Source organism: Oncorhynchus kisutch, linkage group LG10, assembly GCF_002021735.2.
Source record: "Oncorhynchus kisutch isolate 150728-3 linkage group LG10, Okis_V2, whole genome shotgun sequence".
NCBI classification, from domain to species: domain Eukaryota; kingdom Metazoa; phylum Chordata; class Actinopteri; order Salmoniformes; family Salmonidae; genus Oncorhynchus; species Oncorhynchus kisutch.
Genome location: NC_034183.2, coordinates 28,754,269 through 28,898,447, shown reverse-complemented (window position 1 = coordinate 28,898,447; position 144,179 = coordinate 28,754,269). Strand labels below are relative to the sequence as shown.

General features: G+C 42.9%; 2 protein-coding genes and 1 long non-coding RNA gene across 4 annotated transcripts; all 3 read left to right on the top strand.

Annotated features, from left to right (window-relative positions):
• The first annotated feature begins 4,680 nt into the window (after window positions 1-4,680).
• Window positions 4,681-10,239, top strand: LOC109897645 (uncharacterized). The gene is made up of 3 exons (XR_002256247.2): window positions 4,681-4,872; window positions 9,352-9,657; window positions 9,985-10,239. It is a non-coding gene; the product is annotated as an uncharacterized LOC109897645 (long non-coding RNA).
• An 18,361-nt stretch (window positions 10,240-28,600) lies between these two features.
• Window positions 28,601-39,996, top strand: LOC109898007 (protein NDNF). 2 transcript variants are annotated; one of them, XM_020492730.2, is made up of 4 exons: window positions 28,601-28,692; window positions 35,522-35,725; window positions 36,163-36,287; window positions 37,859-39,996. In XM_020492730.2, the coding sequence occupies exons 2-4, from the start codon at window positions 35,526-35,528 to the stop codon at window positions 39,250-39,252; spliced, it is 1,719 nt and encodes a 572-aa protein (XP_020348319.1). In that variant the 5' UTR covers window positions 28,601-28,692; window positions 35,522-35,525; the 3' UTR covers window positions 39,253-39,996. The 2 variants fall into 2 exon arrangements, with proteins under 2 accessions (XP_020348319.1, XP_031689307.1); XM_031833447.1 differs by lacking the exon at window positions 28,601-28,692 and adding an exon at window positions 29,008-29,393.
• Window positions 39,997-56,308: 16,312 nt separating this feature from the next.
• Window positions 56,309-120,649, top strand: LOC109897508 (PR domain zinc finger protein 5). Its single transcript, XM_020492008.2, has 16 exons — window positions 56,309-56,569; window positions 57,346-57,429; window positions 60,745-60,867; window positions 62,059-62,227; window positions 62,367-62,544; window positions 63,236-63,334; window positions 63,471-63,592; window positions 65,021-65,100; window positions 67,439-67,523; window positions 67,624-67,781; window positions 75,300-75,393; window positions 87,993-88,153; window positions 91,958-92,051; window positions 108,621-108,706; window positions 115,861-115,965; window positions 118,850-120,649. The coding sequence occupies exons 1-16, from the start codon at window positions 56,471-56,473 to the stop codon at window positions 119,012-119,014; spliced, it is 1,902 nt and encodes a 633-aa protein (XP_020347597.1). The 5' UTR covers window positions 56,309-56,470; the 3' UTR covers window positions 119,015-120,649.
• The last annotated feature ends 23,530 nt before the right edge of the window (window positions 120,650-144,179 follow it).

Sequence of the window (144,179 nt, the reverse complement as noted above, 5' to 3'; positions counted from 1 at the left end):
CTACACCTGCATTGCTTGCTGTTTGGGGTTTTAGGCTGCGTTTCTGTACAGCACTTTGAGATATCAGCTGATGTACGAAGGGCTATATAAATAAATTTGATTTGATTTGATTTGATTTGAACACCGATAAATCCACTGTAATTGAGAATTTCAATAAGCATTTTTCTACGGCTGGCCATGCTTTCCACCTGGCTACCTCTACCCCGATCAACAGCCCTTCACCCCCCACAGCAACTCGCCCAAGCCTCCCCATTTCTCCTTCACCCCAAACAAGATAGCTGATGTTCAGAAAGAGCTGCAAAATCTGGACCCCTACAAGTCCGCTGGGCTAGACAATCTGAACCCTCTCTTTCTAAAATGATCTGCTGAAATTGTTGCAACGCCTATTACTAGCCTGTTCAACCTCTCTTTCGTATCATCTGAGATTCCCATAGATTGGAAAGCTGCCGTGGTCATCCCCCTCTTCAAAGGGGGAGACACTCTAGACCCAAACTTCTACAGACCTATATCTATCCTACCCTGCCTTTCTAAGGTCTTCGAAAAGCCAAGCTCTTCCACCGATCGCTGCCCGCACCCGCCTGCCTGACCACCATCACTACTCTGGATGGCTCTGATTTAGAATATGTGGACAACTACAAATACCTAGGTGTCTGGTTAGTCTGTAATCTCTCCTTCCAGACTCACATAAAAAATCTCCAATCCAAAATTCAATCTAGAATCGGCTTCCTCTTTCGCAACAAAGCCTCCTTCACTCATGCTGCCAAACATACCCTCGTAAAACTGACGATCCTACCGATACTTGACTTCGGTAGGACTCTACTCAGCAAACTGGATGTAGTCTATCACAGTGCCATCCGTTTTTGTCACCAAAGCCCCATATATTACCCACCACTGCGACCTGTATGCTCTCGTCGACTGGCCCTCGCTACATATTCGTTGCCAAACCCACTGGCTCCAGGTCATCTATAAGTCTTTGCTAGGTAAAGCCCCGCCTTATCTCAGCTCACTGGTCACCATAGCAACAACCCACCCGTAGCACGTGCTCCAGCAGGTATATTTCACTGGTGATCCCCAAAGCCAACACTTCCTTTGGCCGCCTTTCCTTCCAGTGCCCTGCTGCCAATGACTGGAACTAATTGCAAAAATCACTGAAGCTGGAGTCTTATATCTCCCTCTCTAACTTCAAGCATCAGCTGTCAGAGCAGCTTACCGATCACTGTACCTGTACATAGCCAATCTGTGAATAGCACACCCAACTACCTAATCCCCATATTGTCACTTATCCTCTTGCTTTTTTGCACCACAGTATCTCTACTTGCACATCATCACCTGCACATCTATCACTCCAGTGTTAATGTTAAATTGTAATTATTTAGCCTCTATGGCCTATTTATTGCCTTACCTCCCTACTCTTCTACATTTTCACCCACTGTACATTGATTTTTCTATTGTGTTATTGACTGTACGTTTGTTTATGTGTAACTCTTGTTGTTTTTGTCGCACTGCTTTGCTTTATCTTGGCCAGGTCACAGATGTAGATGAGAAGTTGTTCTCAACTGGCCTACCTGGTTAAATAAAGGTGAATGAAATAAAAAAAAATAAACAGAATTTGATTCCCATAACCAAGTAAATTTGACATAATTTAATCTTTGACTGCCCTCTTGTGTTTGTTAGTGTGAATTACACTCCAACATGCATTTTGGGCTTAGTGGGAGGGGGAGGGGGGGGGGGGGTTGCATTTGACTACTCTGGCCAGAAGAGGGAGGTCTTTGCATTCATGACATTTGGTTGTTTTCTCATCTTTCTGACACCTGGAAGTCATTGGAATCTTGGAGTGCAATTTTTTTTACACAGTAACTCTTTGATTGTGTCATAGGAAGATGTGATGTACAGACAACACAGCATGTAACTTCATACAGTTTGTAGGGTAAAGGTAATTTTTATAGCATTTTCATGTATTTACTATGCTTCCGTTTAGTGTAGTCCTGACAGCGATTAAATTATACTTTCCATTAACCTTTTTCAGTCTGTGTTTGAGTAGGCCTAAGTGTGTTCATTTCTACCCATTCATATATTCTTCCAGCTCTTCTTTGGCATGCTTGTCTAGACTGTAATGTTGATGCTGGATGTCTCTCAGAGAGGGCTTTATGGGGCTTTTCCTATACAGCCTCTCTTTGGGAAGGACTGAAAAACCTCTGCCTGAAAAATCTGGAACATCCAATGTTTTTGTTTGACATTTCCCCTGACTATGACAGGGCAAATCTAATAAAAACTGAACTGATCTCCCTGGGATCTATGATATCTTAATGATAGTAACATCCCAGCTAGCACATGTTCGGAGAACCATATGTTTCTTAGAGCTTGGTGAGACTGTGGTTGTCCTATGGTTATTTTGCATACAACCTTCCCACAACTTTCTGGATAGTTGTTACTTGGCTTTGGAACATTCTCAGCACATTTAAGGAACTTGACCAAAAAACGTTATTTTCTTGGTATTTCATTACTTTAACAGAACATTTCCTTGAAGTTCAAACATGGTTACATTTCATTTCAAATTGGGTAACTTTCTAGGAACATTCTCCAACCTGTTTGACATTAGGAATGTTAAGAAAGAACCCACCGGGCACAAACGTCAATTCAATGTCTATTCCACATTGGTTCAACATATTTTAATTGAAATGACCTGGAAACAACGTTGATTCAACTAGTGTGTGCCCAGTGGGAATGTTCTTCTGTGGGAATTTTAGTATGTATATGTTTCCTACAGGTTTCCTCATGGTTATATTAAAGTCATGTTCTCAAATTGTTCAGAGGACGTTCAGACAACTTTCACTAAAAACCAGAAGAAAACTTTAGTAACATTCTAAGAATGCTATTAAAAAACATATACATCCCGTTCTCAGCATCAGTGTCGACCTGTCATTCAGGGCAGGTGGGGCAGATATGTCACATATCAGTTTTCAAACAGTGTAAGAAAAAAAAGATTGAGTTAATAAAGCCGCATACATACATGGTCTCTTTCTTGAGTAAGGCAGCTCCGAAATGCAGGTGTTCCAGCCTAGCTCAGTGCTTTCTGTGGTGGCGGGGCAGCCAGCGTAATATACAGAGCGTAGGCGTTGGTAATCTTCTCTAGTTGCGTTGTGATTTGCTCAGTGATCTGTCACTCATGGGGACACTACGTCACCGCAGAATCTACAGGGAGAGCTAGGCAGTTCAAGCCCCCTTGGGTGCTGCCATATATTTACATTAGAAGTGCCCAATGGGCACTTTGACTTGGACTGATCATCTTACTTTCAAAATCTTAGCTAGCAAGCTGGACAAGCAGCCATCATTATGAATCATGTCGACAATATACTGGCAAATCCTTTTCAATCCTTGTCATATGACATAAACATTACACAAAAAGTTCGAAATTGCAAATTCAACAATGAGTGGTTTGGAAGGAATCAATGGCTATCTGCAAGCGTTGCAAAGCAATCACTATTTTGCTTCCCCTGCTTGCTATTCGTTGGAGAGGATATGTGGTCCAAGTCTGGGTTTAAGGATTTAAAACATCTGACTGAAATGGTATATTTACCAAGCTTAAAAGGATAAAACATTCACTTGCAACATCATGGGCCAGAAAAGGTTGAATAGATTTGCCATGCTGCCAATCCAGCTGCCAATCAAAACAACTGGAAACTTGTACTGGGAAATCTCAGACTTCAGTGAGTTCAAGACAACTGGGAAAATAGGTTTTGAACAGTCATCCAACTCAGACTCCCAAGCCAGGAACTTCGCCTCTTTCTAGAGCTCCGACCTGAAGATCACTGACGTCATGATTCAACCTTTTTTTCAGACTTCTCAGCTGTCTTGAAAGCACCTTTGGTGACAAAATTTGCAGACAAGAAGGACAACCGCGCCACCTTCCTGTTCAAGTGAGCACAGCACAACAACAGTGAATCCAAAAATGTTTTGTATAAATTAGCTCATGTGCTTCTCATTCATGAGGAGGGGATACTATATAATTTTTGTAGGGTCTGTAACCATGTTTGCCAGTGACAGCCATTCAAATATTTGTTTTCAACAAAAAGCTCAGTAATAGACCCATGTAATTCCAATTGATATTGTGAGGGTTGTTTTGTTTGAGTAATGAGTTGTCTGTGCATCTTTATATTGTCTATAAAAGAGGATCCTGGTGATTGTATTTTCCTTCCTTTTTAGACTACGTAGGCCTAAGAAAAAACGTCAAATGGTAGGCTACCCACATCTCTCTCTCTCTCTCTCTGTGTGTGTGTGTGTGTGTGTGTGGTGACTTAAAGAAGAGTAAAGTGAAGGCCTCAGCCAGGGGTGGAAGTAGTGAATTACAACTACTCATGTTCCTGTAATTGAGTAGCTTTTCTGTGTACCTGTACTTTTTTCAGTATTTTTCAAAGGCTGTACTTTTACTTAAGTATATTTTGAATGAAGTAAAGTACTTAAGTACATTTTCAAAACCATCCGTGACAGAGTACAATCTAGAAAAAGGATACACATCATCATGGCAAGCACATAAAGTTTGCGCCTTTTGTAGCAGCTAGAACTGTTCACTTGTTTGTCAGTGACCAGATGGACCAATTCAATTCAATTTCACGCATCGCGCTAAAACGGCCCAATCACAGCTGTGTATGCAAACCAAATGATGATTGGTAGCAGGATTTTCTAGCAGTAAAAAAAAGTCAGCTAAATGCTATGAAAAAAAAGGTTTCCTAATCAACTTGAAAAATAAGACAATACTACAGACACACACAGAGACAGAGCCAGTGGCCGGGTCTTCTGAAGACCACGGAGGAAGGATGGTGGAGGTGGCTGCCTACAAAAACTCTTGTGTCATACTTGAGGAAACATGTAATGGTATGAAAACTAAAGTTATAAATATATTTTATTGCCATGAATGGCGTTTGTTGTGTAGGCTATGTAATGTAGCTAACAAAGTGTTGCTACTAGCCAGTTGCATTCAATCTGTAGCATAATGCCAACGTTAGCTAGCTCATCCTGTTGCTAGCCAGAAGCTAACCCTGACCAACGTCTTTATACAGCTGAAGGAACTATAAGCTGTAGTGCGGGCTACTACCGCATTGTTAGCCATCCCCATAATGTAAGTTGTTGGGGATAGCTAAAAGTGAAATTAAGGAACTTGTGAAGATAAAATAAATAAATCATTTTGAGAGATGGGATTTTTCGGTATGTGCATTATCTTTTTTTTTCTTGCTTATTACCTGGCTATATCTGGATGGATCACTTGAGTTTCGAATAATAGCCAAAACTGTTGGGTAAAACTATAGTTCTTATAACTGGGGAAAAGAAAGAACAATATTCCCCAACATCCATATGTATTTGAACAGTGACATTATTCAAAACATGTTGTAATTTCTAAATGGTTAATTTGATATGAATAAAAACACCTTCTTATAGGTGACAGTCTGCACTTTAACCCCGTTGTCATTGTATCTTTTAAAATCCAATGTGCTGGACTACAGAGCCAAAACAAAAATGTTGTCATTGCCCAAATACTTACAGATTGCACATTATGATTTTTAATAGATTAAAAACGTTGGTTGAAAATACACTTGCATTTACGAGCTTAGATTGCTCTCGATTTAATCATTGCTCTGCATATAAATACTTAGTTTATCACCCAACCATATCCCTGTCCTTAAAAATGTATGTTGACGAACTTTGTAAATGGCAAAAAAAAATCAAGCTGGGCTTCCTCTATAGAAACAGGACATGTTTGTCCTCTACACATAGAAGACAACTTGTGCAAGCTACTTTTATGTCTGTTATAGATTATGGGGATATTATCTACATGCATGCTACGGCATCCACACTTAAATCGCTGGATGCTACTTATCATTGCATACGTAGGTTTATTATGGGTGCTAGCTACAGAACTCACCACTGTGTTTTATATCAATATGTGGGTTGAACTTCGCTGTCCATGAGACGAGAAAAACATGCTCTAGTGTTTGTCTATGAAGAACTTCTGAATAAACTTCCTTCTTATTTATCATCACTCATCAACATTATAATTATAATTCCTAAAACCAGGTCTCAAACATGGATTACACTTGAGGCCCATGCGATTTCCACAGAGTTGGGTATGGCTGCCTTTTCCTGTTACGGTCCTTGCTTATGGAATAGCCTGCAGACTAACTTAAACTTGAGACTCTTGTCCCCCTGTCGCCAATTTTAAATATTTATTGGAGGATTTGTATTTTTGTATTGCTTGTAACTGTTTCGGGTAATGCAAGTTCTTGTGCTGTTAGGGGAATAACCTGTTAGGGGAATAACCTGTTAGGGGAATAACCTGTTAGGGGAATAACCTGTGTACATGTAGCAATCTGCTGCTGTATTTTGTTGTGTTATCTGTGATCGTTTTGTTTGTCTTGTGTAACTTCTTAATAATTGTACCTAAACTGTATGTGTAAAGATGTATACGCAGGCCCCAGCTGTAAAAGAGACCTTGGTCTCAGTCTGTGTTCCTTGTTGAAATAAAGGTATATATTTTTAAAAGTGCTAGTTTAAGTTACTTTGTATAAAACCAAACTGGTCAGGCTATGTACATTTTGCCCAGAAACATCCATTAAAGATGACAAACTACAATATGCCCACCTCTGCAACCACAAACAAACAAACCAAGGAACTATCAAAACACCTCTTCAACTTGTCTGAAATGATGGCAGTGTGAGGAACCAGGTGCGTTTCACAGGTAACCGTTGACAAGCTTGTCATTCATTTGATCTGTCAGGGCCAACAGCCATTCTCTGTGGTCGAACAACCAGCTTTTAAAGAGTTGGTAACCACTCTGCATCCTCAATGCAAAGTCATCTCCAGAACTACTGTTCGTTCAAGTATACATGAAGCTGCCAATCACATGAAGAAGACAGTTCTGGCACACCTTGGCAGGGTAAATTATAGTGCCTTGCGAAAGTATTCAGCCCCCTTGAACTTTGCGACCTTTTGCCACATTTCAGGCTTCAAACATAAAGATATAAAACTGTATTTTTTTGTGAAGAATCAACAGCAAGTGGGACACAATCATGAAGTGGAACGACATTTATTGGATATTTCAAACTTTTTTAACAAATCAAAAACTGAAAAATTGGGCGTGCAAAATTATTCAGCCCCTTTACTTTCAGTGCAGCAAACTCTCTCCAGAAGTTCAGTGAGGATCTCTGAATGATCCAATGTTGACCTAAATGACTCATGATGATAAATACAATCCACCTGTGTGTAATCAAGTCTCCGTATAAATGCACCTGCACTGTGATAGTCTCAGAGGTCCGTTAAAAGCGCAGAGAGCATCATGAAGAACAAGGAACACACCAGGCAGGTCCGAGATACTGTTGTGAAGAAGTTTAAAGCCGGATTTGGATACAAAAAGATTTCCCAAGCTTTAAACATCCCAAGGAGCACTGTGCAAGCGATAATATTGAAATGGAAGGAGTATCAGACCACTGCAAATCTACCAAGACCTGGCCGTCCCTCTAAACTTTCAGCTCATACAAGGAGAAGACTGATCAGAGATGCAGCCAAGAGGCCCATGATCACTCTGGATGAACTGCAGAGATCTACAGCTGAGGTGGGAGACTCTGTCCATAGGACAACAATCAGTCGTATATTGCACAAATCTGGCCTTTATGGAAGAGTGGCAAGAAGAAAGCCATTTCTTAAAGATATCCATAAAATGTGTCGTTTAAAGTTTGCCACAAGCCACCTAGGAGACACACCAAACATGTGGAAGAAGGTGCTCTGGTCAGATGAAACCAAAATTGAACTTTTTGGCAACAATGCAAAACGTTATGTTTGGCGTAAAAGCAACACAGCTCATCACCCTGAACACACCATCCCCACTGTCAAACATGGTGGTGGCAGCATCATGGTTTGGGCCTGCTTTTCATCAGCAGGGACAGGGAAGATGGTTAAAATAGATGGAAAGATGGATGGAGCCAAATACAGGACCATTCTGGAAGAAAACCTGATGGAGTCTGCAAAAGACCTGATACTGGGATGGAGATTTCTCTTCCAACAAGACAATGATCCAAAACATAAAGCAAAATCTACAATGGAATGGTTCAAAAATAAACATATCCAGGTGTTAGAATGGCCAAGTCCAGACCTGAATCCAATCGAGAATCTGTGGAAAGAACTGAAAACTGCTGTTCACAAATGCTCTCCATCCAACCTCACTGAGCTCGAGCTGTTTTGCAAGGAGGAATGGGAAAAGATTTCAGTCTCTCGATGTGCAAAACTGATAGAGACATACCCCAAGCGACTTACAGCTGTAATCGCAGCAAAAGGTGGCGCTACAAAGTATTAACTTAAGGGGGCTGAATAATTTTGCACGCCCAATTTTTCAGTTTTTGATTTGTTAAAAAAGTTTGAAATATCCAATGTCGTTCCACTTCATGATTGTGTCCCACTTGTTGTTGATTCTTCACAAAAAAATACAGTTTTATATCTTTATGTTTGAAGCCTGAAATGTGGCAAAAGGTCGCAAAGTTCAAGGGGGCCGAATAGTTTCGCAAGGCACTGTATGTTGCCACCACCACTGATTGTTGGACAGCTCATCAAAGGAGTAACATCGGGGTCACATGCCACTGGATAGATGAAGAAACTCTGGTGAGACGTTCTTGCTTGCAAGAGATTGAGAGGTTCCCACACATTTGATGTGATTGCAGGTGCCCTCGATGACATCCATTGTGCATACAGGATCAGGGAGAAAGTGGTAAGAACCACAACAGACAGTGGATCAAACTTCAAAGCATTCAATGTTTTTGGTGAGCAGAGCCAGGCAGTCGAGTCAGCAGACCGAGACTCAGATGCTGAAGAGCCAGCAGAGCAGGTTGAATACCAAGACACCTATTCTATCCTGGAAAATGACAGTGGCCTAGAATATCAACTCCCTCAGCATCAACGGTGTGCATGTCACCTGCTCAACCTCATTGCAACAACAGATTCTGCGTTGGCAGAAACAAATAGTGATAGCTACAAAAGGTTGTCCTGGTGGTCTTTTGCCAAATGCCATGTGGAATAAAATGGGGCGGTCAACCATAGCTGCTGAAGTTGTAGAGAATGAGTGCAAACTGCGGTTGATCCAGCCAAATCAAACACGTTGGAACTCAACTTACCTGGCTGTGGAGAGGATCACACGTATCATACAAGAGAAGGGGAAGGATGCCATAAGAAATGTGTGAGAAGAATTAGAAGTGAAAATGCTAGTAGCAATTCTTTGAATCAATGTAATGTTTTCCTATTACAGTACTATTTATTGTCCATCAAATGTTAGAATTCTAAGAGGTGTTACATTTACCTTACCTTGTCTTTCAGGCTGAGCCCGGCAGAAATGTCCTTCTTGAATGAGTACTGCAAAGTGATGAAGCCTTTGGTTCATTCTACAGTCTGAGACCAACACACATATGGGGTGGCTGCTGCCAGTGATCTTCTTACTAAAAACAAAACTTCAAAGGATGGAAGCATCCTGCCAAATGTGCCTACCACTTATCAGAGCCGTTTAGAACGGTCTCCAAATGCGCTTTGGAGAAATGATGGAGGAGCCACAGCTTATTGCTGCTGCAATCCTTCTGCCAAAGTTCAAGACGTCTTGGACTGACAAAGCTGATGTCATCACAGCCGGTATGATTTCTTTACTCCAGTAGTTTTTAACCTCATTGTCCATATGATGATATCTTTTGGTCTTTAAGTCTTTTCTGTAATTGTTTTTTGTTATGTTTTTCATTATTTAACTATGTTTGGGTACAGCTAGACATGGACTCACCTCATTAGAGAATTTATTAGATCTGAATGTATTTGAACAACTCAAATTTATCTCAGTATCTGAGAATGACAAGTGTGAAAGTCTGTGTTAGAGCTATTGCAATGCCAATAATATGATTGTGTTGCCAGCCACATACAACAGAGTTTGCTGAAACACCGAATATGTGAATGTTGTGTTGTTTCCAGTGTACAGGTTTGGCCTACCTGAAGAATCATCTTGACACGATCACACAGGACGAGACTGAGCATCTAAGGCAGAATTCATCTGATGAAGAGAATTTCTTCTCATCACTGACAACCAAACGGTCAGAAGGTACAGGGTAGCTGGATGGGTACCTTGCTAGTCCATCGGACAAAATGGATTTACTTCATTTGTTTCCGTACATAAAGAAGTTGTCAATAGGTAGTTTCACAAAAAAATATGCCTTTTGAACATTTCTTTGAACATTTGTATATATGAAGTTGAAGATATAATATTAAAAACAGCTGTGCTGAATCTTATCTTGGTTATTTTCTGGTGTTTTATGGAACATTTAGCCTGTCAAGCATTACATAAAACAATATTACATATACAGTAATATATAGATAAATTATATTCATTTGTTTGTGAAGCTTGAACTTCAATTCTTGTAAATGGAGAATAAAAATAACCATCAAAATTGAAATAGCTAATTATTTTAGAAGTAACTTAGTAACTTTTACTTTGAGTACTTTTTAAATGTGCTACTTTTTACTTTTACTGTAGTAGTTTTTTACACCAGTACTTTTACTTCTACTTGATTTCATTAAAGTAGCATTACTCCTACTTGAGTAGGATTTTACAGTACTCTTTCCACCCCTGGCCTCAACATCTTGCTAAATTTATCTGAACTAACATCTATCTGAATTTCTGTTGATGTCCATTTTGAAAGTGCTGAAGGAATACCTTGTTGCAGCTCATTTGCTTGCACTTGCTTATACGTAATGATATAAGAACCAACATTATGAATTTACTAAACATAAATGTAAAAATGTTTGTGTATGGTTCAAAAGTCAAAACTCATGTTGGCATTCGTTCTATAGAAGGACAATGCAGTTCTTATCGACTTACACAAATCCACAAGGAATCAGTACAAGCCACATTTGTTTAAGCAAGTCAGCCATATCAGCTATGGTTTTAAAAAGTCCGTAAATGAGGCTGAACGAACTGTTTCGCTGCCAGACAAAGCTCCGCTGAGAGCCAGGTGTAGTAGTGGTAAGGATTCACTCCATGGTGTTGAAAGGAAAGCCTAAGAAAATGAATTGACATGTGCTCTATCTGTGCTTGGAGTTCAAGAAAGTTAACCCAAAATAAGCAAGCAATGTCAAAAGTCCTATTGAAACATTCAGTGAAGGTGTTAAGGACGTTATTCACAAACCTCCAAATAACCTATCATTTCCGTTCTCATAGCATTAATAAATCCTCCCAGGAAAACGTTCAAACATCCAGAGAAAAAAGCTCTCAGAACCTCCCTGCAACCTAAAAATAAACATTCTCATTTAAAAAACGTAACGTTTTACCTGTCAGGAAACATATGGCTTTGTTACCTCAACCAATGTGAAACAAAAACATTTATTCCAAAGAACACCAAAAAATGTGCCAGCTGGGATACTAACTTTTCTTCAAACAGCCAGTAGAATCTGGGTGCTTCAAATTAACAGTCCAGTATTTTTCTCATAGATTCTCAGAGAACTTTGCATAAGTACACTGTGTAGCTTTTTCCTCATGATGCATAGTGTTATTTCTCGTGGGTTTCATAACCACATCTTTATAACATTTCGATAATAATGAGACAGGAGACAGGAATCCAGTTCAACCATTTATATGGAGCGTGCCCATCGACTACACATACAAACCCACATGATACTCTGTGGCCCCCCAATATACCACATCTCCCCTACTAGTTAAATTGACCCCATTAAAAAAACAGTCCTTTGCAGTATGGACAGTGTAGGACACAGGGTCAGTTTGAGCAATGACTGTAGCAGCAACCCACTTTGGTCTGTTGAGGTAGTTCCAAGCTAAAGTTTGTGGTCAAACGCACATCCTTAAAAACATAGGTGCTGGGCTAATGAAGAACACTAGTATAAAACAAGAAGGCCCTCAAACTGTTAATGCTCCCAATTCACAGATTTATTGACAACGTTTCGATCCGACCTGACGAAGATCCGTTTTGGGTCGAAACGTTGTCAAAAAAGCAGTGAATTGGGAGCTTTAACAGTGTGCGGGCCTTCTTGTTCTATACTAGTAGTTCCTAACTAAGACGGTTTCTCCAGGATTGAAAGCTCTGTCCTTTGCTCTTCGTTCACAACGTTTGACTTGACTCTACTGTTGATGTTGCACTGTCTCCTTTGCGATCGGAGGTTTGAGTTGGTCGAAGCTTGTGCGTAGCTCTCTCGTCACGAGTAGCGTTGCAGGTGAAGCCTTGGTGGTTGCGTGAGGTATGTTCCTGTAGGATAACAGGAAGCTATTCAAGCGTTGGTGCAGTGTCCCTTCACCCTGAGATGCTTTTAATGGTCTGTATGAACCTCCCCCTCGCCCGTTGGCAGATACGGTGCAGACCTGATATGCTGTAAACCATTCACCTTTATGAACATGGCCATTTCTTGGGACACTAGCTATGGTCCGTTGTCGCTAATGAGTTGGAGTGGCGATGCGAACCAACTAAACACTTCTCTTGACGATTTTCTAAGCACTTGTAGATCTCATGATTGCCACCTACGGCCACTTAATATGAGCATCCACGACCACAAGAAACATTCTGTCTTTGAATGGACCTGCTAAGTCAACGTGTATGCGTTGCTACGCCTCATCCGGCCAATCCCATGGATGAAGAAGTGCAAGTTGAGGTACATTGCGGACCTTCTGACATGAGGAACATGTTTTTGCTTTCTCCTAAATGCTTCCATCCAGTCCAGGCCACCAGAAGTAGATTTGTGTGATTTCCTTCATGCGAACCATTGCACATGACCTGTGGAACACAGAATTTTCCTCAGCTAGGCACAATGATAACTCTCCTCCTACACAGCAGGGAACTGGACTGTGCTGACGGCTTAGTTGTCCTGAAAAGGTACATATTCAGTTCTGGAGCATCTCCAGTAGCTTTACCTTTGATGACAATGAAGATCATCAAGGACCTTAACCACTCTAGCCACGACCTGTTCACCCCGCTACCATATAGAAGGCAGAGAGTACAGGTTCATCAAAGCTGGGACTGAGAGATTGATAAACAGCTTCTATCTCCAGGCCATCAGACTGTTAAACAGTCACCACTAGCAGGCCTCCACCCAGTACCCTGCCCTGGACCTTAGACACTCGCCATGTCCGAATACCCATACTTGAATCCTAAATAGTAGGCCGCTTGATAATGCAAATATTTTTGTGTTTAATAGTATGAGACCTTTCGAAAATGTTTGACACTTTCAATGCCCGGATGTCATACTCATTTCGGCTTTGACAACAGCGGATCAATTAAATATGGGGATGACTACCGAAATCAGCGAATAGCGGGAAAATCTAAATCGCCCATGACGCAATCTAAGTATCCAAAAATACAAAGTTTTATAATATGTGAATTATCGAAAATCAAGTATGGTTTAAATACCAAAATGTCATACTCATTTCGCCTCTTAATCTAGTAGAATTCAATGCACACTTTACCACAATGCATTGGAAGAGGTGGGCTGTTCTCTTCAAGTAGCCAAACAACAAAACTACGCTCCTTAATTGGGAGGATGCCGAATAGCGAAGCTTCTGCGGTGGTAGGATATTGCATCATAGGCTACATGTTTGAAAACACCAGTCTTTATTTTTACCCAAAGTGAATTTCTGTTTTCTCATTGAAAAGTGTTTCTTGTTCTCTCGTCCTTTGTCCGAGCTTTTAAACTAAATACTAAACCATCTTTTGATTTCTGAACGTGTCAGCACCAGAGACTCTGGATGTGGCTGTGTTATTGATGTGATGTTAATCAGGCCTTTTGATTTCTGAACGTGTCAGCACCAGAGTCTCAGGATGTGGCTGTGTTATTGATGTGATGTTAATCAGGCCTTTTGATTTCTGAACGTGTCAGCACCAGAGACTCTGGATGTGGCTGTGTTATTGATGTGATGTTAATCAGGCCTTTTGATTTCTGAACGTATCAGCACCAGAGACTCTGGATGTGGCTGTGTTATTGATGTGATGTTAATCAGGCCTTTTGATTTCTGAACGTGTCAGCACCAGAGACTCTGGATGTGGCTGTGTTATTGATGTGATGTTAATCAGGCCTTTTGATTTCTGAACGTGTCAGCACCAGAGACTCTGGATGTGGCTGTGTTATTGATGTGATGTTAATCAGGCCTTTTGATTTCTGAACGTGTCAGCACCAGAGACTCTGGATGTGGCTGTGTTATTGATGTGATGTTAATCAGGCCTTTTGATTTCTGAACGTATCAGCACCAGAGACTCTGGATGTGGCTGTGTTATTGATGTGATGTTAATCAGCCCTTTTGATTTCTGAACGTGTTAGCACCAGAGACTCTGGATGTGGCTGTGTTATTGATGTGATGTTAATCAGGCCTTTTGATTTCTGAACGTGTCAGCACCAGAGACTCTGGATGTGGCTGTGTTATTGATGTGATGTTAATCAGGCCTTTTGATTTCTGAACGTGTCAGCACCAGAGACTCTGGATGTGGCTGTGTTATTGATGTGATGTTAATCAGGCCTTTTGATTTCTGAACGTGTCAGCACCAGAGACTCTGGATGTGGCTGTGTTATTGATGTGATGTTAATCAGGCCTTTTGATTTCTGAACGTGTCAGCACCAGAGACTCTGGATGTGGCTGTGTTATTGATGTGATGTTAATCAGGCCTTTTGATTTCTGAACGTGTCAGCACCAGAGACTCTGGATGTGGCTGTGTTATTGATGTGATGTTAATCAGGCCTTTTGATTTCTGAACGTGTCAGCACCAGAGACTCTGGATGTGGCTGTGTTATTGATGTGATGTTAATCAGGCCTTTTGATTTCTGAACGTGTCAGCACCAGAGACTCTGGATGTGGCTGTGTTATTGATGTGATGTTAATCAGGCCTTTTGATTTCTGAACGTGTCAGCACCAGAGACTCTGGATGTGGCTGTGTTATTGATGTGATGTTAATCAGGCCTTTTGATTTCTGAACGTGTCAGCACCAGAGACTCTGGATGTGGCTGTGTTATTGATGTGATGTTAATCAGGCCTTTTGATTTCTGAACGTGTCAGCACCAGAGACTCTGGATGTGGCTGTGTTATTGATGTGATGTTAATCAGGCCTTTTGATTTCTGAACGTGTCAGCACCAGAGACTCTGGATGTGGCTGTGTTATTGATGTGATGTTAATCAGGCCTTTTGATTTCTGAACGTGTCAGCACCAGAGACTCTGGATGTGGCTGTGTTATTGATGTGATGTTAATCAGGCCTTTTGATTTCTGAACGTGTCAGCACCAGAGACTCTGGATGTGGCTGTGTTATTGATGTGATGTTAATCAGGCATTTTGATTTGAACATATGGACTGTTTTGGTTTTGTAGACTAGGCTTAGCAATGATCAGTGCTTCAGTTTATTATGTTGCTCTCCAGCGGTTCTAAATTTGCGATGCACCTGACTGTCCACGTTTTTCTGTGCAATAGCCTTTCGATTTGAACATTTGAAAAGTTTTGGTGCGTGTACTAGGCCATTTAATTACATTTATGTATGTTACAGCACTTTGGTTTCAACATAATAAATATGTTGAAATGGAACCAAATGATCTGTTTCTGTCTTCAGTCCTTTTTTAATAGGCTAGATGTGCTATGGTATGGGTTGAATGTGATAGTCTGCCTATAACCAGCCTGAGTAGGTCCATAACTCCATTCCTATTCTATTGAGAGTTTAGAGAAATTAATCGAATTGTAAATGAGCTATTATCAGGGTGTTTAATGGGATGCATGTCTGTTGAATTTTGAAAAATGTATCCTCACTCGGCTCCACCCCACCTACTCAGCCAGTCAGGAGACACTACTGTGTTGCGGCCGTGGCATACTGCATACCTTTTACTAAACGTGCTAAATAGTATGCAATGATGAATACATGGTATGCAGTTTAAGTATGTAGTACGCTAGTATGAGTATCCGGACACGGCCACTGTCACTAGCTGGCTCCCACCTGGTACTTTACCCTGCACCTTAGAGACTGTTGCCCTATGTACGTACATCGAGTAATTGAACACTGGCCACTTTAAGAATGTTTACATACTGTTTTACCCACTTTATATTTATATACCGTATTCTAGTTATGGCTCATCCCAATAAAGTACTGTTATACACACCCTTTCTATTCACATGCTGTCAATACTGTCTATGCACACCATTCACATACACTGCTCAAAAAAATAAAGGGAACACTTAAACAACACAATGTAACTCCAAGTCAATCACACTTATGTGAAATTAAACTGTCCACTTAGGAAGCAACACTGATTGACAATACATGTCACATGCTGTTGTGCAAATGGAATAGACAACAGGTGGAAATTATAGGGGTATAAGACACCCCCAATAAAGGAGTGGTTCTGCAGGTGGTGACCACAGACCACTTCTCAGTTCCTATGCTTCCTGGCTGATGTTTTGGTCACTTTTGAATGCTGGTGGTGCTTTCACTCTAGTGGTAGCATGAGACGGAGTCTACAACCCACACAAGTGGCTCAGGTAGTGCAGCTCATCCAGGATGGTACATCAATGCGAGCTGTGGCAAGAAGGTTTGCTGTGTCTGTCAGCGTAGTGTCCGGAGCATTGAGGCACTACCAGGAGACAGGCCAGTACATCAGGAGACGTTGAGGAGGCCGTAGGAGGGCAACAACCCAGCAGCAGGACCGCTACCTCCGCCTTTGTGCAAGGAGGAGCAGGAGGAGCACTGCCAGAGCCCTGCAAAATGACCTCCAGCAGGCCACAAATGTGCATGTGTCTGCTCAAACGGTCAGAAACAGACTCCATGAGGGTCCGACGTCCACAGGTGGGGGTTGTGCTTACAGCCCAACACCGTGCAGGACGTTTGGCATTTGCCAAGGAACACCAAGATTGGCAAATTCGCCACTGGCGCCCTGTGCTCTTCACAGATGAAAGCAGGTTCACACTGAGCACGTGACAGACGTGACAGAGTCTGGAGACGCCGTGGAGAACGTTCTGCTGCCTGCAACATCCTCCAGCATGACCGGTTTGGCGGTGGGTCAGTCATGGTGTGGGGTGGCATTTCTTTGGGGGGCTGCACAGCCCTCCATGTGCTCGCCAGAGGTAGCCTGACTGCCATTAGGTACCGAGATGAGATCCTCAGACCCCTTGTGACATCATATGCTGGTGCGGTTGGCCTTGGGTTCCTCCTAATGCAAGACAATGCTAGACCTCATGTGGCTGGAGTGTGTCAGCAGTTCCTGCAAGAGGAAGACATTGATGCTATGGACTGGCCCGCCCGTTCCCCAGACCTGAATCCAATTGAGCACATCTGGGACATCATTGAACTTGGTGTTCCTGTGCTGTAGATCTGAGCGGTACTGTAGATCTCGGTTTGCTTTTGGACTCAGAAAGTGATCTTGACTCAGAATAGGTTGGTGACCACTGTCCCAGACTGTAGGCTACCATTGAAAATAACAGTTTTAAACTTCGAAAACCGACTTCTTCCAGACAGAATAGTTCCCGAAGGTTCAGACTTACTCATCGCCAGTCTTTTGTTATTTCTCGTGGGTTTCATAACCACGTCTTTATAACAATTCAATAATGATGAGACAGGAGATAGGAATTCAGTCCAGCCATTTATCTGGAACCTGATCATCGACAACATATACAAACCCCCATGATGCTCTTCGTGTTCTACATATACAAACTCCAAAACACCACACATACTGTATTGTATAACCCTCTGTGCTTTTTACTTCTACATACTACATACAGTCAGTGCATCTGATACATCATTACAGTGCTAATGAATACATATAGACCTGTTAGTTTTATAGATCTGGAGAGTTTCATCCAAACTCAGTGTAAGTTCTGTTTGCTTAGTTAGTGCTGCTGTGTATGATTGTATAGTAAGTGCTCTTTAACAGGTTTCATGAGAAACCCAGATGAGGTGCTATAAAGAACACAGTACAGCAGATAAGCAAGGAGCCTCCGAGGAGGCACTAAATATGATGCCAGAAAAACATTGAGATCTGGAAGAATGGTTTCCTTTTTCTCAAGTACTTTTCCTGTTTCTCCACAGCAGACCTCACTTTAAGGGCTAGTTACATTCCTGTCTCTATGCCGAGCGTGTTCTACAGCTTGTGTTGGGGGGCTTTGTGTCGGCCTGTGTTTATGTGTAGACCGTGGGGGCTATACGAGGTCGTATCTGTGTGTGTACACAGGGATTACACCACATGACAGTATGTGTGAGGGTACGGTCGGAGTTTCTGTTTGAGCGTATATGGGTTGTTCTCTCTAAGCTTAGAGACTAATATTTGTGTTGAGTGTTTGTGCTGACCAGGTCTGGTCCTGCTGTTCCAGCTGTAGAGGCTGACCTGACCCGGTCCAGTGGTCCAGCTGGAGATGATGCTGACCTGGTCTGGTCACTCGCAGCTGTTCTGATGGACGATAGAGGGAGGTCAGGGCCCTGTCAACCACCAGGGGGCACTGTTCCCTAGGCATACACTGCATGGGATCAGAGAGAGTGAGAGGGAGAGGGAGAGAGAGAGAGAGAGAGAGAGAGAGCATGGTCAGTGATGAAATCAGGGGAGGCGGCTGAGGGAAGGAGCCTACAAAAAGGGCTAATCAGAGAGTTAGAAGACTTTGTTAAATATAAGTAATTCATCATCTGAGACTGATACAGCCAAGTGTCTTCCTCCATTAAGACTGTCGATGTGGTACCTTTCACTTATGGAAGGCTAAGTGTAGGTTTGAGTCTGGACTGCGATAAACTTAACAATAACTGCAATACTGCCATCGGTAGGACGATAACGAGAGTGCAACCTGTAATCCTACTCTATTAGTCTTCGTAATGCGTGTTCTCCAATCAATTAACCATAACGCATATGTGACATAGTATATGACCATAAAAACGCATGTGAAACATTGTAGGCTTACATTTAGGTGTACACCTCCATGTAATATATCACATGCAACATGATTATGAGGCCATAGCAGTGTGTTTGTCTCCAAGGCTGAATAAAGATAGAGCTCCTTATTAAATTAATTCTTAATCCTCATTTTCAACCTGTTGGCTGTAGGCTACATCCCTTCTACACACTAAAATAATAAATGCAATTATACATTTAAAATGGGGAAAAAACTTAAGAGATTTGAACCCCGGCCACAATCCGTGACAATTATTATCAGAAATTGCTGTTGGACTTACAGTACCAGTCAAAAGTTTGGACATACCTACTCATTGAAGGGTTTTTCTTTATTTTGAACATTTACTACATTGTAGAATAATAGTGAAGACATCAAAACTATGAAATAACACAAATGGAATCATGTATTTTCCAAAACAGCGTATATATTTTATATATATTTTATATACTTTGAACACTCTTGGCATTCTCTCAAGCTAGATGCCCTCAATATCACACAAATTATCAAGGAACCCACCAGGTTACAACCCTAAATACTTAAACATGGGCACCCTCATATATATTATCCTGACCAACTTGCCCTCCAAACGCACCTCTGCTGTTTTCAATCAGCATCTCAGCGATTACTGCCTCATTGCCTGCATCCGTTATTGGTCCGCGGTCACTGTCAAACGCTCCCTAAAACACTTCTGCGAGCAGGCCTTTCTAATCGACCTGGCCCGGGTATCCTGGAAGGATATTGACCTCATTCCATCAGTAGAGGATGCCTGGTTGTTCTTCAAAAGTAATTTCCGCACCATCTCAAATAAGCATTCCCCTTTCAAAAAATGTAGAACGAAGAACAGATATAGCCCTTGGTTCACTCCAGACCTGACTGCCCTCGACCAGCACCTATATATCCTGTAGCGTACTGCACTAGCCTCGAATAGTCCCGGCGATATGCAACTTTTCAGGGAAGTCAGGAACCAATACACGCAGTCAGTCAGAAAAGCAAAGGCCAGCTTTTTCAAACAGAAATTTGCATCCTGAAGCTCTAACTCCAAAATGTTCTGGGACACTGTAAAGTCCATGGAGAATAAGAGCACCTCCTCCCAGCTGCCCACTGCAGCTGTCACCACCGATAAATCCACGATAATCAAACAGAAAATATGACCGTACCCTCACACATGCTGTCATGTGCTATAATCCCTGTGTACACACACAGATACAACCTCGTATAGCCCCCACTGCCACCACCGATAAATCCATGATAATCGAGAATTTCAACAAGCAATTCTCTACGGCTGGCCATGCTTTCCTCCTGTCTACCCCAACCCCGGCAAACAGCTCTGCACCCCCTGCAGCAACTTGCCCAAGCCTCCCCATTTCTCCTTCACCCAAATCCAGATAGCTGATGTTCTGAATGAGCTGCAAAATCTGGACCCTTACAAATCAGCCGGGCTAGACAATCTGGACCCTCTCTTTCTAAAATGATCTGCCGAAATTGTTGCAACCCCTATTACTAGCCTGTTCAACCTCTCTTTCGTATCATCTGAGATCTGAGTCATCCCCCTCTTCAAAAAGGTTGACACTCTAGACCTAAACTGTTACAGACCTATATCCATCCTGCCCTGCCTTTCCAAAGTCTTTGAAAGCCAAGTTAACAAACAGATCACTGACCATTTTGAATCCCACCGTACCTTCTCCGCGGTTTCTGAGCTGGTCACGGGTGCACCAGAGTCACGCTCAAGGTACTAAACGATATCATAACTGTCATCGATAAAAGACAGTACTGTGCAGACATCTTCATCGACCTGGCCAAGGCTTTCGACTCTGTCAATCACCACATTCTTATCGGCAGACTCAACAGCCTTGGTTTCTCAAATGAATGCCTCGCCTGGTTCACCAACTACTTCTCAGATAGAGTTCAGTGTGTCAAATCGGAGGGCATGTTGTCCAGACCTCTGGTCTCTATGGGGGTACCACAGGGTTAAATTCTCAGGCCGACTCTTTTCTCTGTATATATCAATGATGTCGCTCTTGCTGCGGGCAATTCCCTGATCCATCTCTACGCAGACGACACCTTTCTGTATACATCTGGCCCTTCTTTGGACATTGTGTTAACTAACCTCCAAACGAGCTTCAATGCCATACAACTTTCCTTCCGTGGCCTCCAACTGCTCTTAAACGCTAGTAAAACTAAATGCATGCTCTTCAACCGATCGCTGCCCACACCCGCCCACCCGACTAGCATCACTACTCTGGATGGTTCTGACTTAGAATATGTGGACAACTACAAATACCGAGGTGTCTGGCTAGTCAGTAAACTCTCTTTCCAGACTCATATTAAGCATCTCCAATCCAAAATGAAATCTCCAATCAGCTTCCTATTTTCTAAAGCCCCCTTCACTCACGCTGTCAAACATACCCTCGTAAAACTGACTATCCTACCGGTCCTCGACTTCGGCGATGTAATTTACAAATTATCCTCCAACACTCTACTCAGAAAAGTAGTGCCATCTGTTTTATCACCAAAGTCCCATATATTACCCACCACTGCAACCTGTATGCTCTCGTCGGCTGGCCCTCGCTACATATTCGTCGCCAAACCCACTAGCTCCAGGTCATCTATAAGTATTTGCTAGGTAAAGCTCTGCCTTGTCTCAGCTCACTGGTCACCATAACAACACCCACCCGTAGCACGCCCTCCAGCAGGTATATATCACTGGTCATCCCCAAAGCCAACACCTCCTTTGGCCGACTTTCCTTACAGTTGTCTGCTGCCAAAAATCATTGAGGTTGGAAACGTATATCTCCCTCTCTAACTTTAAGCATCAGCTATCTGAGCAGCTTACCGATCGCTGCACCTGTACAAAGCCCATCAGTAAATAGCCCATCCAACTAACTACCTCATCCCCATATTGTTTTTATTTACTTTTTTGCTCTTTTGCACAGCAGTATTTCTACTTGCACATCATCATCTGCACATATATCACTCCAGTGTTAATTTGCTAAATTGTAATTACTTTGCTACTATGGCCTGTTTATTGCCTGATCTCCTTACTCCATTTGCACACACTGTATATAGATGTTTATATTGTGTTATTGACTGTACTTTTGTTTATCCCATGTGTAACTCTGTGTTGTTGTTTTTTGTCGCACTGCTTTGCTTTATCTTGGCCAGGTCGCAGTTGTAAATGAGAACTTGTTCTCAACTGGCCTACCTGGTTAAATAAAGGTTAAAAGAAGTGTGCCTTGAATTCTACATAAATCACTGACAGTGTCACCAGCAAAGCACCCCAACACTTCCTCCTCCATGCTTCACGGTGGGAACCACATACGTAGAGATCATCCCTCCACCTTTTGGTTGGAATCAAAAATCTCATATTTGGACTCATCAGACCAAAGGACAGATTTCCACCGGTCTAATGTTCATTGCTCGTGTTTGTTGGCCCAAGCAAGTCTCTTATTATTATTGGTGTCCTTTAGTAGTGGTTTCTCTGCAGCAATTTGACAATGAGGGCCTGATTCACGCAGTTTCCTATGAACAGTTGATGTTGAGCTGTGTCTATTACTTGAACTCTGTGAAGCATTTATTTGGGCTGCAATTTCTGAGGCTGGTAAGTCAAATGAACTTATCCTCTACAGCAGAGGTAAGTCTGGGTCTTCCTTTCCTGTGGCGGTCCTCATTAGAGCCAGTTTCATCATAGCGCTTTATGGTTTTTGCAACTGCACTTGAAGAAACTTTCAAAGTTCTTGAAATTTTCCCGGATTGACTGTAAATTCTTAAAGATGGATGGTTTTTTATCTTTGTTTATTTGAGCTGTTCTTGCCATAATATTTGTATGTTTTATTTGTATTTTTTTTATTTCACCTTTATTTAACTAGGCAAGTCAGTTAAGAACAAATTCTTATTTACAATGATGGCCTACCCCAGCCAAACCCAGACGACACTGGGCCAATTGGGCGCCACCTTCTGGGACTCCCAATCACGGCCGGATGTGATTCAGGCTAGATTCAAACCAGGGGCTGTAGTGACGCCTCTTGCACTGAGATGCAATGCCTTAGACCACGGCTCCACTCAGGAGCCCATTTAACCAGCATGGCTACCACAGCATTCTGCAGCGATACCCCATCCCATCCGGTTTGCTCTTTGTGGGACTATCACTTATTTTTCAACAGGAGAATGACCCAACACACCTCCAGGCTGTGTAAGGGCTATATGACCAAGAAGGAGGGTGATGGAGTGGTGCATCAGGTGACCTGGCCTCCACAATCACCCGACCTCAACCCAATTGAGGTGGTTTGGGATGAGTTGGACTGCAGAGTGAAGGTGAAGGCAGCTAACAAGTGCTCAGCATATGTGGGAACTCCTTCAAAACTGTTGGAAAAGCATTACTCATGAAGCTGGTTGAGAGAATGCCAAGAGTGTGCAAAGCTGTCATCAAAGCAAAGGGTGGCTACTTTGAAGAATCTCAAATCTAACATGTATTTTGATTTGTTTAACACTTTTTTTGTTACTACATGATTCCATATGTGTTACATAATAGTTTTGAGGTCTTCACTATTATTCTACAATGTTGAAAATAGTACAAATAAAGAAAAACCCATGAATAGGTAGGTGTCCAAACTTTTGACTGGAACTGTATGTTAAGGATGCTTCTATGAACAAGTGTTGAAACACGTCCAACTCCGTCTACGATTTTAGTTGGCTGATATGGAATTTGTTACAGGAAATAATCACGGCCGTCTGGTGAGGTTAGCATAGGGCTAAATCTGCAGGTTTATGTAATCGGAACAGCTAACATGTAGCCTTTGATCAAATGCCTCTACGTCAACGATTTAAATTGGCTGATTCTTAAACTTAACCTTGATCTTTTTCTAGTGTTTGCATGTATGGCCCCCCAGTGTTTTCCTGTTAGCAGCTCTTCAACGACACATTGTTTATTTGAACTTCATCTTAATTCTGTAAATGGGTGAGTTGTGTAACCATGCTGCTGTGCTGCCAGTGATGCAATGCTTCCTCTGAGTGTGTCCTCCTGTGGCCTGGACGAGAGGCAGAGTAGGAAGTCAAGCTCTCCTCCACTCATCTCACTCCGACTCTCCCCGGCTGTGTTTACAAAGCACATACCATGCCTCTGGCTGCTTTGCTCTAGAGTTGCAGTAAAAAGGCCTGGACTAAACGTCTGTGTGTATACAGTATATTTGTGTGTGTGTGTGTCTGTGTGTGATTGTGAATCCAAACTTTGGGCTATGTTTATGTCTACTGTCCCCTGGGTATTTTGGGCACCACTGACATGCTGCTCCATTATTGGATAATAAGATGAAGTCGGCTGCTGACACACCGCACTCTTATTGGATAAGAGGAAGTTAGACACTGACACGATATTCACTCTTCACCCTTGTCTTCTTTCGTCTGGCTTCAATTGTAGCTTTTCGTCTTCTACCTCAGTCCCCCGCACCTCTCTGATTCAGAGGGGTTGGCTTAAATGCGGAAGACACATTTCAGTTGAAGGCATTCAGTTGTACAACTGACTAGGTATCCCCCTTTCCCCATGATTGAAATATCATTTTTAGTAGAGAGAAGGAGGGCAGGAAGGATAGACACATTTTTTCGAACAATTAATCATTCATGTCACTAAAAAGTCCAGTGATGTTAATCTGTGTGTCCTGTTTCTGAGCATCTTCAGCTGCGTTTAAACAGGCAGCCCAATTCTGATCTTTTTTCTACTAAATGGTCTTTTTCAGATCAGATCTTTTCACATCAGACCTTTTTCAGAGCTGCTTGGATTGTTCAAAAGACCAATTAGAAAAAAAAAGATGGATTGCTGACACAACCAGAGATATATTAAAACTGTTAGTCCAACAGAAGGGGCTCTTCCACATAGTTTATGTTCTTTTACAGGTGTCTTTCATCTGAGCGATATTTACTGAAAGACAAGTTGTGTTCAGATAAAGTTTACTTACTGCTATCATCCTCCCCTGCCTCTTTCCTTACCTTGAACTGTAGCCCCCTTTGCTTCTCTCCCACTCTGCTCTCTTCCTTGGAAACTTTGTAACAATATATTTTGCCAAATGTCTTTGAATGACTAGAAGAAGAAGTAGTGGCCATTGGAGGTCAGAGTTCAGCCTTTATGCCTAATCTGTCCCTGGTCCCTCTGGTCAGGTCACAAACACAACAGGACAACAGGAAGGGGAAACCATAAATGGTGAAAGCTGTTTACACAGCAACTGTTGCCATGGCACAAGCTAATGTCTGTCCAGAGTAAATTATTAGCAGTGATGTATAGTGGACTGCTCTGTTAGTCAGCAGGGGACACTGGCCAGGGAACAGCCTCCTAGTTAGCATTCCACAGCTCTGAGGAGGAGACCCATAGATAACCTAGAGAGTGTATGTGTGTGTATCTCGGAGTGTGTGTTTCTGATTTCGTATGTTTATGTTTTTTGTCTGGTGTCCATGTTTCTCCCTAACAATTATCTTATTGTATCTAGTGTGAATACACCCCCCCCCCCCTCACCCCACACCACTAGCCACCACCTCCACACACACTAAATACATTCCAGCCTGATAAGCTATGGCATTCCATCCTCCCTTCATTAATAGCTTAGGGGAGTAGTTGAGAAGTGTGTAAGGGGAACATTTAAAAGAGGTAACAATCAGTCATTGCCGTACAGCATCCCCCAATGCTAACAGACTCCAGGTCAGTGATAACAATGAGAGAACGCATCTCCACTCTGACAGGCTGAACAATCCAGGATTAGGTGCAAAAAGATGCATGCTGATGAATGTTAGGAGTGGGCTATAATAATGTATGGGCTGAAGCTGACTCAACATTACAGTAAGCATTTGAATGGAATGTATGTCTAGAAAAAGTACACCACTTTAACATAATGTTTTTAATCACAATTGGCTATAGGTAGTGCTAATGCTAAAAGGTGTCTAATAGTTTACCGGTATGTGCATGGAATGCTTTTGTCAGTGAATGTGTGTGAAAATGAGATACTAATCAGCCCTGCAATGGGGCTGAAGTACAGTGGAGAGAATTATGCCATGAACATTTTTCACCTCTTTATCCCCCTCAGTCCTTTTCCCATCTGTGGTATAATGTCCTTACTGTGAATACTTTTCCAAATCTTTGTCATGTCAATAGCCAAACTGTTTTCTGTCTCTCTTTCTCTCTCTCTCTGAAAGTGAGAGAAAGAGATAATGTGTGTTTGAGATTGTCCTTCCCCAGAGTGGGTTCCTTTTCCTAGCTCAGGGGTGTAGCCCAGACCAGATTGAATTTAGCACCAATTTGAATCTGGTCTGTGTGAGTGTATGTGTATGAGAGAGAGAGAAGGAGAGGGAGAGAGAAAGAGAGAGGGATAGAGAGAAGCTGGTCCTGGGGCTCTGTGGGATCGGTTTGTGTTTGCTGCCGACAGCAACACAATTAGATCCAACCAAATCATGAGAAAACAAGAAGAAAATTACTTGACACATTGGAAAAATAACAAAGAATAAAGAGCAAACTAGAAATCTATTTGGCCCCGAATACCTGACCACTGTGACTGACCCAAAATTAAAGAAATCTTTGACTATGTACAGACTCAGTGAGCATAGCCTTGCTATTGAGAAAGGCCTTTGAAGGCAGACCTGGCTCTCAAGAGAAGATAAGCTATGTGCACACCGCCCACAAAATGAGATGGAAACTGAGCTTCCTAACCTCCTGCCAAATGTATGACCATATTAGAGACACATATTTCCCTCAGATTGCACAGATCCACAAAGAATTTGAAAACAAATCCAATTTTGATGAACTCCTATATCTATTGGGTGAAATACCACAGTGTGCCATTACAGCAGCACGATGTGTGACCTTTTACTAATAGAAAAGATCAACCAGTGAAGAACAAACACCACTGTAAATACAACCTATATTTATGTTTATTTATTTTCCCTTTTGTACTTTAAGTATTTGGACATCATTACAACACTGTATATAGACATAATATGACATTTGAAATGTCTTTATTCTTTTGGAACTTAGAAGTGTAATGTTTACTGTTAATTTGTATTGTTTATTTCACTTTTGTTTATTATCTATTTAACTTGGTTTGGCAATGTAAACGTATGTTTCCTATGCCAATAAAGCCCCTTAAATTGAAATTGAATTGAAAGAGAGAGCAAGCGAGAAAGAGAGCGAGCGAGAGAGAGAGAGTAGCGAGCTAGAGAGAGAGAAAGAATGGCTTTGCATTATGCGGAGTGATACCAGGATGTGAGATGCAAGGTCGGGAAGTCAGGGGTCTGGAGCTCTACTTCAAGTTGCTCCCAAATCATTTATCAAACTTGACACAACCTTCCCTACAGGATCCAGACAGTCCGGACCATGCGAGGAGCCAGGAGTGGCCAGCACTTGCCCACCTACCACTGTGGCAGCATAGTCTGTCCGAATGACTCAAAACGCATAAAACCCTGTGCGCTGACGAGACCACTTCGCCATGGCGGCAGCCATGTGCCTGGAGAACCGTTAGTTTACAGTGGACATAACAAGAGCCTTGTCCATAAACTTCGTGTGTAAACTTCGTGTGTTTGATGTATTTGATATCATTCCGCTCCAGCCATTACGATGCGCGCGTCCTCCACAATTAAGGTGCCACCAATTTCCTGAGATAGAAAGTCCACTCGGTAATTCCCTAGCCAGCGCGCTAACCAGTCTAGGCTAGTGTGCGCGGCTTTACGCCTCCAGAGAGACCACTGACGCTAGATGATGCTGTTGCACCAAGGCGTCTCACTCAATGGTTTTTACTTTAATTGCGGTATGTTTGTTAGGCCTACTTACTGTCTATACTGATACTATAATGTGCGAAATTACGCATATATATTTGTTTTTGGCTGAAAAATATATTATATATAGAATAGGCTACGCATATTGAATTAGTCTGCATTAAGTGATATGATTAGGCTAGAGGTCAAATTGGAAATGTATGATGGAAAATTATCTACATATTTAGGCCAACTGTTCTCTAACATAATGTTAAATAATTGCCAAGTTCTCTCCTATCCAACGTTGCTTTCCTTTCCCTCTCCCATTAACGAGGTAGAGTATGCTAACCCTTTATATATACTATGCATTATTGCTACACTTGTTCCTGCTAATGCGTCAAGGGATTCGAGGTAATGAAACAACAGTTTTAAACGGTAACGCTCCTATCTATTTTCTGGACGGGTGGGATAAAGGAATCATTTTACTCGGGCTGCTCTGCTGAGCTCGGCAACCCCCATGAAGTCGTAAATTATTTACAATTCACATCACCGACAGAACTCAGGCTCTTATCTTGGATAAATATTTACTTCCCTGGGTTATGGCCCGGGAACAGACAAAAGCATCTCTGTACCGCCGGCGTTTTCACACCTTTAGGCTACACGGAATAATGTATTGTAAGCAACAAAAACACATTCGGCCCAGTCGAATTGTTTTGGTGTCAACACTCCGGACAAACGAAAGCAACCCAGAGAAAACGCTCTTTATGGATACATTACACATAAATTACACACGACAGATGAAGGAATAAAATGGCTGTGCTTACACATCTATCTAGGCTCATGATAAAACTTGCTCACTGACAACACAGAAAATGTAACCCGAGGGTTGCGTGACTTTGAAAAGGGTCCTACCCAAGTGTGCTCGTTTTCTGCGCACATTACAACGTACGTAAACAGCTCACAGGGGATCCCCGCTCTTAAAATAACAGAGGTGAAGACACCAGATCTATGCCTTGTTTTGCTTTGCTCTAGGTTTACAGACACGTCTCTCAAGTATTTCTGGTAAGTTCAACCTTAGTGTTCGCCTTGTAGGGATATTACCTTATTCGATGGAAAAATGTTTTTAAAGTTTTATTTTGAATGCAAAGAAAAAAGGTTTAATACAATGTATGTAAAACGTGTGTAATTGTCATCCAATTTATACAAATTAGGTCTACTTGGTATGGCTATAGCCATTCAAAGTAAATCCAAAGTAATGTAGAAATATAGGTTTTTCATTCATAAAGTGATGTCAGTTTAAGTTCATGTCTGTGATAGGTCCGTTGCTGGTTCTGGCTGGTCTCTGGTTGGTTTTTTATTTGTTGGGGTTGTGATGTCCAGGAGGAGTGGGCTGGTTATCGGAGTGCACCTAGGGAGAGCGCAGAGACAGAAGTTCGCACCAGTTTGCCAGTCGGAATCTCAATAGCAGCCGCGCGACAGGAGACGGACGCGCAGCCAGAACTCAGGATACCTACCCACTCAGATTCTGAAACAAGTCTCAACCCTCCAGAACTGCCACCAACTAACCAGACCTGTAATCCGATTGCCACCATACAAGAACTGACTCGAGGAATCTATTGGACAGTGAAAAGGACAACTGTTTAGCGTTTTTTTCTTCATTTTTTACATTTTCTATTGTGGTCTCATAATTGTTTCGCTGGTTAGGAAAAAGCAACATATTCATACAACTTTCCAACTATTTTCATCATCCCTAAAACTGAAAGGTAAGACGCTCATTCACAAAATAATTTAAATGTATCAGTGGCTCATTAGATCTCTGTTTTATATAAATATCCCATGAAATAGCCTAAACTTACGAATGCCAAATCACATCGATTGAAAACGTTGCTTTCGGGCAACATGCTTGCGTTTTTGTAGTAGCCTGGTCTACTCTATATGGTTTGTGGAGCGCTTTTTGAAGATAATGAGACGGTTCCATAAAAAAGGAAAACAGAGAGGGACTCTCCGATTAAATAACGCTTGCCTTTGAAAATACTGCCAGATAGAGGGGAAAGGGTTTTGTGGTTTACAACTCCGGGAAGTTAAGGTTTTCAAACACATTTCAATCAAGCCCGGGCTCGCATGATCTTTTAATTTGGTTTCCTTAGTTTGGCTGTTGCCATTATTTCACTTGGCAAGGTTAATGTCGCGCAAAAAAGATACACTTTTGAGGGAGTTGAAAAGGACACGCGGAAGGCAGTGTCCTCGAGCTCGGGGCTCTGGATCTGAGGCGCGCTGCTTTGTGCTCTTAACTGGGTTCCCATGCTCCCAGGGGTGACGGAGCACCCTCCAAAGCCGCCAGACGCAATTCACCAAGATGCGTTATCACCCCATTCTATAGTTCGTGGCATACATTCTCTTCATTTGCCCTTCTTTATAGTGGTGCTGCCGATGCAACATGCCACACATGTTGGGACATCTGTTTTTTTTAAATGGGACATCAGTTTTTGGAATAGTTTTACTCAACCCTGTGCGAGCCACCGCACCTGTACAATAACCGCTATCCTGCTCTGATTACTCTCTTACACAAATATATTCACATTTGGAGACCCTTAAAAATCTTCTTAAATTTAAAACAAACTACTGCATTTTTTAAAAACAATTGATCATTGATCATATAAATCCTCTCTTATTAACTTTTTTTTAGAAATACATTTATTTGAGCCGTAATAAGATATTTTTCATTGATTAAACGTGTTATTCGTTTATAAATAATTGGTATAAATTAATGCATTTTACGTTATGAATTTTACGCAAGGAAATCAGAAGGGAAGGAATTCCAAGTTATGTGCTTCTGTTATTCACCTCATCCATCCCTTGGTGAGACTTGTTTTTCCCCCAGCTGCATTCCCCATTGGGCTCAGGAGTATAATGAGAGACAGACTCAGAATGGGAATTTGAATAACTGTATTTAGTAGCAGAGAGAAGCCACACTGCCTCCCGTACTTTCTCAGGAGAATGAATCATGAACAAAAAGTCTGAAAATGGGAAGGTCTGTGTTGCATACCGTAACTAAACCGTGATTTGCATATGAAAACTCTGGGCTGAAAGAATTCCGCCAGTGTTGCTACTGCAATTTATGCGTCCGGAGAAGTGACGAGCTGCAGTATATACAGTCTTCTTCTCGTTGCGTTTGCTTTGTGCGGACCGCTGGAGTGGGATGTCACGTCCAGAGTCGTTGCTGGAAGATTAAGGACATAGCGACAGGTTTTTAGTCCCTTCAATTAAACTATTCATTTTATCCACCCACACCCTCTCCCAGTGTCCAAAACATTCACTCTGCAAATCCCTCATTATGCCTCTTCAAATGGACACAAGCAGAGGCAGTGCCCTCAGACTGACGGATCTCTCTCCTGAAGAAGGGGTCTGTGCTCTCTGCCCAGTGGAACATAATGGATACATGACTGCCTCATTTCCCACGATGCTGGTCTATGCCCTTATCGTTGATATGCTGATGGGCAGAGAGTGGACCACTTCTTTCCCATGGGGCTTTTTGTGGGCTAATCTTGTGTGCGCTTCCCTTTAGTCATAATGACAGCAACGATGTGCACATCAGTCAAAGGTGCGCCCCTCATTTGAATGGCTCATTTGTTGTGCAGTAATAGAAAGTGCCCTATGACCTGACCCGCTCCACTAAGCAACATTCCAGGATGCCGTGTTAACTGCTGCCTCGCTCAGAGATGGACCATAAAACAGAACAAGAGAGAGGCAGGCAGGGATGGAAAATAGGCTCCCCTTCCTGAACACGCTCTTGTGCCAGCAGCAGCAAAGTCTTTGAGTCTTTGTGGGCTGATGATGATGATGATGTGGGTGGTTTAGAGACAGAATATGAGTGATGATGTAGACTTATACACACTCTGAGGAATTTGACGGTTTAGAAGACATACACAAACAGAGAAACTCACATTGTGCACAGACAAAAGTTCTGCCCCTGGACAGAAGCCTAAACCACAGTCTCTACCAATTCATTAATGAGCTGTTTGGCTCTCCAAGAGCACCAGACGTGCTCTGGGTTTGGCTCTCCATCAGAATGGGCCCAGGTTATGTGTGGTTGGTTCCATCTCAGGCTCTTAGCCCTCAGCCCAGTCTGCCTGTCTGTATCCCCAATGATTGTATCCCCAATCACAGCAGTGATGGAGTCTGCTACTGAAGAACTACCGACCGTAAATCTGCCTTCAGAGCAGCTTTAAGAAATCAAACAAAGGCTCCAGGTCCTGTGAGCCCTGCCAGGCGTCTTCTTGGGGAGAATCTGAAATGTCTCTTTATTTGTGTTGAAATGAAAGTGTATTTGTTTCCTTCCCGTCCTGCTAATGAGCTCCATGTGGGAGCAGGCATGAGGTTTACCCGTCCTGACAGGGAGTCATGGAGCTGGGTGTGGGCTGGAGGGAGGATGAGGTTGGGATTGTGGCTGGATGGAGAGGGCAACCCAGAGAAGACATTGGAGGGATGGAGAGACGGAGGGGCGATGTGGTAGTGTAGCGGTAGTCGGAGGCCTGGTATACACACTGGCAGGCAAAAACACAGACACGCACACACAATCTTCTTTTACATACATATGCTTACACACACACGCACACGCACACACACACACACACACACACACACACACACACACACACACACACACACACACACACACACACACACACACACACACACACACACACACACACACACACACACACACAGAGGCCCTCACACACACTCCACATGGGTCTTTCAAGTTGGACATGTGGAGGGCAGGACTATTGCTGGGCCGTGTGAATGACAGGCGTAAGCTGCTCCGTTGTGCATACATGTTCTCTGTCACTCAGAAACACTGATTAGGTGTGCTAGTTATCAGGCTGTGCTGGGCTAGCTTCACAATGACTGACTGACTGACATCTGGAATACCAGCTGACTCCCTGACTCACCAACTGATCTCAAACTGTACATACATATAGTATATAGTTCAGAAATTCACACTGGCTATCTACTCCGATTTCAGAGCACTCTCGTCTGAGTGTGCCAGAGCGCAGAATAACTGAGGAATTTACGTACGCTCAACACCCGTTGAATATGGCCGGTGTCTGTAATATTCTGCAAAAAAAGTGCAATTAAATTGTTGCCAGCAGCCCAGTTACATTCATCAACACTCTGGATAACATGAAAACAGCCTAACCAGCTCTGCAGGATGAGTAAAATGGTCAGAGTGAGGTGTTCTCTGATTTGTGTCTTTAAGTAGCTAGCAAGCTAGCCAACGTTAGCCAGCTTGGGTGCTTGACTGCTGTTGTGAGATCAGAACGCTCAGATCAACCCTACTCCTCGGTCAGAGTGTCCAGTGTAGTGCGAAACGCTCTGACTTTACAAACGGACAATCTGACAATGCTATGAATTTACAAATGCCCAGAGCGCACTCCAGATTACATTTACGAACACACCCATAAAAACATTCATAAACAAACATCTACGTCCTACAACCAAACTGACCACACACAATGACTTCTTTATCATGTAATACATTTCATTTGTTTAATGTATGGATTGATTGAGACATAAAAATAGTATCCACGAGTTCATCCAGAGGTATCCCTTTGACATTGTTATCTGGCTAAGTTGTCATACACATAGTTCTGGTAAATGCATGATATAGGCACAGGGTAAACACGGGTTTACTAACCGTAATTGTAAAGTCATATAATTTAGATGGTTATTACGTAGTTATTACTATGAGTCAAACAGTTGAACTGTGACATACCTTTATTTACATCAATTACTATCTTAATTATGCTTTGTGCACCTAACCTGTTCAGTATTATCCTTACCCCCCCCACCCCCCTACCCCCCTACCCCCCTACCCCCCTACCCCACACCCCTCAAGCTGCCACAACTTACCATTTATTATGCATTAGACTTTTTCTTTAGCAACCAAAAGAGCTTCAAGTTTTGAACAAAGTTCCAGTCGGAGTGACACTGAAAAATAAATGAATATATAAATATACAAAAAAACAGCAGCAAAACAAAGTTGACACGATTGTGGCCGGCTCTGCCTTCAAATGATCCTCCCCCCAAATTACTATCATACATTCTCCCTCACTCTAATTAAACATTAGGCTTTATTTGTTCCAGATGCAGCTTTTTTGAAGTTTTATTTTGGTAAAGGGAGCCTATGAATGGTAGAGGCAGGCCTGCAGACTCATGCATGCACAAACATTCCAGATTCCAGCCTACATGACCCATACATACTGCCTGTGCTGCACCACACAACCTCAAGGTCTAGACATTAGCACAGTCAAATCCAACTGTTTTAATGTGCAGGTGTCATCTTTCAGCAGTGGCTCATACATGAGATCGGAGCCTGGATAGTGGAACGTAGCATTTAGTGGTAACGCTTCTCAGACTTGGGATACTGCAGCACGTTGACCAATTCAAACCCGAGCCATTAGTTTGAATCAGTATTACCACACGCGGTGGGCAAGTTGCTTACATTGGAAACAGCACATCAAGTGCATGTTGGATTATGCCACAAATGTTTGTAAGCAAATCTGCTGGACGATTCCACACTAATTAATAATTGAGAGCGCACATGTCCCATATCTGATGACATCAGTCCAGTAGTGTCATTATGTGGGCTTGGTGCAGCAGAGACTGGGACCTCTGGGAGCCTCTGTGCTTTGTTTTGGGGCTGAAGAGTGAGAGACAACTCTGTAGAGCTCTGTACATACCACCTCAGGACTGTCTCGAGTATTAATAGACATGTCTTTGTTCCGACCGACACGCTTCTGAAGTGGAATAAGACAAGCGGAGATAAGCATCTTCTCTCTGTGAGTCAAATCTCAAAGTACCACTTAGAAGGCTTTCCTCCACCTCTCTGAAGTTTGGCTGAATGAGGGAAGGCTCAGCTCAGACACGAGAGGCCTAAAGGGACAAATTGACACAGCTGTCAAGGGCTTTTCTCTGGCTTGTGTTTTAAAAGGAAGACAATAAAGTAACGAAGCAATGTTTGTAGCATGGAAGCATGTCCAGCTTTGGGTTCTCTGGTTTGACTTATCTGTCTTTCCAGAGGAAGGGAGGAATGATAGGATGTCTGTGTGACAAGGACAGAAAGAGAAGGGATAGAGATTGTATGTGTGTGCAAGAGACAAAGATGAGCTATATTTGCAGCAGAAAAATAGATGGAGAGCTATGGTGGAAAAGAAAGAGGGAGCGAGAAAAGGAGAGCAAGGAGGGAGAGAGAGGGGTCATTAAAAGGACAAACTCTCACTTGCTGTAAATGGCAGTAAAGTATCTGGCTAATCTGCCATCATTATCCTGATTAAATCACCAGGGATTTGCCTTTCCCATCAGCTGCAATCAATGTGGCCAAATCAATAGACAGAGGATATCTGAGTGTTCCTGATCTTCAGTGAGCTGCAAAGACCTGTGTACTGAGCCACGTCCCATAGCCGTGGGGATATCTACTGAACAGTACAGTTTAGCGGCTGGTGCCAATCTCTTCTCCTCTTCTATCCCCTTCAATCTAGTTTCTCTGACCTTGGGGAACCTTTCTCACACTAGCCGCTGTATCCCTCTTGATCTTCTCCCTCTTTCTGGTCCAAAGTGTCTTCTCTCTTTTTGTCTGCCTTCCACTTTCTCTCTTTTTCCAAGAGATGGGGCCTCTCTGTCCATCTCTGTCTCTCAGTTTCCTCTCTTCGGCAGCGAGTTACTGGTTTCCCTTCCATTCTGATAGACTTAACAGGCACAACTGGAAGTACATTTTCAAGATCCTCTTCCAAGCATTGATTGAAAGATGTCCAATATTCACTACTTTTGCTTTTCTAACGTGAATTCTACTTGTTCTGACGGTCCTGCATGTCTGATTTATGTGTTGCAGGAGGATGAGGCTGGATTTTGGACCTCAGGGCTGGCCTCTGGCCCTAGCTCTACTGCTGGGGGTTGTAGTGGGCCAGAAGCTGCCCACGCGAGACGAGGGCCTGTTCCAGATGCAAATCAGAGACAAAACCCTGTTCCATGATTCCTCTATCATCCCAGACGGAGCCGAGATCAGTGGATACTTGTTCAGGGACACGCCCAAAAGGTAATGAGTTTAGGTCTATGTAAAGACAACCGTCACTATCAACAACCATTACCAACATGTAGGTGTACTGCTCCAAACATGTACATGTACTGTATGTCTTATCTTACCAATTGCATGAGGCCAGGTTGTGTATCGCTCAAAAACAGCGTCGTAGCCTTCCCCCACTAAATAGCACTGTAGGCTCTGTATGATGACTTATGGCAAATGGATGCATGGGGAATATGGAATGCATTGTAATGTATACTAGGATGAGGAAATGCATTATAGATGAGAAAGAGATGTTCATGTGATTTAGGTAATGTCTGCTGATAGAGGCCCATGTCATTAGCATTCCATAGAGTGACCATAGACTTAGTGTGTAGAGTGATTTCAGTAGTTAACCCCACATTCTGTTTGATCCCTGTCATTTACCTGGGCAATACTTCTTGTTTCTGAAGGTACTACTTTGTGGTGGAGGAGGACAACACCCCACTGTCTGTGACGGTCACACCATGTGATGCTCCTCTGGAGTGGAAGCTAACTCTGCAGGAGCTGCCTGAGGAGGCCAGTGGAGAGGGATCAGGTATTTACATAAACATGATTTATAGAACTGATAGCTAATGTAAATTGGACTATTACACTAATTACATTGTAAAACTTGTGTAATATATGTTTGATGTACAACAAGTACATAAACAATCATCTCACTAATTTATCAGGATGAACATAAACTAACAGCAACATAAACATTTGATTGATATAGTTTTGAATAAAATGAGAAAGACTTGGTACATTTTGTTGTGGTTGGGCCGCGTTGCTGGTGGGCTTTTTTGGTGTGGTTGTGATATGGTTATTAACTAACTAGTGACACAATGTCTGAACTGACCACACTGAAGTCTGAATTGACCACACCTCTGTAGTCTGTGAAAAGGGCACAGAGCTCTGAGTAGAACAGACTGCCCTTGGCTGGCTGGTTGGTTGGCTGGCAGACAAACACAGTGTATGAGTAAAGAGTTTAGAATGTGATTAAGCCTTCCTCGTTCCTCCCCCATAAACATTTTTATATAGCTAGGTACAATAACCCCCCTTGTCCATTCCTAACGTATACTCCCTTTGTCCTCCAAAGGGAAGACTCTCTCTCTCTCTCTCTCTCTCTCTCTCTCTCTCTCTCGCTCACTCTTTCTCAACCCTCTCATTCTCACACACTCAGTCACTCTCTCTCCATCTGGACATTGTCTTAGAAACACAAGAAATCAATCAACTCCCTCAAGCCCAGTCCCATTAGAGCACAGACATGGTCTGCAGCGGTGGTTTTAGAGTGTGCATAATGTGAGGGTGTGAAAGTACATGTGTATGCACGTGTAGGACTTTATGGGTGTGCACGTGTAGGACTATATGGGTATGCATGTGTCTGTGCCAATGAATAAATGGGCTCCTTGCCTGATACCACCTGCTTTTTTGATGTTCACTCACTGTCCTAATAGATTATACAGTAGAATAGAGACTAAATACTGCAACACAGTTCATCTCCAATATGTGCTACACATGGCAGCTTAACATAGACCGAGCAGCCATTCACAGAGGCTGAGTGGAGCACTAGCCGTCAGGATTGCATTAGTTTCCAGTGTAAATACACAAATGCACAACCTCTCTGTCTGTTCATATGTTTGCTCCTCTCTTTGCTGAATGTCTCGGCCTCGGATCGGATCTTTCAGCATTAATTTAGAACACCGTTGAGCACACTCTCTGGTTGACAAGCATAATATTATGTTTCCTTGCTCAGCTGAAATAAGGCCTGTGACTGACTCCCTCATAGATAGGCTACAAGGTGCCTCTTTGTAGCATAGCTTCACAAGTTCCCAGGAAGGGCCAAGTGAATACCAGCCTGGGATTTTTGGGGATGTTTAGAGTGAAAACATGGTCGCTGGCTCATGAGGGGCTAATCGTCCGTACGGCTCGGAGAGAGCTTTACCATGACCTCATCAGGATCAACACATTAAACGGGTCATTTTTAGCCACCTGTGGAAATTATTTTACTTCAGAGCCCGAAAAAAATGAAATAAACATTAGGGGAGGTTAGCAAAAAATATCTCAGGATGTGATGGGGATGCTGTGATATGAAAGGAACTCATGTTAAGTTCGTGTGTTTTCCAGGTGAGCCAGAGCCCCTGGACCAGCATAAGCAGCAGCAGGTGACAGTAGATGAGGGCACAGAGCTCTTCTCCTACAAGGGGAATGATGTGGAGTCCTACGTGGCCACCAGCTCTCCCTCCGGCCTCTATCAGCTGGAGATGCTCTCCACAGAGAAGGACAGCAACTTCAAGGTGTACGCTACCACCACCCCAGCGTCTGATCAGCCCTACCCCGAGCTGCCCTACGATCCCCGGGTGGACATCACCGCCCTGGGCCGGACCACTGTCACCCTGGCCTGGAAGCCCACCCCTACAGGCGTTCTGATGGGCCAGCCCGTCCAGTATTGTGTGGTCATCAACAAGGAGCACAATTTCAAGAGCCTGTGTGCTGCCGAGGCTAAGATCAGCGCTGACGATGCCTTCATGGCCGCTCCAAAGCCAGGCCGGGACTTCAGCCCCTTCGACTTTGCTCACTTTGGCTTTGTCCACTCAGACAATAACTTAAACCGAGGTCTCACCAGCAACAAGATCTCCCGCTCCTACACAGCCAAACCCAAGGCCTCTGACATTCAGAAAGTCTGCATCGGCAACAAGAACATCTTCACCGTGTCGGGCCTGAAGCCGGACACTCAGTACTACTTTGACGTGTTCGCTGTGAACTCTGCCACCAACACCAGCACCGCCTATGTGGGCACCTTCGCCCGCACCAAAGAGGAGGCTCGGCAGAAGACGGTGGAACTGAAGGATGGCAAAGTGTCCGACGTCTTCATCAAGAGGAAGGGCAGTAAGTTCCTGCGCTTCGCCCCTGTCTCCTCCCACCAGAGGGTCACTCTGTTTGTACATGCCTGTCTGGACTCTGTTCAGGTGCAGGTTAGGCGTGATGGCAAGCTACTGCTCTCCCAGAATGTGGAGGGTGTACGGCAGTTCCAGCTGCGAGGGAAGCCCAAGGCCAAGTACCTGATCCGTCTGCGAGGCAGCAGGAAAGGAGCGTCCACCCTGAAGGTGCTGGCCACCACAAAGCCCAGCAGCAAGCAGCCCTTCCCATCGCTACCCGAGGACACACGCATCAAGGCCTTCGACAAGCTGCGTACCTGCTCCTCTGCTACTGTGGCCTGGCTGGGAACGCAGGACCGCAACAAGTTCTGCGTCTACAAAAAAGAGGTGTCCGAGACCTACGGCGAGGAGCAGCGGCGGCGTGAGCAGAACCAGTGTGCCGGGCCCGAGACGCGCAGGAAGTCAGAGAAGGTCCTCTGCAAGTACTTCCACAGCCCAAACCTGCAGAAGGCCGTTACCACGGAAACCATCACAGGGCTGGAGCCGGGCAAGACCTATCTGCTGGATGTTTATGTTGTGGGCCACAGTGGTCACTCAGTCAAATATCAGAGCAAACTGGTGAAAACGAGGAAGTACTGCTAAAAGACTGCACAGAATAAATCTATTATATATATATATATATATATTAAAAAAGTTTTATTTAACTCTAAGTGATATTCTACTAAGGAGTGTATACAGACTGACCACTCACACAGCTGATGAGCCTGTGGCAGAGACTTAACTGTTTGCAGAGGGAGATATCAACCTGTATATTTATGTTTACATTTCATTGTTGGCATGTTTTTGGGCGATCCATAAGTGAGAGGTGCTCACCTATGGATCGCCTTGTGCTTGGGGTCCCAGAATCTCGTTGCCAACAGGGAGACTTCACAGCTTCAGAGAAGAGACTGTTTCATCTTGTGCATCTCTCTGTCGCTGCATGACTCTTGCGTTCCTCTGTCAAAATGGTTTGTTACTTCAGTTTGAATTTAAGTTGACCTGCAGAGATAAAATAGATAACAGCCGTGTATAGTTCTCTCAGTGCATCATTTACATTTAGGAGAGATTTAAATTATTTTATACTTCGCCTCTTTTGATTTGATTGTTTGTTTTTATTGATCATGATGACTATTACTGTTATGAAGAAATCATTCAAATTCTATGAGGAAATTGTCATTGTGGAGACATTCCGTTGTGTAACTCAGCCAGTGTGCGCTCTAGAGCCTGTCTGTAAATGTGTTCTGTGCTGGAGGTCTGTGTGTTACCACTGTATCGCTGTGTGTGTCACATGTACAGAGTTGTCCTGCCAATATTCATGTACATAAACACTAAATATAGAACAAGTAATCCCTGTGTCACCCTGGGTGTCATGTTCTTCTGTGGGCTAGTTAACATCACATACTGTAGATATATGGAGGGTGTCAGACAGCACTGCACCAGTGTATCAGCAGAAAGGAGAATAGGAGTGTTTATAGATTTTACATTAAGCCTACATTATGTCCACGAACGCATAACATGATCCTTGATGTAAATGATTACTGACATAAGAACAATTTCCCAGGGACATACAGTACCAGAGTGAATGGGACTGCCAGAGTGAATTATTTGGATGAACGTATTTGAATGTTGGTAAATGTTGTCATATGCCAAGTGTCAAAAGTTGCCAAAAGTACTCTCTACACCGGAACAACTAATGTCACATCAGTGTCTGCGATCGTTTTGTGTTTACATGTGTTTTAGGATGTAGGGTAACAGTTTTAACCACACATACAGTACACTTACCACATATAAGAGAAGAGGAGTTCAGCATGCACTGACACACACCGACATAGACACGACCACACACACATCCACACGTTGTAATTAAGAGTGGTCACAGTTGAGTGGAGAAGTCCTGACTGTTGTGGCTAAGACAAACAGCTGTTCCTTGTGACTCTCCATGTTTCCATCACAACTCGATTCTGAGCAGTAACGCTCTTATTCTCCACCACAACTCCCTGTCAATCAAACAACCCCGTTCAGAGGAAGCGTAGAGAAGGCTCCATCTGGCTTACATTAACCTGCTGTTGCCCTGGAATAATGTGGAGCTCCCAGAGAGCTGTGGGAATGTCATGGACAGGCCTGTAAACTCCTGCTAATAAAGCCAGTCAGTAGGGAATGTCATGAACAGGCCTGTAAACGCCTACTGATAAAGCCAGTAAGTAGGGAATGTCATGGACAGGCCTGTAAACTCCTACTGATAAAGCCAGTAAGTAGGGAATGTCATGGACAGGTCTGTAAACTCCTACTGATAAAGCCAGTAGGTAGGGAATGTCATGGACAGGTCTGTAAACTCCTACTGATAAAGCCAGTAAGTAGGGAATGTCATGGACAGGCCTGTAAACTCCTACTGATGAAGCCAGTAAGTAGGGAATGTCATGGACAGGTCTGTAAACTCCTACTGATAAAGCCAGTAAGTAGGGAATGTCATGGACAGGCCTGTAAACTCCTACTGATAAAGCCAGTAAGTAAGGAATGTCATGAACAGGCCTGTAAACGCCTACTGATAAAGCCAGTAAGTAGGGAATGTCATGGACAGGTCTGTAAACTCCTACTGATAACGCCAGTAAGTAGGGAATGTCATGGACTGTAAACTCCTACTGATAAAGCCAGTAAGTAGGGAATGTCATGGACTGTAAACTCCTACTGATAAAGCCAGTAAGTAGGGAATGCTAGTGATATGCTCTGGGGGTCAATATACTCATGAATAAGGTCTGAATGGAGGTAGATGGAGTTTTAATGAAGCCAAGGCCCTCCTTCGTTCTCTCTATACTAGTCACTTAGGAGGTATACACTTTAAAAAAAAATACAAACTCACACTTCTTGATATCCACACAGACCACAGAGTAAGCCACACAGAGCAGCCTATTTTCCAGAGCTCACAGACAAGAGATGTGGCTTTCTCTCTCTCTAGTTATTGTCACCTCTCTCCGATCATACTGACACCTACCCTCTTCCATTTTCTGTTTTATACCTTTATTTAACCAGGTAGGCAAGTTGAGAACAAGTTCTCATTTACAATTGTGACCTGGCCAAGATAAAGCAAAGCAGTTCGACACATACAACGACACAGAGTTACACATGGAGTAAAACAAACATACAGTCAATAATACAGTAGAAACAAGTCTATATACGATGTGAGCAAATGAGGTGAGATAAGGGAGGTAAAGGCAAAAAAGGCCATGGTGGAAAAGTGTATACAATATAGCAAGTAAAACACTGGAATGGTAGATTTGCAATGGAAGAATGTGCAAAGTAGAAATAAAAATAATGGGGTGCAAAGGAGCAAAATAAATAAATAAATAAAATACAGTAGGGAAAGAGGTAGTTGTTTGGGCTAAATTATAGGTGGGCTATGTACAGGTGCAGTAATCTGTGAGTTGCTCTTACAGTTGATGCTTAAAGCTAGTGAGGGAGATAAGTGTTTCCAGTTTCAGAGATTTTTGTAGTTCGTTCCAGTTATTGGCAGCAGAGAACTGGAAGGAGAGGTGGCCAAAGAAATAATTGGTTTTAGGGGTGACTAGAGAGATATACCTGCTGGAGCGTGTGCTACAGGTGGGAGATGCTATGGTGACCAGCGAGCTGAGATAAGGGGGGACTTTACCTAGCAGGGTCTTGTAGATGGTCTTGTAGATGACATGGAGCCAGTGGGTTTGGCGACGAGTATGAAGCGAGGGATCACTGGGCTCCTGAGTGGTGCAGCAGTCTAAGGCACTACATCTCAGTGCTAGAGGTGTCACTACAGACCCTGGTTCAATTCCAGGTTGCATCACAACTGGCTTTGATTGGGATTCCCATAGGGCGGAGAACAACTGGCCCAGCGTTGTCTGGGTTCATGTTTTTCTGGTGTCTGCCGTCATTGACTCGTTAAACAAAAAATCGCCAAACTTTGCATCTGGACAGATATTCCAGTAAATGTGTTTTTGTTACATTTTCTGTGGTCCTTCTGCAAAGAGTTGTTTGGTTTGTTAAACTTTTAAATAGAAACGTTTTTTGTTTGTTTGGCATACACACTTTATTAGAACATCAGAGTCAATTCAGTCTGGTGGGCTGTGTATATTTGTTTTTTAACATGGTAATGCTTTGATCTGTGAGTTGTGTATACTGTATATGCAGCTGAATGAAGAGTGGAGACATCCATAACACTACAGGTATGGTAGAATGGCGAGACTTGTTCTCCGGGAGACCCAGCTTTGATCCTTGGCCAGAGTTAGCATGACTTGCCTGCCCCTCAAATTCACTATGCTGGTGTCGGGAAGTTACCTAGGCCAGTGTGAGGCATAGCAGACCGCTCTGAGGTAAGGTCCAGTTTAACAATCACAGGACTGCTAGACATTCATATATTGTCAGAGAAACAATATATTATTATGTTAGAAGTATAATTACAAAAGATACATGGCAGTGTGTGAGCATATACAGTCATTTTTTGCCTAGAAAATACCGGGAATAATTAATAATTTTATTTATATTTATCCCAAGAGTCTCGGAATGTACCTCATAAATCGGAAGTGCCTATTTTAAAGCGTTTACAATCAAGATATGGTCACTATGCCAGGGTTCTCCCAAAATTAGATTGTCCCTGCGCAACATTACAGGCTTGGCTGCTCCACTATGTAAAGATTTCACAGCTATTAAGTAATCGTAGAGTAACTGATCGCTAATGACATCGTTGTGAATTGCGAAACAGGCCTTTCATAAATTCCGAGCGTTATCTTGTTCCTCAATAATTTCAGCGCATTTCAGCAGTAGGCCCTTGAGACAGAGCGTGCTCAGGACTCAGAGCGTGCACCCCAAGTAGGCTATAGCGTTTTCGAATCATACAAACTTTCTAATTGCAGTCAAACAAAAGTCAATTGACTAAAGTTGCTAAACTTGCTACATAACCTCCAACGAACTACAGAATATCTTCTATTTGGCAAAATGGAGTTTATACGGATAGCAGATCAGCTCATGAATAACTGGGAGATGAATAGAGGAACTTGTTTAATGTCAAGGTATTTTAACGGGACCAATTCTTCCTTTTTTAAAACCCATATCTACCTACTCTCGTATCGTTAGTTGATCACACATTGTCTACGGAAACTCTCATAAGGGCAGCAAAACGAGACAGCAGGGGAAATGTTATAGCGGTATTTTGACATGCATAGGCGAGACGTGCTTTGATAATGCAACCTATGGATTACAGAATAAAGTTAGGAATTTTCATGCGAGACATGAGTCAGGATTTTGGGTTTCAGCGGGATTGGAAAAATAGGAAAATAGCCTAGGCTCTATATAAGGCTACTACATGAGTCACTACATTGATAATTCACTTGATTTAGGATACATTATTTCATGCAAAATTATTTTGATCATTGATAGATGAGCAAACGAATACATGAGCTACCACTTCCACTTGTCCAGCCAGAGATCTTCCAAATATACAGACAGAGATTCAGTTCAACAAAATCACATTGATTGATTTTCAGACAAGTCACGGGCTTTTGTTCGGGAGTTGAAGATCAACATCCAATTGTATAATATGCTAGAAAAAAAATCTGATCAGCTAATATATGAGCAAACTAGAATAAAGAAAATCATTCGCACTCATCTCAATTTAGCTAACATTTCCCCGTGCTAATTGTTACCAAATATCCAGAGGGAGATTCAGTGAAAACAAAAATCTGACACTAATTGATCTGATCATTTCTGATTTATCTAGTCGGCCCATGCTTGTGTCTAAACGATGCTGAAATAATATAGGTGCCCACCTACGACTATTGCTTTATAACGATTGGATACGATTTTGGGAGTTTTAGCATAAGTAAGAATTTGATAAATGACTTCAATTGTATTAGCCTACTTTATTCCAGTATTTCCATTCAGTTGATCATCACCAAGGTGAGTTTTCTGCTTTCTGCGCTTTTTCTATGCCTAATGGCTGTTTTCTCATTTCCTCACTCCTCTACAGCCCACCTCGGGAGCATTGTTCTCAAACCCAGTTTAAATCAATATAGCCTACTGTAGTGTTTTCTAAAAATCTGTATTTTTATCGGGTTTGGGAGCATTTAATTGATGTGATGTAGAACCAGGCCTGGGCCAGTAAATCAGCCAGGCTAAAGGCTTCCAAGCAACAACAACCTGTTTGGAAAATGTGCTTTTTTCTTTTTTGAAAATCTGTGGCAGGCATGTTGTGTATTTTGTGGAATTGCATAAATTCGACATTGGGGGACACATTTTGTCTTGTGATTTTATTTTTTCTGGAAATGTAAAGATTTGACACTCCAGGGATCCCGGTAATCGTTAATTGTCGAGTTTGTGAAGGAGAAATAGCCACTAGAGTGGCAGGTATGCATACAGACCCACAGAGACAGACAGCCATGCACACACACACACACACACACACACACACACACACACACACACACACACACACACACACACACACACACACACACACACACACACACACACACACACACACACACACACACACACACACACACACACACACACACACACACACACACACACTAACACACAGCCTCTGTTCATGACACTCTCATGTGATTTGAAACTAAAGAATAGCGTGGAACGCTTCTCAGAGATGATTATCCCTTCGGCAGAGAAAGCAGTGAAACTGTAGACTCTCTGATGACTGTTATAAGCTTTGTGGAGCAGAATGAGGCCAAGGCACCTAGGCTACTATCCAAGGCACCTAGGCTACTATCCAAGGTACCTAGGCTACTTTCCAAGGCACCTAGGCTACAATCCAAGGCACCGAGGCTACTATCCAAGGCACCTAGGCTACTATCCAAGGCACCTAGGCTACTATGGGAAAATAAGATGTGGACTGAGTACGGGTTTAGTCAGACATTTCAGCTCCACACTGGGGCCAACTTAATCTTTTTCTAGGATCTCAACACCATAACGTGGGCATTGCGATTTTCCAAATGAGTGTAATACAAATCATATACACATGCACATGCGCACGAACACACACACGCATACTGAGCCCTGGCAGGACAATACAGAGGGGTAGACTATGATGAACACGATTCTACTTTTGCATCTCAGGGTATAGATCATTGTTGGGGTTCTGCTACAAACCAGCATAAGGTCAGGCAGGCGGAAGTCTGGGGCTGATGCCCAGAGCCATCCCTAGCCCTCAGTGTCCTGTCCCAGGGCAGGGAGAGAGAGACCTGTGACCCCTGTCTTCAAACAACCTCCATCTGCAAACCCCAGCTGAAGGACTCAACCAATGTATGGCTGCAGTGATAATACACTAACACTGAATTCACTGTTTAACTGCTGGTCATTTACCATCTAGGAGTGTGTGTGTGTTTCAGTGTGTCTATGCATGTGTGCAATGTGTACTAAGTCTATTTACGTTTTATGTATATGTATGGAGCGTGTGTGTGTGTGTGTGTGTGTGTGTGCGCGTGCTCATGAGTGTTATACATGAACATGAAAGGAATCATGTGTTTGTGTACACTTATTACAGTATGAATGCCTAGGAGGACCCTCGTAGGGGTGGTCCCTCGGTTCTCTGCTCACTCCTAAGTGCCTGTAATTTCTCACCCTTCATCAGTACTGTAATCTCTGTAGACGCCCTCTGAAGAACCTTCTCTAACAGGGTCCGCCGGGGACCAGGGGTTGACAAACGAAAACATAATTTATCCAGTGACCTCGGAGCTGCAGGAAATGGTTTGCTGGCTGTTTTACAATAGCCTTGAAATAGGGGGTTGGGGTGGTAGGGGACTGAGGGGGTTTGTGAAACCTGAAAAGGTGGTCTGGCCTCTAAACCTACAGTATCAGGTTTGAGTATTTCAACAAAAATGCACTCATACATTTGGAAAATCCTATATGGAACCATTTGTGTGTTTGCCAATCTGAGGTTTCCCTGCAGTGAAAATATTTATTTCGAAAAAAAGAAACTGAAAGTGTTTATTTCAGTGCAATCTTCTGCCATGTCCTAAATGTGATTTCTGTGCTCTGTGGCCCTCTCGTCATTGGCAGTACAGAGAGAGGATGGCTGGATCCTAGGTTCCATGGCTCATTGCTCTTTGTGTTCTAAGTCCTGGTCCTGTTGTGTTAGTGATCTTCTGGCCTTTTTTGATTCAGTATAATGGTCTGATAGATGTTATGATAGGACCCTGTTGCTGATCTAACCTGAATTTAGCAGTCCGGGTACATCCAGTTTTTTTGCGACCTACTGAAGAAGGCACATTAACACAAGACCTGATGAAAAGCCCAGGGAAACCGGTGGCCATGTTATGATAGTGTGTCTGTCTGACTGTGTGTCTGACTGTGTATCTGAATGTGTGTGTGTGTGTGTGTGTGTGTGTGTGTGTGTGTGTGTGTATGGTTACTGGTCAACAGTAGATGACCAGGGTTGGTCTGGATCCCCTAGGGGTAGTCATGAAAGCTGAGTGAAAGTTTATGGGTAAGGGGGTTCTACAGGGGTCTAAAGAAGGAGAAAGGGTTCATGGCCTTTAATCGTCTTGGTCCTGACCCTCCGGACCGTGGCACTGACAGGGATGTCAGAAGGGGACAGGAGGGGAAGGGGGGCTGGGGGCACAGAAAGAGCCTCTCAGTCCACTGGTCACTCCTGTCATCCAATAGATCCACGTAGACTGCCCCCCTACTGCTCTTCTATAATGTCAGTGGGGTCTTATAGCACACCTGGAACTCCAGCTAGCGGTTAGACAACCTCAAATACAAAGGTGAACTGAGACAATACACAAACAGACGAGGAGAAACAGACAAGAATTTTAAAGAATACGAAGATCAGTTCCGTCAGGTCTCGCGTGATATAAAGTAAGGGACAAGTTGGAGCCAATTTTGTTACCGTATCAACTGCATTTCAAGGTGGCATGTACAGTTTCAGCATGAACAATGTGTCCGCTTTGAATTCATGGCGATTTTGTGTAAGTAAACAGACACACACGCAGAGCATTGATTATTGATCATGCAGATAGCAGAGCAGAAATGGCTGTATTAAGACAGATTTAGACTTTGCATATAATTTAACAGTTCCATTTCACATCACACTGTTGATAGAAAGAATGTTTCTCACAATTATTCATTTCTGGAAAGAGGAGTGGGCTTTGGCAGGTAATCTTGGTAAATCGTGGTAACCCGGTTCCCGCCAGCATGCCACGTTCACGTAATAATCGGAACTAGGAACCTCTAAAATTTCTGACTCGCTAACTGGTTGAATGTGGCACGTGTAGATCTACAACCAATTAGCAAGTTGGAAATTTCAGAGGTTCCTAGTTCCAACTAGCACATGAATGCGGCATTAAACCCAAATTAACACCAACATGTGAAGTTCATTTTCCATCCTAAAATTCGGAATAAGCTAAATGTTTGATTTCTGGTCAAACAGATGAAAAGGGAGTCTTAGACCACATCCACCAGAAAAGTCTTAAAAGGTATTAGAAATACATCAAAACACATTAATGTTGAAGTTAAGACCCCTGCCAACTAATTTCAACATTTATATTTAATTTTTCAGAAATGATTTGCCTTCTGTAAGTTTAAGAAATATTTCATTGTATGTCATTTTGTTACAAAAAACCTGCAAATCGTTAAGATATTTTCAAATTTCCCTCCCTCATGAGTGAAGAATAACAACAGAATAATACACCAAAATGCAATGGAGGATATTGCATTTTTCTACATTTGTATGACTAGTCGGGATACATCACAATGAATACATCACATATCTATAATTACGCATTTACAGTGCCTTCGGAAAGTATTCAGACCCCTTGACTCCACATTTGATTACGTTACAGCCTTATTCTAAAACGGATTAAAAAACAAAAATCCTCAGCAATCTACACACAATAACCCATAATGACAAAGCGAAAGCTGTTTTTAGAAATGTTTGCAAATTTCTACACAAAAAAAAGAAATACCTTATTTACATAAGTATTCAGACCCTTTGCTATGAGACTCGAAATTGTCCTGATTCCATTGATCATCCTTGAGATGTTTCGACAACTTGATTGGAGTCCACCTGTGGTTAATTCTATTGATTGGACATGATTTGGAAAGGCACACACCTGTCTATATAAGGTCCCACAGTTGACAGGGCATGTCAGAGCAAAAAAACAAGCCATGAGGTCGAAGGAATTGTCCATAGAGCTCCGAGACAGGATTGTGTCGAGGCAAAGATCTGGGGAAGGGTACCAAAAAATATCTGCAGAGTTGAAGGTCCCCAAGAACACAGTGGCCTCCATCGTTTTTAAATGGAAGAAGTTTGGAACCACCAAAACTCTTCCTAGAGCTGACCGCCCGGCCGAACTAAGCAATCGGGGAGAAGGGCCTTGGTCAGGGAGGTGACCAAGAACCCGATGGTCACTCTGACGGAGCTTTAGAGTTCCTCTGTGGAGATGGGAGAACCTTCCAGAAGGACACCCATCTCTGCAGCACACAATCAATCAGGCCTGTATGGTAGAGTGGCCAGACAGAAGCCACTCCTCAGTAAAAGGCACATGACAGCCCGCTTGGAGTTTACCAAAAGGCACCTAAAGGACTCTCAGACTAGGAAAAACAAGATTCTCTGGTCTGATGAAACCACGATTGAACTCTTTGGCCTGAATGCCAAGTGTCACGTCTGGAGAAAACTTGGCACCATTCCTACTGTGAAGCATGGTGGTGGCAGCATCATGCTGTGGGGATATTTCTCAGTGGCAGGGACTGGGAGACTAGGTAGGATCGAGACAAAGATGAACGGAGAAAAGTACAGAGAGATCCTTGATGAAAACCTTCTCCAGAGCACTCAGGACCTCAGACCGGGGTGAAGCTTCACCTCCCAACAGGACAATGACCCTAAGCACACAGTCAAGACAATGCAGGAGTGGCTTCGGGACAAGTCTCTGAATGTCCTTGAGTGTCCCAACCAGTGCCCGGACTTAAAACCGAAACCAAAAATAGCTGTGCAGCAATGCACTGGAGAAACTCCGCAAATCCAGGTGTGCCAAGCTTGTAGTGTTATACCCAAGAAGACTTGAGGCTGTAATCACTGCCAAAGGTGCTTCAAAAAAGTACTGAGTAAAGGGTCTGAATATATTTATATAAATGTAATATTTCCGTTTAAAAATAATAATAATATGAGCAAAACATATCTAAAAACCTGTTATTGCTTTGTCATTATGGGGTAATGTGTGTAGATTGATGAGGAAAAAAATATTGAATTAATTTTAGAATAAGACTGTAACCTAACAAAATGTTGAAAAAGTCAACGGTTCTGAATACATTCTGAAGGCACTGTATGTACAGTATAGTACAGATCAGGGACCCACGAAGTCATTCTGTTACTGTCACTACGTTATCAGATGTTAATCCACTTAATTTACTGTTGTTCAATTAAAAGGTTTTTCAATCTCAAGGTGTCCTATCATAGCTCCCTTCTGTATTTTTTCTGAAGACATCTTGGAATCTTAATTCAGAGTAGAAAATTGACATCTGCACTGTTCTTCAAGTATTTGTGTTTAGGTAAACTTTTCAGTGGAATTTTTTAAAAGTAGTCCTTGTGCGTAGTTGTCACGAATCCCGCCGAAGATGGTGCCTCTTCCTGTTCGGGCGGCGCTCGGCGGTCGTTGTCGCCGGCCTACTAGCTGCCATCGATTCCATTTTTTGTTTCTGTTAGTTAAGTCTGATTGGTTACACCTGTTTTGAGTTTAGTTTTGTTTGTGGGCTGTTTAAGGGCGCCGGCTTTTGTGCGGGCTTGTGTTCTGTTCATGGTGTTGGATTATTTGTGGATTCTATTTTTCCGGACAGTTTAGTCCTGTTTGTTTGGACTGGGTATTTTATGCGCCCTTGTGTTTGGCATGTCCGTTTTCACTGTCTTTGGAATAAAGATCCACGTTCTGAACTACCTGCTCTCTGCGCCTGACTCCTCCACCCAAGCCGTAACAGTAGTTGAATGGCTTGTTTAGCTTTGCAATCAATGGTTTTGTTTTTAAAGTGAAAAGAATTGTCACTTCAGTGTCATTCTGTTACCAATGAATTGCCCATATACTATGTGAGAAAAAAAATTGGTAGTAAAGAAATGTTTTGTTTTTGTGTCTTTGAAAGGAGAAATATACACAAAATAGACACCGTTTAAATTTAACACTGAAAGGGAAACAAACAATCACCATCTTAACTAGGATTTGGACGACGGAGTCCAGAGTGCTGAGTCTTAAACAAATGTTCCTACCCATGGAAACTCATCCTCTTTCAAAGAAACAGAGCAGAGATGTATGCCAGTTCATTGACTCTCCAGTAAACAAGAACATCATGACGCAAAGGCACTGTGGTAACCTAGTCAACTCACACTGATCATGTGAATCAATCATGGCAGTGCGGAACACGGACCCATAATGCAACAGGAAGTCATTAAGATAAACAAGAGCTAAAAACACTGTAAACAACACTATCACAATGCTGACACAACACTGATTAGAGAGAAAGGAGATTTGTTGAAGATGTGCATCCAACATCATATACAGTTCTTCAGACAGACAAACACACCAACAGAACCAGAGTATATGTGTACTTGATGACACTAATCTCTGTCCTGCGGGGTAAAAGTAAACAAATCAAGGTGGGTGATGTATTTCTCCCTCACTAATGGTCTTAGATTGAGTTTGAACTGAGACCTAATGTATTTGTGTATAGTCTCTCATCCACCTTCCACATGTGAAGTCACTTAGACAGTGTGATGTCCGGCTGCACAGATGGTTTCTAAATACAGAAAGGTATATTTTCTAGTAAGTTGGCCGTAGTATCATACTCTGACCTAGATAGGCAGATTAGGAGGTACACGAGGTCTACAACGTAGAAAAAGTGCAAGATGTTTAGCTAAGGATAGCAAATCCACCATATTAACGCACACACACACACACACACACACACACACACACACACACACACACACACACACACACACACACACACACACACACACACACACACACACACACACACACACACACACACACACACACACACACACACACACACACACACACACACACACACACACACACACACCAGAAGCCATAAAGAGAATATACAGACAATATTGGGACAGCAATTGGATCAGAGTACCATAGTTCTTTGAAAATGTTATTTTAAAGCACTGGAAACAAAATGCTGATTTTGGCTCAGTGTTGGCCCTAGAGCAGTAACTGATATTATGCTGTACACCCACTGTGATTGGGTTCCTACTGTTAGGCCAACACTTTTACCTTCTATCATAAGGGGTTCATAAAACTCCAGGTAAGCTAGTTTGGTAGAGGAAGGCCAAGTCAATTAGCATGAAACAGCTGCCATGACTGTTTATGCCATTATGTTACATTAATCATAGATAAAAGCAATGTCATGGTGGAAATGCAATTATTGTCATCAAGCTTTCAATTAGTCTGGTTTAATAGGCTGTCACGTACGTGAGGAGAGGCGGGCCAAGGCGCAGCGGATGTTGAGCTCCACATATTTATTATAAAGTCAAACTTAGCAAGAACAAAACAAATAAATCAATAAACTAACAACGAAACGTGACTACGTGGTGCACATGCCAAAACACAAAATAATATCCCACAAACACAAGTGGGAAAAAAGCTACCTAAATATGATCCCCAATTAGAGACAACGATTACCAGCTGCCTCTAATTGGGAATCATACAAACCACCAACATAGAAAAATAAACTACAACACCACCTAGAAATAATAAACTGGAATACCCCCAGTCACACCCTGACCTACTACACCATAGAGAAACAAGGGCTCTCTATGGCCAGGGCATGACAGTCCCCCCCCCCCCAAAGGTGCGGACTCCAGCCACAAAACCTGAAACCAAATGGGGAGTGTAGGGTGGGTGATTAGTGTTGGTGGCGACCATGGCGCCGGGCTGAACGACGTGCCCGTACTGGGCATCAGCGCAGAGGAAGGCTTGTGCCTTGGAGCTGGGCTGGTAGCCATGCCTGGACTGGTCACCGGCGCTGAGGAAGGCTCGGGCCTAGGAGCGAGACTAGATGCCGTGTCTGGACTGGACACCGGCGCAGAGGAGGGCTCCTGCCATGGAGCTGGACTGGATGCCGTGCTTGGACTGGACACCGTCGCAGAGGAAGACTCCGACCTTGGAGCGGGACTGAGTACCGTGCCTTGACTGGACACCGTCGCAGAGGAAGACTCCGACCTCGGAGCAGGACTGAGCACCGTGCCTTGACTGGACATCGGTGCAGAGGAAGACTCCTGCCCTGGAGTGGGACTGGACACCTTGCCTGGAAGCTCTGGGCCGTCGACCGCAGCTGGAGGTTCCTGACTGTGGACCGTCGCAGGAGGTTCCGGACCGTGGACTGTCGTAGGTGGTTCCGGACCGTGGACCGTCGCAGGAGGTTCCGGACCGTGGACTATCATAGGAGGTTCTGGACCGTGGACCGTCGTAGGAAGTTCTGGACTGTGGACCGTCGCCAGAAGCTCTGGACTGGGAACCGTCGCCGGAAGCTCTGGACTGGGAAGCGTCGCCGGAAGCTCTGGACTGGGAACCGTCGCCGGAAGCGTCGCCGGAAGCTCTGGACTGGGAACCGTCGCCGGAAGCTCTGGACTTGGAACCGTCACCGGAAGCTCTGGACTGGGAACCGTCGCCGGAAGCTCTGGACTGGGAACCGTCGCCGGAAGCTCTGGACTGGGAACCGTCGCTGGAAGCTCTGGACTTGGAACCGTCGCCGGAAGCTCTGGACTGGGAACCGTCTCCGGAAGCTCTGGACTTGGAACCGTCACTGGAGGCTCTGGACTGCGAACCCTCGTTGGCGGCTCTGGACTGTGACCCTTGCTGGCGGCTCTGGACTGTGAACCCTCGCTGGCGGCTCTGGACTGTGAACCCTCGCTGGCGGCTCTGGACTGTTAAACGTCGCTGGAGGCTCTGGACTGCGAACCCTCGTTGGCGGCTCTGGACTGTGAATACACACTGGAGGCCTAGTGCGTGGAGCCGGACTGGTGACACACACTTCAGGGTGAGTGCGTGGAACTGGCACAAGACGTACCGGACTGGGGAGGCTAACTGGAGGCCTGATGCGTGGATCCGGCACAGGTGGCACCGGATTGGTGACACGCACTTCAGGGAGAGTGCGGGGAGTTGATACAGGACGTACCGGACTGGGGGGGGCGCACTGGAGGCCTGATGTGTGGAGCCGGCATAGGTTGCACCGGACTGGTGACACGCTCTGCAGGGCGTTTGCGTGGAGCAGGCACAGGATGTACCAGACTGAGGACACACACTTCAGGGCGGGTGCGATGAGGAGACACAGGACGTACCGGACTGGGTAGGCGCACTGGAGGCCTAGTGCGTGGAGCCGGCACAGGTGGTACCGGACTAGTAACACACACTTCAGGGCAAGTGCGAGGAGGACAGGACGTACCAGACTGGGGAAGCGCACTGGAGGCCTGATGCGTGGAGTTGGCACAGGTGGCACCCGACTGGTGACACGCTCTTCAGGGCGAGTGCGAGGAGAAGGCACAGGACGTACTGGGCTGTGAAGGCACACTGGAGACCTGGTGCGTATAGCCGGCATCAATTGTACCGGAACGATGACACACTTCGCACGGTGAGTGCGAGGAGCTGGCACAGGACGTACTGGGCTGTGGAGGCGCACTGAAGACCTGGTGCGTAAAGCCGTCCGAAATGGTACCGGACAAATGACACGCTCCTCAAGGAAAGTTTGGAGAGCTGGCACAGGACGTACAGGGCTGGGAAGGCGTACTGGAGACCTGGTGCGTGGAGCCGGCACAGATTTTACCAGACTGATAGCACGCTCCTCAGGATGAGTACGGAGAGCTGACTCAGGTGGCATTAAACTGATAACACGCTCCTTAGGGCAAATGTCGTGCATCCTCCACCAACTCAACAACTCTCTCCATTCTTTCTCCTCCAATATCTCCATCCACTCACTGACGGTCTCGGTTAAGACATTTACTTTGTACATGACACAAGTCATTTTTCCAACAATTGTTTACAGACAGATTATTTCACTTATAATTCAGTGTATCACAATTCCAGTGGGTCAGAGGTTTACATACACTAAGTTGACTGTGCCTTTTAAACAGCTTGGAAAAGTCCAGAAAATGAAGTCATGGCTTTAGAAGCTTCTGATAGGCTAATTGTCATAATTTAAGTCAATTGGAGCTGTACCTGTGGATGTATTTAAAGGCCTACCTTCAAACTCAGTGCCTCCTTGCTTGACATCATGGAAAAAATCGAAAGAAAACAGCCAAGACCTCAGAAAACAAATTGTAGACCTCCACAAGTCTGATTCATCCTTGGGAGCAATTTCCAAATGCCCGAAGGTACCAAGTTCATCTGTACAAACAATAGAACGCAAATATAATCACCACGGGACCACGCAGCCATCATACCACTCAGGAAGGAGACGTGTTCTGTCTCCTAGAGATGAACGTACTTTGGTGTGAAAAGTGTAAATCAATCCCAGAACAACAGCAAAGGACCTTGTGAAGATGCTGGAGGAAACATGTACAAAATTATCTATATCTACAGTAAAACGAGTCCTATATCGGAATAACCTGAAAGGCCGCTCAGCGAGGAAGAAGCCACTGCTTCAAAACCACCATAAAAAAAAGCCAGACTATGGTTTGCAACTGCACATGGGGACAAAGATCGTACATTTAGGAGAAATGTCTTCTGGTCTGATGATACAAAAATAGAACTGTTTTGGCCATAATGACCATTATTATGTTTGGAGGTAAAAGGTGGAGGCTTGCAAGCCGAAGAACACCATCCCAACCGTGAAGCATGGGGGTGGCAGATTCATGTTGTGGGGGTGCTTTGCTGCAGGAGGGACTGGTGCACTTCACAAAATAGATGGCATCATGAGGTAGGAAAATTATGTGGATATATTGAAGCAACATCTCAAGACATCAGTCAAGAAGTTAAAGCTTGGTCGCAAATGGGTCTTCCAAATGGACAATGACCCCAAGAATACTACCAGAGTTGTGACAAAGTGACTTAAGGACAACGAAGTCAAGGTATTGGAGTAGCCATCACAAAGCCCTGACCTCAAGCCTGTAGAACATTTTTGGGCAGAACTGAAAAAGCGTGTGCGAGCAAGGAGGCCTACAAACCTGACTCAGTTATACCAGTTCTGTCGGGAGGAATGGGCCAAAATTCACCCAACTTTTTATGGGAAGCTTGTGGAAGGCTACCCAAAACGTTTGACCCAAGTTAAATAATTGAAAGGCAATGCTATCAAATACTAATTGAGTGTATGTAAACTTCTGACCCACTGGGAATGTGATAAAAGAAATAAAAACTGAAATTAATCATTCTCTCCACTATTATTCGGACATTTCACATTCTTAAAATAAAGTGGTGATCCTAATTTACTAGGATTAAATGTCAGGAATTGTGAAAAACTGATTTTAAATGTATTTGGCTAAGGTGTGTGTGTGAACTTCCGACTTCAACTTTATATACAGGGTAACCGTGATGACCTGCTTAACGTTCGTTTTGGCACGTATTTGTGGTTACCGTTTGTCATCTAAAGTTAGGGGACAGAGGGACTTCAAAGTGCACGAGCATCCTTCACTAAATATGTAGCTCCTGGTAACAAACTTTCAACCAATCAGGACGCTCCGCTACAGTCTTACAGCAAGAGTGGAAGTTGAACCTGGACCAAATTACGGAAAAACAACCCGCTGAAAACTCTCTGCTCTGTGCGAAAACAGACAATATTCATTACTTTTGCCGTCGGCATTGTTTCGAATGATCACTTTAGGGATTCGTTTAGAGTAATGACAATGTTGGGTATGTATGTGCCAGATAGATTTTCTTTGAAGTCATCTAAGGTCCAGGATGGAATCGGGCTTTACACGGCGAGACGAGTGAAAAAGGTTTGTTCTTTTGGCCAGGACAACTTTGTATGTTTTGGGTATGAATACATTTACCAACGTGCAAAACTAATTCGGTGAAATAGAGAAATAGGCAGTTTTCTGTTCGCATTTTGTGTTCTTTTGCGAGTCGCTTCCAAAACCTAAAGCCGTAGCCTACACGAAAGCTGCTCTGACGTAAAGTGCCACGTAGCTAGATACTGTAACTGTGATTTCAGCACTACTGTAGCTCACTCCACCATGTCCAGTCAGGACTCTCGTATGTTACACTTTAGCACATTTCTTGATACATTATAACATTGCTTCATTGCATATTGCTGTCATTTAACTTTCATACTCAACATTAATCGGGTTTTATAGGCTATTCCACAATATTGTAGCAAAGTTGACAATGGTACAAACCATTTTTTTTGTTAAACTTGGAAGTTAATTCAATATGTAATCTCACATTGTTCAAAAGTTAAACGTGAAAGCTTCATTCATTTGGAACACATTGACCCCCCCCCCCCCCCCCCAGCATGTTCTAACTAGTCTACTATTACTACTAGTGGGTCCAAAGTGAAATGCATAGGATGGATTCAAGGACAATACTATTTATTATAATACTATATAGTCCTATACTGTTGTACAACTGCACATTCTTTGGGGGCCTTTATTACATCGCACAATTTATATATGGTTACCTTCACATAGCCCCTGACAGTTCTGGACAAGACCTCTAGTAAAAAAGAAAGTGAATATCCTGTACCCTATTTCTGACAATGTGTGTTTTTTCCAAGGGGGAAAAGTTTGGCCCTTTCGCTGGAGAAAAGAAACTGCAGAGTGAGCTGGATGAGAGCACGGACACCAGACTGATGTGGGAGGTGATAGCACTGCAGTCACAGCACATATTTCTCTTCATAGGCACAATAGATAGATGATAAATATACTATATACACTGAGTGTACAAAACATTAGGAAGTCTTGCTCTTTCCATGACAAACACTGACTAGGTGAAAGCTACTGTATGATCCCTTATTCAAATCAAATGTATTTATATAGCCCTTCGTACATCAGCTGATATCTCAAAGTGCTGTACAGAAACCCAGCCTAAAACCCCAAACAGCAAGCAATGCAGGTGTAGAAGCACGGTGGCTAGGAAAAACTCCCTAGAAAGGCCAAAACCTAGGAAGAAACCTAGAGAGGAACCAGGCTATGAGGGGTGGCCAGTCCTCTTCTGGCTGTGCCGGGTGGAGATTATAACAGAACATGGCCAAGATGTGCAAATGTTCATAAATGATCAGCATGGTCAAATAATAATAATCACAGTAGTTGTCGAGTGTGCAGCAAGTCAGCACCTCAGGAGTAAATGTCAGTTGGCTTTTCATAGCCGATCATTAAGAGTATCTCTACCACTCCTGCTGTCTCTAAAGAGTTGAAAACAGCAGATCTGGGATAGGTAGCACGTCCGTTGAACAGGTCAGGATTCCATAGCCGCAGGCAGAACAGTTGAAACTGGAGCAGCAGCACGGCCAGGTGGACTGGGGACAGCAAGGAGTCATCATGCCAGGTAGTCCTGAGGCATGGTCCTAGGGCTCAGTTCCTCCGAGAGAGAGAGAGAAAGAAAGAGAGAATTAGAGAGAGCATACTTAAATTCACACAGGACACCGAATAGGACAGGAGAAGTACTCCAGATATAACAAACTGACCCTAGCCCCCCAACACCTAAACTACTGCAGCATAAATACCGGAGGCTGAGACAGGAGGGGTCCGGAGACACTGTGGCCCCATCCTATGATACCCCCGGACAGAGCCAAACAGGAAGGATATAACCCCACCCACTTTGCCAAAGCACAGCCCCCACACCACTAGAGGGATATCTTCAACCACCAGCTTACCATCCTGAGACAAGGCCGAGTATAGCCCACAAAGATCTCCGCCACGGCACAACCCAAGGGGGTGGCGCCAACCCAGACAGGAAGATCACATCAGTGACTCAACCCACTCAAGTGACGCACCCCTCCTAGGGACGGCATGAAAGAGCACCAGTAAGCCAGTGACTCAGCCCTGTAATAGGGTTAGAGGCAGAGAATCCCAGTGGAAAGAGGGGAACCGACCAGGCAGAGACAGCAAGGGTGGTTCGTTGCTCCAGAGCCTTTCCGTTCACCTTCACACTCCTGGGCCAGACTACACTCAATCATATGACCCACTGAAGAGATGAGTCTTCAGTAAAGACTTAAAGGTTGAGACCGAGTCTGCGTCTCTCACATGGGTGGGCAGACCATTCCATAATAATTGAGCTCTATAGGAGAAAGCCCTGCCTCCAGCTGTTTGCTTAGAAATTCTAGGGACAATTAGGAGGCCTGCGTCTTGTGACCGTAGCGTACGTGTAGGTATGTACGGGAGGACCAAATCAGAGAGATAGGTAGGAGCAAGCCCATGTAATGCTTTGTAGGTTAGCAGTAAAACCTTGAAATCAGCCCTTGCTTTAACAGCAAGCCAGTGTAGGGAGGCTAGCACTGGAGTAATATGATCAATTTATTTGGTTCTAGTCAGGAGTCTAGCAGCTGTATTTAGCACTAACTGAAGTTTATTTAGTGCTTTATCCAGGTAGCCGGAAAGTAGAGCATTGCAGTAGTCTAACCTAGAAGTTATTGATGTCACTTGTTAAATCCATGTCAATCCGTGTAGATGAAGGGGAGGAGACAGGTTAAAGAAGGATTTTTAAGCATTCAGATGGGCCTTCGCGCTTCAGCAAACAAAGGAAAGGAGGGAGGTTCAACAATAATGACAGCCACCATGAGAGGAGCTTACTAAGAACAACTTCCAAAAGGACTAATTTGAGGTAAAAAAGGAGTTGGAGCACTCAACCAAAAAAAGGCAGTGTTTAGCACCTTAAGGATCAACAGTGTCTAAGGAGTAGTGCCAGAATCACCTATGTATATTTTGACATGGCATTTTAATTAACGAGACACACCCTTTCTCTTATTATTTTGTTATTATTTGCCATTTACCTTGAAACATATTATCATTATACTTGTTTTACATTGTTGTGTCTCAATGGGTTAATGGGATATAAATAGGAGCTACGTGCAGTGGTCAGGTCACTGAGGAAGATGTCCAAACGTCAGTCACCTGTTCGTGTCCTGTACAATTGATTTATTTTTGCTCACTTTAATCCATCTCTGCCTTTTTTTGGTTGGGTGCTCCAACTCCTTTTTGCCTTGAATTAGTCCTTTTGGAAGTTGTTCTTGGTAAGCTCTTCTCAAAGATTTTTAAGCCTTGAGAAAATTGAGATATGGATGGTGTATGTGTGCCATTCAGAGGGTGAACGGGCAAGACAAAAGATTTAAGTGCCTTTGAACGGGGTATGGTTGTAGGTGCCAGGCGCACCGGTTTGAGTGTGTCAAGAATTGCAACGCTGCTGGGTTTTTCAAGCACAACAGTTTTCCATGTGTATCAAGAATGGTCCACCATCCAACATCCAGCCAACTTGACACAACTGTGGGAAGCATTGGAGTCAACATGGGCCAGCATCCCTGTGGAAGGTTTTCAACACCTTGTAGAGTCCATGCCCTGACAAATTGAGGCTGTTCTGAGGGCAACTCAATTATACACTCAGTGTATAATACAATGCATTATATTTATTTTCAGTGTAGGCCTACCATTAAAATGAAAGGATAAATAGTTGAATAAATGCACTCTCTTGAATTCTGTGGCAGTTCAGATACAGCACAGGTGATGCCTAATCGGAGCAGCTAGTTTGATGCACATACTCTTCTTGACTGTAGAGTCTTGGCTTGGCAAACTCCACCCATATGTTGTGCCTCTGTTAATCAAAGTGCAATTCTGTTTTATCCCCATCATGAGTTTTTGAATTGATTTGATATAAGGGACATGCTTAATAACATTTCTGATCAGTGAGATTATGTGTATCTGTAAGCCATAAAGAATTCAGGTGTGGTTACATCTGAAATTACAGTCTAATCATCTAGCAGCCTATAACTGTCATGTTATATTGGATAGGACCACATAGTTTTATATCCCAGGTTTTTTTTCCATAGCAACTGTGATTTAGTTTGTTAAAACTGCATATCCAGATGAACAGAAAGCTAGATCAAGATGCTAAACCTGTATGGAAATAAGACATGTCAACAGTATTTCATGTCCTTGATAGGCATGTTTGTTCTCTGTTGCAGGTCCGAGGTAGTAAAGGCGATGTGCTCTATGTGTTGGATGCCAGTAACCCTCGCCATGCCAATTGGCTGCGGTTTGTCCACCAGGCGCCATCGCAAGAAGAGAAGAACCTGGCAGCCATCCAGGTACAGCCCCACTCTGAAGATAGGTCTGAAGGTGTTACTATCTCCACAGGGACAGACACAGGAAGAGCTCTGTGTGAGCACACATCTCAGAGAGAGAAGATGGACATCGGAGAGAAACGATAGAAGAGAAGAGGGAATGTTAGTGAGTTGATGTGTGTGGGAGGCAGGTAGCCTAGTGGTTAGAGCGTTGGACTTGTAACCGAAAGGTTGCAAGATCAAATCCCTGAGCAGCTGACAAGGTAAACATCTGTCATTCTGCACCTGAACAAGGCAATTAACCCACTGTTCCTAGGCCATCATTAATTAAGGTAAAAAGAAAATGTGTCCCAGGCCTTAGCTTAAACTCACAAACACCTTTCTTTTACTGTCCTTGTGGGGACCAAACATCCCTTCTAAATAGAACAAACCATGTCAGTCACTGTGATTAAGATCAGATTCATTGTATCCATAATCCCACAAATATAGGATTTTCCCATTCAAAATCCTATTTCCCCTAATTTAAACCCCTAACCCTAACTCCAAACCCTGAGCCTAATTGTAACCTTAAACCTAACCCCCAAGTTTTCCTTGTGGGGACCAGCAAAATGTCCCCACTTGTTGAATTTTCCTTTGTTTTACTATCCTTGTGAGAACTTCAAGGATAGTTCAACCGAACACACTCTCTCTCCTACACACACACACACACACACACACACACACACACACACACACACACACACACACACGGTTTGGCCTGGGAAATGTCAGCTCTCTAAGAACGTAATGGTTCACTAGAGGAAGAAGGGAAAACAACTGTAGAAGGAAGGGAAGAAGAACAGGACCTGTGGTCATCTGGCTGAGGTTCTGTCATTAATTCCAGAGTGCTAAAAGTGATTACTTATTCAAAGGTCATTCGTGTGTGTTAGAGCTCTGTGTTACATCAAAAGTGACATTTATTGTGTTTTACCCTGTTAAATTAATATATATGTCTATTTATCAATCCCTTAGCCAAAAGAAAATTACGCTTTGATTTCGTTAGAGCATGACCTTTAGGTATATGGAAGTTAATGACGACATGTTTAGGATTTTGAGTGCTTGACCTCTGACCTTAATCAAGCCTTAGCAGACGAGTGTCTAGGTTCAATGAGTTCAACCTTCAGCTAACCCCTTTCTTCCTCTGTCTGTGTGTGTGTGTGTGTTCTGATCTCTCAGGATGGAGAGAATATCTTCTACCTGGCAGTGGACGACATTGAGACAGACACAGAAATGCTGATAGGCTACCTGGACAGTGATATGGAGGAAGAGGAAGAGGATGAGGAAGAGGAAATCATCAAAGAGGAAGATGAAGACAGCAAAGAGGCAAAACATCTTATTGAAATGGGTACATGCCTATCAAAGTTTTACACCAACCATGTTTATAAACCCTGTTTTGTCGGTCCAACAGTTTGCTTGAAGTGTGTAATATGTGCGCGCGTGTCCGTGTGTGTGTAATGTGTGTGTGTTTGTGTTTGTGTGTATAGAACTGGTGATCAAGAAGGAGGACCACCCGTGCCTGCTGTGTGAGAGCAGCTTCCCTAGCGAGGAGATCCTAGCAGCCCACCTCCAGAGCCTGCACCAGAGACCAATCACAGAGGAGAAAGAGTACAAGTGCAGGAACTGTGGCAAGAAGTTCCCCATCAAACAAGCCTTGCAGCGCCAGTGTGTAGCCTACATCATCTCTCTACTCTACTTACCTGACATTCTTTGAGTTACACAGAAGTATGCTACCAAATGGATCATATAGTGGAACTGACAGATTTGCACACACTCCAGTAAAAAATGTATCCACCCGATTCATCCTCTCTATTAGTTTCCTGTTATAAAAAAGATCTAACTTTTGATTTAACTAGGCAAGTCAGTTAAGAACAAATGCTTCTTTAGGCAAAACACGCCTCCTGCGGGGAAGGGGGCTGGGATTAAAAATACATTTTTTTAAATATAGGACAAAACACACATCACGACAAGCGAGACACCAGAACACTACATAAAGAGAGACCTAAGACGACAACAACATAGCATGGTAGCAACACATGACAACATAGCATGGTAGCAACACACATAGCATGGTAGCAACACATGACAACACAGCATGGTAGCAACACAACATGATAGCAGAACAAAACATGGTACAAACATTATTGGGCACAGACAACAGCACAATGGGCAAGAAGGTAGAGACAACAATACATCACGCGAAGCAGCCACAACTGTCAGTAAGAGTGTCCATGATTGAATCTTTGAATGTAGGCCACTTGGATATTTTTTTTGTATAGTATTTTCTTCTACAGCATTTCTGTTAATATCTTTATTACCCCTGTCTGACTCTACACCTCCTTTATCTTCCCCTCAGTGTTCTGCACTGTGCTGAGACCTTGGGTCATTCAGGAGACTCCTCCAGAGGCCACCACCAGTGTTCCCTCTGCCACATCACCTTCAGCTCAGAGTCCAGGTAGGCCTACATAACTAGAACACAAACCCACATAGTAGCATAACATGCACACAGGGGCTGGTATCTGTCTGAGTTGTTGTATGAGTTCCTGTGTGTGTGTGTGAGTGACTTGTGTCTGTATTCCCTGTGCGTGTAGTTATGACCAGCACAAGGAGGCATGTAGAGGAGACGCCAGGTTCATCTGTAAGGCTGAGAGCTGTGGGAAGAGGTTCAAGAGCAAAGACGCTCTGAAGAAACACAAAGGGAACGTCCACACAGGTCGGTTTCAGTTCTCACACATACGCAGGTAGTCAGTATAGACAGACGCAGCCAACAATGATGATGAGTAGAAATACGTATCTGCCTTGATCTTTTAACCGGTCTGGTCAGTATCAGGAGTGTGTAGGCGAGGGGGGATGTGGTTTAACTCTACAGATGTGGCACACGTGACTCATAAATAAATGTTGAGAATGGTGGAGTTCAGGTTTCATCACTATACTGAATTGAGCTTTAATTGTCCAGTAAATTTGTCGATGAGCCCAGTGGTGGCAGACGGCTTTTATTAGTGTCTTGTTTATGCTACGTCTTGGTTGTCCCGACAGTCGGAAGAGAACATAGTCAGGTCCAAAATTAATGGCACCCTTGATAAAGATGAGCAAAAAAGACTGCATGAAATAAATAATACAAATACTGAGCTACGTTGTGTGCTAAAAAAAAATTGCTAAATGATGTTGTTTTATACTAATACAATTGCTCAGAGAAACCGATTTTGTTGAACAAGTAATACAAATAAAATACAGATAGGGGTCATAGTGATTGGCACCACTGTTTTCAATAATCCTCCCCTTGTGAGGATGACACAGCCTTTTTCTAAAATGTTTCATGAGATTGGAGAACACACTGGGAGGGATCATCAGTCAAATATGGTGGTGGATCTTCAATGTTATCAGGCTATTTTGTGTCCGCTGATCCTGGGGCCCTTATTAAGGTCAATGGCATTTTGAACTTTACCATGTACCAGGACATTTGAGCTAAAAACCTTGTTGCCTTGCCAGGAGGCTGACATTGGCCTTCCAGCAACACAATAACCCTAAGCACCCATCAATATCCGCAAATAAATAGTTAATTAATCACACTATCAGCATTTTTCAATGGCCAGCTCAGTTTCCGGACTTGAACCCCATTGAAAACCTGTGGTCTGAATTGAAGAGGGCAGTCCATATTAGCAGACGGAAGGATATCAAGGATCTGTATGATTCTGTATGGAGGAATGGTCTTAAGATCCCTCCCAATGTTTGTCATGAAACATTTTAGAGAAGGCTGTGTTGTTATCCTCCCAAGGAGAGGGTGCTGGGGTACTGAAAACAGGGGTTTGCCAATCATTTTGACCCCTATCTTTTTAAAGGTTGTCAAAACAAAATCTCTTTCTCTGAGAGATTGTATTAGTATAAAATAATATAATTTTCCTGACTGTACATCTGGTAGTTCAACTTTGACCTCAAGTGATTATCTGATTCAATATGTGTGTTTGTCTGGCTGTGCTTCAGATGGAAGTGGCTTTGCTATCAGGTGAGCGATGATGCTGTTCACTAACATGTGGAATGCCCTGACCATTGTTGTCATTGCTAGCCACCACATTATCACACTGTAAATTGAGACATGTAGAACAGGATTGGTCACTCTGCTTGTCCATTCATTGTGTTTCAGGAAGTTCCAGGCGGAAGCTTATGTGCACCATCTGCAACAGGAAATGCTCCTCCTTACTGAATCTCCAGGAACATCGTAAGGTCTGGCTCCTACCTACAACATCACTGTCTCACCTTCCTAACTGTCTCACTGTTACACTGTCTCTGGCCAACCCTTAGCCTGTATTCCGAGACACAGTTTGGTCCTTCAGAGATCTGGAAGGACTGGATAGGTGTAAGCTGTATGTTTTATTGGCCCCACCTATCCCTCTGGTATTAGGGTCCGGGGCTAGTGCTGATTTCACACTGGCCATGTCTCTTCCTTTAAGGTCTATTTCCTTCATATCCATCCATCTTTTTTTGTTCAATTCCTTTGTGTCCCTATCCCTTTCCTAATCCCATGCTCACCATCTGCTCCTGTCTCACTCTTCTTCTCTCTCAGTAGGAGTTTGGCTTTATGCTAAATTTGTTACATTTTCTGACCGTGAGACAGTAGAGAAAGGTTGGTTTTTATTTCACAAGCTCATCCCCACAGACTCTCATGAAACTTAAGAGGCATGGCGAGTAGACAACAAGGCTAACCCTGGCGTCAGGATTCTTCCTCTCAGAGATTGACCTCTTTAGGAAAAAAAATAAAACGGAAAAATGACAAGACCACAAAACCATTATATTACATTACTTTTAGAGATTAATGGAGGTAAGGTATTCCCATCACAAACTATCTCACAGTGAGGCATTTTCATCTGCATGAAATGAAATATGTTTGCAGTGAGTTATTTCATTGGTTTGTGATTGGTTTGGCTTCCCATCCAAATGAGGGTTTGATATTTATGACCAGTGAACTCAGCTGGTGTTTGGGTAAGGCTTCATTTTCCCTGTCAACATCCATCCAATAGATTAGTCAGAAGACATTACTATTACTCCACTCTAATGAACTGAACAGGGTCAGAAGGGATTCATCATGAACACACTTTATCAGCAACTGTTAATCATTAAGAAATGTTTAGATAGGTGGATTGATCTGTAGAACTATCAACCAACCAACCAATCAACCTGCCAGTCAGTCAATCAGTTTTCATATTGTGTTTCTAAACTTCCACCGTATGTATTTGAGTGCGTTGCCATATTCTGACCTTTTTCATGCTGTCAAAAGTCAGTTCTATAAATTCTATATGTGGTACATGTGAACTTGAATACGTTTTTAGCAGTATTTGCTGTGTTAATGTCTTTGTCTTTGTGAGAGGCTCTTTCCTCATTGACAGTAGTCACAGAAAAATGTGATTTGATAGGGAGATGTGGGTCAGTCACAAACTTGAATTCAATGAGTGCTTCATTCTTCTCTTGTATGATGTAGGTTATTCAGAAAGGTTTTAAAAGTCATTGGAAGAATCATTTTCGGAGGTTTAAAAAGCATTACGCAAAGAAAGAGGAAAGAATTGTTGGAGCGAAGTTCTATGGAACAGAAGACATATTACTGCTGAACTTCAGACAAAGACACTTTAGAACGTAGCACAAGAGTGATCAAACTTTCCATAAAGACAAGTTTGCACAAAAGCTTCTTAAACCAGCTATTGTGATAATTTGCCTGAACTGCTCAATCTTAGTTTTATTATAGAAGCTCTGAGCAGAGGAGCTATTCAGTCTTAGCATTTTGTAGCATTAGGCAGAAGAGCTATCAAATGTGCTATTGTTACAACCATGCTCAGAGCAGACGAGGGATTCAAACTTTTCAGCAGTTTAATTATATTACTGTGTGCAGACGTAGTTGTGTAAGGAGTAAAAGTGTGACTGTGTGTCTCTGAATGTACTCTCCTACCTGCAAGTGTGGAAAAGGTCACACAGTGTCATGTACAGAACACAGCGAGCCCAGAAATGCTCTCTTTTTGTGTCACCTCCAGGGTTGGGGTCAAAAACATACCATTTCAAATATGCGTTTGATTATAACTCATAGATGTCAAACAGATTATTTTGTTGTTGTAATGAGATGTTAAGATTGTTCTATACTGCAGTGTTTGACCTAAAGCATTCTGATAAATGTATTTTTTCTGATATTTAAAAACATTAAGGGAATTATTATTATTATAGACAACCCACCACATGATCTTAGAATATTTCCTTACCAATGTCATTATTATATATTTTTTTTAGAAGAATGAGTTTTAAAAAGCAAATGGTTCAACCTTATGCTACATGGTTTTGGTAACCATACATAATGTCAAAATAAAAATGTCTATGGCGATGTGAAGAATAAATAAGCCATTTGAATTTCATTGAATTAAATTCTACCTCCTTTCATTGAAGTTGAATTACAATTCTGCTTCCTTGGAATTAAAGAGCAATTCAGAATTGACCTCAACACTGATCACTTCACACCACGATCTCTAACTCTTACTTAACCACCCTGTGTGTCTGGTCTTTTGGGTACTGTATGTATCTCTAGGTACACGAGATATTTGACTGTACTGCCTGCGATAAGAAATTCATCTCTACCAATCAGCTCAAGCGCCACATGATCACTCACTCAGGTAAGAGAGCCCATGTACACTCAGAGCTACACTCAGACATTGTATACTATCTCACTATCTCTCCCTCGCTCTCTCTGATTGTCTGTCTGTCTCTGGTTAGAGAAACGTCCGTACACCTGTGAGATCTGCAGTCGTTCGTTCAAGCGTCTGGACCAGGTGACGGCCCATAAGATCATCCACAGCGAAGACAAGCCCTACAAGTGTAAGCTGTGTGGGAAGGAGTTTGCCCACCGGAATGTCTACAAGAACCACAAGAAGGTGAGCAGGGAACAGGAAGGGTCTGAAAGCTCCAGATTTAAATGGGTGGTTATTAATATGCAAGTTAATATTGCCTGAAACTGAGGCAAGATTTTTAAGTGATGACATGTTTAGCCTAGTATCAACAAGCACATACAGTGCATTCGGAAAGTACTCAGAGCCCTTTACTTGGTTTCCTCTATCGTAATCGCTCCTTTTTCACCCCAGCTGCCAAAGTAACCCTGATTCAGATGACCATCCTATCCATGCTAGATTACGGAGACATAATTTATAGATCGGCAGGTAAGGGTGCTCTCGAGCGGCTAGATGGTCTTTACCATTCGGCCATCAGATTTCCCACCAATGCTCCTTATAGGACACATCACTGTACTCTATACTCCTCTGTAAACTGGTCATCTCTGTATACCCGTCGCAAGACCCACTGGTTGATGCTAATTTATAAAACCCTTTTAGGCCTCACTCCCCCCTATCTGAGATACCAACTGCAGCCCTCATCCTCCACAAACACCCGTTCTGCCAGTCACATTCTGTTACACACTGGGTTATTCGTCTTTTCAGTTCGCTGCAGCTAGTGACTGGAACGAGCTGCAACAAACACTGAAACTGGACGGTTTTATCTCCATCTCTTCATTCAAAGACTCAATCATGGACACTCTTACTGACTGTTGTGGCAGCTTCGCGGAAATATTTATTTATTTATTTTTATTTCACCTTTATTTAACCAGGTAGGCAAGTTGAGAACAAGTTCTCATTTACAATTGTGACCTGGCCAAGATAAAGCAAAGCAGTTCGACACATACAAAGACAGAGTTACACATGGAGTAAAACAAACCATACAGTCAATAATACAGTAGAAACAAGTCTATATACGATGTGAGCAAATGAGATGAGATAAGGGAGGTAAAGGCAAAAAAAGGCCATGGTGGCAAAGTAAATACAATATAGCAAGCAAAACCCTGGAATGGTAGATTTGCAGTGGAAGAATGTGCAAAGTAGAAATAAAAATAATGGGGTGCAAAGGAGCAAAATAAATAAATAAAATACATTCGGTAGGGAAAGAGGTAGTTGTTTGGGCTAAATTATAGGTGGGCTATGTACAGGTGCAGTAATCTGTGAGCTGCTCTGACAGCTGGTGCTTAAAGCTAGTGAGGGAGATACATGTAAGGGTTTCCAGTTTCAGAGATTTTTGTAGTTTGTTCCAGTCATTGGCAGCAGAGAACTGGAAGGAGAGGCAGCCAAAGAAATAATTGGTTTTGGGGGTGACCAGAGAGATATACCTGCTGGAGCGCGTGCTACAGGTGGGTGATGCTATGGTGACCAGCGAGCTGAGATAAGGGGGAACTTTACCTAGCAGGGTCTTGTAGATGACATGGAGCCAGTGGGTTTGGTGACGAGTATGAAGCGAGGGCCAGCCAACAAGAGTGTACAGGTCGCAATGGTGGGTAGTATATGGGGCTTTGGTGACAAAACGGATGGCACAATGATGGAGGCTATTTTGTAAATGACATCGCCGAAGTCGAGGATTGGTAGGATGGTCAGTTTTACAAGGGTATGTTTGGCAGCATGAGTGAAGGATGCTTTGTTGCGAAATAGGAAGCCAATTCTAGATTTAACTTTGGATTGGAGCTGTTTGATGTGGGTCTGGAAGGAGAGTTTACAGTCTAACCAGACACCTAGGTATTTGTAATTGTCCACGTATTCTAAGTCAGAGCCGTCCAGAGTAGTGATGTTGGACGGGCGGGCAGGCAGCGATCGGTTGAAGAGCATGCATTTAGTTTTACTTGTATTTAAGAGCAATTGGAGGCCACGGAAGGAGAGTTGTATGGCATTGAAGCTTGCCTGGAGGCAACACAGTGTAATGTATTGCTGTCACTACCTCCTTGCCTTTTTTGCTGTTGTCCGTGCAAAATAATGTTTGTACCATGTTTTGTGCTACTGCCATGTTTTTGCTTAATGTTGTTGTCAGGTGGTGTTGATACCATGCTATGTTACCTTAGGTCTCTCTTTATGTAGTGTTGTGGTGTCTCTCTTGTCGTGATGTGTGTTTTGTCCTATTTGTTTTATCCTAGCCCCTGTCCCCTCAGGAGGCCTTTTGGTAGGCTGACATTGTGAATGAATTTGTTATTAACTAACTTGCCTAGTTAAATAAAGGTTAAATAAATATCCCTTTTTCCACATTTTGTGATCTTACAAAATTATTCTAAAATGTATGATTGTTTTTTCAATCTAAACATAATACCCCATAATGATAAAGCGAAAACAGGTTTTTAATTTCTTTAGCAAATGTATTACAAATAAAAAGCAGAAATACCTTGTTTAATAATATTCAGACCCTTTGCTGTGGGACTCGAAATTGAGCTCAAGTGCATCCTGTTTCCATTGATCATCCATGAGATGTTTCTACAACTTGATTGGAGGCCACCTGTGGTAAATTCAATTGATTGGACATGATTTGGAAAGGCACACACCTGTCTATATAAGGCCCCACAGTTGACAGTGCACGTCAGAGCAGAAACCAAGTCAGAAGGTCGAAGAAATTGTCCTTAGAGCTCAGAGACAGGATTGTGTCGAGGCACAGATCTGGGGAAGTGTAAAAAAATATTTATGCAGCGTCCCCAAGAACACAGTGGTCTCCATCATTCTTAAATGGATGAAGTTTGGAACCACCAAGACTTTTCCTAGAGCTTGCCGCCCAGGCCAAACTGTGCAATCAGGGGAGAAGGGCCTTGGTCAGGGAGGTGACCAAGAACCCAATGGTCACTCTGACAGAGCTCCAGAGTTCCTATGTGGAGATGGGAGAACCTTCCAGAAGGACAACCATCTATGCAGCTCTCCAGCAATCAGGCCTTTATGGTAGAGTGGCCAGATTTAAGCCACACCACAGTAAAAGGCACATGACAGCCTGCTTGGAGTTTACCAACAGGCACCTAAAGACTCTCAGACCATGAGAAACAAGATTCTCTGGTTTGAAGAAACCAAGATTGAACTTATGAAAGCCAAGCGTCACGTTTGGAGGAAACCTGGCACCATCCCTACTGTGAAGCATGGTGGTAGCAGCATCATGCTGTGGAGATGTTTTTCAGTGGCAGGGACTGGGAGACTCGTTAGGATCAAGGGAAAGATGAACGGAGCAAAGTACAGAGAGATCCTTGATGAAAACCTTATGCTCCATTACGCTCAGGACCAAAGACTGATGTGAAGGTTCACCTTCCAACAGGACAACGATCTTAAGCTCAAGGCCAATACTACGCAGGAGTGGCTTCAGGACAAGTCTCTGAATGTCCTTGAGTGGCCCAGCCTGAGCCTGGACTTGAATACAATTGAACATTTCTTGAGAGACCATTAAATAGCTGTGCGGCGACGCTCCCCATCGAACCTGACAGAGCTTGAGAGGATCTGCAAAGAAGAATGGGAGACACTCCCCAAATACAGGTTTGCCAGGCTTATAGCGTCATACCCAAGAAAACTCAAGGCTGTAATCATTGCCAAAGGTGCTTCAACAAAGTACTGAGTTTTTTTTCAGTTTATACATTTGCAAAAACCTGTTTTTGGTTTGTCATTATGGGGTATTGTCTGTAGATTGATGAGGAAAAACACAATTTAATACATTTTAGAATAAGGCTGTAAAGTAACAGACTGTGGAAAAAGTAATGGGGTCTGAATACTTTCCGAATGCTCTGTACATACACATAAGCAAACACACAAGCATACTCTGACTGGTTCAGAGCTAATATTATTATTGGTAGCCTAAAACCAGAGGTCTCTTCAGTTGTCTTTGGGGTTCTGTAGGGTCAGTGGCCTGTCTCCCCCCTGAAGACTCCCATGTTTACCTAAGGGAATGGGGTGTCACTCAAACACAGGTCAGAGCGGGGGAACAGATAAACACAAGCACTTTGAACCTAAGCCCCTCAAGCTACTTGTCTTCATCAAGTCAACAAACCAAATCAGCCATGGAGCCTAACCCAAGCTCTATCCACAACACCAATGGTCACACATCTGATCCCACATCAACACAGACTGGAGACAGCGCTCAGATTGAACTAAGATGAGAAGTTTAGAGAACTGTTTAGATATATTTAGCGGGTGTCAGGACTGTTAGCTCTGCTAGCTGTTCTCATGAACCGACCGCAAACATTAGCATTCACTCTATATCAATACATGTAAATAGAAAAGAAGGAAACTGGTACATTATGTACAGTGGGGAGAACAAGTATTTGATACACTGACGATTTTGTAGGTTTTCCTACTTACAAAGCATGTAGAGGTCTGTAATTGTTTTTATCATAGGTACACTTAAACTGTGAGAGACGGAATCTACAACAAAAATCCAGAAAATCACATTGTATGATTTTAAAGTAATTTCAATTGAATTCTATTGCATGACGTAAGTATTTGGTCACCTACCAACCAGTAAGAATTCCGGCTCTCACAGACCTGTTAGTTTTTCTTTAAGAAGCCCTCCTGTTCTCCACTCATTACCTGTATTAACTGCACCTGTTTGAACTCGTTACCCGTATAAAAGACACCTGTCCACACACTCAATCAAACAGACTCCAACCTCTCCACAATGGCCAAGACCAAGGAGCTGTGTAAGGACATCAGGGATAAAATTGTAGACCTGCACAAGGCTGGGATGGGCTACAGGACAACAGGCAAGCAGCTTGGTGAGAAGGCAACAACTGTTGGCGCAATTATTAGAAAATGGAAGAAGTTCAAGATGACGGTCAATTACCCTCGGTCTGGGGCTACATGCAAGATCTCACCTCGTGGGGCATCAATGATCATGAGAAAGGTGAGGGATCAGCCCAGAACTACACGGCAGGACCTGGTCAATGACCTGAAGAGAGCTGGGAGCACAGTCTCAAAGAAAACCATTAGTAACACACTACGCCGTCATGGATTAAAATCCTGCAGCGCACGCAAGGTCCCCCTGCTCAAGCCAGCGCATGTCCAGGCCAAGTCTGAAGTTTGCCAATGACCATCTGGATGATCCAGAGGAGGAATGGGAGAAGGTCATATGGTCTGACAAAAATAGAGCTTTTTGGTCTAAACTCCACTCGCCGTGTTTGGAGGAAGAAGAAGGATGAGTCAACCCCATAAATACCATCCCAACTGTGAAGCATGGAGGTGGAAACATCATTCTTTGGGGATGCTTTTCTGCAAAGGGGACAGGACGACTATACCGTATTGAGGGGAGGATGGATGGGGCCATGTATCGCTAGATCTTGGCCAACAACCTCCTTCCCTCAGTAAGAGCATTGAAGATGGGTCGTGGCTGGGTCTTCCAGCATGACAATGTAATTGTAATCTGTAATTGAAAACAAAGGTTTCTGTACCAAATATTAAGTTCTGCTTTTCTGATGTATCAAATACTTATGTCATGCAATAAAATGCAAATTAATTACTTAAAAATCATACAATGTGGTTTTCTGGATTTTTGTTTTAGATTCCGTCTCACAGTTGAAGTGTACCTATGATAAAAATTACAGACCTCTACATGCTTTGTAAGTAGGAAAACCTGCAAAATCAGCAGTGTATCAAATACTTGATCTCCCCACTGTAAATACCAAGATGTAGAGACTACAGGAGGTAGGTGGCACCTTAATTTGGGAGGACTGGTTCGTAGTAATGGCTGAGCTGAATATGTGAAATGGTATCAAATACATCAAACACATGGTTTGATGCCATTACATTAGCTCTGTTCCAGCTATTATTAAGAGCTCTCAGCAGCCTCCACTGGTAAAGAGGAGTAGTGTTCAGTGATGCCGTGTACCTTAAAACTTCTTATGGCTGGGGGGCAATATTGAGTAGCTTGGATGAATAAGGTACCCAGAGTAAACTGCCTGATACTCAGGCCCAGAATCTAAGATATGCATATTATTAGTAGATTTGGATAGAAAACACTCTGAAGTTAGTAAAAATGTTTTAATGATATCTGTGAGTATAGCAGAACTCATATGGCAGGCAAAATCCAACCTGGGACAAAATCCAACCAGGAAGTGGGAAATCTGAGGTTTGTAGTTTTTCAAGTCATTGCCTATCGAATATACAGTGTCTATGGGGTCATATTGCAATTCCTAAGGCTTCCACTAGATGCCAACAGTCTTTAGAACCTTGTTTCAGGCTTATACTATGAAGGAGGGGGGAATGAGAGTTCTTTCAATCAGGTGTCTGGCATGAGCTGATCATGCACGCTTCCGTGAGAGCGACATGCGTTCCATTGCATTTCTAAAGACAAAGGAATTCTCCGGTTGAAACATTATTGAAGATTTATGTTAAAAACATCCTAAAGATTGATTCTATACATCGTTTGACATGTTTCTACGAACTGTAATGGAATCTTTTGACTTTTCGTCTGACCTGCGCGTCGTGAATTTGGATTTGTGAACTCAAGGCGTGAACAAAAAGGAGGTATTTGGAACATAAATGATGGACTTTATCGAACAAAACAAACATTTATTGTGGAACTGGGATTCCTGGGAGTGCATTCTGATGAAGATCATCAAAGGTATTGAATATTTATAACTCTATTTCTGACTTTTACTGACTCCACAACATGGCGGATATCTGTATGGCTTGTTTTTGTGTCTGAGCGCCGTACTCAGATTATTGCATGGTGTGCTTTTCCGGTACAGCTTTTTGAAATCTGACACAGTGGTTGCATTAAGGAGAAGTTTATCTAAAGTTCCATGCATAACACTTGTATTTTCATCAACATTTATGATGAGTATTTCTGTAAATTGATGTGGCTCTCTGCAAAATCCCTGGATGTTTTGGAAGCAAAACATTACTGAACGTAATGCGCCAATGTAAACTGAGATTTTTGGATATAAATATGAACTTTATCGAACAAAACATACATGTATTGTGTAACATGAGCTCCTATGAGTGTCATCTGATGAAGATCATCAAAGGTTAGTGATTAATTTTATCTCTATTTCTGCTTTTTGTGACTCCTCTCTTTGGCTGGAAAAATGGCTGTGTTTTTCTGTGACTAGGTACTGACCTAATATAATCGTTTGGTGTGCTTTCGTCGTAAAGCCTTTTTGAAATCGGTCACTGTGGTGGGATCAACAACAAGTTTATCTTTAAAATGGTGTAAAATACTTGTATGTTTGAGGAATTTTAATTTTGAGATTTCTGTTGTTTGAATATGGCGCCCTGCACTTTCACTGGCTGTTGTCACATCGATCCCGGTAGGGGGATCTAAGCCATAAGAAGTTTTTAAAGGCATACCTCTGGATTTTAGCAATTACTATTCCCCCCCCCCCCGTACACACACACCAGCCTCCATAGCCCAATATGCTAACTAGAGTTAGCTAGCATGCAGTCATTGCGCTAACACTAGTTAGCATTGGCTCATGAAACTACCTCAAACTTCTTTCATACACTAGACACAGAAACCTAAAAATTGTATCCACGAGTTCATCTGACTCTGGGGAAGTTGATAAAGGGCCTCATTTGCTAAAATCCTGAAGTATCCCTTTAACCATGAGTGCTTTCCTGTTCTTTCTCCAGACTCACTCAGAGGAAAGGCCCTTCCAGTGTGAGGAGTGCAAAGCCCTGTTCCGCACCCCCTTCTCTTTACAGCGCCACCTACTCATCCACAACAGTAAGTATAAGTGTGTTTGTGTGTGTATCTCTGAGTGTAAGAGTGGGTTCATACTACCTTAACTGACTGTAGCCACTAGTACCTACATTCAAGGCCCCTACCAACACATAAGCTTACGGTTCCCAAATCCCTATAGATGCTATAGCCCTTAGTTCAAACCTCTCTTTACCAGCAGATACTGAGGGCTTCCACAGCCTCCTTCTGGTCTTTTGTGGTCCTCCTAGCCCTGAGTGTCATAGTCCTGCAGACAGAGACAGTGGTCCTTGAGGACTGAGGAGCCCTGCAGACAGTTGGTCTTAGCAGGATGGAGTCCTGAATCGAGACAGATGACACAGAGATTGTGAAGCTCAAGGCATTTCCTTCCTGTGTCTCTGGATACAGATCACTATTCACACAAATCAGTGGGATACTGGACCATGGGGGCTGGTATTATGAATCAGGTGCTTAAGTGTGTGTGTACGTGTGTATGGGGAAAAAAGAGAATGAGAGAAATAGCATGTGGGAAGAAAGTGCGTGAAAGTCCGTATATATACTGTACAGTACCAGTCAAAAGTTTGGACACACCTACTCATTCAAGGATTTTCCTTTATTTTTACTATTTTCTACATTGTAGAATAATAGTGAAGACATCAAAACTATGAAATAACACATATGGAAACATGTAGTAACCAACAAAAATGTTAAACAAATCTAAATATATTTTTTATTTTATATTCTTCAAAGTAGCCATCCCTTTTCCTCGATGACAGCTTTGCACACTCCTCGTATTCTCTCAACCAGCTTCACCTGGAATGCTTTTCCAACAGTTTGAAGGAGTTCCTACATATGCTGAGCACTTGTTGGCTGCTTTTCCCACACTCTGCGTCCAACTCATCCCAAACCATCTCAATTGGGTTGAGGTTGGGTGATTGTGGAGGCCAGGTCATCTGATACAGCACTCCATCACTCTCCTTCTTGGTAAAATAGCCTTTCCACAGCCTGGAGGTGTTGGGTCATTGTCCTGATGAAAAATACATGATAGTCCTACTCAGTGCAAACCGGATGGGATGGTGTATTGCTGCAGAATGCTGTGGTAGCCATGCTGGTTAAGCGTGCCTTGAATTCAAATAAATAACAGGCAGTGTCACCAGCAAAGCACACCCACACCATCACACCTTCTCCTCCGTGCTTCACGGTTGGAACCACACATGCAGAGATCATCTGTTCACCTACTCTGTCTCATGAAGACACGGCGGTTGGAACCAAATCGATTTCCAACGGTTTAATGTCCGTTGCTCGTGTTTCTTGGCCAAAGCAAGTCTCTTCCTATATTTGGTATCCTTTAGTGGTGGTTTCTTTGCAGCAATTCGACCATGAAGGCCTGATTCACGCAGTCTCCTCTGAATAGTTGATATTGATGTATCTGTTAGCATTTATTTGGGCTCCAATTTCTGAGGCTGGTAACTCTAACGAATGTATCCTCTGCAGCAGAGGTAACTGTGTGTCACATTCTGACCTTAGTTCTTTTGTTATGTCTTTTAGTATGGTCAGGGCGTGAGTTGGGTGGGTTGTCTATGTTTGTTTTTCTATGTTGTGTTTTGAGTTTGGCCTGGTATGGTTCTCAATCAGAGGCAGGTGTTGTTAGTTGTCTCTGATTGAGAATCATACTTAGGTAGCCTTTTCCCACCTGTGTTTCGTGGGTGATTATTTTCTGTTGAGTGTTTGTATCTGCACCAGACAGAACTGTTTCGGTTTTGTTCATTCACTTTGTTGTTTTTGTTCAGTGTTCTATTACGTTCTTAAAAATTACCACGCTGCGCATTGGTCCTCACCTTCTTCCACCGACGAGCGTTACACTCTGGCTCTTCCTTTCCTGTGGCGGTCCTCACGAGAGCCAGTTTCAAAGTTCAAAGTTCTTGAAAATTGACTGACCTTCAGGTCTTAACGTAATGATGGACTGTCGTTTCTCTTTGCTTATTTGAGCTGTTCTTTCCATAATATGGACTTGGTCTTTTACCAAATAGGGCTATCTTTTTTATACCACCCCTACCTTGTCACAACACAACTGATCGGCTCAAATGCATTAAGAAGGAAAGAAATTCCACAAATTAACTTGTAACAAGGCACACCTGTTAATTGAAATGCATTCCAGGTGACTACCTCATGAAGCTGGTTGAGAGAATGCCAAGAGTGTGCAAAGCTGTCATCATGGCAAAGGGTGGCTGCTTTGAAGAATCTCAAATAAATTATATTTTGATTGGTTTAACACTTTTTTGGTTACTACATGATTCCATATGTGTTATTTCATAGTTTTGATGTCTTCACAATTATTCTACAATGTAGAAAATAGTAAAAAGAAAGAAAAACCCTTGAACGAGTAGGTGTGTCCAAACTTTTGACTGATACTGTATACAGAGAAATATCAGTGTATGTGTTCTGTGTGTTTATGAGATTTGTGTGTGCCCCTCACAGTGAGAAAATTAACCACAGCTGTCATAGCATTTTGTCATGAAATAAAGTTGTTGATTTAAAATCAGTGGCTCACATAATAATAATAGATAGTAACAGCAGTGGTGAATGTGCGTGTTTGGAGAGTCAATGCAGGCGGTTCTAAGGTGCAGGCGAGTAGACAGCTAGGTTCTAGCTGTTCAACAGTCCGATGGCCCGATGGTAGAAAAGAGACCTGATGTTATTTGCCTAGCTGGGGCGGTTACAAGGCCCTCCCTCCCCACCCCTTCAGCAAATCAGATCATGCTGCCATTCTACTTCTCCGCCTATAGGCAGAAATGAAAGCAGGAAACATCCGTGGTAATGACTGTACAAAGCTGTTCTGGCCAATCAGAATCTATGCTACAGAACTGTTTAGAAAAATGGGAAATGTTCCGGGTCGCCTCCGACAATAACGTCAACGAGTACACAGACTCAGTCACGTGGTTCATTAGGAAATTCATAGAAGACGTTGGCCCAATAGTGACAATGATACAAATCCCAAACAGAAAAGGCAGTACAGGGACAAAGTCGAATCGCAATTCAATGACTGACACCAGACGCATGTGGCAAGGACTACTAACGATTATGGTTTATAAAGGGAAAACCAGCTGCATGGCGAACCCCGGTGCCTCTCACCCAGACGAGCTACCCTGCTAACAGTTCTAGGGAAATACAGAGAATCTTGTTTCTCATGGTCTGAGAGTCCTTCGGGTGCCTTTTGTCAAACTCCAAGCGGGATGTCATGTGCCTTTTACTGAAGAGTGGTTTCCGTCTGGCCACTCTACCATAAAGGCCTGATTGGTGGAGTGTTGCAGAGTGGTTGTCCTTCTGAAGGGAGCAGGTAGCTGACTGGTGGTGGCTATTCAGCAGCCTGATGGTCTGAGGGTAGAAAATATTTTCCAGTCATTCAGTTTTTGGCATGATGTGTCTGAGTGATTAAAGCAGGGAGAACAGGGCATGGATTGGGTGGCTGGGGTCCCTGATGATCTTCTTGGCCCTCCTGCAACACCTGGTGTTTTAGGTGTCCTGTAGGGGAGGTAGTGTACACCCAACAGTGCGTTTGGTTTCCTTATCAGGCTGTGATGCAGCCCGACAGTATGCTCTCGATGGTGCTCCTGTAGAACACTGTGAGGGTCCTCTGACACAGGCCGAATTTCTTCAGCATCCTGAGGTTGAAGAGTTGCTGTCGTGCTTTCTTCACCGCGGTGTTGATATGGTTGGACTATTTCAGCTTCTCTGAGATGTGTGTGCAGAGGAATTTTAAGTTAGTGAGTGTTTCCACAGTGGGCCCGTTGATGAGGGTGGGTCTTGTCCAACCTGGTTCCTCCTAAATTCCCCAGTTTCTCCAGGCAGTACGGGACCATGGACTCATGCTGCTTATGCCAAATCCTGACGCTGCCATCAACATGAGACAACAGAAACAGGGATTTGTCAGATCAGGCAATGTTTTTCCTCTCCTCATTTGGCCAGTGTTGGTGATCGAGTTCCCACTGGAGCCACTTCTTCTTGTTTTTAGCTGATCGGAGTGGAACCTGCTGTTGACGTCTGCTGCAATAACCCAACCGTGACAAGGACCAACGAGTCGTGCGTTCCGAGATGCCGTTCTGCACGTCGGTTGTTTTGCTATGTTTTTTTGCCTGCTTGTTGCCCACCTGTTAGCTTGCACAATTGTTGCCATTCTCCTTCAACTTCTCATCAACGAGCTGTTTTCGCCAACAGGACTGCTGCTGTCTGGATGGTTTTTGTTTGTCGCACCATCCTCTGTAAACCCTGGACACTGTAGTGCGAGAAAAGCTCAGGAAACCGGCCATAGCAGCGAACCATTTTAATGAATTGGGTGGTGTACCTAATAAACTGGCTAATGGTCCCAACTGAACCAAGACTGAAATGATTATCGAGATTATGGAAGCGGCGATATGGTGTATAATACAATTTTGGAATTAATTAATAAGTTAACTGGTGAGAATTTATTTTTATGATGAGAAAACAGTTCAACTGTTCTCCAAAACCTAGGAGTTCTGTTACAGATGGAAGTGACCGCAGGTGTCGGACGAGTTAAGTTTGGAGTAGAGAGTGGAGACCAGTCCAACAGATTTGGGAGTATTCAACCATGGGATGGGTGGCATCAAGGGAATCCCAGGGTACTGCTTATGCTTTTAGATCCGAGCGGAGACTAAGCAACAACAAAAAAGGAAGTCACTGGGAGATGATATGATTCTTTGAGGTCTTGAAAAGTTCCAATACCGAAATGATCAAAGATGTCACTGAGGGTGAAAATATTTCTATTAGACCATTGAGGAAAAACAAAGCCTGATAAGATTAGGTTATTGTTCCATCATGGAGAATGGCTGTGAAAAGGGAATGAGATCATGACATCATGAGATGTCTATTGGCCTGTCTCCACACTTCGACTGCATTAGCTATTATTGGACCCATTCAGAGACAGATGTTTGTTTAACCTTTTAACTTTAAGTGTTTGAGACTTGAAGAGCCCTGTCAAGATAATTTGGTGTTTAGAGTAGTTACGATGTAGAATATTGATTTCGCCTTCCTACAAGAGACCCATTTGACAGCCAATGATATCAATAGATTTCAGATTTAAAAAAAATGTAGAAGATAATAGCGTACTCTTGTGCCCCCCCAAAAGACAAAGGGTGTTATGATTGTAATTAACAGGAACCTTCCTATGAAGGTGGGGGTCTCTGGGGGATACACTGAAATATGATATTATAATGCCTCTGTTACTATTAATGGCACTAAATCATGTTTTTTGTCCTCCATTTATGCACCATATTCTTTTGATTAATCCTTTTTTAAGACGTGAAGCTTTTTAGACTTCCCAAATTTTGACTGGCAATAAGGATTTCTTACAGGTTAATGCACAACCAGGGGTAGACCCACATACATTATGGGAAGTAGCTAAGTGTTGCATTAGAGAAATATTTGTAATTCCTTCTCATCACATCAGATTAAAACACACAACCTTCAGATTTCTTCATTAGAGTGAAATAGTCCGTCTAGTGTTGATGCAAAAGTTTAACTATACTGAAGATGGGAAGGCAGGTAGCCTAGTGGTTAGAGCATTGGACTAGTAACCGAGAGGTTCCAAGATCAAATCCCTGCGCTGACAAGGTAAAATTCTGACATTCTGTACCTGAACAAGGCAGTTAACCCACTGTTCCTAGACCGTCATTGAAAATAAGAATTTGTTCTTAACTGACTTGCCTAATTAAATAAAGGTACAAAAATGGGAAGATAGAACTCACCACATTTCAAATTGAGCCGAAGATGGTGACTAGTTCTAGGGTTGAATGTATTCATTTTAAAACAAGTCTATGAGAACGTGATAATGTGACTATGAGAATGTGGATAGACTGAGTAGGCACAGTGGAACTGAAGCAAACTGAAATGTTTTTAATGTATTGATGTGATTGGCAACAATAACGGTGAACTTTGTACCTCATACCTTTACTACTTTGTATTCCAATCTGTATACCTTGGAGTTTCCTGAAGACTCTAGGAAGATGTTATCTCTTTTAAGTTCCTTGGATCTTCCTTCCCTTTCTGTTAATCAAATCAGTCTATTAGATGCCCCCATCTCCTTGGCAGAACTGAAGACCGCCTTAGATTCAATGGCAAAATCCAAGTCGCCAGGGTTGGATGGTATCCCTCCTACATTATTGTTGGCTGTGTGGGATTTAGTCTGGTCTGTATTACTGGACTCAATATGCCACTCACTGGAGATTGGGAATTTCCATAGGGGACCAAAGACATCTCTTATTTCCTTGCTATTGAAAGGTGGAAAGGACCTGCTTGATTGTTCAAGCTATAGGCCCTTATCAATTTTGAACTGTGATTTAAACTCTTTGTGAAGGTCTTGTCAAAAAGATTAGAGACTTGCATATCATCATCATTGGTTAATCCTGACCAATCAGGATTCATAAAGGGTTGGTTGGCCTCGGACAACATACTCCGCCTATTCCATATTGTAAACTCTGCTGTCCTGATTAGATATAGAGAAGGCATTTGATGGTGTGGAATAGGGGTATTCATGAACTGTTTTGGAACGTTTTGTGTTTGGTTGATCATTTATTAGTGTGATCCGCACCCTATACATCGACCCCACTGGCCGTATCCAAACTGGCCATTCCGCCGGCCCAGAGTTTGTCCTAAAAATATCCACACAACAGGGTTGTCCTCTGAGTCCTGGCCTATTTTCCCTTTCATTAGAACCGCTAGCCCAGGCCATTAGGCAAAATATGAACATCTTGCCTATTAAGATCAAAGAAACAGTCCACCATATCTCCCTGTACGCTGATGACATCTTACTATATTTGTCCGATGTCTTTAATTCTATACCACACGTACTTGACCACTTTAAGGATTCAGCTTTTTCTACGGCTATAAAATGAACTGGTCCAAGTGTATCTTAATGCCTCTAAACCCCACAGCCAAACAAGTGACCCTCTTTACCTATCACTTTAGAATATAAGGGATTTACATACCTGGGCATTCAAATTCGATCCAATTTGCAACTCATGAGGAATGAGAAGAAAAAATAATGATATTGGGAAAAAAAGGTTTTGGTTATAAAAATGAATGTCCTCCCATGTATAAATGTCCTGTTTTCAATGCTTCCCCTTCCTCCCCCATCTTCATTCTTTAAGGACATGGATATCTTGAGGATAATGGGAAACATCAGAGTATTAGTCTCCTTACAATGCCCCAAAAAGTTTGGAGGGTTCTCTCTCCCTTTTAAACTCTACTATGGGGCATTTCAGCTGAGGTCACTGAGTATTTGGCTTGACTCTCCATCTGATGTGCCTTCGTGGAAAATAGAGGAGTCCAAGTCTCATGTAATTAGAATTCAGCACCTTCCTTGTTCTGGGTTAAAGCACATAAATGCCCATAAATGTATTCATTATCAATTTACTAACAGGTTTTATTTTACCCCAGAGCAAAAGTTCAAGATGAAGCCTATGGATAGTGATTTATGTAATAAATATACCCAATCTGAGCTGGGTAATAATATGTTTAGGTTTTGGAGCTGTGTACCAGTGAAGTCTCTTTTGGTTCATTTAGTTAATATTTGAATTGTTATTCTTGGCAGGAGCCTACCTGTTTGCCCATCCCTGCTCCTGCTGGGTTGCAGCCCTAGCATTTAGTTATCTTATGAAGAGAGGCGGATTGTTATGGCTGCAATAACAGCAGGAAGAAAAACGATTCTAAGGAGTAGGTTTGAACCGGGTATTGCCCTTTGCAGATGTTGGTTGCTTATGAACTTGGACATTGCACAGCTGGAAAGATTCACTGCCAGACTGTGTGGGGCCAAGCCCGAAACTCTGGTCAATTGGTCACATGGTATCTCCCACTTGCAAGAGCTAATTTAACAACAATGTTTGGTCGTGCGGATGGGAGATAGCATTGCCATGCTCAGTCTTTAATCTATTTTCCTATGTGGCTCTGGGTTGGTAGCCTTTGAGAATTACATTTGAATAGATCGATTTGTATTTGGAAATACTGAAACATATTTGTCTTTTAATCTGTTTAGAATATTTTTTATTTGAATGTTTTTTTTTGTTTTTACATTTACAGTTTGTTTTCTTCCTATTGAACTATACATATGTGTATTGTATCTTGATACTGTAATTATCTAGGACATGCAAGAAAAACTAAAGTCATTCTTCACAAAAATAAACCCGCAAAATTGCTGAAATAAGTGAATACTGAGATTAAGTGACACAGACATGGAGTACATTTACATGCACACTAATAATTTGATGGTAAACTGATTATGTCAGTAGGCCGAGTATGGCATTACTCACTTAAACACCTTACTCTGCTTATCTTAAATGCCGTAAGGTCATAATCGAAGTAAGCATATGCTGATTAAAACACCTGGGTTTCTAAACATTCTTTCGAGTTGTTAGGGCATGTAGACACCTTAATCAGAGTTGCAGAGGTGTATTTGATCTGCACATGTGCTAGCACCAGCAGCGCTAGCTTCCCTATTTTGCATGAGTGAAGTGAATTTGGGATGAACTGAACAAATTGTATAGTTTCGAACTCAAAAGAATCAAATAGGCTTCCCAAACTAACGGTGGTGGAACTTTTATTTTGATTGGTGATTTTCTGCATTTATCAAAGTCCCATCAGGTGGCCTGATTTTCAGATGTGTCCATGTAAATAAACAGCATTATTAGGGAAATCGTTATTTTTGCAACGCGTGTGTGCAGTAGCGGTGCATGGGTAAAATCACTGGTGAAGCTAAGCCAGAAAAAAAGTGATATTACAACCTATGTCTTGTGATAATTGTGTTTTTTTTTCTCTATAACCTGTTATTTCATATGCCTTGCGACCGTGATACTGTAAATAGGCCTAAAGGCAGAGACAATAATATACAGTGGGGCAAAAAAGTATTTAGCCAGCCACCAATTGTGCAAGTTCTCCCACTTAAAGAGATGAGAGAGGCCTGTAATTTTCATCATAGGTACACTTCAACTATGACAGACAAAATGTGAAAAAAAATCCAGAAAATCAAATTGGGGCGGCAGGGTAGCCTAATGGTTAGAGCGTTGGACTAGTAACCGGAAGGTTGCGAGTTCAAACCCCCGAGCTGACAAGGTACAAATCTGTCGTTCTGCCCCTGAATAGGCAGTTAACCCACTGTTCCCAGGCCGTCATTGAAAATAAGAATGTGTTCTTAACTGACTTGCCTGGTTAAATAAAGGTAAAAATAAATAAAACATTGTAGGATTTTTAATGTATTTATTTGCAAATTATGGTGGAAAATAAGTATTTGGTCACCTACAAACAAGCAAGATTTCTCTCTCTCACAGACCTGTAACTTCTTCTTTAAGAGGCTCCTCTGTCCTCCACTCATTACCTGTATTAATGGCACCTGTTTGAACTTGTTATCTGTATAAAAGACACCTGTCCACAACCTCAAACAGTCACACTCCAAACTCCACTATGGCCAAGACCAAAGAGCTGTCAAAGGACACCAGAAACAAAATTGTAGACCTGCACCAGGCTGGGAAGACTGAATCTGCAATAGGTAAGCAGCTCGGTTTGAAGAAATCAACTGTGGGAGCAATTATTAGGAAATGGAAGACATACAAGACCACTGATAATCTCCCTCGATCTGGGGCTCCACGCAAGATCTCACCCCGTGGGGTCAAAATGATCACAAGTACGGTGAGAAAAAATCCCAGAACCACACGGGGGGACCTAGTGAATGACCTGCAGAGAGCTGGGACCAAAGTAACAAAGCCTACCATCAGTAACACACTACGCCGCCAGGGACTCAAATCCTGCAGTGCCAGATGTGTCCCCCTGCTTAAGCCAGTACATGTCCAGGCCCGTCTGAAGTTTGCTAGAGAGCATTTGGATGATCCAGAAGAAGATTGGGAGAACGTCATATGGTCAGATGAAAACAAAATATAACTTTTTGGTAAAAACTCAACTCGTCGTGTTTGGAGGACAAAGAATGCTGAGTTGCATCCAAAGAACACCATACCTACTGTGAAGCATGGGGGTGGAAACATCATGCTTTGGGGCTGTTTTTATAGTTGAAGTGTACCTATGATGAAAATTACAGGCCTCTCATCTTTTTAAGTGGGAGAACTTGCACAATTGGTGGCTGACTAAATACTTTTTTGCCCCACTACATATTTTACCTAGGCAAGTCAAGTATTTAACTAGGCAAGTCAGTTAAGAACAAATTCTTATTTACAATGATGGCCAAACCCAGACGACGCTGGCCAATTGTGCGCCGCCCTATGGGACTCACAGTCACGGCCAGATGTGATGTAGCCTGTATTCAAACCAGGGACTGCAGTGAAGCCTCTTGCACTTAGATGCAGTGTCTTAGACCGCTGCACCACTCCGAAGCTCGAAATAAGAAGACACAGTGGCAGAATGAATTCAACCACACCTTTGTTTCATCACAAAACCGGAGAGCAACATCTATTCGGTGAAGTCCACAAAGCATATAGCATGTAACAAACAGTTACATAACCTACAGCATGGTCAAGAAAGTTCATGTTTCCTACATTTTCAGATTACTACACTTCTATTGATTTAGAACCATGTCGAGTTACTGAAAGTCACAAAGGAAACAGGAGCTGCCTCCACTATTTCAGCACCATTTCAACATCATCAAAACACCTCTGCTTAGTTTAATACAGTGACAACTAAAAGATACCAAAAACAATTTAGTCCAATCAACGTAAGCTAAATATGATGTGGCTGTCCATGGTTCTGATTTGTCTGTGTGTGTGTGTGTTTGTGTGCGCGTTTGTACAAGTAGACAAAACATGTTGACTCACCCTACTTGTAGAGAAACGCCAATGCCATCCTCCTCTCTTTCATGCCGACGAAACAGTCTATGACTGTTATTACAGTACAGTCTTTTATTTTTTTGTTGTTCTAGCCTACCTTGCTAAAATGCTTGCTCGCTAGCCTAACTTCCTTTCATGAGCAACGTTAGCTAGTTAACATTAGCCTTCTACATCTAGCTTACATCCTCTCAGTCCAGGGGCACAATGTATTTTATGGTCGGATCAGAATTGCTGTTATAATTATTGGCCAGTATGGAGAATAAAGTAAAAACACAAGTTCAAATCCCGATCCCCATCCATGGCTAATTTAGGAAAAGGCCAATTTTAGCTAGCTGGGCCAGCCACCGGAGGACAACACAACGAGACGCAACAATTCAAGTTGTTTCTGTCGATTTAAATATTTCTCTGTGATAGGAGTGAAGCCAAATCCAAGCTGGCATGTCTTGACACTTTTTGTTGGTGCGGTAGGACCATTAACAATTGAACTCACTCAGTTTAGCTCAACAGTAATTGGCTATTATTTAAAACTTTTTTTATTATGGGAGGCCAAATACTCACTGGCTTCCCTTGCGTTCAATGCTGCGGGCGGCAACAATGTCATACTCTTTATGACCAGACCGCATCAGATAGATGGCCTACACATACAGAGACAGAGGGGCTCTGTTTCGCTCGCTCGGATGCTTTCTCCAGTGAGATACATTCAGCCTCTTGCGAATTGAAGAACAATTATGACAACACAGAGACAACATTTCTTGGTAAACATTTTTTGGGGAAACCTGGCTTCCCTTGGCATCCATGAATACACGCCACTGACTGTGTGCATATGACCAATACGCTTTGATTTGACCTTTAAAGTAGGGTCAAATGTCACTCTCTGTGTCAAGCCCTCCACAGAATACCCCTTCAGCTCATAATCAGTCATGTTTGTGAATGACTTAAAACCTCAGCATTAATGAAGTCTGTGTCTGGTTGAGTACCTGACTTTAATATTAATGGAGGGAATGGTTTTATTTCACTACTAGAGCATTAAAGGACACAGGCCTCTACTTGTGTCCTACTTTATTGTGCTGACCATCATGTTCATTCTTCGTAATGGGAGAATGAACACACGTTTGGGGCCAAGGCTCACTCTGCCAAGCATACACGCTCTCCAAACCACTCGATGGAAACCAACCCACTGATCCCTCTATAATGGAAAAAGGCACTTTTCAACAAAAGCCTCTGTTGTATGGAGTCACTTAGTTAAGGCGTAAAGAATAACACCATGCTATAGTCTATATGGCTCTGGTTTGGGAACAGCTGACAGATGTGCTTTTGTTTAATGTCAGAGTGATGTCTGGTGTTTTTAAGTGAATGAAAAATGTAAGTGTTGGTTGGTGTTTTTTATTGCTGTGAAATAAGAGACGCATTCGAAGAGCAAGCAGCTCTGTATGATCAGCGTCGGTCTGTTTCTGTCCTCCTTCAGCCTGGGTTGCTATGGATGCAAGATGAGCATCATTTTTGAGAAAGGGTACAAGGTAAAGGTATAAAAATAAGTACAGTCCAGATCATTTGTAAAGAAAATTGCAGGGAGCAGTAATGTAAGACACAATGTTCTTTAGCCCATACAATTGGCCTGGAGAAATTGTTTTCAGGCCTACTGTGAGTGATGTTTATGCTTTCACAGATACAACAATGGATCCCTCTCTTTCTTGTCATTCTCCCCAGAAAATAAGAGGGTTCAGAAATAAGTGACAGAAAGTTGCTCTTTCTTTACTGTGTTGGGTTGGTCTTTTGTCATTTCTGAAGGTGAGAGGACATTCAAGTGTGACCAGTGTGACGCCACCTTCAAGAGGAAAGACACGCTCAACGTGCACATCCAGGTGGTGCACGACGGACACAAGAAGTACAAATGTGACCTGTGTGAGAAGGCTTTCGTCACCCCCTCTGTTCTGAAGAGCCACAAGAAGGTGAGTTCAGCCAGTCTGACGTACTGTAGAGCCCAGTCCAGACATTGTCAGTCTCTCCTAGAGCAAATCCTCTTTCAAAATAATGACCCTGTATGTTTGTTTCTTCCTACATTTCCTACGTAAGAATATCCTTCAAATGTTAAAGGATAGGTTCACCCATTTTGAATGTTATATTGTTTTTGTGTATCTCTGAGTGATGTTCTATCGATTCCCTGGGTCATTTAATGTTTTCATGTGTATCTGAGTTATAGGGGTTCAAGCAGGTAGAAATATGGCCAGTATTACATACCACCATGGTAAAGTCTCTATCACTACACTGGAAGTTAATAAGAATACGACTTTTAGATAGCGAAAAACATCTATCATACATGTCAGATTTCAATACTGGCCGATGTCTTCTCTCAAATGAGCCATTGAACATACTTTTTAGCTATTATATTTTTACCTTTATTTAACTAGGCAAGTCAGTTAAGAACAAATTCTTATTTTCAATGATGCCCAAGGAACAGTGGGTTAACGGCTTGTTCAGGGGCAGAAAGACAGATTTTTACCTTGTCAGCTCGGTTACAAGTCCAACGCTCTAACCACTAGGCTACCTGCCGCCCTGGAGATAGAAAGGAGATAGAATTAGAAAACAAATCAAATTTTGATAAACTCCCATATCTATTGGGTGAAATACCAGTGTGCAATCACAACAAGATTTATGACCTGTTACCACAAGAAAAGGGCAACCAGTGAAGAACAAACACCATTCTAAATATTATATACAAAACTGTATATAGACATATGACATTTGAAATGTCTTTATTCTTTTGGAACATTTGTGTTTACTGTACATTTTTTAATGGTTTATTTCACTTTAGTTTATTATCTATTTTACTTGGTTTGGCATTGTAAACATGTTTCCCATGCCAATAAAACACCTTAAATTGAATTGAAGAATTCCATAAATCAAGGAACGTATAACTCCCAAACCAGCAGACTGTTGGCCAATCGCGTTCACGTTGTCATGCTGCGTGACGCGGTTGCTAAGCTTACCGTCACACAATGCATTCTCAAAGTCAGTGTATATTTTGAGGAAGGTGCCTGTTGTCACAATTCCAAAGCTATACGATACTACAAATGGCGAGTTAATTATCTCCAATCTCGGAAAAGATTTGTCATGTTATACTTCTTGTTGATGAAATTCATGCTAATGTTGAGTTTTTGAGCTCACATATTAGTGTTAACACTGTAAATTAAAGGAATGAGTGGTTTTGGGTGGATTTTTCCTTTAAAGAAAAGTAGAGAAAATTGACATTTGATGTTTTCTTGTGATCTCTCTTGTATGCTGGACCGGAACTAGGCTACAGTGTATAGTCATCCTCCACCATTGTTCCCAATGCAGCCCAGGAATAATCCGGTCTCTGTTTGTAAATTACACATGGCATTTAGTACATTAGCTCCACAGGGTTTCAAAGCACAGGACAGATCCCAGAGCAGATTACCAGCCTCAATCTGACATTGCCCGCTTGGTTTATGGATCAGATTGAGACCAAACAGTTTCTTGGCACATGGCAAAAGAAACAAATCAAACATAGCATGGCCTTAGCACAGTAGGACTGAAAACAGACAGGCACATGAGTTGTCTCTCGGTCGGTCGGTGTTCAGAGACTGGAGACTGCTGAGAGAGTGCTCGGTTCTGGCAGTGATTAAAGACAGGTAGCTGACCTCAGAAACCTGGCTGGGACTGAACACCAGGTCCGGGTCCCAAATGGCACCCTATTTCCTTTGTAGTGCACTACTTTTAACCCAGGGCCCTGGTCAAAAGAGCCTAAACCTCTGGTTAAAAGTAGTGCACTAAATATGGAAAATGGTGCCATCTGGGACACAACCCAGAACTCTGACTGGGGATCTGGGGAAAACATGGAGTACATAGTGCTCTGTGTGCTGTAGTATACTATACAGAGGACAGTCTTTATCCTCCATTTCCTATTCCACTCATGGCAAAAGACTATGGATCGTCTTGTTCCTGTCATCTGTGTTTGTTTTCCTCCAGGTGCTTTTGTCAGTGTGTTGTCTGGGTGTCCTCTCAGCTGCCAGGTTGATCTGAAAATGAACAGTAATGATGTGTTTCTCTGGCAGCCCTAGTTTAGTCTTCCTCTCAGAACACCCTTAAATTGCCGTAATCATTCTTAAAGGCAGAGATTTGTGTACATGGAGCATTTGTGCGGTGTGTGTGCACTACCTGTACAGTACCTGTACATAGTTTATTCTGCACTGCATTTGTTTGTGTTTATGTTTTGTGTGTGAAAAAATGATGGAGGTGTAGCCAAGTTATTAATGTCACATCCGTACTATTCATATTAAAAGGATGGTGTAATGTTTATGTATAACCCCAATACTTTCCCAAGGTCTGTTTTGGAACATAATGTTCCCCAGTGAAAAATATGAAGCCTTTTATGAAGTAAGAATGCAAACAACAAACCAAACAACTGTACATTGAGGCATCTGGGAGACATCTGTCCGTGTTTGTGTGTCTCAGAGAGGGAGAGTGAAGGAAAGGGTTTATGTAACCTAATGCCGATAGCGTGGGGGTGATGGGGGGGTTGGAGAGAAGAGGATGGTGGAAAGGAAAGGTGGTATTCCTGTCTGTATTGTTGTACTGCTGTTTAAACTGTCACACAGAATTTGAGCTTCTAATAGTTGTGTTTATTCTGGGGAATTTACATCAGGCCAGCAGCAGAATTCACATCATACTTACCTTTCAGCAGGAAGAAAGAGAAAGAAAGAAATAATGAGAGAGAGGAAGTCAAGGAGAATGAAGGAGGAGAGAGAGGGAGGGTGAGAGACATTTAGCCTTGCTGAGGGGTGCAGCGCGCTCCTCTTTTTGCACACATTTTCTGCTGTGTATACATACAGTGCCCGTCAATCTGGACCTCAGAGAAAAGACTGACCTGAGTGTGTTTTTCGAAGCGAGGACAGGAGGAGGGAGAGGGCAGGTCGAGGAGGGGAAGAGGAATGCAGGCAGAGCAGATCCCTCTGGTCTCCACCCTGCTCCTCACCCTCAACCTCCTGGCTCTTTGACTCTAATGATAGGCCTGCTGAATCGTTTGGATTCTTTAATCCAGCTTTCCGCAGAGAGACTGAAACCACCCTAATGTCAGCCTGTAGAGTTCCAATTGGAGAGCTGGAGAGTTCCCACTGGAGAGCTGTAGAGTTCAGAGCTCACAGAGTTCTCACTAGAGAGCAGTGGAGTTCAGAGCCTGTAGAGTTTCCATTGGCGAGCTGTAGAATTCAGAGCCTGTAGAGTTCCAATTGGAGAGCTGTACAGTTCATATGAACACCAGTGTTAGTAACAGTGTCTAGCTCTATCTGCGCCATGCAGATTCCTGTCTAGCACCAGGGAGGTCTGGTCTCTCAGTGGGCACTCCCAGTGCTGAACAGATCTCTGGTTAAATGACTGACATCAAATATTTGTCAGAAGACCACCCTTGAATACACCCTGAAAGGGGGTCGGCTTTGAGGCTTTGTAGCTTTTGAGTGACAATATATATTAAACAACTTTGACAGCTTATCCAACACTTTATTTAAAAAGACGTTGTAAATGGCATATAACCATAGGGCATTTAACTGGAATGGAACCTTTCAAAGTTTCTCTGTTTAGTATCCAAGAGTTTTAGCAGAGCTAATAGTATCCAAGTGGTTGGTATGCTCTAGCAGTGATCATCATGTGCTTTGTAATGAGGGAAAGATGTACCACTGAATGTTACAATTGTCTTTCCTAAATACCGACAATATGTTTTCTGATCTTTGCCGTACCAGACGCACACAGGGGAAAAGGAGAAGATCTGCCCATACTGCGGACAGAAGTTCGCCAGCAACGGCACTTTGAGGGTCCACATCCGCAGCCATACAGGTCAGTGGCCCTGCCATAATAAGACAATATATTATCATCATTGTTTAGTTAAATTCATCAACTGTCATTGAACGTCACATAAAACGGTGTAAGATAAACACCAATCCAGTCTACCAGATCCACACAAGGCCAGTCTGCTCCCCCAGATCCCAGTTGTAACAGTATCCCAAAGTGGATGTTCATTAAATTGCCTTTAACTGGAGAGCCACACATTCCAGTCTGTTTCCTTACCAACAGACTAGCGCAGAGACCTGGCACAGTTACACACACTCCATCTACCCCCTTCTCCCTCCCTCCTTTTCTTTCTGTTTCTCTACATCTACTTGTCTGTTTGGCTCTTGTCTTTCTCCCACTTAGAGACTCTCCCCTACCTATATTTCCTGCTCTCTCCCTATCCTCCTCTTGCCCTCCCTGTATTTGAGATTGAATCCTCACTCCAGTCCACTCATCTTGTTTTCATGCCACAGATACATCAGCTGAAATCATCTCAAACTAAGTAGCTCCCAACAAACAATGGTTGTTTTCTTTCCCAATTCCCTTCATCTCGGGAATGTGTTTGCAGCTTTAGTACTAACGATTTTCCCCAGGCTTTTCTGCCATTGAGATCCAAAGCACACAATCAGTACTATCACATCCTCACTAGGGCATCTATCACTATCACAACCATCACTACTATCACTGACCACCATCCCATTTAATTAACTATGTCTCATCTTCCAATCATAGCTACCTAATCAGGGCTCTAGACTATGATTAAGCAATCAAAATGCCTTTTGACAGTTTTAATGAGCTTGCTCATATATTTATTAGCCTAATCTTTTTATTTTTTACTTCACCTTTATTTAACCAGGTAGGCTAGTTGAGAACAAGTTCTCATTTGCAACTGCGACCTGGCTAAGATAAAGCAAAGCAGTGTGACACAGACAACAATACGGAGTTACACATGGAGTAAACAATAAACAAGCCAATAACACAATAAACAAGTCAATGACACAGTAGAAAAAAGAAAGTCTATATACAGTGTGTGCAAAAGGCATGAGGAGTTAGGCAATAAATAGGCCATAGGAGCGAATAATTGCAATTTAGCAGATTAACACTGGAGTGATAAATGAGCAGATGATGATGTTCTAGTAGAGATACTGGTGTGCAAAAGAGCAGAAAAGTAAATAAAATAAAAACAGTATGGGGATGAGGTAGGTAGATTGGGTGGGCTATTTACAGATGGACTATGTACAGCTGCAGCGATTGGTTAGCTGCTCAGATAGTTGATGTTTAAAGTTGGTGAGGGAAATAAGTCTCCAACTTCAGCGATTTTTGCAATTCATTCCAGTCACTGGCAGCAGAGAACTGGAAGGAAAGGCAGCCAAATGAGGTGTTGGCTTTGGGGATGATCAGTGAAATATACCTGCTGGAACGTGTGCTACGGGTGGGTGTTGTTATCGTGACCAGTGAACTGAGATAAGGTGGAACTTTACCTAGCATAGACTTATAGATGACCTGGGGCAGGTGGGTCTGGCGACGAATATGTAGTGAGGGCCAGCCAACTAGAGCATACAGGTCGCAGTGGTGAGTGGTATAAGGTGATTTGGTAACAAAACTGATGGCACTGTGATAGACTGCATCCAGTTTGCTGAGTAGAGTATTGGAAGCTATTTTGTAGATGACATCGCCGAAGTCGAGGATCGGTAGGATAGTCAGTTTTTCTAGATTTGATTTTGGATTGGAGATGTTTAATATGAGTCTGGAAAGAGAGTTTACAGTCTAGCCAGACACCTAGGTATTTATAGTTGTCCACATATTCTAGGTCGGAACCGTCCAGGGTGGTGATGCTAGTCGGGCGGGCGGGTGCGGGCAGCGAACGGTTGAAAAGCATGCATTTAGTTTCACTAGTGTTTAAGAGCAGTTGGAGGCCACGGAAGGAGTGTTTTATGGCATTGAAGCTTGTTTGGAGGTTAGTTAGCACAGTGTCCAAGGAAGGGCCAGAAGTATACAGAATGGTGTCGTCTGCATAGAGGTGGATCAGGGAATTGCCCGCAGCAACATCATTGATATATACAGAGAAAAGAGTCTGCCTGAGAATTGAACCCTGTGGTTGCCCCATAGAGACTGCCAGAGGTCCGGACAATCATGCCCTCTGATTAGACACACTGAACTCTGTCTGCAAAGTAGTTGGTGAACCAGGCGCGGCAGTCATTAGAAAAACCAATGCTATTGAGTCTGCCGATAAGAATACGGTGATTGACAGCCTTGGCCAGGTTGATGAAGATGGCTGCACAGTACTGTCTTTTATCGATGGCGGTTATGATATCGTTTGGTATCTTGACCGTGGCTGAGGTGCACCCGTGACCGGCTCGGAAACCAGATTGCACAGAGGAGAAGGTACGGTGGGATTCGAAATGGTCAGTGATCTGTTTATTAACTTGCCTTTCAAAGACTTTAGATATGCAGGGCAGGATGGATATAGGTCTGTAACAGTTTGGGTCTAGGGTGTCACCCCCTTTGAAGAGGGGGATGACCGTGGCAGCTTTCCAAACTTTAGGGATCTCGGACGAGACGAAAGAGAGGTTGAAGAGGCTGGTAATAGGGGTTTCAACAATGGCAGCCGATAGTTTTAAAAAGAGAGGGTCCAGATTGTCAAGCCCAGCTGATTTATACGGGTCCAGGTTTTGCAGCTCTTTCAGAATATCTGCTGTCTGGATTTAGGTGAAGGAGAAGCTGGGGAGGCTTCTCCTGGGGGTGGAGTAGCCAGGAGGAAGGCATGGCCAGCCGTTGAGAAATGCTTATTGAAATGTTTGATTATCATGGATTTATCAGTGGTGACCGTGTTACCTAGCCTCAGTGCAGTGGGCAGCTGGGAGGAGTGCTCTTGTTTTCCATGGACTTTACTGTGTACCAAAACTTTTTAGAGTTAGAACTACAGGATGCAAGTTTCTGCTTGGAAAAGCTAGCCTTTGCTTTCCTGACTGACTGCGTGTATTGGTTCCTGACTTCCCTGAACAGTTGCATATCGTGGGGACTATTCAATGCTATTGCAGTCTGCCATAGGATGTTTTTGTGCTGGTCAAGTGCAGTCAGGTCTGGAGTGAACCAAGGGCTATATCTGTTCTTAGTTCTGCATTTTTTAAAAGGGGCATGCTTATCTAAGATGGTGAGGAAATTACTTTTAAAGAATGACCAGGAATCCTCGACTGACGGGATGAGGTCAATATCCTTCCACGATACCTGTGCCAGGTCGATTAGAAAGGCCTGCTCGCAGAAGTGTTTTAGGGAGCGTTTGACAGTGATGAGGGGTGGTCGTTTGACCGTGGACCCATAGCGGATACAGGCAATGAGGCAGTGATCGCTGAGATCCTGATTGAAAACAGTGGAGGTGTATTTGGAGGGCAAGTTGGTCAGGATAATGTCTATGAGGGTGCCCATGTTTACAGATTTAAGGTTGTACCTGGTGGGTTGCTTAATGATTTGTGTGAGATTGAGGGCATCTAGCTTAGATTGTAGGACTGCCGGGGTGTTAAGCATATCCCAGTTTAGGTCACCTAACAGAACGAACTCTGAAGCTAGATGGGGGGCGATCAATTCACAAATGGTGCCCAGGGCACAGCTGGGAGCGGAGGGGGGTCTATAGCAGGCGGCAACAGTGAGAGACTTATTTCTGGAGAGGTTCATTTTTAAAATTAGAAGTTCAAACTGTTTGGGTATAGACCTGGAAAGTATGACAGAACTTTGCAGGCTATCTCTGCAATAGATTGCAACTCCTCCCCCTTTGGCAGTTCTATCTTGATGGAAAATGTTGTAGTTGGGGATGGAAATCTCAGAATTGTTGGTGGCCTTCCTAAGCCACGAATCAGACACAGCAAGGACATCAGGGTTGGCGGAGTGTGCTTAAGCAGTGAGTAAAACAAACTTAGGGAGGAGGCTTCTGATGTCGACATGCATGAAAACAAGGCTTTTTCGATCACAGAAGTCAACAAATGAGGGTGCCTGGGGACACGCAGGTCCTGGGTTTATCTCCACATCACCCGAGGAACAGAGGAGGAGTAGGATGAGGGAAAGGCTAAAGGCTATCAAAACTGGTCGCCTAGAGCTTTCGGGACAAAGAATAATACCTATTCATACCTATTTTGTTAAGGACTTAGTCTAACACCATTTTATTGCCAGCTCAGATCAACTCAAACTCTAGTTTCCAAAAGCATAAAATAAAGAGTGTGGGGGGATGTCTGCAAAAGTGCATACATATGTACAGTGCCTTCGAGAAAGTATTCAGACTCCTTGACCTTTTCCTCATTTATCTACACACAATACCTCATAATGACAAAGTAAAAACAGTTTTTTAGAAATAAAAAACGGAAATGTCACATTTACATAAGTATCCAGACTCAGTACTTTGTTGAAGCACCTTTGGCAGCGATTACAGCCTCGAGTCTTCTTGGGTATGATGCTACAAGCTTGACACACCTGTATTAGGGGAGTGTCTCCCATTCTTCCCATCCTCTCAAGCTCTGTCAGGTTGGATGGGGAGAGTTGCTGCACAGCTATTTCCAGGTCTCTCCAGAAATGTTCGATCGATCTGGTTCAATTCCAGGTTCTGGCTGGGCCACTCAAGGACATTCAGAGACTTGTCCCGAAGCCACTCCTGCATTGTCTTGGCTGTGTGCTTAAGGTCATTGTCCTGATAGAAGGTGAACCTTCACCCCAGTCTGAGGTCCTGAGCGCTCTGGAGCAGGTTTTCATCAAGGACCTCTCTGTACTTTGCTCTATTCATCTTTCTCTCGATCCTGACTAGTCTCCCAGTCGCTGCTGCTGAAATAACTCCCCACAGCATGATGCTGCCACCACCATGCTTCACCATAGGGAAGGTGCCAGGTTTTCTACAGACGTGACGCTTGGCATTTAGGCCAAAGTGTTCAATCTTGGTTTCATCAGACCAGAGAATCTTGTTTCTCATGTTCTGAGAGACTTTAGGTGCCTTTCATGTGCCTTTTATTGAGGAGTGGCTTCCATCTGGCCATTGTACCATAAAGGCCTGATTGGTGGAGTGCTGCAGAGATGGTTGTCCTTCTGGAAGGTTCTCCCATCTCCACAGAGGAACTCTAGCACTTTGTCAGTGATCATCGGGTTCTTGGTCTTTTCCCTGGCCAAGGTCCTTTCCCCTGATTGCTCAGTTTGGCTGAGCGGACAGTTTTTATATAGACAGGTGTGTGCCTTTCCAAATCATGTCAAATCAATTGAATTTACCACAGGTGAACACCAGTCAAGTTGTGGATACATCTCAGGGATGATCAATTGAAACAGGATGCACCTGAGGTCAATTTCGAGTCTCATAGCAAAAGGTCTGAATACTTATGTAAATAAGGTATTTCAGTTTTTTTTTTTTTTTAGCAAAAAATCTAAAAAACAGTTTTGGCTTTGTCATTGTGGGGTATTGTGTGTAGATTGATGAGGGTTATAAAACAATTGAATACATTTTAGAATAAGGCTATAACGTAACAAAATGTGGAAATGAATACTTTCCAAGTGCACTGTATGTGCTTGTGTGTGTGGCAGTGTGGGACATGGCTGAGTCTGGTTTGTATTTATATCTAAACAAAAGAGCGGGCCATGGGGGAATGCAGGGGGAAGGGTGGGAGTGGAGGGGACACCTCAAAGAAAGAAAGGAGGAAGGAGAGAAAAGACCACTCCAAAGAAAGCATCCAGCAGGATGACCCTTGACCCTGACTGGCTGTAAATCTGTCCTCTCATTCTATAGCCCAGAACTCACTCGCCCAAGCTTTTGTTGTTTCTTGAGTAAAGAAAAATAAGATTGAGGAAAAGTGTGAGTAGTTCCCATAAAAAACCTTGACAATGCTCATTTTGTTCTCTCACATTGATGAGTAATTGGTTGGGCATACAGTTCTTTCCAGAGTAATTTGAAGTGTTAGTTAGTGTAGCATATTACATTGAATATACATTGGATGCTTAGTATGGGCTTACAAAGGATTCTGTATGAACTGAATCAGTGGTGGGGGTATTTTAATTGGGGTAGAGTCCAGTGGCGGTCGGTGCCATTTAAGATGACGGAGGACGCAATTTGTTTTTCATGAGCATGGCCTTATTTCTATTATAACATATTGGATGACTGTCATTCATATTCCATTCACCCAGTTCAATGTAACAGCGATAGGTTTAGGCTACTACATGATACTCAAATTTTCCCTGTACCCATCACAAGGTTGCTACAACCTAGCCTATGAATGAAAGTTTACTACGTAGGTGCACAGGTCGAGAGAAATTTGAGTAATCAAGGTGACAAACATTGACACATTCAATACCGCCGTGCACACTCTTGCCTGCATCTAGCTGATCTAGGGTGTAATTATTAGTCACAACAGTTGACAACGAGAGTGTCTATTGGACAAATTTAGGTATTTTTATCCCCGTTTTTGTTCCGTGTGCTTCTGTTTAGGAAAAGAATATATGCAGAATCGTCGGAATGAATACACCCCTGATCTCACGCAAATACAGTTCACTTTCATAGCAGACACATGCATACAATACAGAATGATCGCTGTAGAATTTATTCTTGCATCTATGCACTCTCCTCATCTTTTCCCTTCACTTGTGGAATTCAGTGCACAATACATCAGTTGTCTGAGACCAGGCGAAAAAACCTTTCCAAGCCAAACCTTCATATCATAACCGCTAACCGCTACACACAGCCTTCATCATTGTCACCATATAATGTCATAGCCAACATAGCTACTAGAACTAATGCATTAATAAACCCGCTACAATCATGCAGTACAGTCACAAAGGCATTTAGCAGTTGCACCGGCGGGCCCCGTTGGCAATACATCTATAAAACCAAACGCTTACCTTGACTTGGAAGAGTTCCAGTGTTGGATAGCCAGCTAGCCAACATAGCATCCCTCTCTGTTTGAGCCAAGTGTTTGAGTAGGCTTAACAAGCTAGCTGCATTCCCTTACTAAGTATGTGAAAGTTAAAAAAAACACCAACTATGAAATACAGCTAGCTTTCTCCATCTCTCGCTTCTCCTTCATTTTTGAAGAAATTAATTTGTTCAAAACTGTTAAAAAATGGTCTCTCTTTGAGTCAACTTCTCATCACATTTTATGCACTGCAGTGATACCTAGCTGTAGCTTATGCTTTCAGTACTAGATTAATTTTCTGATCATTTGATTGGGTGGACAACATGTCAGTTCATGCTGTAAGAGCTCTGACATGTTGAAGGACGTCCTCCGGAAGTTGTCATAATTACTGTGTAAGTCTATGGAAGGAGGTGAGAACCACAAGCCTCCTAGGTTTTGTATTGAAGTCAATGTAACCTGAGCAGGATGGAAACTAGCTGTCCTCCAGCTACACCGTGGTGCTGCCCTACAGAGTGCTGTTGAGGCTACTGTAGACCTTCTTTGCAAAACAGTGTGTTTTAATCAATTATTTGGTGACGTGAGTATATGAAGTATAGTTTTATCTAAAACTATCTTACATTTTTCTAAAATTCCCTGAGGAGGATGGTCCTCCTCTTCCTCCCATGAGGAGCCTCCACTGGTAGAGTCTCTCTTCTAGTTGTTTGACTTCCCTGCAGGGAGGAAGATGGAGGAGTGACTAATAAATTGCTAGATGTCTGGTTGGCTTTGTTAAGTACAGTTAAAAAGCAAGGTGCTGAAAGACTAGTGTTGTCTCAGTACTCCACGACGTATGGTTTTGTCCATGTGGCTGCTAGTTCTGTAAATAAACCTTTAACGTGGCTCCTCTTCCTGTCAATAATCTCTTTTTAAAGGAAGCCTCCAGCTGAGGTTAAAGGCCCGTGTGTCGACAGTCTCTCTGGATGGTACAAAGTTAAACGCCTGGTATTGTTTGTTTTTACATTGTCCCCACACAGGAACAGCACAGCTTCACTTATTTACCTGGTAAACACTAATCACACAGGATGCTTTGTGAGGTTTTTCCTCACAGCGATTTTCCGTGAGCGGTCACTCAACACTCTGGTCATCAATGTTTCACTGGTCATGGGGAAATTGTCTATGTGTTTGGCCATCACATTCATTTTGGATGTGGTTTGGCTAACACGGGGTTTCATGGGATTTAGCAGATTGATTCCCACACCTTCTACCAGCCAGACGGACAGGGTGGGACTTCTCCCGAGAGAGTGTACTGCTGACGATGTCAAGCCATCCTGGCGAGTGGCAACATCATTCAACTTAGAGAGGAGGGAACCTTCCCTGCCACTCACAATCAAACTCCATGTCTGGAAATCCAATTATAACTTATTTCATTCTAAACTAAAGCAAAGAGGGGGACTCCCTCATATTCTCATTAGCAGGTGATTCCAGAGAGTATGACTTCCAGAGAGTCCATCCCTTATTTGATGATTAATGTTGAGACTGGTGTAAATGCAAATGACCATAAATAGATCATAGGTCAGTGTGACAGTTTTCTACAGTGTGCAGTGATGTTGTATGACAGTCCTGGGGTTGACCAAGGTGCTTACGCCCAAGGAAGTGTTCACAGAACCCAGTGCCCACTGAGTGTCACTGACATCATAGCACGTCATAGTTTGTCGCTCACAAATTGTCACTATTATAGAATCACCCAGTTCAACTATTTAGTGTCTCTAAACAGAGAAGTTCTTTATGTGATATTTTTATTCAGTTTATGGAAATGTAACATTTAGGGTTCCTAATGTATGACTGGCTCATATTACGTACAGTAAAACAATGAACTTTGCAGTTATTGTTCAAACAGGCGTCATTGAAATCGAGATAAATTGGCAGTTTGGTTTAAAAACCCTGTGTCCTCCATGTAAGACATGAGTTGAGTAAAACGGTTGAGTCATTCCACCTTTGACCCATCACTCTGCATGATATGTGTAAAGATATTGTACTGCATGTCATTATAAAGACAGTGAAGCAGATGTCTTTAGTTTCCCTCGAAAACAGCCAGAAAAGAGTAGTGGTGTGTCTAATGGACTGAAGACGATCGGTAATTCTAAGCGACATGTACTCTGCTGGAGACCAGTGTCTTCGCAGTTGTTAAGTATGCAGTAGTCTCTCCGGGCACAACGGGATTCAGATGCAATCCAAATGTACATCTGGCAGACCTCTGGGAACACTGATGGACCACTTAGCTAGTAGCTATACTAGCTACTAGTTAACGTTAGGAGCTGGATTTTCCTGTCTTTGCAATTTGTTTATTTGCGCTCGTTAGCATTTAGCTAAAAGCATCCATGAGAATTCGCTATTACTTTTACCTTGTGTGCTATGCCGGTAATAATGTAAATCCCGGGGTGGCAGAAGAACGGTATGACGGTTTGAAAATCTGGATACCGCCCATGCCTAGTACAACCCTCTCCTTCTCTCCTCCTCTTCTCCTCCCCTCTACTGAGGGGTAGTTTCCACTGAACAATGTGTGTGGTGAGGGTTGTTTCAAAAGTGTGGGTCATTATTGGGTGTGTGGTAGATAGAGGCCAGGGTGTGAAGTTCTCTGATACAGGTTGTCTCACATCGGCCAGTTTTAAGAGAACCATTTGAGGAAGTAAATCAATCTTTGGAGGCCCAGGTCATAATAGAAAGGTCAAGTGTAAAGTTGTTGGGCATTTCTGGGGCTGATCAAAGTCAAATCGCTTATCGGCTCAAATGGATCGATATCACATTACCACAGTGGCCCCTGTCGGCATGCAGAGAGCGAGAGGGGCCGAGGAGGGCCAATGTCTGGCTGGACTGGAGGAAGCCAGGAATTAATTTCTGATGGACAGCGCTAATGTCTTTCAGACCAGGGCCTGGAGCTACAAAGCGTTCTCCGTAACACGAATGCTGTGTGGCAGGCATGCGACGAGCAAGACCATCTGTTTACCAGACACTCACGCACACACAAGCACACACACAGGCACACTGTCAGAGGTGCCAAACGGATCGATTAGCAGACAAGGGGTGTGAGGAGCACAGTGGGGGGGTGGGTGGCAGGAAGACTCAGGGTCAAAGGGAGATGGTGTCCCATTTCAGCACATGCTAAATCAGTTACCATCTCCACCACACAAAGCCCAGCCTCCTCACACAATCCACAAACCATCTCACTCAATCTAGATAATAAGTGGATGGTTTCCAATTACGGTAGTGTTCAACTGAAAGTTGATAGCGCCTCTCATATGAACCATACCAGCTCAAGGAAATGATTCCTGAAATGATTGCTATTTCTGGTCCATGTTTGTATCCTGTAAAGGATTGAGCTGACCTTTTCAGACTATTCTGGATGTCAGGCGTGTGTTAGAGAGAGCTGGTCTGGTTTGATGTGAGCGGTGCCAAAGAGTTGGGGTTGTGTGTCAGTCAGCTGTGGATGAAGCATAATGTTACTGAACATGTACGTTTGATTGTAGCGAGCACATTGTATTGCTGCTACAATGGTGAGGACTACTGCCCGAGCTCTCTATTTGCAGGGTGTGGGTGTCTGTACAGTGTATCAGTATATCAGCCTCGTCCTCTGCTCTTACCCAGAGGGATTGCGCTCTAAGCCACAGAGCAGAGCACACTGTGCCGACCATATTAAAACACACTAATGCCTTCTCCCAGGCCTTAACCTGATACCCTGGCATGCTACATAACAGACAGATTCTCTCTCCTCTGCCTCTATGCACATCTGGGATTCAGATTTTCCTGTTTGTCAACAAAGGCCTTCTAGAGACTGAAATTGAGCAGAAGGATTTTTGGGGTTTGGGGTTTTGAGCTGCCGTCTCTGCACGTTTCTGAATGCGTGATCATTCTGTACTGTACGAGGCCTGTTGTTATCCCTTTACAAGCTATGTGTTGGATGGATGAAACAGGACATTACTGCTCTGTCCCTCCCTGGTCCTGGTTAGCTCCCTTGTGGCCACTGCTGGTTTATGAGGACAGCAAAGTGATGGCTAGCCTAACTTTGACAGGCAAAAATGTACTGGGTTGGAAGAAATGGTCAGACACAATTGAAAACAAACCAATAGAATCCCATCCTTGAGTTAGAGAGGACTTAAACAGATTGGACATGTTTTTCCTCCCCTGAAAATGAGTGAATCTGTAAAGGATGCACCCTTGCTGACTGTTCCACTCTCAAAAAAGTCTGGTAATAGACAATGCCCTACAATAATGTAGTGTTTAACCTAAAACCACATAATCCCGTACAGTACATGATGGATTTGAGTTGAGTTTGTGTCAGTGGGGAATTAGCCCCAAACAGAGCTAAATGTTTATTATGGGTGATTATTTCTCTGCTGATGTTCTCTCTCTCTCTGGGTGGTTGTGGTTCCTCTGATTGAATAGGCATCTCTGCATGTTAACTCCCTGTCTCCCCGGAACACTCATCTTATTAACCTTATTACATACAGGAGCAAAACATCTCCTCCATCAATTCCTCCTCTATCTAATTAAAACACTCTCGCTTTTTCCTCTTCAAATTTGAGTCAGTGAAGAGGTATTAGACTACAACAAAGTGTAGGAGGAATTAGATTGTGGTACCCACACACACACACACACACACACACACACACACACACACACACACACACACACACACACACACAGTCATCAGTATCTCTTAAGGCGGTGTTTTATTAAGTTACCATTTTGCTGTCTCACTTCTCCCCCTGGAACTGTTCTATTTACACGGGCAGGAACAGCTCTTATTCTAAGGGGACTAATTTTGTCCAAAATACCCTGATTCTATTAACCCAGAAATGAGCCAAAATAGTCTTGTCTTTAGTTTCATACATTGGTGTTACCTGGTTGTGGCTGTTGTGGTCTAGTTAACTATTTCATTCTCCTGACTTCAGTTGTTCAGAAGCAGTAAAATACAGTGCCTTCAGAAAGCGTTCACACCCCTTGACTTTTTCTTCATTTTGTTGTGTTTACAGCCTGAATTTAGATTTTTTTTTGGTCTCTGGCCTACACACAATACACCATAATGTCAAGGTGGAAGTATGTTTTTTGAAATTTTACAAATGAATTAAAGATGAAAAGCTGAAATGTCAATATGTTTTCAACCCCTTTGTTATGGCAAGCCTAAATAAGTTCAGGAGTAAACATTTACTTAACAAGTCGCATAATAAGGTGCATGGACTTACTCTGTGTGAATAATGGTGATTAACATGATTTTTGAATGACTACCTCATCTCTGTACCCCACGCATACAATTATCTGTAAGGTCCCTCAGTCGAGCAGTGCATATCAAACACAGATTCAACCACAAAGATCAGGAAGGTTTTCCAATGCCTCGCAAAGAAGGACATCTATTGTTAAATGGATTTTAAAAAAGCAGACATTGAATATCCCTTTGAGCATGGTGAAGTTATGAATTACACTTTGGATGGTGTATCAATACACCCAGCCACTACAAAGATACAGGCGTCCTTCCTAACACAGTTGCCGGAGAGGAAGGAAACCTCTCAGGGATTTCACCATGAGGCCAATGGTAACTTTAAATCAGTTACAGAGTTTAATGGCTGTGATAGTAGAAAACTGAGGATGGATCAACAACATTGTGGTTACTCCACAATATTAACCTAATTGACAGAGTGAAAAGGATGAAGCCTGGACAGAATAGAAAAAATATTCTAAAACATGCATCCTGTTTGCAACGAGCCACTAAAGTAACACTGCACAAAATGTGGCAGAGCAATGTCCTGAATGCAAAATGTTAGGTTTGGGGCAAATACAACACATTACTACAGTTGTACCCTCTCTGTATTTTTAAGCATAGTGGTGGCTGCATCATGTTATGGGTATGCTTGTAATCATTAAGGACTGGGAAGTTTTTCAAAAGATAAAACAAGAAACAGAATGGAGCTAAGCACAGACAACATCCTAGAGGAAAACCTGTTTCAGTCTGCTTTCCACCAGACACTGGGAGATTAATTCACATTTCAGCAGGAAAATAACAAGACCAAATCTACGCTGGAGTTGCTTACCAAGAAGACAGTGAATGTTCCTGAATAGCCGAGTTACAGTTTTGACTTAAATCTACTTGAAAATCTATGGCAAGACCTGAAAGTGTTTGTCTAGCAATGATCAACAACCAATTTGACAGAGCTTCAAGAATTTTGAAAAGAATCCAGGTGTGGAAAGCTCTTAGAGACTTACCCAGAAAGACTCACAGCTGTAATCGCTGCCAAAGGTGCTTTAACAAAGTATTGACTCAGCATTGTGAACACTTACGTGAATTAAATATTTCTGTGTTTCATTTTCAGTAAATGTTTGAACATTTGTTGAAACATGTTTTCACTTTGTCATTCTGATGTATTGTGTGTAGATTTTGAATTCAGGCTTTACTTAATACTTTCTGAAGGCACTGTAACCATGGTGGAACCCCAAAATACTACCTTACAAGTATTGCACTGTATTTTCCTTTGGAAGGGGTATTTTCACTGCGGTTATATGAGTTACCTCATATTCCATATATAGGTTGGTAATCAGTGCTGGTTGTGCTATCTGGGCTGCGGATCAGCTCTGGGGTAAATAGATCCACGTGTCTGCTGGCTGTTTGACTGACAGCCTGTCACATCCTCTTTGCCATCGTACAGAGCGTGCTCAGATAGGATCTCTGGGAGTTAGGCTGGCCTGTCTTTGATCCACTGGGCCCGGGCTCAGCTCAGCCAGGCCAGCCTGACTATGGGTTGTAGTGTGTTCTTACTTTGGAGCTATGTATTTTCATGAGACAAGCGGTACTACTGATTGTGAGGCCTTTTCTCTCACTAGAAAGAACACATGGATTAGTGTGACAAATAATCAATCATTAAACTATAGGCAGATTTGTGAGTGTGTACCATTTTATTTGATTCGAATAAGATTAAAAGCAGGGTTTTCTAAACTCGGTCCTCGAGACCCCAAGGGGTGCACGTTTAGTTTTTCGCCCTAGCACTACACAGCTGATAATTTGAATCATCTGTGTAGTGTTAGGGCAAAAACCAAACCGTGCACCCTTTGGGGTCCCGAGGTCCAAGTTTGGGAAACGCTGGATAAAAGGATATTTGACTTTATCTGATTCTGAGAAGGTTTGTGGGAGTTCTGTTTGCTTTTCTTCATCATTGCCCAGTGAGGATCTTCTCAGAACACATCTACATTATAATAACCTCTACCCGAACCTAACAACCATAGAATCCCTTCATAATTGTAGTTCCTGTGAGGACCTACAGCCTGGAGAAGGGTTTCCCTGCATAGAAAAGCATCAGAGCACAACCAGAGGCAGCATGGCTAAAGGGAGAAAAGGGCCTTGAGAAGAACCAGATTTATGCTCAGCACAGGTCCACGGACCAACTTACTATTGAGAGTTAGAATAGTAGAATGAATACACAAGATGCAATTAAAAAATGTGGCTGTGCATCAGCAGTTTTTCTCTTATGTCACTTACTGACATTCACTCACTCATGTCACCTAACATTGTTTAGATTGGTAAATTAGTCTAGCCACCTATCTAAACTTGTAATCATGGTCAAATGACCAACTGCGGGACCCCTTTGATTTTGTTAGTCATTCTCACTCAGATATCCTATTAAAAACTGCAAACATTTCTCTCTTCCCCATGGCAAAATGAGTAGAATTGTATGAAATTAGTTAATACTGCAACATATTTTCTATGCCCAGTGCTTCATTTGTAAATTGGCAGGTGCCGGAACAAAAAGTTTGTAGCCTAGGGTCCGGGAAGACCTTTTTTATGTATTTATACATCATTTTACATGACTGCAGACTTTGGCAGAATCTTTTTCAATGCCGAAAAATGTATTGAAATGACAGGCCACTTTGACACTGAAACTGAGATCATTAAAAACATCTTGAATCCATCAATAGCCAAGGCTGAGGTGTGTGGAGACACACATATTGTACAATATGAGGAGGAAATTATAGTCCTAAAAAAGCTTTCCAGTTTAATTGAATCATCCAATGATGCGCAGCTCACTCATCAGCGATGGCTGATGCCCTTGTGTCAAAAGCCTCTCTCTTGTTTTCCTTTGTAAAACAATGCTGTTTGCTCAATAAGCCTATTTGGAAGTTGGTAACATATTTGGTAGCCTAAAGGCAGATTAGTCTTCTCTTTTCAGCAGGATCCATTTGCTTTCCAATCTGTGTTTTCCCACGATTGTATTTGCAATATTGCGAAAGCCCTGTTTTGGCTGCATGCTATTCACTGACAGATTTGCCACATGTTCCCAACTGTAGGCATTGCCTGTTATTGGGCTACACACAATCCACAGCTAGACACATTTAAAAAAAATAAAAAATAAGCTATTGATCTTCTGTGGCTAAATTATAGGCCTACTTCAGGTGTAGTCTTCTGAATTATTGCATTTCTTTCCCAACAGACAGCAGTAATTCTATAACTTCTTGCCAAATGTATTTCAATTCATCAGGGCTGCTGCCAGAACCTCCAGAACCCTTCCCGTGGCTATGAGTACATAAGTACAACGCTGGAGAGATGAGTTGCAGGCTAATGTCTATCAGAGCAGAGAGAGGGAGAGCGATCATAGAAAGTAAATGGCATTCTAGTTCTGTGAGAGATACAGGCATGCTTCTCTCTCTCCCCACAGCAATGGACATGCATTTGTCTATAGGCTACAATGTTGTGCAATCCAAAAACCTGGGCCGGACTAACTCAAATCAATTCTTATCAGGCACGTTTTCACAATGTTTTTTAGGGGGAAGGGGAATTACAGAGGAGGCAACTTGAATTAACCCTGATTGCTTTTATTACATTTTTTACATTGCAAACAGTGAAAAAAAGAATTATGCCATGAGGGGTACCAGATCCTGGCAAATGGGTTCCTGGAAGGAAACAGTCCAAAACTGAGAGGTGCCAGATCCTGTTCCGGCAGGATCCGGCTCAAATTAAGCACTGTCTACGCCCCATGGCAAAATGTGTAGAATTGCAGGAAATAAAGTGTATAAAACTAGTTTTTTTTTGCTATCAAGAAAGGGGCTGTTCAAATGTTTTGCTCGCAAGGGCCCCCAAAAGGCTAGGACCGGCTCTGACTGCATGTGGGTATGGATGTGGGATGTACGCAGACCCATGAGCCACTGCGGCCCTCATGATGAGTTCAGGTATTTTGTGGCCCCCATCAGTGTCAGAGTGCAGTGTAGTGCATCGGTGCATGGCAGCGCCAGCAGCTCTAGTTTAGGGGCAGGGGTGGCATAAACATGAAGATCTCCCCTCCCGTCTCTGCGGCACTGCATCAGAGCTGGAGGCCCGGCCGGCAGGAAACAGATAACTTTGATCAGGGTCTGCATGTGGCCAGCCGCAGCGCAAAAATTTGGATTTTCCCCCTAAATTTTTTTCATGCCTCCAATTCCACTGAGCTTAGATCTGCTCTGTTTGAAGATTACCATGGTCATAGTAGTTTTGGGTGGATGTGTGTGTATATATGTCTAGTGTTTGATCATTGTGTAGTATTTTGTGTTTCAAAGAGTTTTGGCATACTGCCTAGTGTGTAGACAAATGTGCGCTTATCTAAACTACTTAAGAGCATCTGCACACTGTATTTGTAATCCTCTCTGTATTGATTTTGATGTTTCCTTCTCGCTGATGTGTGTCGATCCTTCTGTTGATGCTTCTCTCTAGGTGAGCGGCCATACCAGTGTCCTTACTGTGACAAAGCATTCAGCAAGAATGATGGACTGAAGATGCACATTCGCACACACACTCGGGTAAGTCTCTTTTCCACACCCACATCTACCACACACTCTCCCCTCTCTTTGTTCCAGGAACAGTTTGAGGTGTTGGTGTTTCTCTGCCACATGGAATTGGTTAGATTTCCCTTTACCTCCTTCTCCTCCTCTTTCCATCCTCACACCCCTACGTGTGTGTGTGTATTCACACATGTATGTCTCTATGTATTTGAGTGTAAAAACCAGTCATGAAAGCCAAGGAATAGTGATAGTGATAGTGATGGAAATGTATACAGTTACATATCACAATATCAGGTTTGTACAATATTATATCAATATTTGACTCCCAAGTCCCCAGTTTCTTTTTGCTACTGCAGGTAGTTAGTTATCTAGCGCTATTCGGTTGTACCTGAAACAAAACTCTGATATTTTTCATTCTATAGCTTGTTCTCCATCTTCTTTTTAAATAGTGAGCCAACAATTTTTCAGCGCTTTTATTTAATGACTGATCAAAACTCGTTTATTCATTGCTCTCTCTTGTCTCTCTGTAGTAGACATTGTGAGCAATATGTTTGGAACATCAAATCGCAACAAAATTGCAGTATAGAATCTAGGGCAGACCCCATTTAGTTGACTGGTCGGTAGAAATGGTAAGATATATTGGTTTAACCTACAAAGCTGGTGTAGCCTATTACCAGCAACTTCAGGAGTGTAATGGCAAAATCTGCGAAGGCCAGCAGCAGCGGAAGGAGGAGGGTCGGGAATATATATTTTTTCTGGTTAGGCTATCTTGATCTCTGGCTCCCTCTTGAGTCATTTGTGTGTCTTAGTTATTTAATCAAACAGCGTGCTTAAAACATCAGACAAGTTTAGTACGTATAGTTGATTTTATAAAAACACATAGGGTGTGTCTATATATGGAAAAATAGATATTTAAACATTTTGACAATTGATTGGTTGAAAGAAAAATTGACTCGATTGTCTAATATATTTTTGAGGGGTAAGTGACAGCCCTAATCGAATCACAATACATATCGTGATAATATCGTATTGTGAGGTCCCTGGCAATTCCCAACCCTACAAAGGAATAACAGTAACATCCTGGATCTGTTTTCGTTGAGAGCTGTTTTTACTGCCGGATATTTTTAACCACCAAATGAGCTAGGAAATAACTTCTTACTATGACATGACTTATGGTGTATTCCATAAGTCACATGAAATATCCTTAAGCTGTAACGGCGTTCTTCGTTTGTCGAAAGAGTCGGACCGAAATGCAGCGTGGTGGTTACTCATGATCTTTAATGAAGAAAAAAGTGACGATACATGAAATAACTAATAAATACAAAAACAACAAACGGAACGTGAAACATAAATACAGCCTATCTGGTGAAACTACACAGAGACAGGAACAATCACCCACGAAAGACAAAGCGAAACTCAGGCTACCTAAATACGGTTCCCAATCAGAAGCAACGAGAATCACCTGACTGCTGATTGAGAACCGCCTCAGGCAGCCAAGCCTATACAACACCCCTAATCAGCCGCGATCCCAAATACTACAAACCCCAATACGAAATACAATAACATAAACCCCTGTCACACCCTGGCCTGACCAAATATATAACGAAAACACAAAATACAATGACCAAGGCGTGACATAAGCATACGTTTCTGTTTTTATGTAGGAACATCTACACATGCTACTGTGTTTATATTTGCAATTGTGTGTGTCTAAGATACACTACATGACCTAATGTGTGCGGACACCTGCTTGTCAAACATCTCATTCCAAAATCATGAACATTAATATGGAGTTGGTCAACCCTTTGCTGCTATAACAGCCTCCACTCTTCTGGAAAGGATTTCCACGAGATGTTGGAACATTGCTGTGAGGACTTGCTTCCATTCAGCCACGAGCATTAGTGAGGTCAGGCATTGACCACAGATTTGGAAGCACAGAATCGTCTTGAATGTACAGTTGAAGTCGGAAGCTTACGAACACTTTGGTCATTAAAACTCGTTTTTCAACCACTCCACAAATGTCTTTTTAACAAAATAACGTTTTGGCAAGTCGGTTAGAACATCTACTTTGCGCATGACACAAGTAATTTTTCCAACAATTGTTTCCAGACAGATTATATCACTTATAATTCACTGTATCACAATTCCACTGGGTCAGAAGTTTACATACACTAAGTTGACTGTGCCTTTTAAACAGCTTGGAAAATTCTAGAAAATGATGTCATGCCTTTAGAAGCTTCTGATAGGCTAATTGACATCATTTGAGTCAATTGGAGGTGTACCTGTGGCTGTATTTCAAGACCTACCTTCAAACTCAGTGCCTCTTTGCTTGACATCATGGGAAAATCAAAAGAAATCAGCCAAAACCTCAGAATAAAAATTGTAGACCTCCACAAGTCTGGTTCATCCTTGGGAGCAATTTCTAAACGCCTGAAGGTACCACATTCATCTGTACAAACAATAGTACGCAAGTATAAACACCATGGGACCACGCAGCTGCCACACCGCTCAGGAAGGAGACGCATTCTGTCTCCTAGAGATTAACGTACTTTGGTGTGAAAAGTGCAAATGAATCCCAGAACAACAGCAAAGGACCTTGCAAAGATGCTGGAGGAAACAGGTACAAAATCATCTATATCCACAGTAAAACGAGTCCAATATCGACATAACCTGAAAGGCCGCTCAGCAAGGAAGAAGCCACTGCTCCAAGACCGCCATAAAAAGCCAGACTACGGTTTGCAACTGCACATGGGGACAAAGATCATACATTTTGGAGAAATGTCCTCTGGTCTGATGAAAAACTAATAAAACTGTTTGACCATAATGACCATTGTTATGTTTGGAGGAAAAGTGGGAGGCTTGCAAGCCAAAGAACACCATCCCAACCGTGAAGCACGGGGGTGGCAGCATCATGTTGTGGGGGTGCTTTGCTGCAGGAGGGACTGGTGCACTTCACAAAATAGATGGCATCATGAGGTAGGAAAATTATGTGGACATATTGAAGCAACATCTCAAGACATCGGTCAGGAAGTTAAAGCTTGGTTGCAAATGGTTTGTCCAAATGTTCAATGACCCCAAGCATACTTCCAAAGTTGTGGCAAAATTGCTTCAGGACAACAAAGTCAAGGTATTGGGTTGGCCATCACAAAGCCCTGACCTCAATCCTATAGAAAATGTATGTGCAGAACTGAAAAAGTGTGTGCGAGCAAGGAGCCCTACAAATCTGACTCTGTTACACCAGCTCTGTCAGGAGGAATGTGACAAAATTCACCCAACTTATTGTGGGAAGCTTGTGGAAGGCTACCTGAAACGTTTGACCCTAGTTAAACAATTTAAAGGCAATGCTACCAAATACTAATTGAGTGTATGTAAACTTCTGACCCACTGGGAATGTGATGAAATAAATAAAAGCTGAAATAAATCATTCTCTCTACTATTATTCTGACATTTCACATTCTTAAAATAAAGTGGTGATCCTAACTGACCTAAGACAGGGAATTTTTGCTAGGATTAAATGTCAGGAATTGTGAAAAACTGAGTTTAAATGTATTTGGCTAAGGTGTATTTAAACTTCTCTCTTCAACTGTATGCTGTAGCGTTAATATTTCCCTTCAATAGAACTAAGAGGCCTAGCCTGAACCATGAAGCATTTTCACTGCTCCAGAGTCCAATGACGGCAAGTTTTACACCACTCCAGCCGACGCTGGACATTGATGTGTTGATCTTAGCTTGTGTGCGGCTGCTCGGCCATGGAAACCCATTTCATGAAGCTCCCGATGGACAGTCCTTGTGCTGACGTTGCTTCCAGACGCAGTTTGAAACTTGGTAGTGAGTGTTGCAACCGAGGACAGATTATTTTTATGCGCTACGCGCTTCAGCACTCGGCGTTTCGTGTTCTGTAAGCTTGTGTGGCTTACCACTTTCCCCCTTGAGCCGTTGTTGCTCCTAGACTGTTCCACTTCACAATAACAGCACTTACAGTTGACCGGGGCAGCTTTAGCAGGATTGACATTTGACGAACTGACTTGTTGGAAAGGTGGCATCCTATGACGGTGCCACGTTGAAAGTCACTGAGCTCTACTGCCAATGTTTGTCTATGGAGATTGCATGGCTGTGCGCTCATTTTTATACACCTGTAAGCAATGGGTGGGGCTGAAATAGCCAATTCCACTCATTTGAAGGGATGTCCACATACTTTTGTGTATATATGGTGTACCAGTCCCAGGTGTCCATAAATGCTTATCTACCCATCTCCAGCGCTACGCTTTAGTTGATCTGCTCCATGCTCAGCCAAGCTGTAGAACCTAACACCCAGGAATAGAGGTTCACACACCTCTGCCAGGCAGCCAGGAATAGAGAGGAGTCCTGTCTTGCCAGTCAGTGTCTCGCTCTGCAAACATGAAAGCTGAAGGACTTTTTTTTCCATGAGGAGATTCCAGGACACTCACGTAGGCTTCTCCCACAGTTATTTATTTTTAAAGTCTGGGGAGGATAATGATTACTACTTAGAGCTGTATATGGTGGACTAGAATACATCCACATGTAATAGCAATCTCACAGCAGACACTGAGCACAGTTTGAAAGACTGTGATTGGGTTCCTGACTGTACATTGTGAGGACATGACAGGTGTCGTTAGTGTTGATACGATGAGCATGTAAATGTACACTGACTCAGAGCTTGGACCAAGCTGCTCAGGGTGGGGAGAGGAAGAGCATGGTCACCCTGCTCTCTCATGAGGTCATTTCCTGCCCGTGCCTCTGCACTACTTCTCTACCCACTGAAGTTCTCCACCTAATCACCACTTTCCATGAGGTGTGTGTGTGTGTGTGTGTGTGTGTGTGTGTGTGTGTGTGTGTGTGTGTGTGTGTGTGTGTGTGTGTGTGTGTGTGTGTGTGTGTGTGTGTGTGTGTGTGGCCATGGTACTGTATATTTATGTACAAGTATTTATTTATGACTTTTTACATGATCGTTAATTCATACGAGTATGCCCTGTCGGTTTTGTTGACACGTTTTCAAGTACATTTCCTGTTTGCTCAAGCACACATCAGTACGTTGCACTCTATGAACCTGGACTGCAGGTACAGTATAAAGCTTCTGACCTAAAATAGTACAGTGGAAACAGGCAGCTGGCGGCACAGGGACACTCCTATCAGCTCCTATTCTCTAGCGAGGACTTGATGAAACATTCATGTTTGAATTGAGACATGGCTTTGTGTGTCCCCGGCTCTGTCTTTGCTCAGAGCACCGTGACTGCAGTAGTGAAATATGGGCTGAGCTGACACACAGCAGAGAGCTGGACGATGAAGTCACCCCTCAGCAGAACAAATGCCATTTGGCTGAAGGAGCTCCAGCTCAGTGTTAATGTATAGTTTAGAGATGGATCTGTTTAGAGTTGTGTGTTTATCCCACATAGCAAACCATCGGCAACTACAATAGAACACATGTGATTCGTATAAAGCGTCTGACATGTTGCCTGGTCAGAGATTTTTTATTAATCTCTTTAAGTTTCTCTGATGGTGACAAGAGTGATCTGACTGTAAACACACTGATTAAAATTCCACTGGTTCCCTCTGTGGGGGTGCCTGTTTGATTTTGTTTGACTTTGGCCCAGAGTTCTGAAGTTCCATCAGAATCTTCCAAGCTCCTCTGTTTTCAGTTTGGAAACCTCTGAACGGGTTTTACTGTAACACTTTTTCATTGGTCAGTTATAGCTGGTCCCTATTGGTCCAATATAGCAGTCTCTGATTGGTTCATCACAGCATTAAGTGAACGGACCAGTTTAGATGGGTATTAGCAATACGGCAGTTGCTCCACCTTGCCCACTAGTAGGCTAGGCGGAAGCATCACCATATTGCTAATTACCTCCAATTCTTTCAAAGCCATAAGAAGTGCCTAGGGGTATATGGGTTTGATTTTGTATTTGATTACAGAGGATGTTTGTTTAGAGATGACCATTGACCACGTTTGATATGAAATGTGATCCTACTGGATCTCTTAGAGTACATAAACAGAGCTTTATCCCTCCATTCATAACCCCGCTGGCTCCTGACTGGACAGATTCAGAAATGAGCCAATCAGAGGGTCAGGTTGAATGTCACAAGGGTGAACATCTGCCGAAGAGCAGATACAGATGTTACTGGGGTCACAGTGATGCATTCTGGGTCCTCCACATCACCCCTATACATCTGTGTGTTTTCTTGACCTCTGAACTTGAACCTTTTTTGGTTTTCTGTATGTCATTCAGGAGGAAGTTTTCCCCTGAGTGTGAAAGTGATGCTTTATTAGAAAAGTGATACCAATTAAACTAGCAGGTTTATCTGGCGGTTTACAATACACAAACCGTCACTTATGTTCTGGTTTGGTCTCCACACCCAAGTTACTCACACACCCACACACACTGTTAGGCGTCTCTCGTTTTCTTTCTCACTCACACTCACACACACACTCATACACACTCACTCATATACACACACTCACAGACATATGCATTGAACCTGATCTTAACCTCCAGTTGTATCCTGTGTCATTGGCCACTCCTTGTCCCGCCCACATGATAGCTCTTTTCCCAGGACCCTTACTTCCTGTATTCACCCGGTTCCCATGACAACTGTGCACTAAATGGGTAGAGACTTTGCTATCAGTGAGTCTTGTCAAAAAGAGCCACAGCGTGACTGTCCACCCAGAAAATCACGCACACACACACAAAACACACACCCCCACAGAGCGATAGGAGCTTTTGAGTGACACCCAGACAGGCCTCTGAAAGGCACAGAGGAAATGTTCTTTGGTAAACTGATGAGGTGTGGAGAAGAGGGTGATATTCTACAGCCCCAGTGAGCCGGCGCACTGGTACATGTTCAAAGGGCTTTTCTGTGCCGTGTTTTCTTACGCTTTAGAGGGTTCCATGTGTTCCTTATGGCCCCATACGCTTGCCATTTCCTCCCTACTGCAGGGGCTGTACAATCTCTCATTTCATATCTTCATAAACTCACTAGGGGGGCGGTGGGGTTTGAAGTGAGAGGATATGAGGGTGTGTGTGTGATTGTGGGTGTCCATTGTGTGAGAGTCCATGTCTCTGTTTGAGTACAGTATTTGTGTATAGTATACGGGTTGGCTGTGTGTTGAGAGGTGATCTGTCTGTAAGTGTGCGTTTGTTTGTGTGTCCCTGCAGGAGAAGCCATATAAATGCAGTGAATGTAACAAGGCCTTCAGTCAGAAGAGAGGTCTGGACGAACACATGAGAACCCACACCGGAGAGAAACCCTTCCAGTGTGATGTAAGTTCTGGGCCTTTGAAGTTGCTCCGCCGTTTCCTGATTGCTAAGTAAAAGACGCATAACCAAAACTTAAGAACGGGAAGCATAGAAATAGCGCACATAGAACAGATCTACCACTTCTTAGACTTGCTTTCAAGTAGAATTATAGATCTATAAATCACATTTCAATGTGAATTTGGTCAGGTGGCACCAAAAGTTACATATTTCCACTTTAACCATAACTCCAAATGGTGTGGGGTATTTTTTACTATTTTCTACATTGTAGAATAATAGTAGAGACATCAAAACTGTGAAATACATATGGAATCATGTATTAGCCCAAAAAGTGTTAAACAAATCAAAATATATTTCAGATTCTTCAAAGTAGCCACTCTTTGCCTTGATGACAGCTTTGCACACTCTTGGCATTCTCTCAACCAGCTTCACCTGGAATGCTTTTCCAACCGTCTTGAAGGAGTTCCCACATATGCTAAGCACTTGTTGGCTGCTTTTCCTTCACTCTGCGGTCCAACTCATCCCAAACCATCTCAATTTGGTTGAGATCGGGTGATTGTGGAGACCAGGTCATCTGATGCAGCACTCCATCACTCTCCTTCTTGGTCAAATAGCCCTTCCACAACCTGGAGGTGTGTTGGGTCATTGTCCTGTTGAAAAACAAATGATAGTCCCACTAAGTGCAAACCAGATGGGATGGTGTATTGCTGTAGAATGCTGTGTTAGCTATGCTGGTTGTGTGCCTTCTAAATAAATCACAGACAGTGTCACAAGTAAAGCACCATCACACCTCATCCTCCATGCTTTACGGGGGGAACCACACATGCGGAAATCTGTTCACCTACTCTGTGTCTCACAAAGACACGGCGGTTGCAACCAAAAATCTCAAATTTGGACTCACCGGTCTAAAGTACATAGCTTTTATGTTTTGGCCCAAGCAAGTCTCTTATTCTTATTGGTGTCCTTTAGTAGTGGTTTCTTTGCGGCAATTAGACCATGAAGGCCTGATTCACGCTGTCTCCTCTGTACAGTTGGTGTTGAGATGTCGGTTACTTGAACTATGTGAAGCATTTATTTGGGCTGCAATCTGAGGTGCTGTTAACTCTAATGAACTTATCGTATGCACTTGAAGAAACTTTCAAAGTTCTTGAAATGTTCTGTATTGACTGACTTTCATGTACTCAAGTAATGATGGATTGTTGTTTCTCTTTGCTTATTTCAGCTGTTCTTGCCATAATATGGACTTGGTCTTTTACCAAATAGGGCCATCTTCTGTATACCACTCCTACCTTGTCACAATACAACTGATTGGCTCAAACTCATTAAGAAGGAAAGACATTCCACAAATTAACTTTTAACAAGGCACACCTGTTAATTGAAATGCATTCCAGGTGACTATCTCGTGAAGCTGGTTGAGAGAATGCCAAGAGTGTGCAAAGCTGTCAAGCCAAAGGGTGGCAAACAATCTCAAATCTCAAATCTATTTTGATTTGTTTAACAATTTTTTGGTTACTACATGATTCTATATGTGTTATTTCATAGTTTTGATGTCTTCACTATTATTCTACAATGTAGAAAATAGTACAAATAAAGAAAAACCCTGGAATGAGTGGGTGTGTCCAAACTTTTGACTGGCACTGATTGTATGTGTACATATGTGTGTCCACGCTTATGTATGTGTGCTTGTGTGTGCATGTACTCAGCTCAGCCAGACTGTGGCACGGGGCCAGATGTGGGCTAAAACTCAATATGAGGAAGATAAAGATCTCTCTCCTCTGGAGAGGTCTAGTCGACTGATCTCACGTAAACACATTGAGAAGATCAGAGGGAGAAATTACCCTCTGTTTATAATACCGCAGGAGTAATAATGATTCTCAGAGAGAAACACGCGACCACTGGTCCTGCTGATGCTCTGGAAGGATCTTTTAAGACCTGTTAAAGTCTCTGGATCCCCCTCACTTTCCTCTTAACATGTCTGGAAATGGAAAACATCTTTCCTTCCACTGTTTTTATTCTGTTTTATGGAAGACCCACAACTGTGTCTTTTTAAATTACTATAGTTTTACATCTCAAAGCCAATCAAATTGGCTGTTTCCTTAACCCTCAGAACCCTCTGACATGATGGGTCTTTTAAGCCCAGACTGGCTGGGTTAGCACTAGGAGGTTCGGGAAACGAAGGACAGTACTGTTATCAGTTAAGGCCATCTCTTTATTTTTAATAATTTCAAGGATGTGTTTGAATTCAATTTATGAAATGCATTGTTGATTCACTATTAAAGACTTTGAGTGCAATTCCTTTGGTATTTTGTATCTCCTGCCGTCTGTGTGTTATGACGTGCATCCTAAATGGTGATTAAACCTGGTTGATGATGTGATCACAGAAACACACACTCTGTCACAGGAACTTTAGGGGACTTCTCTACTGTTTGCATTTTGAATGGATGGTATTTAAGTGTGAAGAAGACATGCTGGGAAGCCTGAGTCCGGGTGTTGAACTGCTGCACCCATGCCAATGCAGGATTAAGATGACTGGTAGTGTGAAATTGAGTGGTTTTTTTGGGGTGTGAAAGTGATCATTTGCGATGGATGTTATGTTTAATTTAATCCCTCTTTATGTCGGGGAAAATAGGATTTCTATCTAAGCCTTCTCTCGTGTGATTTCCAGTACCAATTAAATGTGGTTCAGTCAGCTGGCTGTACCCATAATAGGGATTGTAAAGCTTAATATTGCTCTGCAGCATACTTGTTTAGTTTAGGACTGAATTAATTCAGTAAGATCCATCAGAGAGCTACTATAACAGAGATGTGTATGTATTGTAGTTAAGGTCTAATCCGTTCTAATCTCTGACAGAGCTAACTAACACACTTCTCTCTCCTCTGCTCTCTGTAGGTGTGTGATCTGTCTTTCAGTCTGAAGAAGATGCTGAGCAGGCACAAGCTGACCCACAACCCCAACAGGCCCATGGCAGAATGCTCGCTGTGCCATAAGAAGTTCACCAGGAACGACTACCTCAAAGTGCACATGGAGAATGTTCACGGGGAGACAGAGGGCTAGGAGCCATCTACTGTATATGATACTACTGAAGATAAACTACAGTGAACTCCAAACGTATTGGCACAGTGACACATTTTGTGGTTGTTTTGGTTCTGTACTCCAGCTCTTTGGATATTAAATGATACAATGACCATGAGGTCAAAGTGCAGACTGTCAGCTTTTCTTTGAAGGTATTTTCATCCATATCAAAATTACAGAACTTTTTGTATAGTGCCCCCATTTTAGGGGACCAAAAGTATTGGGACAAATCCACTTACAGTATGTGTATTAAAGTAGTAAAAGGTTATGTATTGTGTGCCATATTCATAGCGCACAATGACTACATGAAGTTTGTGACTACAAATTTGTCAGATGCATTTTCTGTTGGTTTTGGTTGTGTTTCAGATAATTTTGTGCCCTATAGAAATGAATGGTAAATAATGCATTAGAAACATATTCTATTCTTATTTACAATAAAAGTGACTACAAAATGACACTATTTACCATTAATTTCTATTTGGCACAAAATTATCTGAAACACAACCAGAATAAACAGCAAATGCATCCAACAGGTTTGTAGGTTCACAATCTTGATGTAGTTGTTGTGTGCTATGAATATGGGACCAAATACTTAACTTGTGGCTACTCTAAAACACATGCAAGTGAATTTGTCCCATTAATTAATTTGTCCCATTAATATTATTATTAAGTGCTGGAGTACAGAGCCAAAGCAACAAAACATTTATCTGTGCCAACACTTTTGGAGTTCACTGTATATTTACAGTGTTAAACGTACAGGATGGCCTGCTATGCATTTCAGATGTAGCAATAAGCAGTCTTTTCTTTTTAGGATTAAAATGCATGGAAAAGATTAGAATTCAATATCGGAACATATCCTGCACATAAGAATTATGGAGTATGGAGTACATATTCAATTCACAGGGGGTTTGGATGAGGCGCAAGACCCACGCTGTTCTGATCTGCTTCCAAACCGCTCTTCGCTTCCTGTTTATACTTTACATTCAATTGAGTTTTAATAGGAAAGTTTGGGAGTGGCATGTCCAGACAATTCAGCGCGATACAATAACTAGCCTCGCTCCAAAAGTCTCTTTCCTGCTTATCGGCTTCTAGGTTTCCATCTTATGCCAACCGTACCGTGCCTTACTCCGTTACAGCTCTATGACCAGGTAACACACTTCCCAAAGAGTTTGAAAGACAGAGATGTTTACCAAACACAGCCAGCCTACTCCCTTCCTCCAGCCCATGCATTGTCTGGAAATGCAATAAATTCCTTATTACTGTTGTCAAAGTTACTGTTACTGTTTGTCAAAAGAAGAGCAACAAATTGTTCATAATACTGTATTTCATGTCTGCTAAGACTGTTTTATATGGTTATTTCATATATTGAGGGACCAAGCAGTTTCTTTCTGTTTATACTCCTGTTTTTTAAATCCTGTATGTTAAATGGATAATGTATTTAATGGATGGTGCAATTGTGTATGTTTATCTGTTCTTTTTATATGGTCAGACCATAGCCTTCCTGTGTTCCACAGACTGTTACACAGTTTGTATCTTTTACTATTCATCTCAAACTGTGAATATTTCACATCACACTTTCCTGTTTTGAAATGTACTTCATAAAAACCTCATTACTTACCAAACAGCCATTTACTCTGTTAATTCTAAGTATGTGTCGATTAACTGTTGACGTTGGGGTATTTCAGAAAACACTTGAGTTGATTACATTTGTTCGCTTTGTTGTTGTTAATTGAACCCTTATTCTTGGTTTGGCTGGCAGTCTGCTGGGAGTTAATTGAACCCTTATTCTTGGTTTGGCTGGCAGTCTGCTGGGAGTTAATTGAACCCTTATTCTTGGTTTGGCTGGCAGTCTGCTGGGAGTTAATTGAACCCTTATTCTTGGTTTGGCTGGCAGTCTGCTGGGAGTTAATTGAACCCTTATTCTTGGTTTGGCTGGCAGTCTGCTGGGAGTTAATTGAACCCTTATTCTTGGTTTGGCTGGCAGTCTGCTGGGAGTTAATTGAACCCTTATTCTTGGTTTGGCTGGCAGTCTGCTGGGAGTTAATTGAACCCTTATTCTTGGTTTGGCTGGCAGTCTGCTGGGAGTTAAATGAACCCTTATTCTTGGTTTGGCTGGCAGTCTGCTGGGAGTTAATTGAAACCTTATTCTTGGTTTGGCTGGCAGTCTGCTGGGAGTTAATTGAACCCTTATTCTTGGTTTGGCTGGCAGTCTGCTGGGAGTTAATTGAACCCTTATTCTTGGTTTGGCTGGCAGTCTGCTGGGAGTTAATTGAACCCTTATTCTTGGTTTGGCTGGCAGTCTGCTGGGAGTTAATTGAACCCTTATTCTTGGTTTGGCTGGCAGTCTGCTGGGAGTTAATTGAACCCTTATTCTTGGTTTGGCTGGCAGTCTGCTGGGAGTTAATTGAACCCTTATTCTTGGTTTGGCTGGCAGTCTGCTGGGAGTTAATTGAACCCTTATTCTTGGTTTGGCTGGCAGTCTGCTGGGAGTTAAATGAACCCTTATTCTTGGTTTGGCTGGCAGTCTGCTGGGAGTTAATTGAAACCTTATTCTTGGTTTGGCTGGCAGTCTGCTGGGAGTTAATTGAACCCTTATTCTTGGTTTGGCTGGCAGTCTGCTGGGAGTTAATTGAACCCTTATTCTTGGTTTGGCTGACAGTCTGCTGGGGGTTAATTGAACCCTTATTCTTGGTTTGGCTGACAGTCTGCTGGGAGTTAATTGAACCCTTATTCTTGGTTTGGCTGACAGTCTGCTGGGAGTTAATTGAAGTGTTTTTCCCCCTCAGTGGCCACTGTCACCACTGATCACCGCTGCCTGATCTCTACAGTTCCCACTTAGCCTCTTTAGTGGGTTGCTTTTAGATCAGGCAATCTGATGGTTGCTCTACTCTCTTCTCTCCTCTCGCTATAAAGGGACTCATTTCTCACACTCACCCACTGCTGAAGCTCCTGATAGGTTCAAAGGCGTCTGTTTTGAAGCGTTTACTGAGTCTGTGAGAATTTCCTGAATGCCATCTGGATGCTGGATCAGACTCCCAGAGCTGGGAGTCTCTAAGCTTGTCATCAAATAGTCTGTTAAGAGTGGGTATAAATCCTGTCATGTTTGACAGTCAGTCTCCGCAAACACATACTCTGGTTTATAAAACCAATGCATTCGGCATGTTTATTTTCTGTGTTTGGGTGCTTGTTTGTGTTGTTGTTTTTGTGCAAAATCCATCAATAAATCAGATGTATTAAACTGGTAACACCTATACCCCCCAGAGACTGATTAGGCATATGCTACTCTTGCGTGCTAAACACATGGGAGATGGTGGATATGGGAAGCGACATGTACATGCGCCTCTCCATTCAAAGCCCCAGTGTTCCTGAGGACTGGGCGGCTGGCTGTTCTGCAGGATTCTCAGATCAGATGTGGCCATGTTAACCTCCACTCCATCTGAAGCTGGGTTCACCACATGGCTGTCCGGGCCGGGCGTGGTTCAGCCAGCACATAGGTCCCTGCACACACTCTGCCCACTGGGCCGGCTGTGCTCGCTGTCTGCCCACTGTCTGCTCTTAGTGGGCAGGCCTCAGGGCTGAGCTGACGCTCTCAAACAGTCATTTTTTTTCATATTGTAAACAAAGTCAATATTCTCAACCGTGGAATAACCGTTTCCACACCTCAACGCAGTGTGTGTTTTCATGGGACAGCCCCCCATCTCCACATACAGAGCTGTAGTATCATGCACACCGGGGCTTCCAGCAAGTCAATGTGTTTCTAATGACATGTTTTTACTGGAAGCCCCAGTTCCCTGCTCTGCCTCCCCATCTGTGAGTGTGACCAGGCTGGACCCAGACCAGACCAGGGTCCACCCACAACTCCCCACGCCAGCTACGCCCACTGCCATGGAGTGTCATTACCACACCAGCTGGGGTTTACAGCAAAACCACCATCACGTCGGGAATCACACGGACAATGTTGTCTCGCCACGCTGTTTGGTCACTGTTGCCGTGGTAACGGATAGTCCGGAACACTTCCGTGACCAGGGGAATGCGGAGTTGTTGGGTGCCCATGTGCAGGGTGCCATCCATGTGCATTTTGTGTAGGGAGGGTGTGTGGGTCTCTTCTGGGCCTCTGTACCAACATTCCTGGACATTCCTTTAAAGCTGGGTACCAAAAAAACCTGATGCCCAAAACCACTTAGATGTCAAGAACTTGACAGTCAGTAAGACAACACCAGCAGGAAAAAGAGTCGTAGACAAGTTTAGTAAAGATAATTGAGTGTTGTAGGTGGAGAAAGATTAAATATCTCTAGTTTGACCTCAAAGCCTCTGCTGGTCAAAGAAAGCACTGCAGTGAAATACTCAACACAATTGTATCTGTCCTTGTTCTGTGTGTGTGTGTGCGTGTGCGCGTATTTAAATGAGGAGACGGTCTAACCTCATCTCCAGTCTCCCAGACTGCATGGAAAAGGAGGGGTCTATCAGGTCAGGTAGACAGAGATTATTTAATTAGTAGCAAATTGGGAAAGGCATATCCCCCAATTCCCAGCCTCACACACGCACCAACATAAACGCTTCCTGAAGATTCAAAACATGAGAAATGCATTTTAGAAAATGGTATCCTCCTCTAACAGTATTCAGCCCAGTATCACAAGCAAGATGCATTTATCAATCAAATGTATTTTATAAAGCACTTTTTACATCCATTCATAGATGACCAGCAGGGTCAGATTATAACCATGGTGGCTGTAGAGGGTGCAACAGTTCAACACCTCAAATCTCAGTTGGCTTTTCACAGTCAGGGAAAAGTGAGAAAGGAACAGTGGTGTTCTCACATTGTTTGAGAAGATGCAGATTTGGAGTTCAGACATTGTGTTCTTATTGATTTACTGTAAATGCCAGGATGTGGGACTTGATTTGAACAAGATGCCTCAGACTCCAGGCTGAGGCTGAAGCTCGTGAGAAACGCTGTGAATGTAACAATGTACAGAGAACAAAGCTGGACAGGCATTGTCCCGAAACAATGTTCAGTTCAAGAATGTCAGCTTCTTTTATATGACTGTTTTTCCAGTTCTGTCAAATACGCTGTTCCTTCTGAGCAGTAACTGCATTTCAGGCCTGGGCTCTGAAATACAGGCTCTAACCAATATCTGATGAATGTGTTGAGGTTTCTCTTGATCCAACAAACACTCTTCCCCTCTTTTTCTCTCGGCGGAGAGAGGGGGATGATGAAAGAGGAGAATTGGACAGAGGTCTAGAGGCAGGATGAGAGAAAAGTAAAATACCACAGAGAAAACATGGATGTTGATAATAAATGTCTGAAGAGCAAAAGGCATCAGTCAGTAAGTCCACCTCTATAGCCCCAGCGGTCTTCAGTCCTGTCATCGGGTGCATTGCGTGTGCCTTCACTCTGCAGTGTCATTCGTGACCACAGCCCCGTCTGCACCTTTACAAGCCACGACCGGGAGAGACTTGGGGAATGTCATCGAGCACATTATCATACCTAAAGAAAAGGAGAATCTCCTCTGCCCTGTTCATTTTAAACTGAAACAGACATCAGGTGTGCTCTTCACGATGAGACCTTGTGTAGAGAGCGTGTACAGTATACAGATAAAATGACCAGGATTCAACTTCACACCTCACATAACAACTGAGGGCGATTCCACGGCAGCAGGAGCAGAAAATATTTGCGGTATCTCAGAATGTTCTGCCAATTCTCACATAGAAACTTCATTGAGAAGAAATTGTGTTTGAAATGCTTTGACACTGTGTTGTTGTCTGTGTCATGTACGGTTCACACATCATAGGGTCTTACAGTAGGAATGTATCCAGTAGGTCTAGAAAGGCCTAAAATGGCAACTTTCATCATGATTTTCCCAAAAAATGGTAAGTGATGCAAATGTAAAAACATGTCAAACATTCTTCCTCCCAATGAAGTTTCTATGTGAGAATTGGCAGAACAATCTGAGATACCAAAAAACATTTTCCGCTGTCGTGGAATCGCCCCTAAGAGGATTGAACTTTTCTCCGTCCAAAATGTTCTTGACAAAAACTCACTTTAACAGAAAACCCTATCAAATTCTGAGCGTTTGCCAAGGTTCAATGTAGCTCACGAAACTAGAAACAAATGTCAAGAGCCACCACATAATCTAATTCAACACATCATTTCTTATTAGTTTGGGAATGTTTGGGAAGGCTGTTGCTGTGTAATGGATGTTTCTCCTCTCTCCAAACCAGAGCCATCTTTACAAAATCCCATTTCCTTCCCACAATGTTCACTGATAGCTGTTCCGGGAATTAGGTGATTGGCGATGACAGAGAAGTCTTAATTGGTCTAGTCTAAACATTTGTGCAAATGTGATGAGAGTTCCACCCTATTTCTTCTCTTACGCATTTTCTACTCATCCCTTTACCTGCCTCCTCCCTATCCTTCCATCTTCCCTCTCTCTTTCTTTTTCTCTGTCCTCCTAAACACGTCTTTCAGGGTTCGGCTACATTGAAACGCCCAGCACAAATCTCCCAAGAGCACACTGTAGCTCATGAACCAGTTAAGACAAGATGCCAAGGGTAATGACACGCAAAGAAATGTTTCAACGCCAGAATACACAGAGAGACATACACTGAGGCCCAAGGGCTCACCCACACAGACATGCACAATAGCACGGGTAAATGTAGCCATTGACTGACTCACACCATTTGTGCTTTGATACATTATCAACACAGGCGCGCAGAACCACAAGTAAATACATGTAATGATATGTAATATCAGTAAACAGCAGGGAGGTGAATGTTAACACTGACATCAGGCTGTAGTTGTCCCTTTGTAGGATCAAGCTCTGTTTTAGATTTGTGTTTGTGTTTGAAAGTGAGCTGGTTGTACAGAGTCCCACTTGTGGGAGAGATGGAGAAACCAAACACCGGACTGAAGGTCTGTTTCCCGTCAGAGCAGGGAGAGGAGCAACCCTAGGATACACACCTTTTATGTGCTGACTTAGCCTGCACTGAAAACACACACACACACACACACACACACACACACACACACACACACACACACACACACACACACACACACACACACACACACACACACACACACACACACAGAGCTGTGACTTAGACACTGAGAATGACATGCAGTGTCTCTGTCCTTTTCACAGCTATGTGAGGTGAGACAGGGCCTCTGTCTGAGCTCTTTACATTAGACACGCTGAACCTGCTACTCCCAGACCACACACACAGGCAGACACACACACATACGTGCACTGAATGGTAATTCCCCCAGCATACAGGGACATTATGCAAGGGGAGTGACTCTGCTGTCAGAATGAACAGCTGCCTGGGCCAAAACACATCTATCTTTCACAGGAAGTTATTGGTCAAACAAATGTAATTAATCCAGTGTTTCTGTCTTTTTTGTTTGAGCCATTTGACCGTGACTGCATCTTTCAAACACACTCTAACACACCCCTATACACTCTGTCCACACACTCAAACACAGTTCACATGATTCAAACACACACACACACACACTCAAACACAGTTCACATGATTCAAACACACACACACACACACACACACAAACACAAACACAAACACACACACACACACACACACACACACACACACACACACACACACACACACACACACACACACACACACACACACACACACACACACTCAAACACAGTTCACATGATTCAAACACACAGACACAGACACAGACACAGACACAGACACACACACACACACACACACACACACACACAGGTAGCCTAGCGGTTAAGAGCGTTGGGCCAGTAACTGTAACTGGTTTGAATGCCCAAGCCGGCAAGATGGGAAAATCGGAAGACACATTTCAGTTGAATGTATTCAGTTGCGCAACTGACTAGGTGTCCCCTTCCCTTTATACAAACCCAGCTACTGTAGAGTGGAGACAGAAGAGCAAGGCGGAGGTCCTGCTTCATAAAAAATGGCTCACTCCCATATGCATTGTGGTTTCAGTGCTTTGCAAACCCAGACTGCCTCTGTTGCACCGAGAGCAGCTTATCTGAACACATACATACTCTCACGTGTATTTACTTAGTGGTGTTTCTTCTGGGGACATCAAGGGTGACATTATGACGCTATGATGGCAGAAAATATTGGTAGTATTGTCACATTAGATGTGAATTGCCCATACCTAATATTGTACTTTGGACGCCATATTGAATTTGGTGATATCCATGGTGGCCCCTGGACATATTTCAAATGATATGAGCTCAAGATGCCAAAGCCACTGAGAAACTTTCAACAGTAAATGGCTGGCACCTGTCTATTACACTCCAACCACTGGAGGCTGCTGAGCGGAGGACAGCTCAAATTTTATGTATTTGATACCATTCCACAATTCCGCTCCAGCCATTACCACAATCCCCTTGTCCTCAATGAAGGTGCTACCAACTTCCTGGGACTCAAACTAAAGATGACTAAAACAGTACTACAAAAGACAGCACTGTAACAGTACGTTGCCATGGTAATAAAAAGCAGCACACATGTACAGTACAGATGTCCTATCTTCATTTGCCCAGTTTCTTACAGCAGGAAAATAATCCTGCAGCAACAGAAAATGTGAATTATTATGTGGATTATAATTCATTCACATTTTTGTTGATGCATTTTTATTCACGATAAATCAGGTCTGACATTTTAAAGTGGAAATTACAATTTTAGAAGCCTTTTAAAACCTTGAATACGCTATAATTTGCATTTCCTGCTGCACAGGAAAATGATCTGCGACAACAGTGATCAAATTAAGATAGTACTCTCCCTCACTGCTTCTGTGCTGCTCGGTGATTTACGGAGGCATGCGTTCATGTTCACTTGTTGGTAAGCTGCTAAAATAAGGAAGTGTATTAGATACCTGCTCCCGGAGCGAGCGGTGGTCTGGGAGCCATCAGCCTTGATCCCATAACTCAAGTAGCCCAGCCCTGGACAGTCCTGTCAGCCTGAAGGATGAAACACAGATATAGAGAGGCTGACCTGGGGACAGAGTGGCCGGGCCCTTCACCCAACCATCCATTATTCCCTTGTTATAAATACAAACCTGGCTGTCCACACTCTGCAACTGGAGGAACCAGGCTTCTGTGTACTGTAAGCCACAGTCAATAGCTGATAGCATCATGTGCATCATCTTTGCAAGGAAGAAAGTGATCACACACAACGGACCACAACGATGGGATTAAAAACAGGCACAGAAACATGACATGCCCTACTGTTGTTTGTGTTCATCGGATAGATAGACAACAACCGGACATTGAATCTAAACAACCATTGAATCTGAAAACGAATGAAAGACCCTGATCCTATCCTCAGATTCCATTGTGTGTGACTGAGACTGTTTACCTCTATGTCCTTGAGATAGTCTTTGATGTGTGGGGTAGACCAGGGCCCTGTGTCTAAACTCCAAACCTCTCTCGATCTGCTTCAATAACATACAATGGTGTGTGTAGGACTTTCCACTTGTTTCTCCCCGTGAATGTGGGCAACCCGCATATTTAACCTCTGCAGCAAACCTTTACAATCACTGATCTCACATCTCTTTATCCTGCCAGTTAGTTTAAACTGATACCATCACCAGTTTACTCATGCACAACACAACTGTGGACCGCTCACGCTGCAGTGCGCTCTACCACTCTGTAAGAACCATTGTGCTCCGAGTCATTTCAAACGGCGTGTTCTTCACGGCCAATGAGCAGTGAGCGTCTCCTCCCAAGCTCCATTAAGCAGAGGCAGAGTTATTTATCGGCTCTGAACGTCGCTGGCCACAGGTGCAGTCTGACCTACAGACCAGGGCTTCAGGGGCGGCCGGGCGGCCCACCAAACACTGGGGTCTCAGAGGGGAGAGGTATTAGGGGCAGGGCTGTACAGTAGGCCTACAACACTGTGGGGTCCAATGGTCAGGTCACTGACCTCACTGTGACCCCAGGGCTCGAGGCCCTGGGGTCACAGGGCTCGAGGCCTATAGTCTATGTGGAGTAGTTGGGCTGAAGATGTTTACTGTAAAACTGATGATACAAGATGCAATAGAAAAGCATATCAAAGCACATCAGCACCCGCAATCTAACTTTCTTGAGGCGCTTTTCTAGTAACCTCACATGTAACTCCCATAAACAGACATACATCACTCTAAACCCATCTGCAATCTAAACCTAAACCCATCTGCAATCACTCTAAACCCATCTGCAATCACTCTAAACCCATCTGCAATCACTCTAAACCCATCTGCAATCACTCTAAACCCATCTGCAATCTAAACCTAAACCCATCTGCAATCACTCTAAACCCATCTGCAATCTAAACCTAAACCCATCTGCAATCACTCTAAACCCATCTGCAATCTAAACCTAAACCCATCTGCAATCTAAACCTAAGCCCATCTGCAATCTAAACCTAAACCCATCTGCAATCACTCTAAACCCATCTGCAATCTAAACCTAAACCCATCTGCAATCTAAACCTAAACCCATCTGCAATCACTCTTAACCCATCTGCAATCTAAACCTAAACCCATCTGCAATCTAAACCTAAACCCATCTGCAATCACTCTAAACCCATCTGCAATCACTCTAAACCCATCTGCAATCTAAATCTAAACCCATCTGCAATCACTCTAATCCCATCTGCAATCTAAACCTAAACCCATCTGCAATCTAAACCTAAACCCATCTGCAATCACTCTATACCCATCTGCAATCACTCTAAACCCATCTGCAATCTAAATCTAAACCCATCTGCAATCACTCTAAACCCATCTGCAATCACTCTAAACCCATCGGCAATCTAAAGGGAAGATCTATGAATCTTTAGACTAATGAAATATAATCTGCTCAGGTAAACAATCCAATCATCGAATCAAAAACCTTCCACGATGCACTGGCAAGGTACATGGCACTGCTTAACAACAGATACTTTAGTGATTTATAACATTCAGTAAGTCATTTTCATTTCTAATAAATCTCTCACTCCATCATTTTTTCACAGCAACATACGTTTGTGTAGCATGGAGTTGTAGGCTTTTTAAAGCTGCTGTGAAAAGTCATAACTTATCTGCCGACATACATGTTGTTCCATTTGCGTTCGATACTTTTCATGTGTCCTCGCTGCGTCTGAGATAACTCAACACTTAATGTCTTTGAGAGCACATTTGTTAAGGATTACCGTTCATTTAACAGATTTTTGAAATCGTTTCTCATCTTCAAAGCTTTGCCAGTTAGTTTCAGTAGCCTCTGCTCTCGGCCTCTACTACTCTGGAAGTCAAAACCACTTTAATTGTAGTTTATGATTATGCCATTAAGCTTTAAAAACAATACGTAACTCTAGGCACCAACATTAAAACATGCAGCTTTCATTTGTCTACCTGTTTGGGAGAGAGATGGGGAACTGGCTGCTTCAGAGACGTCTTGTTTACAGTTGGACCATCATGGTGAGGCGTGTGTTTAGAGCCGAGAGCACACTCTACCCCAGGTCACCTCTAACGCTTTTGATTCTCCCTCTTTGTTCTGTGATCTGAAATGTGTTCCAGTTTGAGTTTCATTAAAAGCATGTCCTGAAATTGGATCCATCCCTTTGTACACCAGCTAGTCCAAGAGGAACAGTGCAATCTAACTGGAAGCAGATTGGCCTCATCTCGGCGGATGTGTGGACATTGTTACATTAGTGTTGTGTGTGTGTGTGTGTGTGCATGCCTGTGTGAGTATGTCTCAGTACCTGGGAGTCAATCTGGACCAAAGTGTCACTTTCTCCTGTGAAACATTATCCTAGTCTTACAAGGCCTGACGGCTACACATTTATTCAGTGTGCATGACATCATCATAGTACATTGCACCCCTCAGACTCATTAATGGTTATTTCACCCTCTCTTCTGGCCAAGGAAACACCTTGACAGAGTACAGCACACTTACCATCCCCTTTCCACAGGAACCAAGGGCCCAAACAGGTCACTGTCAGAACTAACTGGCCCAGGGTGACACTGACAACAGTGTACAAGACTCACTGTACCCACTGCTATTGCTATGTTGTATGTAGGTAAGATTTGCATTTACTTAGGTTGCTGCCGCACCTGTACAATGCAAATGGCATCAAAGGGTTGTTTCTCCATCAATTTAGTTTTAGACACCTTTTAGGGTGCAGACCAAATTTCTAAAAATGCCCATACCTTTGAATTTTTTTAACATTCCATACTTTTAAATTCCAGCCTGAGAAATCCCTTCAGAATAAACCAGGTGTGAACGCATCCTTACAGCAAAGGACATATAGCCCAAATGGCATAGTAGGAATGATTTAAATCTTTTCTTATTGGGCAACCAAATCCTTGAGCTGGTGTACTATGTGTGTCCCGACTACTTGAACTTCAACACAATGAGGTCGTGGTTTTCCCCTGCACATAATCGCAGGAGATTCACACTCCCAGCCTATAGGAAAGCAGAGAAATGTCTATGAGAATGCCTACGTTGCAGACCCACAGAAGAGCTTCCAGATGTGACAGGTCAGCATCAACGACACCCACCAAAGGGGGGATGAGTGACAGGCTCTCAAAGTGGATTGAAACATCACTCAGGCAGAGAGAGAAAAATAATCGCCTCTTCAGTGCCAACCCGTGTGTGTATCTATCAACACAAGGGCATGCTTCAGTTTATGCGTGTGAAAGTGGCAGTGCTTTTCTGTATGCTTATGAGCATGTCTTTGCGTGTTAAGGAAGTGTGTGTCTGTTCGCATGTGTATACTGTTAGTTTGCGTACATACACTACACTACAGTAGATGTGTTTGTGTTGCTCGTCTTGCTCGAAGCGGCTCAAATGGAATGTATAATCAGACAGGGGAATCCCAGATAGAGGACTAAAGAGTAGGAATGCTGAATTCCTGAGCGTGAGAACAGGTCCAGACCAGACAGCCAGTCCCTGTGATGGAACAGTTCCACTGGGGCTCACACAGTCGGGGAGAGGATTAGCACATTTCACCTATCCAGGGTATAACCTCCTCAGCCAGAAGGTCAACACCAAGACATACGCCTCCATTACGGCTCAAAGGTATCATTCAGGGCACATGTCCATTCTGGCTCAAATGGCATTAGGGAAAGGATTAGGACCTGCAGTTTCATGCTGGGCACAAAGTTACTCTCCCAACAGCCAGGCGGGGCAGGCAGGCAGCTAGCCATATGTCAACCAGATGCTGCTGGCCTTACTCCTCTTCAAAGAAACAATTAGGGACAATTATCGCAACATTGAAGTCAGTCGTAGTGGGGCTTCAAAAAAATTGATGGAGAAAGAGAAAAGCTGCCAAGCTGTTTATTCAGGCACTTGTGCGTCTGGTCAAGTGTACCCCCCCCCCCCCCCCCCCCCCCCCCCCCCCGTGCTCCACGTTCACCCCACCAGCAAAGGCATCTGTCCTCTAGCTAATACTGCTTTAATGGAGGTCATTCATTTTAATAGTGCCTCATTTCAAACTCCAATAATTAAGGCATGTAGTGCTCTCATCTGGGTGGTAGTGTTGTAGTGTTGCGGCAGGGCAAGCTCTCCAAATAAACAGTCCCCCCGCAAGCAGCGGGCGTCTCAACCACGCCGTAATCCACCCAGTTGCCCAGTTCACGGTCACAGAAAGGGGAAAACTCAGCCCTGCTCCTCGAAAGAGAAATCTAAACCATGTTAGGGAGATGAAAACCACATTTTGGTAATCGGCAAGGAGGAGGAGGACGGGGTGGCTGGAGCTCAGTGCACTCAGGATAACAGAACAATCAAGTGTAATTGTGTTTGAAATGTGGAGAACACAGGAGGAACCGCCAAACGATACAATGAAAGTCTGATGTCAGCCCCCTTCTACCCAGAGTACATTATTATCGTCCACAACTCTATCCATCTCCAGCAACACACAAGCCAAGTAGAGCCCCCCCGGCCAAATCCTCCCCTAACCTGGACGACGCTGGGCCAATTGTGCGCCGCCCTATGGGAATCCCGATCACGGGGATCGGGGTTCCTACAGCCCGGGATTGTCCTACAGCCCGGGATCGAACCCGTAGTAGACCGCTGCACCACTCAGGAGGCCTATTATGATAGATTTCTATTGTAAATCATGCCAGGTTCACAAGTGAGGAAATAATATCAGGGAAGTTCAAATAATTACTATTATCAACAGTTTCAATGGTTATTAGTGATTTTTGCTGGTATTCTCTGTTCGACTTCAACATACATCTGTTAATCTTCGGACTTTAAACCATCTTCCCATTGCTAAGTGTCTCCCGAGCTGTAGGATACTTTATGTGTTTACGCCTCAGATAAAGACATCCATCTCTGAGGTGTGTCACCTACCCAGCATGCCTTGCCGTTTCCTGGCGTCAGTCTGCATAACGTTGATGCACGATCTGTGAAGAGCAGGATTGCTTTATCTTCCGCGTGGTGACACGGGATGGTCGTTTTATCTCCTGTGCAGGAAGCATGGGATGCTCCACCATCGCTCCTGGCCTGTCTGCCCGGAGAGGGCCTGATGAAAGCACAGGGCCACATGGACAGAGCACATTCATCAGACCTACAGCCTGTCAGACCAACAGTCCCAACAGGAGCACAGGAGAGTCATACTCTGCCCCTGGGAGCACCAAGGTTCCTGGCCAGGTTCAATGAGGCTTTATCTCACCGACGCTACACACAGACATATGCCCACATACTAGTCCACCTAAGCAAAAAGGTACATACAACATATGCTCCCACCGGGAAGTTCACACTTGAATTCTGCCTGTAACACATGTTAAACACTTCCTACTGTATATATCTGTACTTGAAAGTGCACATTCACTCACACCCCATGTGGTGGACGGAGGAAGACATTCTTCGCTGTTCAAAGAAGGATTTCCTGCTAATGGTTCTACATCTCTACTAGTGTACTCTACTGGGACACTGTTCATACAATGCTGGATGATAGAGAACACAGTCATTATTGGATGGGCAGTTTGTCTATTATTAAAAATGCTGAGGCACGCTCATATGCAATGCACACATCACAGTCACATAATATCAGTCATATGGTTGACAATGACTTCCTGGGTACATCAATAGAAACAACATGAGACAAAGACATGGAAATGTTTGGTGTTCTCTTACATTCCGTTGAGTGACTAAGGGGCTTTGAAGTGGCTTTCCAGGGCTGATGATGGGCATATAGCCCAGACACACAAAGCAAATGTTTCAATTTTCACAAAACAACCCTTCATCCTCCACAGACAAAAAGGCAACAATGCTGCATCAATTGCTGAGACAATTGCACTAGCACTCACAGCAGAATTTATTTCAACAAGCACTTTATGAGTTCCATAAGTTATCCTAAGGGCTTGGTGACGCACAAGTCTGTGATCGCGCAATTATTTTCTCTCTCTTTCTCTCTTTTTCTCCCTCTGTTTACTGATTGTTTCCAAACACTGAAGGGGAAGTCCAGCTGGAGACTGTAAAAATAAACTCTCCATGTTTTAAAATGGGGAGATTAGCCCTTTTTTATGGGTTTCCTTTCATGTTGGTGTCCCTGTGTGTCCAACCTGGTGAGGGAGAGCAGGTTCAGAACAGAACAGAGAGAGGAAGGTGATGTGCTCTGTATGCCAGAATGGGAATGTGTAGGAGTGAGGTTTTTGAAGTGATGAAAAACACTAATTGGCAAGGGAGCAGAGAAAGACCTGCATGCTGCCAGATGTTTCGGTAAAACACATTTCTGTGTTCTGTGTGTTCTGCAGGTCCGGAGTGAGGTGTCGGCGGCCTACACATGTAGAACCAGAAACACTCGCAGCAGTCCAGGACCAGCTCCTGATGCCATTTTTAGCTTGCTGTGGGCACAGGGCAAACCTTGCTTCCTGCCTCACTACACGGCTGGGTTACATGTTGCATCACATTTAGTCTGACTGGTCAGCTATAAGACTGTACCTGTATGTTATTGACTTCTGGATGTCCATAAGGTACACTGAAGCTATACTAATTCCATTACAGTGCTTCCTTGTTTTAGTGGCATTGTTAAACAAAGGATGTTGATGGGATTCAAAACGGGGCCATATATCCCAATCTCAATCTTAATCGTAATCTTTCAACATGGCCATTATCTTCAGGTTGACTTGTACTGCTTCACAAAGCCCTTATCTGCTCTGTCTTCTCGGTATAAACAGGTGAACAGAGAGAAAGACTTCCTTTCATAAACTGTGCACATGATGTCAGTTGGGGAAGCACAGTGACATCCAGAGTCATGTCATTGACTACAGGAGGGTTTGGGGCTCTCCTGTCTTAATCTCAATGGCCTCCTCTGTTTTCACCTATCATGAATGGTTTGTATGTTGAGCGATAAGATGATTTTTCACGTCCTCAGCTAGGCCTATATTGCACAGCTCCGGCTTTAATCACGTGTAGTATACTGTATCATGTATACATTTGTTCACCTATATTACTGCATATAAGACATAATTACACTGCCATATCACTTACATTAACTTCGTAGACATAATAAATACTGGGGCAGTTTAAAAGAACATGACTTTGGAGATTAGGTTTTACCATGTTCATCAAGTGCTAAACAAAAAGTGTTTGGCTTAATTGAGTTTGTAAGGAGCAAGTTCTTGTCGTAGCTGTCTCCCGGTTTTCAACAGTCTGTCATTTCTCTGTAACACATTATGAAACCCATTACTCTTCACTTCCAAGACATGGAAAAAAGCGTCTCAAACTGAAGCGTCTGTGAGGGTAATTACAGTAAGCTCTGTTTAATAAGCAGCGTACGTATCATGTGTCTCAGTTGAGCCTCTATAAGTGGAGAGAGGAACCTTCAGAAGCCCTGAAATGCCTGATGTTTATGTATAAATGTATACTGCTGCATGCCAATGCTGAAGTGAGGAACTGTCTTACTCTATGGTGCCATGTAACAATTTTCTTTGGCTGTGATCGGATCGCCTGTTTAGGTTATGTTGGCTGTGTTCGGCTGCCATGTTGGATTTGTCTGGTGCAGATGGGAATGGGAAGAATCATGATCTGATTTCAGGTTTTATGATTGTGAGTGATGTAAGAAAAATGCATACAATTACAACATAAGACATTCTCTCCTGTCTAATTGGACAAAGACGCTGATGTTACTGAGAGAACTAATTGAATATTGATGAACATAGTTGGGGTTAAATATCAAATGGCCCATGAGGAGTCAGTGGTGCCAAAATACATTTCATGTCTCCGATGTTTTTTTTCTGTGGTTTGGATTTCAGTGAGGTCCATAAGGTCCATACAGATGTAGGATCTTAATTTGAGCCAGTTTGCTACAGCAGAAAAACATTCATGCAGCAACAAGAAACCGGAAATATTATGTGGATTATAATTAATGGATATTTTTGTAGGCTTTGATACATTTTTGGTAAAGTAAAATCAAGTCTGATATTTTAAAGTGAAAATTACAAACATCTGAAACCTTTTAATACCTCAAATACATATTTTAAAGTTCTCGCGCAACAGGATGATCAAATTAAGATCCTACATCTGTACTAACGTCATAGACACAGTGACCTTGCCCTTTCACTAAATCAAACAACAAACAGACTGACAACAGCATTCACTGCATTCACTTGTTAACAACTTTGTTTTGAAATGTGTTGTTACAGAAAATGTGGTATTTTGTGGTTTTGTTAAAGTTGATTTTGAAAACTAAAAATATAGGCTTTTTCCCACCAGGTGGGTCTATTATTCCAACTCTGGTCTGACTTCCCAATCGTTATTAAGTCATATATACAGTGACCTCCAAAATGATTGGCACCATTGATAAAAATTAGCAAACAAAATGAAAATACTGAGCTATATTATATGCTACTTTGTTTTGTGGAAGATTACATTATTTTCTATGAATACAATTGCTCGGAGAAAGAGATTTTGTTCAACAGGTAAAAAAATCTATGGAAAGACCCCTAAAGACTCTGCATTAAATCCTTTTGTCATCCATCACCGTGGGGAAAGGCAATGAACTCACAAATGAAAATAGACAAATGGTTGTTGACACCATAAATCAGCCAGTGGGTACAAAAACCCACTGACCACTATTAGGGCAACAATGAAGAAGTTTAAAACCACTGGAACAGTGGTAAACTTGCTTGGTAGACAACCCAAGTGTATCTTGTCCCCACGCACAGTGAGGAAGATGGTTCGGGAGGCAAAGAAAAGTCCAAGGGCCACAGTTGGAGAATTACAGAACTTGGACGAATGTTGCGGTCACCAAGTCTTCAAATCTGCTGATAGACGCCACATCCGTGAAAGCACCCAAAAAATGTAAACGCCAGGAGATTGCTAAATGGCATTGGCAGTTGGATCGCTAAGGTCAGATGAGACAAAAATAGAGCTCTTTGGCCAGGCTCACCAGTGATTGTTTGGACCCCGAAAGAAGGATGCATATGCAGAAAAGAACCTCACACCTACTGTAAATATGGTGGCGGATCTTTTGTGTCATGAGGCTGTTTTGCTTCTACTGGTCCGGGGGCCCTTGTTAACTCTAGAAATGCCTCGTTTCACTCCCCTTCCTGCCAATGAGGAACTCCAACATCATTTTGACTCCAACATTCTAACAGTCTAATAAATATATTTCATGAATGCTATTGGAAAAACAATCATTTGGTCATGTTCATGAAGGTCTTGGGTATCATTACTATACAAACAAAGTTACTGTTAAAAATAATACAATAGCATTTCCATTACTTTATGTTACTGTAGCCATGTGCATCACGTTTTCAAAGAATAACCACTTTTCCAATAACCACATTTCTGAGGCTGGTAACTCTAATGAATGTATCCTCTGCAGCAGAGACAACTCTGGGTCTTCCTTTCCTGTGGAGGGACGAATGACAGCCAGTTTCATCATAACGCTTTATGATTTTTGGGACTGCACATGAAGAAACGTTGAAGTTCTTGACGCGTTTCGGATTGACTGACCTTCATGTCTTAAATAAGCTCTTCTTGGTCTTTTACCAAATAGGGTTATCTTCTGTACACCACCCATACCTTGTCACAACCCAAATGATTGGCTCAAACGCACTAAGAAGGAAAGAAATTCCACAAATTCACTTTTAACAAGGCACACCTGTTAATTGAAATGCATTTCAGGTGACTACCCCGTGAAGCTGGTTGAGAGAATGCCAAGAGTGTGCAAAGCTGTCATCAAGGCATAGGGTTTGCTACTTTGAAGACTCTCAAATATAAAGTGTTTTTTGGTTACTACATGATTCCATGTGTTATTTCATAGTTTTGATGTCTTCACTACTATTCTACAATGTAGAAAAAAGCATAAATAAAGTAAAACCCTGTAATGAGTAGGTGTGTCCAAACTTTTGACTGGTAGTGTAAGTATTCAGACCGTTTACTCAGTACTTTGTTGAAGAACCGTTGGCAGCGATTACAGCCTCGGGTCTATGGTATGGTGCTACAAGCCTGGCACACCTGTATTTGGGGAGTTTCTCCCATTCCTCTCAGAAGATCCTCTTTAGCTCTGTCAGGTTGGATGGGGAGCATTGCTACACAGCTATCAAGTCTCTCCAGAGATGTTATATCGGGTTCAAGTTCGGGCTCTGACTGGGCCACTCAAGGACATTCAGAGATTTGTCCCGAAGCCATTCCTTCATTGTCTTGGCTGTGTGCTTAGGGTCGTTGTCCTGTTTGAAGGTGAACCTTCGGTCCAGTCTGAGGTCCTAAGCACTCTCGAGCAGGTTTTCATCAAGGATCTCTCTGTATTTTGTTCAGCTTTTCCTCGATCCTGACTAGTCTCCCAGTCCATTCCGATGAAAATGATCCCCACCGCATGATGCTGCCACCACCATGCTTCACCATAAGGATGGTGCCAGGTTTCCTCTAGACGTGACGCTTGGCATTCAGGCCAAAGATCTCAATCTTGGTTTCATCAGACCAGAGAATCTTGTTGAATCTTGTTGTCACTCCCCCGATTGCTCAGTTTGGCTGGGTGGCCAGCTCTAGGAAGAGTCTTGGTGGTTCCAAACTTCTTCCATTTAAGAATGATGGAAGCCATCATGTTCTTGGGGACCTTCTTGGGGCGGCAGGGTTGCCTAGTGGTTAGAGCATTGGACTAGTAACACGGAAGGTTGCAAGTTCAAACCCCTGAGCTGACAAGGTACAAATCTGTTGTTCTGCCCCTGAACAGGTAGTTAACCCACTGTTCCTAGGCCATCATTGAAAATAAGAATTTGTTCTTAACTGACTTGCCTAGTTAAATAAAGATAAAATAAAAAATTCTATGCTGCGGACATTTTTTAGTTAAATAAAGGTTAAATAAACCATTTTAATTTTAAATGACAGCACATGACTTTGCACACTCTTGGCATTCTCTAAACCAGCTTCATGAAGTAGTCACCTGGAATGCATTTCAATTAACAGGTGTGCCTTGTTAAAAGTTAATTTGTGGAATTTCTTTCCTTCTTACTGCATTTGCGCCAATCATTTGTGTTGTGACAAGGTAGGGGTGGTATACAGAAGATAGCCCTATTTGGTAAAGCATATGTATGGCAAGAACTGCTCAAATAAGCAAAGAGAATTGACAGCCCATCATTATTTTAAGACATAAAGGTGAATCAATCTGGAAAATGTCAAGAACTTTGAAAGTTTCTTCAAGTGCAGTCGCAAAAACCATCAAGTGCTATGATGAAACTGGCTCTCATGAGGACCGCCACAGGAAAGGAAGACCCAGAGTTACCTCTGCTGCAGAGGATACATTCATTAGAGTTAGCAGCCTCAGAAATTGCAGCCCAATAAGTGCTTCACAGAGTTCAAGTAACAGACACATCTCAACATCAACTCAGAGGAGATTGTGTGAAACTGGCCTTCATGGTCGAATTACTGCAAAAGAAACCACTACTAAAGGACACCAATAATAAGAAGAGACTTGCTTGGGCCAAGAAACATGAGTAATGGACATTGGACCGCTGGAAATCTGTCCTTTGGTCTGTTGGTTCCAACCTCTGTGTCTTTGTGAGATGCAGAGTAGTAAACAGATGATCTACGCATGTGTGGTTCCCACTGTGAAGCATGGAGGATGAGGTGTGATGGTGTGGGGGTGCTTTGCTGGTGACACTGTCTGTGGTTTATTTAGAATTCAAGTCACACTTAACCAGCATGGCTACCACAGCATTCTGCAGCGATACACCATCCCTTCTAGTTTGCGATAAGTGGGACTATATATATTTTTTCAACAGGACAATGACCCAACACACCTCCAGGCTGTGTAAGGTCTATTTGACCAAGAAGGAGAGTGATGGAGTGCTGTATCAGATGACCTGGCCTCCACAGTCACCCGATCTCAACCCAATTGAGATGATTTGGGATGAGTTAGACCGCAGAGTGAAGAAAAAGCAGCTAACAAGTGCTCAGCATATGTGGGAACTCTTTGAAGACTGTTGGAAAAGCATTCCAGGTGAAGCTGGTTGAGAGAATGCCAAGAGTGTGCAAAGCTGTCATCAAGGCAAATGGTGGCTACTTTGACCATTCTAAAATGTAAGATATTTTGATTTGTTTAACACTTGTTTGGTGACTACATGATTCCATATGTGTTATTTCAGTTTTGATGATTATTGACTGATTATTCTACAATGTAGAAAAGAGTAAAAATAAAGAAAAACCCTTGAATGAGTAGGTGTGTCCAAACTTTTGACTGGGACTGTATACAGTGCCTTGCGAAAGTATTCGGCCCCCTTGAACTTTGCGACCTTTTGCCACATTTCAGACTTCAAACATAAAGATATAAAACTGTATTTTTTTGTGAAGAATCAACAACAAGTGGGACACAATCATGAAGTGGAACAACATTTATTGGATATTTCAAACTTTTTTAACAAATCAAAAACGGACAAATTGGGCGTGCAAAATTATTCAGCCCCCTTAAGTTAATACTTTGTAGCGCCACCTTTTGCTGCGATTACAGCTGTAAGTCGCTTGGGGTATGTCTCTATCAGTTTTTCACATCGAGAGACTGAAATGTTTTTCCCATTCCTCCTTGCAAAACAGCTCGAGCTCAGTGAGGTTGGATGGAGAGGATTTGTGAACAGCAGTTTTCAGTTCTTTCCACAGATTCTCGATTGGATTCAGGTCTGGACTTTGACTTGGCCATTCTAACACCTGGATATGTTTATTTTTTAACCATTCCATTGTAGATTTTGCATTATATTTTGGATCATTGTCTTGTTGGAAGACAAATCTCCAACACAGTCTCAGGTCTTTTGCAGACTCCATCAGGTTTTCTTCCAGAATGGTCCTGTATTTGGCTCCATCCATCTTCCCATCAATTTTAACCATGTTTGACAGTGGGGATGGTGTGTTCAGGGTGATGAGCTGTGTTGCTTTTACGCCAAACATAACGTTTTGCATTGTTGCCAAAAAGTTCAATTTTGGTTTCATCTGACCAGAGCACCTTCTTCCACATGTTTGGTGTGTCTCCCAGGTGGCTTGTGGCAAACTTTAAACGACACTTTTTATGGATATCTTTAAGAAATGGCTTTCTTCTTGCCACTCTTCCATAAAGGCCAGATTTGTGCAATATACGACTGATTGTTGTCCTATGGACAGAGTCTCCCACCTCAGCTGTAGATCTCTGCAGTTCATCCAGAGTGATCATGGGCCTCTTGGCTGCATCTCTGATCAGTCTTCTCCTTGTATGAGCTGAAAGTTTAGAGGGACGGCCAGGTCTTGGTAGATTTGCAGTGGTCTGATACTCCTTCCATTTCAATATTATGGCTTGCACAGTGGGATGTTTGGGATGTTTAAAGCTTGGGAAATCTTTTTGTATCCAAAACTTCTTCACAACAGTATCTCGGACCTGCCTGGTGTGTTCCTTGTTCTTCATGATGTTCTCTGCGCTTTTAACGGACCTCTGAGACTATCACAGTGCAGGTGCATTTATACGGAGACTTGATTACACACAGGTGGATTGTATTTATCATCATTAGTCATTTAGGTCAACATTGGATCATTCAGAGATACTCACTGAACTTCTGGAGAGAGTTTGCTGCACTGAAAGTAAAGGGGCTGAATAATTTTGCACGCCCAATTTGTCAGTTTTTGATTTTTAAAAAAAGTTTGAAATATCCAATAAATGTCGTTCCACTTCATGATTGTGTCCCACTTGTTGTTGATTCTTCACAAAAAAATACAGTTTTATATCAATCTTTTTTGCTCTTCTTTATCAAGGGTGCCAATAGTTTTGGACCTGACTGTACATTACCAGACCTGCTCTGACACACACATGCAGCTATTGAAAAATAACCCAAATCCATTCTGGCTCCTCTTGCAAATCATTGGGTTACTCCATAAAACCCTCCACAGAGAGATTGCATTTACAAGTGTTGCTGGAGTGTGGAAAAGAGCTTGTGAGATCTATAAATATAAAATGGGTGATTTCACTTTTATAAAAAAACACCCAAGAAACAGCTGTAGATTTATGAGTAAGGCAGGTCTGTAAAATAGAGCTAACTATCAGCAGAGACGATGGGAATCACACGTGTTTACACACTCTTCACCCCTGAAGCAAGATAAAGAGAGAGAGAGAGAGAGTGTGTGTGTGTGTGTGTGTGTGTGTGCGCGCGTGCGCGCGTGCGTGTGCACGTGTGCATGTGTGTATGTGCGTGCGTGTGTGTATGTGCGTGTGTTTGTGCATGCCTGGGTCCATGTGACTGCATGCATTACAGTGTGTAATGCTACAAGTTCCTGTCCATTGTAAAATAACAATATTACGAAACGAGAAAACAATATAATTTTTGGGGTTAATCTTCTTGTTCGATACAGATATCACATAGTGTATGTCATCAGTTTGTCATTACGTCAGATATACTGCATGCGGTCTATACAGTGACCTGGTTTTCTAGTTTCTAGAGAAAGGTAGCCTTCCACACCCTTATCCTGATAACAATACCACATTGTCTAACGTAAACTGGTGAGAAGCTGAGGTCATTTCTATTAACGTCCTGCTTTCCACATCGACTCTGTGCAAGTAGTTCATCCTACCACACTACTGATCCAAAGTCACATTAACAATAACTACTGGTCGTTAAAAACATAGAAACACAAATATACACCTCACCTCATCACCAGTAAACGGAGGCTTCCCAGGATGACAAAAGCACAAAGGCTTTTTAAACATTGACAGATCAGCTGCTTGTGGATAACATAGAACATAGAACATAGAACATAGACGTTTCTTTAATCAGATGCTATCAGAAAGCTGTTTTCACACCTTTTTTATCTGATTATGCATTATTTTCACAACTGTCATCGCTCATCAAGAGATAGACCAGACCAAAGCCCATGCTGTAGTTCACTACAACAATTGTAAACATTCCTGCATCAATATTCTACAGAATACTGTATTTCAATTGATGTCTGACATACAATCTCCATGGTAGTTAGGTACTTCAGGGAATAAGTCTGGTATTTCAGATCGCTTGCCCAGCTAGCCAATTATAAATAAACACCTGGTTTCTGGTGATAGAAATCTCTATGTGTGGGGCTCTGGGGAATAGCCAGAGACAGTCAGACAGCCTTTATAAACTTCACAGAGACCAGATGCTTTAAACAGCAAAACTTGCCCATCAACTTGCCCTAATCATGATCAGATTAGTCACTATGGAAGGCTATGATATAATAGCTCTATGGACAAAAACAATCACCACACACTTCTCGATTCAACGTTGTTTCCATGTAATTTCACAAAAAGGATGTTGAAACAATGTAGAATAGACGTTGAATTGACATCTGTGCTCAGTGGGTGTTGTTGAACGATTCCCTTAAACACAGAGTTGTACTAGCCTTAAAGGGATGTACCAGCCTTAAAGAATGCAGTCTTCTCACAGTCAAACGGTACAGAAGTTATGTCTGCGGCCTGTTCCAGGTTGCTGTGCTGTAGTCTATCTGTGGGTTAGTTCAGTTCTTTGCGCTTTGTCCTCTTCAAGGGGAGATGAAGGATTCTAGTCTTGAGCAATAGCCCGAAACTCTGATCTCTAATCTGGGCCTGTTGATTGACATTGTCTTCAGTGGGTTTGTTTGTATAAGGTCCCCCGTTGGCGTCTGTCATCAAGTCACCTCTCATACATCTCATTAAGTTGCCCTCTGTCCCCCTCTGTCTCACCCTGAGTCAGGGCAAAATATGA

Excerpts from the sequence above, each read along its gene's own strand:
- LOC109898007 (XM_020492730.2), top strand. The coding sequence starts at position 35,526 with ATGAGGCTGGATTTTGGACCTCAGGGCTGGCCTCTGGCCCTAGCTCTA. Across the intron at positions 35,726-36,162 it reads TTCAGGGACACGCCCAAAAG|GTACTACTTTGTGGTGGAGG; the intron begins GTAATGAGTTTA and ends TTGTTTCTGAAG. Across the intron at positions 36,288-37,858 it reads GGCCAGTGGAGAGGGATCAG|GTGAGCCAGAGCCCCTGGAC; the intron begins GTATTTACATAA and ends TGTGTTTTCCAG.
- LOC109897508 (XM_020492008.2), top strand. The coding sequence starts at position 56,471 with ATGACAATGTTGGGTATGTATGTGCCAGATAGATTTTCTTTGAAGTCA. Across the intron at positions 75,394-87,992 it reads CCACCTACTCATCCACAACA|GTGAGAGGACATTCAAGTGT; the intron begins GTAAGTATAAGT and ends TCATTTCTGAAG. Across the intron at positions 88,154-91,957 it reads TTCTGAAGAGCCACAAGAAG|ACGCACACAGGGGAAAAGGA; the intron begins GTGAGTTCAGCC and ends TTGCCGTACCAG.